Source organism: Galendromus occidentalis, unplaced genomic scaffold (assembly GCF_000255335.2).
Source record: "Galendromus occidentalis unplaced genomic scaffold, Mocc_1.1 scf7180000077460, whole genome shotgun sequence".
Lineage (NCBI taxonomy): Eukaryota > Metazoa > Arthropoda > Arachnida > Mesostigmata > Phytoseiidae > Galendromus > Galendromus occidentalis.
Window position 1 is genome coordinate 1,217,977 of NW_003805448.1, and position 137,530 is coordinate 1,355,506.

General features: G+C 52.4%; 12 protein-coding genes across 12 annotated transcripts in view; 6 read left to right on the forward strand and 6 right to left on the reverse strand.

The window, feature by feature from the left end:
• The first annotated feature begins 16,607 nt into the window (after positions 1-16,607).
• On the forward strand, positions 16,608-72,967 carry LOC100907091 (teneurin-m). The gene is made up of 27 exons (XM_029111702.1): positions 16,608-16,797; positions 24,493-24,663; positions 24,953-25,189; positions 29,626-29,799; positions 31,548-31,605; positions 32,151-32,755; positions 33,740-34,056; positions 38,969-39,182; positions 43,024-43,221; positions 48,736-48,945; positions 50,001-50,186; positions 52,792-52,944; positions 53,062-53,269; positions 54,553-54,579; positions 57,509-57,628; positions 59,558-59,849; positions 62,381-62,648; positions 62,905-63,298; positions 63,423-63,667; positions 64,910-65,168; positions 65,393-65,780; positions 66,528-66,913; positions 67,134-67,327; positions 68,265-68,539; positions 68,666-70,571; positions 70,709-71,002; positions 72,387-72,967. Exons 1-27 carry the CDS (start codon positions 16,608-16,610, stop codon positions 72,965-72,967), a joined length of 8,550 nt encoding a protein of 2,849 aa, XP_028967535.1.
• Positions 72,968-85,687: 12,720 nt separating this feature from the next.
• On the forward strand, positions 85,688-87,319 carry LOC100907234 (cytochrome P450 3A31). The gene has a single exon (XM_003744188.2). The coding sequence runs from the start codon at positions 85,752-85,754 to the stop codon at positions 87,309-87,311; it is 1,560 nt and encodes a 519-aa protein (XP_003744236.1). The 5' UTR covers positions 85,688-85,751; the 3' UTR covers positions 87,312-87,319.
• A 2,150-nt stretch (positions 87,320-89,469) lies between these two features.
• Positions 89,470-91,417, reverse strand: LOC100897488 (transcription factor A, mitochondrial). Its single transcript, XM_003744122.1, has 4 exons — positions 91,249-91,417; positions 90,396-90,594; positions 90,039-90,269; positions 89,470-89,880 (listed from the first exon to the last, which is right to left on the reverse strand). The coding sequence occupies exons 1-4, from the start codon at positions 91,311-91,313 to the stop codon at positions 89,632-89,634; spliced, it is 744 nt and encodes a 247-aa protein (XP_003744170.1). The 5' UTR covers positions 91,314-91,417; the 3' UTR covers positions 89,470-89,631.
• Positions 91,418-91,625: 208 nt separating this feature from the next.
• LOC100907378 (MAGUK p55 subfamily member 5) lies at positions 91,626-95,595 on the reverse strand. Its single transcript, XM_029111679.1, has 9 exons — positions 95,495-95,595; positions 95,093-95,403; positions 94,719-95,057; positions 93,855-94,548; positions 93,374-93,760; positions 92,727-93,246; positions 92,413-92,624; positions 92,158-92,309; positions 91,626-92,061 (listed from the first exon to the last, which is right to left on the reverse strand). Exons 1-9 carry the CDS (start codon positions 95,516-95,518, stop codon positions 91,929-91,931), a joined length of 2,772 nt encoding a protein of 923 aa, XP_028967512.1. The 5' UTR covers positions 95,519-95,595; the 3' UTR covers positions 91,626-91,928.
• A 465-nt stretch (positions 95,596-96,060) lies between these two features.
• Positions 96,061-99,503, reverse strand: LOC114828266 (tyrosine-protein phosphatase non-receptor type 3). The gene is made up of 5 exons (XM_029111703.1): positions 99,283-99,503; positions 97,303-97,415; positions 96,702-96,987; positions 96,330-96,595; positions 96,061-96,090 (listed from the first exon to the last, which is right to left on the reverse strand). Exons 2-5 carry the CDS (start codon positions 97,408-97,410, stop codon positions 96,061-96,063), a joined length of 690 nt encoding a protein of 229 aa, XP_028967536.1. The 5' UTR covers positions 97,411-97,415; positions 99,283-99,503.
• A 2,077-nt stretch (positions 99,504-101,580) lies between these two features.
• On the reverse strand, positions 101,581-104,500 carry NC2beta (negative cofactor 2beta). Its single transcript, XM_029111680.1, has 4 exons — positions 104,340-104,500; positions 102,141-102,393; positions 101,871-102,034; positions 101,581-101,786 (listed from the first exon to the last, which is right to left on the reverse strand). The coding sequence occupies exons 2-4, from the start codon at positions 102,379-102,381 to the stop codon at positions 101,679-101,681; spliced, it is 513 nt and encodes a 170-aa protein (XP_028967513.1). The 5' UTR covers positions 102,382-102,393; positions 104,340-104,500; the 3' UTR covers positions 101,581-101,678.
• LOC100907521 (galactosylgalactosylxylosylprotein 3-beta-glucuronosyltransferase I-like) lies at positions 102,677-104,270 on the reverse strand. The gene has a single exon (XM_003744190.2). It carries the CDS (start codon positions 104,163-104,165, stop codon positions 103,284-103,286), a length of 882 nt encoding a protein of 293 aa, XP_003744238.1. The 5' UTR covers positions 104,166-104,270; the 3' UTR covers positions 102,677-103,283.
• An 838-nt stretch (positions 104,501-105,338) lies between the features above and the next one.
• Positions 105,339-107,549, reverse strand: Cdc16 (cell division cycle protein 16). The gene is made up of 2 exons (XM_003744191.2): positions 107,203-107,549; positions 105,339-106,892 (listed from the first exon to the last, which is right to left on the reverse strand). Exons 1-2 carry the CDS (start codon positions 107,356-107,358, stop codon positions 105,405-105,407), a joined length of 1,644 nt encoding a protein of 547 aa, XP_003744239.1. The 5' UTR covers positions 107,359-107,549; the 3' UTR covers positions 105,339-105,404.
• A 1,607-nt stretch (positions 107,550-109,156) lies between these two features.
• Positions 109,157-110,722, forward strand: LOC100897779 (peptidyl-prolyl cis-trans isomerase-like 3). Its single transcript, XM_003744124.1, has 5 exons — positions 109,157-109,421; positions 109,658-109,834; positions 109,917-110,038; positions 110,347-110,453; positions 110,597-110,722. The coding sequence occupies exons 2-5, from the start codon at positions 109,704-109,706 to the stop codon at positions 110,720-110,722; spliced, it is 486 nt and encodes a 161-aa protein (XP_003744172.1). The 5' UTR covers positions 109,157-109,421; positions 109,658-109,703.
• Positions 110,723-112,021: 1,299 nt separating this feature from the next.
• On the forward strand, positions 112,022-113,570 carry Pyroxd1 (pyridine nucleotide-disulfide oxidoreductase domain 1). The gene has a single exon (XM_003744192.2). It carries the CDS (start codon positions 112,022-112,024, stop codon positions 113,414-113,416), a length of 1,395 nt encoding a protein of 464 aa, XP_003744240.1. The 3' UTR covers positions 113,417-113,570.
• A 1,634-nt stretch (positions 113,571-115,204) lies between these two features.
• LOC100907946 (sodium-coupled monocarboxylate transporter 2) lies at positions 115,205-120,791 on the forward strand. The gene is made up of 7 exons (XM_029111686.1): positions 115,205-115,256; positions 117,845-118,309; positions 118,644-118,829; positions 118,916-119,120; positions 119,233-119,382; positions 119,474-119,737; positions 119,863-120,791. Exons 2-7 carry the CDS (start codon positions 117,968-117,970, stop codon positions 120,423-120,425), a joined length of 1,710 nt encoding a protein of 569 aa, XP_028967519.1. The 5' UTR covers positions 115,205-115,256; positions 117,845-117,967; the 3' UTR covers positions 120,426-120,791.
• Positions 120,792-125,735: 4,944 nt separating this feature from the next.
• The window catches only part of Awh (LIM/homeobox protein arrowhead), a 12,392-nt gene continuing 597 nt past the window's right edge, over positions 125,736-137,530 (forward strand). Inside the window, exons 1-3 of the mRNA XM_018639849.2 lie at positions 125,736-125,942; positions 131,871-132,055; positions 137,252-137,469. Of these exons, the coding sequence (XP_018495365.2) occupies positions 125,736-125,942; positions 131,871-132,055; positions 137,252-137,469 (610 nt within the window). The remainder of the gene's footprint in view (positions 125,943-131,870; positions 132,056-137,251; positions 137,470-137,530) is intronic.

Consider the following 137,530-nt stretch of genomic DNA (forward strand, 5'->3'; position numbering starts at 1 on the left):
AGTGATCGGCGCAGAGGATACGGCTCGAATCGGAAACTCGGCACGGGGGCTGTGGCTGTGCACAGCGCGCTCGCTCGCCCGCAGGTGTATATCACACGAAATCGCCATGAATTACCATTTAAATCGGATACGGCAATCGATCGACTCGGGTCGTTCGCTCGTTCTGGGTTGAAGCACGGGTTGCCATATGCTCTCGTCGACATCGTCGAAATTTGTTCGTCGCTATACCCTATCAGCTAAACACCGGTAGCGGTCGGGCAGTGAGACGACGAGGGATCGAAAAATGACAGGAGGAGAGAGCGGGTCGCTGAGGAAGAGTGCTTATAATGTTTGCATTCGGTAGGGGACAGCGAATTTCAAAATGGAACCCGCGAGAGAGGAAACGAGCGGAGATGCTGGCGATCCCGTGGGTTTTGGCACAAGCAGCACTGTTCAATGTCAATTTTAAATGGCTCAAATCCTTTGGCTGGTACACCTGCGAGCTCGGAGATTGCTAAGCGGCTGAAATCTAATTGTAGTGGAGGCCTTGTTCCGGAAAAAAAGGGATTGATGATTAAGTTGTACCACCTGCTTGCGAAATGACAACAATACATACATTCAGGACTGAGTCATGTGATCGAGGCTGGCGTCCGCTTCACTCCCCCGTTCAGGTCCCGGAAGCGAGGCGAAAAAGAGATCCCGATTCATCGGAGTTCCGTCGCGTGGTAGACGTCCGATCCTATGGTAATAAGCGGGGGTTGGATTATTATTACGCTGGAGGACTGAAGAAGATATTCGGAGATTTCGGCCCGTCGTCGATCCGGAGACCGAAGCCCTGGTAGGCATAGGGAGTCGGCATCGAACGGTAGAATATTATGCCGAAGTAGCCGGATGATGAAATCAGTGGAAAGGAAAAGGGAAAAATGTCGAACACGCGTGTCGTAATGAGGTTAGAGGAGTGCTGCCAGCCGACTAGGATCGGAATGGATTCCTCTCTCGCCTGCAATCGCCCACCCGCAGGCTCGGAGAGCACTCACTCAGACACTCATAGAGTGGATGAGTGGGTTTTAAAATTGAGTTACAAAATCGCAATTTGGAAAGGCACGCACATTCTATTCCCCAATGTAATGAAGGGTAAGCGGAAGATGAACAGCGAGCTCTCTCTTGGCCAGCCAATGAAGGAAATACGAAAGTTCCATCTTGCCTCCGTCTTGAGTATCTCTCCCTTTCCGAGAAGAGGTACCGTGGAAAATATCGGCGAGCGGCTTTGAAAAGAAAGGCGGCCCGACGAACGGTCCAGCGAAATCACACACAATTAATATTTACGAGGACACCGGCAGGATGGATTTCAAAATCTCGATCTCGAAGGGGACTGCGAATGAGTAAACTGAGAGCAATAGAAGTAATCGTGGGCTTCCAATTCATTTCCGCGAAGGAATCTCATTCTCACGACCAGACAGAGTGGGGGTGAGGGGCTTATGAGGAGTTGGGCAGTGGCTCCGTATCCTCGGGAAGCGGAGAAATGAGTGGCGGCGACCGGCGGGGTTGTATGTAGTTTGCTGCTATAAATACCAAGCAACTTGGTATGAGCTTTGAGGAATTCGGTCGCGAGGCATCCACTAACCAGGCATCTTCTATTCTAGGACTCGTTTGCGTGGCTATGGTAACGAGTTAGCTTCAAGCAGTGTGCACGGTGAGTACTATCGTCAACGTTGAGTAATAATATATCACATTCGCCGGGACCGCCTTGAACTGCAGCCCCGAAACGCTTGGAATGCCGAGCAGCGAGATGGGCCACCCAGAGGGCGAACGAGCGGGTCGTCCGTTTAGACGCGACCTCCCAAGTCGAGTAAAAGCCGACAGTTCCCAGGCGGGGTATCATGGAGAATTCCAAACTGAATGTCGACAGCACGTCATGTCTCATGAGAATTCCTCAGGATCCTCCCCGCTCTGTGGGAACTTCCACCGCCCGAGTCCGCCATCTCACAGATTGTGGAATGAAGATCAGTGAGAGCTGATTTTGGGAAACACTGCATGCCGCCAACCATGGTTCACTGGTTGCCGGCCGAGGCTGGAAACGAGTGGGTGAGTGCTGCCGGGAAGAAAGTAGAACAAAGCGATGATGGAAGAACGCATTTCTCCGGAGCCACGCCGAGCCGATGGATGGAATTGCAACGCTTGCGGCAGTATAAATAGCCTGAGCGTTCGTTCGGAAAGGCACTCAGCGTACCGTGATTCCGCTCCTGGTAGATAGGCGAAGAACAAGGACCGCCAGAGACTACGGGGAAAGAAGCCTCTTGCGGTCGTCGGCGAGCAAACTTTGCTTTTTGCATTGGTTTTCTTCGGTGAGCCATGCCCCTACCAGCTGTGGCGAATCGACCTAGTCGTCTCGAGCGATTCGTCCGCGAACTTTGCGGCCGACCGTCGAGTCCGAGTCAGGGAATCGAGGAGTGCAAAAGTAACAAACCTCCGCCGCCCTTTCACCCTCCATGGCGCGGCGGTCTCGCGCCGCCGCGCGAAGATCGACCTGCACGGCTATGCAAGTGATTTCATACGGAACCGAGCGCGGTGGAGACCGCTGGCAAGCTGTCGGAGCGCGATATGAATTCCGATGGAGGTTTCGGCGAGCCTGACGGGGACCGGGATGGCTAATGGCCTGGTGAGAGGTCAGGCCGGCGAGCTGGAGAGAGTGAACAGGGCAGGCGGTTGACCGACCGGCAGTCAAAACAAAACGGTATCTCGAGCTTAAAACACCACTGTCCGATCCCTGGGGGTTGCGAACGCTTGGGAAAAAACGAAAGCAGAGAGGAATGCAGATAACGCAAATGTGACTAGCAGACCCACACAAGTCGTCCCTTGGGCGGAGGCTCCGGGTAGAGGCCTATCGGGAGGATATGCGAGCGACGAGAATGCGGAGGGGCATTCGGAGAAAATTCCAAGTGTGTATATAACGCGTAGTCTATCCCCTTGGCGGAGGTCCGCCACGTACACGGAAACGTAGGTGAGGATCGTGCGATATCCTTCCTGGCTCTGCACGATACAGTGAGCTCGGAGATCTAGGGAGAACTCACGAGCTCGATCGTTTCAGCCTCTATGGGAGGAACGCCGAGTCTCCGGAGGAAATTCCCTGCCGCACATCGTTGCCGGCGTCTTCGTAGTGCGCATGTCGCTGAGTCGGACAAAGTGGTTGCTCATGAATTCCGATGCACAGCGCTTAGCTAAAGGGTAGTAGTGAGCGTGCCGTTGTCAACTCCGGCTGCTCGTACCAACGCTGCCCGTACACCGCGGCCTTCCGTTCGGTTCGCGTCCTCCCTTTCATCCTACCTGATGTCCTGCATATCTTGACTGAGAAGAGAAGGCTTTTAGCTGCTTGCTTTCGTCTTCATCCTTTCGGCGTCCCCTGACGACGATGACGGGCTTCTCGACGGAGTATGATGAAAGGCCTCCTACTGGTCGTTGTCATTTCCTACGGCTCGGCGTAGTTCCTCTTCAGCTCTCTTCATACTCATGTGTTGGCATTGTCTCTAGTGATCGCTCGCTCGCTCGGAGTCTCTTCTTGAGCCCGATCTCGCTTCGGAGTCTGCGGGCGAACACTCCAACAATACTTCACAGTCGGAACCATCGCTCCGATGTTGCGATTGTGGGCGCTCACAGGAATACCGATACGTTTGCGGAAGGCACACGTGTACGGAGGCTTGCCCGCTCGTGGCCGGAATGACAACGATGTCATCTATTCCGAGGGGAGGTGCGTGCTAGCAGCAATAATGGACATGGCATTTGTCCAACTGGAGTTCTGTTCAGAGTGCCTTTGAGCTGTTGATGAATAGCGTTCGGATCGCGTGTTTCCATAGCTATGAGCCAGAACGAGGAACGAAAGCGCTGCAGTGAAGGTTGAGAGATCCGGGTGCTGTGGAAGATCGGAAAAAAGGAGAAAATACCACTCAGAGGGTGGTACACTGCTCTCATCTTGCGAAGGCGATCCGTTAGGTTGCCACAATCGAGGGTTCCTTGATCCCAGCCAGCCGGACTGCGTCGTGGTATAAGAGCTGCACGAGTAAGGATAGGCACCGCATGCAGGGATTTTTCCGCGGGTGAGCTCGAATTTCCTCGCCTAGTCGCTCATCGTAGCGGGGGTCGTCGTCGAGTTGCGCCACTGAAAATGATCTCGTTTGCCTCCCCTCTCTCCTGGACTTATTATTATAGCGTCGGCTGAAGTAGATCGTTTGAATGTATGCGACAGCAGCTCCGGAGCTCATGGTTTTGCCGTGCCGACAACCATAAGCACCAGCCCACTCTTCGCCGAGGATTAGTTCCGAGTTTTTCGCGCTAATTCGCTAGTGGGCCCTATCCGGTTCATCAAGCACGGAAATACTGGGCCCGGAGTCCGGGCGTAAGGTGTTGGCTCGGCCCGATAGAGTTTCACGGAGGGTTCAATTTTCTTAGGTGATGCGTTGTATCGTAGCAATTCTCCTCTATAGCTCGATCGGAAGGAACTGGACGCCGCGCCGTATGTCAAGAACTCGAGGCTGGGCTCGGGTGTTTGTGCTCGAGAAAATGTTGAGATGGTCTCTTCGCCCAGGAATAAGTAGACGTTCGCGATTCCTATGGTTGGAGCAGTCCCTCACAACTCGGACGGACATATGTCCCCCGTAGTCGCCTGGCAATCTGCTTAGCGATGACAAATCCAAGTGCTCTCGTCATAAATGCATCAATGCTTAGATCACCCGGTCGATATCCGTGCCTTGAGAGGGGAAGTTTAGACGAGATGGAAACAGACATTTGTCCATGTCGATCCGCTCGGAGATTGTTGTCGCTCGGCCAGGGTTTTTGTCGGTGCCTCGGACGAGCGGAAAGAAAGACAATTGTCTTTTTCTCGTCCTTTCCTGCTGCCGACGAACGAGAAACCGAGGCGGTTTCCAGATGACGAAAGCCTTCTGTGATCCCCTGCGGAAGTTGTCGGACGCCGACGTGCTGCAAAATGAACGAGATGAGACCGACGGCGGAGGAGCAACGTCCCGGTACTGTTGTTCCTTCGTTCGTGGGTCCGTGTCCTGGTTTCCGTCCTCTCTTGTTTTTGCTATTTTTTGGGGAGAATTCGGCTCTACCGAGACGCAGTTGTCGAGGAATGAATTGTCATCTTGATCCAGAAAGGCAGCGTCCCTCACGAAATCATTCCACGTTGGCGGTGACTTGGTCGGAATCGGACAAACAACAAGAATATCCCGGGGATTTCGGTGACGTTCGCTGGTTTTTGTTGCGGAAAACGTCCGCGTCGCTTCCGCCCAGCGGGACATAACCGAGGGATGCGGAAGCATGCTCGAGTCCGCGTCACAATGATGCACGCGCGAAACCGCGAGCCTCACAGACGCCGATAACTCGAACTTGCATTCCTTCTCCGATAAGCCTGGGAAAGCCAAGAAACTGGAGAGCCATAGTCTCCCTGCAATGGGATGATCCGATGCTTGTTGCTCAGGTTCCCGGTGCTGAGGTAGACTCTGTTGCGCAAAAACAGGACACCCCACTCGAGCATGCCTCGAGGAAATTCTATTCTTTGCTTGCCGCAAGCTCGAATTGCCCCCCAACACCTGAGGCGGATCGCGTGTGAGGCTCCATTCTGTAGCTCGGCGTCGGTGGTGGTGCGTCGGCTGACTTCGTTCATATTCAACTTTGATGATGCATTCAAAGAAGACAAATGGTTCGAAGAACTTCCGCCACATTGCTTGTGAATTTTCGTGATTCTCCAAACCCCGCTCTCAATTCAAATTTTTTTCGTCTGAGTTTTCGCAGTTTTGGCCACCTCTCGGAGGACCTGATTATCGGACATCGGACATGATCTATACCATGGCCCTTGGCAATCGTCCGCATTTCCGGGAAGCTTGCGCGAACCGTTGATATAGAATCGGCCTTGGATTTGTAGTTTGGACAGAAGTCGTTTTCCAAGCTACGTATCGAGGAGAAAACCTTTTGTCTCACATTCTCTCGCTGCGAATGTGGAGAAAACGCTTTACTGGAATCCTTAACGTATTCCGAATCCGCGCATTGCGTCGCATTGAAAGCACTCACCGCCGTTCCGTGCTTGCCTCAGGCTGACTTTTGCCGTCCTTCTCCGGCACAAGAGATCTAGTCCCTGAGGCCTCGTCTTTCTCGGTCGTCGCGGCCGCCGCCGCCGCTGCTGCTACCGCCGCCGCCACCACCAAATCCTCGAATGAAAGCCAATGATTGAGCATGTGCTAATGTTCCATAGAAAGGAGATCAGCCGCCAGCAGCACGTTGAGTTGGGCCGACAGGACACAGCGATCAGATCTTCCCTCGGTTTAGCTGATTCGTGTGAGAAAGTAGCCGGGCGAAATCGAGTGGAGAAAGCGAGAGGATCCTGTCGATCGAGAACGTCGCTCTCCCTCGACTGGTGACCGTTCGATTCGAGACCGGAGCAGAGAATTGAGACCTCGTCTGTGTTCGCTCTTTCAGGTATCCAATATTTCGCTCCTTGCTGAGAAGCGAGGTGAGAGATTTGGGGTAGTTCCGTGCATCCGATGGAAAAAGCACACCTGGAAAGAGCCGAGTTAGAAGAGTTTAAGAGGATGATGACAGGGAAAAAATTCGTGGGCAGCAAGCAGGCGTATCAGACAAAAAACTGTTCTTAAATTGAGATCGGGTTCATCTTCTCGGAAGATGCTTCCCAAGATAGATGATGTACGCTGTAACCGCGTGTGTTCCGTTCGTGTGCGCCGCGTGCATGTCGAGCGCAGCGGACCGTTGCCATTTTTCTCTCACAGTCGTCCGTGAACCCAATCCCCAGAATCTGAAAAAGAGTTTTTCCTGTCGGAGAGGGGAGAAATGTTCTGATTGCATCTACCCATCCTTGCATTCCGTCATTGACACATTCGAATGCCCCAATGTTCATTTGCGGAACGTTCGCTTGTGGGAAGTTCAGACGGGCCATTTTGTTGGGCACTTTTGAACTCTAGACTTCGTCGCTGGGCTCGAGTTCGGATCCCTCCCGAGTCCGAAAATCTCTCGAGTGATCTCGTGTCGGCAATGAGTCTCACCAACATGCATTGCCCATGTTCCTAGTCTCAGTGTTCCCCCGTCCTCCATTGCTAGCCGCGGAGGATCATCAACGTTCCACAAATCATGATTGCGACCAAAATTCTGAACCTGCTCGGTCGTACGTTTCTCAATCAGTTTATCTCGTTTGTCGCTCCCCCGCTCGTCTTCATCAAGCGGCTGAATAAGACGTGAACACTTCGATCCATCAATCATAAAACTCCACCCTCCTACCCGACCGGGAGAGCAATCCATCCGCTCATCTATCCACCCGCAGTAGGTGGCATCCTCCGCCATCAGCGAGGAGGTTGTCCTCAATCCACTGTCGGCGCGCCAGAGCCCGCCAGTGAGCTGACTGCTTGGTCGCATGCTTTCCTGTCAACGAGTAAAATGGACCGGGAACGTCATCGCGAAAGCCGGCTCGTCGGTGAGGAAGCCGCAGTCATTCTTCAGAACGTGTCAACTCACGTAGTTCGAGATCGCTCTCGTTCGTTTCTACGAGTGACCACTATCCCCGTTCACGCACCGAAATGATTTTGTCCAAAGTTCAGCAGTTGGACACGGTGAGTCCCAGAGTCTCACTTCGGCATCTGCGTCCGCGAGCCGCCGAAAAGCAGCTCAGAGGAAAAATCATTGAGTTCGTTGTGTTTTCTCTGAGAATCCCTTCCACGTATTTCCCCGAAGGCGTTCGGTCCCTCCCTCGATGACGCTGGAGACCGCCTCGAGCTCTCGGAGTCACTGTATGCTAACACACACAATTTTCGGGTATTAAAGCCGAGTCGGCAGAGCCGCCTGCAGGAATTCGGCTGCCAGAGGTAAATAAGGCAACGATCGAGTGGAAGGAACGGCGCGCGTGGCGCCAAAGAAGAAGAATTGACGTTCCGCATTTCTTTCGGAGAACCGTTCTGCACTTCAGCCCTCGCCCGCCAGCTCCTCGTGGAGGGAGGAAAATATTTGCTCCACGACGGGCGCCAACTGTTGGGAAGATCGTTCTCGTCTGTGTTTGCCAGCATGGTGGAGCTTTCTACTCTCCAGGCGAAAAGCGGGCACGATTTGACTGACTGTGTTAGAAACTCGATTATCCCGATCCTCATCGCAAGCGCGTGAATTCCCATCGCATACTAGGAGAACGGAATACAGTCTCGAGGAGCTACGTCCGTGCGAAAAGCAAAGAGCGGCCATGCAACGGCGAATACGCTAGAATGAGGTTCGGAATTCTAGATAAAAGATCGTCCACTTACCATTCTCTACTGGGGTAGGGGGAGGGGCGAGAACTCTCTGCCTGGAAGTCGAAAGGGGCCACCGGGACCGGAAACTACTCTGGGGCATCAGGAATGGGTGTCTGTTAGTGTTAACAGATTTGAACGAGTCCGCTAACGATGATTCGCCGTCGCTCTCTGAACTCTTCTGACAGCAATTGAAGTATTGCCGTGGTGCGACGTTCAAGGAGCGGGATGATGAACGAGAGTCAAGCTCTTAGATACCGGTGTGCGTATGCCCGAGAAAAAGTTTACAGATTCCTCGTTCGGATCCTGGAACTTTCGCAAGAGCCTTCAAGAGACGGCTGCCGTTTTGACGGAGCTTCCCATGATGAAAAAATGAGATCGTTCCTACTTTATCACAGACCGCCCCTCGATGATGGGTTCCCATGAGAGAGGAACAAGAAAGTTCCGAATCGGGCGAAATCGATCCGAGCAAGCTCATCATCTGCCTACAGAGACCGCAGAAGCTCCGACAGGAGAATTTCTACGAATGGATTAGCATGGATCGATTTGTGATCTAATGAGATGCACCACGCTGTGCTCTGCTAGAAACACCGAGCTCGTATCCCGTAGGTTTATCAGCACCGCAATTACTCATGGCCGATTGCGGCTTCCACTCAGCATGGTATTAGCAGTGGCACGGCTGAGACGCGACTTCGGAGGATCTGATGAGATCAGAGCTGAATGAAGAATGAAGCTCAAAAGCTGCATCGCTCCTCTCGGGAGCCGGATGATGATGCTCGCTGTGTCTTGTGCTTCACTCGAAAACGCAGACACTTGCTAATCCGCTTCACAGCGGATAAGCTCACGGCGCGCGGTGCAATCAGCTCGCGAGTCGACACGCAGCAAGCAGTCAAGCAGAGTAAGTGCCATCCCGCGACTCTGATCACTCATCGGGCACGTCGACAAGCAGAGCAGAGGCTTAGACGATCCGAGTGAGATGTGGCAGCAGGCATCGAATCAAACCTCTACTCGTTCCATCGAGAAGCGTCAAAAAGAGGATGTGGTAGCGCCGGCCGTGTAGGAATGGAAGGGTGTCACGATTTGACCCAGCGCGACAGATGGAGCCGCTTTTGTTGTCGGGCTCCATTGTCTCTTCTTTCGTCTCCTTCTCCCGCGGTGTCCTTCTCCTTCCGTCCCTCGGTCTCTGCCGGTACCAGGCTGGCTCCCCGCCTGACTCACAATCTCCATACATATACAATCAATGAATGCTGCAATGCTATGCGATATATTGGTGCTGGTCTCGACTCCATCCTGTATTTAGTCTCCTCGATTGCGCTGCTGCCGATCGGTCGATTGTCCGATCGCTGTGGAAGAAGGAAAACGAGGAGGACTGACCGAGAGAGGGAGAAGAATCCAGGGTGTTCGGCTCGCAGAATTTGTCGACGAGGCCTCAACATGGAGCGGCTTCGAGAACAAAAATGAACGTTTCATCGCCTGCCCAACGCTTGTCAAACATTCTGCGAATTTGCAGCCGCCTCCTGACGTTCTGACACTTGTCTCAAAATTAGATTCCGCGCTCGCTCCGTGTGTCTGACGAGCTTCCTTCTTTCGAATTATTGTCAAGACCTCGTCCTGATATTTGCACTCCTATTTATGAATATTCCTGGAGCGACATGTTACGCGCTTATGTTAAGCGGAATTTCATAGAAGAAGGAGAAGCGAGGATCGAAACCCCGGCTATATCCAATCACTTATTATTAGAATAGAATACTGCCACCGTTGGGATTCCTCGTGTCTGCTCATTTTGCGGGCGCTGTCGGTGTTTGGGCTCACAATCAGCAGAAGCCACCGCGATAGGGAAATTCCAAGAGCATTTGGCGGTACGGTGAACAACGCCAATAGTCGAAGGATCTCCTGGAGATTCCCCTCGTCCGAGGGAAGCGAGGGAAATCAACGCTGAATACCGCACCGAGGGAGACGAACACGCCGTTGACATCGAGCCCGAAGACTCGACCTGAGCAGCCATGCGTAAATATACAGGCCGTTGCCGTGTGGGTCGCGATCCCGTACGGTGGTTGTTCCTGCTGATGTCGATGGCGCATGCAGTTGAGGTCTTCATGATGATGATGATGATGATGTTGCTGAAAAGCCGCGCGGGGAGAACTCCGCGCCGCATAACCGGCCGCGTACACGAGCGATTGAAAAACTCTCGAACGGGGGAAAACGGAGGAACGATGATGAAACAATGTCTCTGTTCCCTCTCAGAATGGAGATGTTTCATAGGAGTCTGTCGACGAGTCCGGTCATTCCCTAGTCGGTCGATCACTCTGACGCTCTATGTACAGTCTGGGCGCTCCGCATTTCATTCGGATGGATGCCGACAGTTTGACGGCTGAATGGTCTCCGGAGTCCCTGTTCGAATTGTGATGGTGGTGTCTTCGGCTCTTCATATTATTTTTTCCCTCCCTCTCAGGGCGGCTCTACCGTCTCCCCGCGCGCGATAGACAGAGCTGGCGATTGTCGGATGTGGCGACTCGAAGCGATACATGCAGACTGAGGTTGTGGACCGGCACAGACCTCTCGAGCACCTCTGTCACGGATCGCGGCGGGCCTCTCTCTTTTCGCAGTCTCCGCCGTTGTTCTTGGCGACATCGTCCCCTCCCCATCGCGACTCCCCTATCTGGGCGACGTCCCTCTTTAATATTCGTTTTTTTCTTCCTTTCACTCGCAGCGACAAAGAGTATGTACATTCGTCGCCGCATCATCGACTCGTAGCGAGTGAGCCATTCCTCCTACATGCGGCGCCGGCCTCCTTTGGATTTGGTCTCCCTTTTCGTTGGAGATCTCTCTCCCTTTCGTCTATCCCCGCCGAGCGCCTCCCTCCCGCCGAACTCCCCCCCCCCCCCCCTCGGATTTCTCTCTAGGGTTTTTAGGAGAATTTGTTTCCCTCCGTGTTCGGAGCGAGCTCTCCGTTGGAGCATGGTGCGCACCATGTCAATAGGCGAGCGTCGAGGCGTAATTTGGCCTTCAGATTCTGCTTCATTTGGCACTTTCATGTTTGCAAATCATTCTCTCCTCCTCCTTCTTTGCTGACTCCTCTACTGGCTTTCTCTCAGCGCTCCGTCCCCGACTCTCTTGGTCGGCGTCGTTGGAGGGCGGTGTCCGCCCGAGACGACCCGAAACGAATCCGGACCATTTTCCACTAGCGCCGTTCCTCCGGACCGAACCGAAAGGGAACAAATGGCCATGTGTGGTATTATTACTATAATCTATTCTCGTCGAATTGTCCTCGTCTACTTCGGTATGTCCATGGCTGGCTCCGGAGTTCTCTTTCCATTACGAACTCTATTGAAGGCTGCGGTCTTCGCTGCCTACTGAGCGTGAGACCTAATGATGATCCGTGCATTTTGCCGAGCTCGCTTTGTTCAGCCCTCCGCCTTTCGAGGGTATTCCCAATTATTTTCGCGCCGTTTGTTACTGCCGCTATAGCTTCAGCCAGAGGGTGTGGATTCGCTCGCACTAATTCTTTTGAGAATTTGTCGCGCCTCAATCATTGTAAATATCGAGCAAGAGATTCTCATCCTCCGCGGGTTTCCGAGGTTGAATGGTCGTATTTGTCGCTGCTGAATAGAGATGAACCGAGCGTTATTCGATGAGGCCGTGCAAAAGCTCGCAGGAGAGGAGGCGTCTAGGGGGGATCTCCGCTGCGAGAGGCTTTCCACGCGTCCCGTCTTGAGGAAACCTCGCATTCGAGGACTGCTTCCCCGTGAACAGAACCAACAGGTCCCGATGTGGAGGTACGCTCATGCTTGGATGCGCTGCGTGAGAGTTTCCGTCGCCTCCGCGATGCTAAATTCCCCTCGGGATGGAACTCCTCATACGCGCCCAGCTGACCTGCCGTGAGAGTACCAATCGCAGCTGCATGCTCAGCTACGCTCACCCGAAATCCATGTTCCTCCCGCTTCCTGAATTCATCCGCGATTCTCCCCTTCTCGCTCCTATTTCCACCGTATCCATGTAGGATAATTGAAAGAATCCCATCGCGATCAGAGCAGATGGCACTCCCACTCTCGCTACGGTCGCCATCGCATTCATCGCGTCGGTCCCAGTTGCCGGCACAAAAGATAATCTTGCACTCCCCATCCCTCCTCGAGACTCTCCGTCGCTGGTGGGAGCACCAACGGTGATGCTCGAAGAAATGATAGCTACGATAGTCGTGCTAGTATATTCTCTCTGCTCCATTTCGGGGGAAGAATCCGTGGATCCTGTCCGCGGAGTCGGAGATGCGTTGACTCAGTATTCAACTCGGGACTCCATTGGGTCGTTTCTTGCCGCGTCGAAGATGCTGGGAGAAGATAACGGCGGTGGTGCATATCCGTTGAACATTTATTTGGAACGGGAAGCGTAATAGATCGGTCCCACTAAGAAGTCTCTCTGAATGCAACACAGCAAGAACAAATGCGACAATAACGGATGAGCAGGAGTCCAAATGCAATTGTGGTGTTGGAGACCCGGAGAGACGCTGCACCACCTCTTACCCGCCGCCGCGAGAAAAAGAAGAAGATGAATGTTGTCCGTAATCTCATTATCGCAGCACGAAACTATTCTTCTTAGATAATCGACCCGCTAGCTTCGTGGGGTCTTGAAGAAAACAGCGACTCCGTGCGGAGTTGATAACATTTCTCGAAATGGAGTCGATAGTATGAATGAATTGGAGATTAGTAACAAGACTCGGATAGCCGCTGATTCGCACTTTCCGTGACAGCCGGCAAGGCCACTCGATCACAGAACGCCGGGCTGACTGCATGTCCGAATCGGTGCTCCGGGCCGAGTGCCTCCGAAACGGAAGCACGGCATACGGATTATTCAATTATCAAAAGGCGAAACAATCTCCCGTGTCTCGCTCCATCATCACAATTCGCGCCTCTAGCCCGCTCCGAACCGACACGTTTTCCGTCTGAATGAAGACATCTTGCCTTTTGGGCACCGATGGACTCTGTCCGTTGCCCACCTGACAGGAAGGTCGGCAGGCGTGAATGGACGCACGTCATCTGTCCAATATCGAGATGAGCTCATTCATATCTGTATACTTATTGGTCACCTTCGCGAAATATTCATCAGCAATACCGCGGGGATCGAAACCTAGACAAGCATCGCGGAGAGACGGGTGAAACCTCATCGAATCGCTCCCTGTAGCCTCATCCAAAAATTGGTATTGACCACGGATACAACCTGAGCTTAGCCGGAGAGGGTGCGGTCCAAACGGAGGCCCTTATTTTCTGATCAAAGAGCGCTCAACACTTGAAAATAATGGGGAGCGACGTCGGGACGGTCCTCGAGCGGAACTCGATAAGGAATTTTTGAGCGACGACGCACCGCCGGGCCGGTCGCTCTGAGGATTTTTGAAGCCCGGCTCAGGATGCGCTGACCGAGATGCTCGGGCTGGTCAATCGACCCACCCACCCACAAACAACTGACCGACCTTTGTAGAAGAGACGAAGCCTCGGAGAGACTGGTCCGGAGAGGGACTGTCAACCCGAGCGAGGAGCCTCCGTCTCCCACATGGTGCCATGACATCTTTCCCGATGTTCAACGAGGAGCTGTCATTGGTCCTTTTTGAGATCTTCGGCCTTTGTCCGAACTTTTTTAATTAAACTCCCTCGACCCGGGCTCATGGAGCGGCTCGCAGGCGACGACGACGACTGAGGGAGAAGGATGCCGAGGTGGGGACGACGTATAGCGGGGTCGGCCGTCAGAATAGAGGAATGAGAAGCAGAGGAGTAGAGAAGACCGCCATGGGCGGATCGCTAAGAAGCTGGGGGACTTCCGATGTTGGGAATGCAGTTCGGACTCGAGGGTAGGCAAAGAGGAAGGCTGGCAGCCCCCTGTGCAAAGATGACATCGAGAGAGAGAGAGCAATCACGATTTCGTCTTCCTCTTATTAGCTCCCGCGAATCAATCTCCTCGTGTCCATCGTCGCCGCGGCGCGATACCGTCCATCGTCGGATTCAGAGGAAGTTGCTCGACGGGTCGATGCCGCCGGCGCGGCAAGCGAGACCAACTGACCCGGCCAACTGCAACGCCCGCTCTTTTGGAGAACTACGCAAGCGCAACAAATTCGTAGATCCAGCTCCGACAGGCAGGCAGTCAGTTCGGGCTACACGCTTTGATACTGATAAATAGTCAGCCAGTCAGTGGAGCAGACATTTCGACGGCCGGGATGGCGACCCACCGACCGAATAGGCAGCCGGCAATCTATCCATCGGCGTCTGTACCTCCCCTCTGTTTGCTGCGCTGCCTCAAAGCCAACCCACCCCACACTAATTTGGATTCGAGAGTCATCGAATTCATGCGAACTCACATTTGCCACGCTCTTCGAGAGATGTGGTTCGTTCACTCTCGGCCGATCGGATGTCTTTTGCCATGTTCGGCTATACTCGGGAAAATCTATTCATAACTCCCTATGCATCAAAAATTGAGATTCTCTATGCATCTGACCAGGCAGCGTTCGTGGGACGAGGACTCTGTCGGTCCATCGTCGGTTGCTCTCTTCGAATGAGCTCGTTCGATGAGTCCTTCTCAATGTCATGGCCCACACGTGGCGAGCATTCCACTCCGACTACGGCAGTATAGAACCATGGCGGGGAATGTCCGGGAATGTTTCGCGAGGTTTTCCTCGACGGCGGTCATTCCAAATCATGGGCTCGATGTCCGGGAAAAAAGGGCCCAGCGAGCGATCCGGTTGTTTTGGATATGAGGCAAGTTCTCGTGTAGTGCCCTCCACGACGGAGAAAAGCAATTTGAAGCAAAGAGACGGAGTCGGTCGAGTGCTGCGGGACTGCTCGCGGGATGGCGGACTTTGTCCAAAACAAGATGCGCATACGTAGTGCACGATAAGCGCGGAAGAGGATAAAATAACTCCAATCCAAGAGGAACACTTGTCTTCTGCGCGGGACGACGCTCGGCTGATTTGATTTCGAGTTTTTCACGGAACGAGTACCTGGGGCACTCGGCCCTTCCAATCTATTCTCAGACGCTCAAGCCCATGAAAATCTGCCGCAAGCACGGACGGAGAGCGCGGACAACACTCGACATGGTCCGGCCGCTGACAAGGCTCTCTGCCCGTAAAGGATTATTACAATATTGAATATGACCATGGGGATGGGCGCATGGGGACAGACGCGGAGCCGTTTTCCCTCGAGGGAAAACGAACTTTATCGGAGTCACAAGCTCTGGGCGAGAAGCCAGGCGCACCGTCGACGTTTCCTGTGCTTATACGCGTTTTCGAATCATAGACATGTATGTAGTATGTGGTATGTACATCGGGAAACTGTCCACGGTGTGTCGACATACTCGAACGTATGCCGGTGCTTGAACAAGCGACTGAGCACCTGTGTGACCGATCAGGGCTCCGGTCATTGAGTGACTGGTTGTCGTTCGCTGTGTCTGGCAGAAATCATAGCTGAGAAAGCACGACGAGTAACGAGGTATTGGCCAAACAATGCTATCCTGTGATTACCTCGCTGGGCGTTCCTTCCCTGCAACGGGATACCTAATACGCTCTCTCAGTCAGCTTAGCAAGCGAGCGAACTGTATTTTCGCTCGCTCGTCCAATCGACCGAAGTACCGACGGCGGACTAGTTGGGTAGCCAGCGAGCGAGGGAGCGCAGAGAAAAACCCTTTCTTCTCCTTGCAGTCGAATGAATGAGTGGGGAGTGGACCGACGAGCGGGAGGAGGGGATACGTGCGGGGCTAGTCGTTATTAGCAAGCCTACGGGCTCGCTTGCTATTCCCCCTCAAACATCCTCCAGCGGCTCGCCCATGCTCCCCTCGGCCGTCTGCTCCTCGGCTTGTCCGTTCGTCCATCGGTTGCGGTGTCTATTAGCCGGAGCGGCGTTGTCTTGCGTACCGCGTAATCATCTTCGTTAACCTTGAAATGTATTAATCATGATGGCCTACGCGCTGCCTCGCGACACGCCGCGACCGCTGTCCGACACGAGGTCCTCGCCTCAATGAAATTGGCGATACGCTGCATGGCGGTAGCGACGGACAGACGATACCCGCAGGCGCATGTGTTCATACGCCCAATCGACGGACGATTGTGTTTTCCAGAGTTTATGGCAAACACTCCGTACGGATCGAAATGCGCGACAGATACCCGGCTCGTACATACATGGTCTCACAGCTCCCCCTTTCCCCCGCAGCGCTGGCAGGACACGCTCTCATTATAAAGTTCTCTAGTTTGGAGGATCCAGTTGCTGCCTCGAGCCGCCTCTCAACGAGTATTCGTTATCGAGCTCTTAAACTGAATGCCTGCCTCCCATTCCAGAATGAAGCGACGGAATCCTTAGAAGCGCCAGGACGGAGCTCCGGATAATGGAGGCTCTGAACCGAGGGAACCGGCTGCTCAGGAACCAGAGTCAAGAGTGGAGACAGGATTCTAGCTCGGACAACGAAGAGGACCTCCGAGCAAATGCCAAAGCAGCCGCGCAGGGGATGAGCATGAGCCACCACCACGAGTACGAAGAACCCAGGAACGTGGTCGAGGCCCGCAAAATATCTCTCGGTGAGCATGGGATGCTGAATACGGAGGTCGACTCCGGAGAATGCGTGGAACCGCCCCTACGTTGACCCATTAGGTATATCGAGATCGCTCGGGCTGGAGAAAGTGTAACAGTCCGCCAATCGAGAGTTCCCTCGGCGTCGAGGGGAGTACAATTCGTGCCTCTGTACGACTCATTCAGGAGTCCAGGGAAAAAAGTATGATCATCGCACCCAAATATAAATCCGCTGATCGACACGTGGAGGTCAACCGACTTCAGGAATTGAATCCAGGTCCATTATTCCCGCGGAACGGGGAGAGGGGCGAGCCTACTTCGTTCGGGCAAGATGTTACCCACCGAGTTCCAATAATCTCCTAATCATCATCATCATTTTCTCCATCGCTCCGAGACTTCTCTATCCTCATTCCTTCCGGCACCGGTGCCGTTGCCTCTGTAAAGACGAGTCTGTCTCGGCTCGTAAGTCCGAAACCGTATGCGAGCTGATTTTATGATCCTTCCTTGGCCGTGGTGCATGAGGGACACCTCGAGCTTTGGCCGAGCTATTCGCGGAGGGGAGCCCATCCCAGAGTATTGGATCGGGATTCTCGATAAGCACACTCCGCTCAATCGACTGTGAAGAAAGGATCTCGAAAAATCAGTCGTTCGTTTCACCCGTAGGCGCGGCATCCGCTTCGATTTCTTTGGGCATCGATCCTGCGCTCCCGACCTCGTTGACACCGAGCTTCGGAGCACGTCTCACCAGTGTGCCCGGGGCCGGACGAGCTGAGAGAGGCTTATAGTTTCAAGGAGTTTAATTAAGCAAACACAGACAGTCAGTCACCCGCTGGAAGGACGTTGCCACCTCGCTGGCAGCAGGATAAGCGTATCAACTTTTTTAGCTCCATCCTGATCCTGCCACCGTATTCCGGTGGATGCATGCTTTGCGGCAGGCGATACACAGCGAGCTAGGACCAAGAGCTTAACATACATCCCAATTGCTTCGTCATTCACTCTCTTGACTCCGAGGCGGTATCACCGTGCACTATCTGTCTCGCGTCCCTAAGAGAACAACTCCGCAAAGTATACAAAGTAGATCAGATATACGAGGATGTCTCGTACAGGTTATTCCGATGTAGGCCTCTCAGAGAGATAACAAACGACGAGGTCTGAGCCGGGGAGGGAAAGAAGAAGGTTTCAGTGAAGTGCACTCGACCAAACTCCCCACCCGTCGAAGACACACAAAGTAGACTCGGGGAACTTCGGCTCCGTGTGTGCGTTCAACAGGCGGTGTTGGTACCTCAAGCTGAATCACGTAGCGAGGGTCAGGGACCGACACCGAGGACACTCGCGCGGGGGCGCTGGTGTCTGCGAACGAACCGATTCCGTAGGAACGAGATACCGTCGTGCATTCCGACTGATTGTGTTGTGAGTGCCTGTTTCGAGGCGAGGGAAACTCGTACAAACAAGGAACGTACTGCCTCTCCGCATGGAGGGAATCACCGAGTCCAGCTCCTACACTCACACAGAAATGGAGTGTTCAACTCGCCTGCACCGTGTCGGGATAGCATATGAGTTTTCAAGAATGCTGTTGGATGACTTCATCCTTTCCTCGGGGAAGTATGTTTGAACGGCCGAGAAAACGTCCGTCTTCATCATGTCAGATGCAACCGAATCCGCGGCCTGAACCCGGATGTCGTGCTGATAACGCATTTCTTCGACAAATTTTGTTTCCCTGGAATGTGTTCGACTAATTTCCGACTTGAAGTCCGCTATCGTGATTCGAAGTATTGGATCCAAAGGAAAATTGGATCCTCCGAGGGCACTTCTCGACAGAATCCCTTTTAGAGAACAGGCGTAAATGCGTGAAGCGATGGAGCCAACAAGGAATGGCTCTTGTTTCAAGGTTGATTGCGCACCAAAACTACAATTTTGAACATCTGAAAGACAGCTGTGTCAACGAAACAGCCAAACCGACAGAGCATTCATCCAGGGAAGTGGGGCGCTAACCGACGGTGCTCAGGGTTTTGTTGTGAGGGTGGTAAGAGACAACGGCGAGTACAAAAGAAGACTTGAAGGGCAGTCCCACTGGCAGCATCGCGGAACCAACCGCGGCTGCAGACGTCGGCCTGACTGAGAGGGTATCAAGGCTTAATCAACTTTTGTTTTGCCGACTCGACCGGCGGTACGGAGTGGGCGATTCGACCAGTGGCAGCGGTACAGGGTGGCCCGCTGGCTTCTTTCCGTGACCGGACTGAGCAATCTTGTCTTACTTCCCCCGTTACTCTACGATGAGCGGCTAGCAACTAGACTCCTGGCCCGACGGAATCCTGAACCCTAATACGGACAGGCTGGTCGGTACCGATTTTTGCTTTCATTTCCTCGGTCCTGAGGGGTGTTTTGCCAAAACTTCCTCAGATATGTGCACTTCGAGCGAGAGTATGGAGTAGTATCCCTGGACGACAGATGGGATCAGGGACATCTTCTCCACACAGCAGAATCGTGGCAGCTCTGAGAACAATATCGGGCAGCTTCCGGTTACGAAGTCGAGGAATATTCTGCTACCGTGACGACATGCCCCGATTGCTATCGCTCCGGAAGGCTTGGGATTTTCAAGCGACGAGTGAGTCTGATTCCTCGGACCGAAGAACGACTTAGCTATTGGATCGGGTCCGGCTCTGCTCTGGTCAGAAAAGGTTTTTAGGCGGAAATAATCTCGCTTTATGGGAGCCTCCTCTTCGGAGCGGCTCGAGTGCGGAAGGGTTTCGTAAGATCCGGCGCCGCCTGTCCGCTTCCCAGCGCCTGCACGCCAAATTGCGGGTTGGGTTGGTCTAGTGATCAGAGGAACCGAGAGGCGAGGTCACTCGCTTCGCTATTCTTTCTATAGACACCCGTTATATAGTGGAACGTAGCCGCCGTCATTTTTCACCCGACGATCGACACCACCGGCTTGCTTATCTTAATTATAGAGATGGAACGCGAGAGTGAGATTGACATAGCGGGGAGATGGGAAGGAGGGAACGATTATGACTCGACCGGATAATCACGTCCGTCAAATATCCTATCTCACAGGAAATCGATAGAGGCACCGTAAACGTACACGTGGTCGCGTTGCAGCGAGAATGGTCGTCACGAACTCATTCCATGCATTGGCAGACCTCGTTATGAGGCGCGAGTCGGGCTCCTGGCGCGGAGTTCGAGCGCTCGATTCACGTATTTATATATGCGCAATTTATGCAAATTCTTGGCTTACCACCTTCGGCTCGGTCTTTCAACTTGAGCTCAAAACCCACATTAGCGTAAACACGCGCACTCCCTCACACCCGCACTAAGTCGACGTCGTTAATGAGAGCTTTCGCTAACCGGACTCAGCAGGTCCGACGTCCGACCGAGTCGGAGCGGAACCTGGCGGAGCCGCTGCCAAAACGAGATTAATTATCAGCGTTCTGTAACGATATGTCCATTTAAATTCTGGAAAAAATGATTGATAGTATTAATCTCAAAGAAAAAGGAATTCTCCCGAAGGAATCATATTTCATTGGCACACCGCCTCGGAAGTGCGTCGGAAATCAGCCGCCGGAACCCGTATGGACGACGAGGCTGCACCGAACAGGTGTGAGCTAGAGCTAGAGGGGCCGAACTGAGCATGGAGGAAACAAGCCGATTCCGATAGCTGCGTTTCGATGACAAGAGAACAGAACATTGTTATGACAGATGACTCATACGTGTTACATACTCGCTGATTGTTTCGTTGACTCCTCTCGCAGTCGTCATCGATCATTTGCGAAAGTTTTCTCTCGTCTCGCAATCGTTCGCGCCACGAGCTTTCGTTGACGCCGCCCCGACTGCTCCGAAAGCTTCTTCTTGCGGGTATTTTCGATCCGTTCTTCCGGTCCTTGGCCGGCTCGCAAGGAGTCGATATCTTAGGAAACGATCGGGCGACGGAACTAACCATTAAAGCACCATTAGCTCATCATTGGCAGATAAGACTATCGTTATCGCTCTCGGTAGAGCGTGCGAGGGGACGAGCGACCGACTGTTTGCCGAATGAGAGACTGAGGGGGGACGCCGGATAGATCGACGGCAGGATGGATAGATTGATGAATCGTGAATATAATCTCTCACCTTGGAGTGAGCCTCAGATTAGGGAACCAAGGGAACAAGAGGTGGAGCAATGCCTGGAGCGGGAGTGAATACCAGGTTATCGTATGACTCGGTCTGGATGCGGTAGGTCATCTACGATACGAAGACGGGAAGGTCTTGGACTTCGATGTCAGTACTCGATGGTTTCCATCGATGTCGGGTTCAACGCTAAGATACGCTGGCGAAGGTTGATTGGAGAATTCATTATTTATGCATGCTCTCTCGCGGATCTTCCCGCCGCCTACTGACTGCTAGAGTCTCCTTATTCGACTGCCCTGGAAAAGCCGTTCATGGCCGTGTTCGCGAGCCTTACGGCATTCCACGTAATGCGAGATATAGACTCGCAGAGGATAGGCGAGTAGCCGAGGAGATAACGCATCTTCCAAGGGAATTCCTCCTCCTCGAATGGCCACCGAGGGTCGTGAAGCACTCGCTCTGATTATACGAGATCCGTCTTCGCCCACATGGGAAAGCAACAAGTAGCGAGTAATGCAGATCAGTCGGAACTCGGTTTCTCGTTCAAGGACGCTCAGTCGGCGATTGGACGAACGGTCGTCCTCGGTTTCCTCTTTCTCCGTAGCAGATATGAGGTCCGTCTGCTCGCACGGCGGATGCTGTACATGTATGTATGTTCGCTCGCTCGCTGATCTGTTCTTGCGAGCGATTCTGCGTGGAACGTTGCTCGCTCGTGCTAGAGGAATCTCAAGGCTTGCCGGAAGCATTCAATTCATTAGCTTGATGGGGAATAATCTCTCCGGGGTAGATTTTTCCGTGAGGAGACGCGGCGAGCTCCTTCAGCCGTGTCACCTCACGGAAGAGACACTCCGAATATATAGTCAGCGGGAACCATGGAGACCTTGGACGCGCTTTCCGAGACAGCGAACCGTCCGCGGAGATGCGGCAATCCGCACGGGATCCTCCTGCCAGGTCCTGGGAGCAGGGGCACAGAGCTTCGTGGTGGGGGAATATTTGCAGCTTTGTGAGATCTTCATCGGCAGAGAAGAGGAGATCGAAATCTATTATTGGTCGATGGGACCGATGGGGATCAAATACGTTATAGCTCGTCCCGTCGTCATGGCACGGATGGTGACGACGGCACTCGGTGTTCTGCGAGCGGTAGCCAAGCTACTCCATATCGAATTAGATTCTCTCGTCACCAAGGGCAAGATATGAGGCCGGAGCTACCTCCTCCTCATATTGCGCCTTCTGCTTCTGCCGCCGGACTGAACGGGCTCGCCCGGAACGACACCGTTGGAGAGGTTTTCGACTCTCGCAAGGGTCTGACCCTCTCAGCTGGGCATTATTCGTCCTTCCACCTATCGTTCATCTGTTTATCCATCCATCCATTCATTCATTCATCCTCGCGCCTATCCATCGAGGGAAAAAAAGTCCGGGAGACAGTGGGACGGAGAGACAGTTCTCACCCGCTAGCAGAGCGAGAAGCTGGCAAGCAGATGCGGACATTACCATATTGAAATTGGTCTTCCGTGCTGTTTACGGCCATGGAAATACGAGGACGTCGACGACCCGACGGAGGCGGCAGGGAACCGACTGCGCGGACGCTGAGTTCTCGCTTTGTCCATCGAGCCAGATGTCGGAGCAGGAAGTCATTCGACCAGAACTTGCTCGGCACAGTGAAGGTTCGACGGGAGCTTCTCTCACCTATTTACCGACTAGGCAGCCAGGTACGTTAGCAAACCCTGCCGCTGATCTTGTCGTAAGAGACCAGCGATGCTTTTCCGCACGCACGCGGATTAGCCGCTCGCAACTGAAGGCGTCGAGAACGAGTCGGACTCCGGGATCCGGTGGCGTGGAAGTCTCGTCGGAGATGCTGTTTCAGATTTTTCGTGATTTATATTCATGAACCAACCCGGCGAGGGGTTCGGTTCAAGGACAATGACTCAGTGAATGCTGGAAATCTTGCCACGAAACTGGAATCCGAAAAGAGATAGTTTTTCGTCCCCGGCGAATAAAAAACCGACGGCCGGGCCGAGTCGCTCCGGAGAAGGAGATTGGAACTCGAGTTCGATGGGGAGTTCAGCGAGCAGATTGACGAGCTCTGGACGAGGATGGGCGGGGAGATATCAAAGAGAGTGGAATTATTTGGAAATCTCCACTCCCTCGCGATCTCAAAGGGACGAGTGACGGGCGTAGTCGATGCTTGAGAGGAGCAGCAGAGATCAGCGGGCGGAGGGACTTGCGAGCAGCAGCTGTTGGAAGAGGGGTAAGAAGTAGCAAAATCAGTCTTCCTCGAAGTTGCGCTCTCAGCTGTTCCGTCCCTTGAAGCGGTCTAGCGAGCGCTGCTCCAATTCTACGCGGATATTTTCGCGGAACGTATCTTCTACAGTCTCGGGCCGCTCTTTCCCATCTACGACCCTTCGTTCTGGTAAAATACGGTTCGATGAGAGCTCAGCGGACGCAGAAGGGAAACCCATGAGTAACCATTGCACGAAGCCTCTCCTTAGCGACACCATTCCGAGCGGATCGAAGCGGTGCGGCGTCGCGAAAAACTCGAGACCCACTGGAATTAATGTCGCGGTTTGTCAAAATACGGCGGTAAGTCCCGGATCGGCCTCACCGGCCGGGACGATGTTGTGGTCATTCTCGATGGCGGCGATTCCTACGATGTATTCGTCGCTGTTTCGTGTCTCGCCTAGGTCGCTCAGAAAGCGGGAGAGAAACGCTCGCCATGACTATTGAGAAAACTGACAGTAGAAAGGCCATCACGCTCGATTTATGCGGCTGCCGGGGCATACGACGAAGCGAGACGGGATTTTTGTTCGACTTGCGCGCGTCCAGAGGATTCTTCGTACGAGCCGATTCTTTGTTACGAGACGAGACTAAAGCGGCGCCAGCGGTGGGAGCGGCACGCAAAGGGCCGTTCGACAAAGCGAAAGCAAACCTTGGGGCCGAATCCACAGAAGAGCGCAGAGACGAATGTGGTTTGTTGGTCGGTTTCTTTTCCCCAGCCGGGTCGTAGGCGCGTGTCCTCAGAGTTGTTCTCCAAAAGACGGAACGTCCCTCCGCTCGGATTGATGGAAGCCGTCTGCAATAGTGGCTTCACGGACTCGTCTCCATTCGTGTTCGGCTCATTCTCCCAATCTTCCGCTGTTGGTGTCCCTCGTAAAAAGAACGCTCCGTAGCTCTAGTCTCGGATGCAGATTCCGACACGGCTTCTTCAGAGGCATTTTTATGGCGCACACTCAATTCCGCCATTAGTATTCCGTGAAGCCATAGCACAAACAAGTTCGGCGTCACTGCTAGTATCATTTCGACTGCTCAGCCATTTCCTCTGATCGATACGATTGAAGCAAAAGCGTTCTTTTTCCGCCGAGCAACGTATGCTCGGCACATGTATACTATGTACATGGATTTGTGACGCTCTACCCTGAGCATACCCTTATTGAATTAGCAGGCGGCGCATATATCGTAAATATTCCCTGTTCCGGAGATCACAATCCGAGGAGAAACCCGGCTGGCTCTTACGGATGGACTGCACCATTAGCCGTGTCATAAAAATATGAGTAGATCGGAACAATCAGTCCTGCTGGTTCGATTATGTTTCTTGTTCGTTGCAGACGCCGGCCGGAACGGGACGGGCTTGAAGGGCCGAAAGGGCAGCACGCCCAATGGTACAACAAACGGATCCTTCAGCTCAATGGAAATGATCAATGCACGAGGTTACGGTGTTTCGAACCCACCGACCGAAGACTTCCAGCCGCCACCTCAATATCCGGGCTACGGAACAGGTGAGACTTCGTGTCCCGCTTGCCATAACGCGGACACCGACGCAGGGAACGTCCGGGGAGATCGCGCGATCTTGTTCACTCGAATCTAGAGCGCTCGGGGGAGACCCCGGTGCACGAGCGTCATCCGAACAATGAACACTCTAATCGAGTTTTAGCGTTCGTATCATCATTACACCGCGAAGGGGGAACTCGATGAACGAATCGACGATATGATGCCGAAATCTCGGGGTCCCCCAGTGGAGCGTACGCTCCGAGTTCCCGCGAAATGTTATCGCTGCTGCTGTTGCAGGTTCTCTGCCACGCCAGAATGGCACTAAAGGGTCATCACGGCATCGGAGTAACGGGCACGCTCGCCAGAACGGAGCCAATCGTTCGAACCGTACTGGAAACGAAAGTTTGGGTCTACGGCGAGGACCGTCGTCCTCGTCGACGTCCGATAACCAATCAGAGTACACAGACAGCGAAACGGCCCATCTGCCAGTGAACGCTCAGAGCCGTCGGATGGTTGCAGCCAGTAGGGATTCGAGTAAGTTCCAACGATCGCAGATCCGTCCGTTTCGAATACGAACAGTCCATATAAGTACGAGGAGGCTCATCGAGGTATCTGATTGAAGAAAAAACAACTCGAGAGGGAAAGGTAGCGACCCAGTAAGTTGATAATATGACTCTAAGTCGAGGTGAGGAGGACCCGGGACTAGGACCCTCTGAATCCTTGTCGGTCGACGACACCGGTAATATCATATTCATCAACTGTGGGGTCGGGAAGTAGGCTCGACTCACTTTGGGAAACCGAGGGCAGTCCCGACGATTCCGGGATGCAGAAAAGAGTGCCCAACTTAAATTGCGCTGATCAGATGCCCCTCGAGACGTAAATGTCTATGTGTGCGAGTGAGTCAGTGTAGCCTCGTATGTATAATATATATGAAGTAGGCAGACGGGAAGATGTTGGATGGAGAGCGAGTATCCTGTTGAAGGCAGCCATTAGAAAATGAGCTCGATCCCGAGGGCTTTCGCTGCGCTGCAACGTTTCGAGTGTTCGTATAGCTGCGGTGGGAGCGGTAGCGGTGCAGAGGTATTAGTAGGAGTAGGAGTAGTCGTCGTAGGAGCTGTCGAGGAATCGACAGCGCTGAGGGAGGACAGCCTGGCGTGGTACGAGGAATGCACGAGCGGCGCCGGACGTAAAGGGCTGCGCGCTGAGGACTTTGTGGAGCCTTTGTTGAAGCTTCCCATTTCGCGAAAGGTCACGACTCTCGTGGCATTGGACTTTGAATTCCCTCGTGAACTGAAGTCGAGCGCTTCCTCTCGCATTCGTTCGCATCCGCCGGGTCTCGGGCTCCCATCGAGGTCTAGTGGTATAATAGTTGTGTTGTTCGCTACGGAATATGTATGTGAGCGCATAACCATTGTGCGGCTAAGCTCTGCTCCAGAGCTCAAGCGTGAGCTGCGGCTGTGGAAGCGGCGGGAGCAGCAACAGATGATTGATCGGCAGAGGTGGTACGGAGAAGAGAGGAAAAGGATCCGAAGGCGGTAAGAAGGACGACTGTGCTTGAGCCCGAACCAACCATCCGAGCGGGTATTATCATGATCGATGCGACCGTTGTATGCAGCGATTAATGTGCGTCGACCAGAGCGAAAACGAAGGATTGCCCAGCCCTGCGCGCTCCCTCCCTCCGCCCGCGTCGGCCGGGCTTCCTCTGCGCGTCCCTCCGTCCTCGTCGTCGTATCCGTTCTTGATGCGGAGCTTCGTAGCTGGCATGCAGACATTCGGCTGGAGGGTGGAAGAGTCCTGCTCGCAGAGCTTATCTTAATTTATGGATTATACCGGAGTTTCCTTTTTGTGCTCCAAGTGGCTACGCTTGATCCTTCCATGACGTACCGGTCGGGCCACGCGCGGCGAGGCAGACCTGCGTGCCGTGTTCCGTGCCGCTCCACGGAATTCGTGTGCGCCTTGCTGGAAATCCCGCATCGTTCCACTGGAAGCGTTTCCGTGGAAGGAATGATTGCGATGGCTGCGACCGTCGTGTTGCGTTCCTTCTTTCCGCGTCTCTGTTTACCCCCCGACGGAATTCCATCGGTTAGGCTTAGGAGTCCCGCTCCTGTCAGTCTCGCTCGTTCGCTCGTACGGAAAAGAGTGAGGGAACCACCACATCGACCCTCGGAGTACAATTTCCTTTTCTAATCAAAAATAATAGGCTTGCCGTTGTGTCGGCTTGCCTGGGGCGCGACTCGGGCTGGTCGTTTTCCGCAAATGAGCTAGAATGATCCTTCGCTGTGAGCTGCGAGTTTAACGCATTCCCTCCGTATTTCTCTCTAACCGTTCCGAGCGGGGTCATAGTCGACTTGCCGGCCATCTAGAGTTGACTGTCGTCGTCATCGCTGCCGTTGTCGTCGCCGCACCGCCGTTGCCGACAACCCAAATCGGCGCAACGCACGCCATGCATGCCGTCAATGACTCCAAGAAACGATATTCTGCGGGCGCCGCCTTTGGTCTGTGCAACTTCGCACTCGCTTGCAATATCTGCATTGCCCCCGGTCGTAAAAGGCCGCCAGGGTTCAAGTCTTTTTCACCATCAACCAAATGGCTATGCCTTGCTCGCAGTTTCGTCCATTTATTGCTCCATCTTTTTGTTCGTTCACTCCACCGCCGTCCCTGGTCGGGAAGTCGGCCGAGAACGCGTCTCAGGATTATCTTGATGGAGTTTCGCTGCACCGGTTCTGGTGCGGGACTCTACGTGGCTCCCTTCGATTCTCACATAAGGTAGAAAACCGGAGATTCCCGTGATCTGGTCGCGATATAGTCCGGTAACCCGATGAGGATCGAATACTTAGGGTCTGGGGGCCGCCGGATGATCTCGGTAGCGTGATCTCGTGACTCACGGAGCTGTTGGAGTTCCGCGAGATTTTCCGATCTCGTGCTCTTCCTTTGGACACTCCTGATAATATGAGCAGGGACAGCCATGAGGACCGAAAAAAATCCGGAACATCGCTCGGAATGGGAAGAGAGAAAAAGTACCACTGTCATTAAGGCAGGTGTCAGTTGTGAGCGAGCACGTCCGGCCGTTTTTGTTCATGTCGCGTTGGCGTTTGTTGTTTTGGCGGCTCGTTAAGCGCCCCCCACGAAGCGGCGCGCGGTTGCGCGTCGAGAGCGGAGAGCAGCCCTCCGTGGAACTCTAGGTGCCGTTCACTAGCAGAGTTTTTTCACTTGCCTCGTAACATTTCTTTTTTTTTTTGTTTCGTGCCGAGCAACGATTGCACCCTAAAAATTACCCACCTGAAGCCAGCGGACGAAAGTTTCCACGAAAAACTTGGGGCTCGCCTTTTCAACCCCACATCTCTCGAGTGGCGAACCTAGCGACCAGCCAGTCAACCAGTCAACAAACTGTGCGGTGGGGAAAAAACGGGAGACGTACAAGCGACCGGCCTCTTGTTGTGACGCTGACAGCGGTTATGAAACAGGTTGCCACTGCCATTACCACCAGCACGGCTGCCGCCACCATCGTTGCCGGCGTTCTTCGGGCACGATATGAAGCCGTCAAGAGCTCATGATTCTCGGCGAAAAAATCTCGACGATTCGGAGAACTTTCCACGCGGCTGAGCCAGTTTTGAAACCCGTTCATTATTATACGTCCAGGTCTCCAGGGTAAGCCCTCGGGAATTTATAGTGGAAGACGGGCAATTGGATTCTTCATCGAGATAAGCAATGTCAAGCCGATCTCTCGAAGAGTGGCACCTTGGAGGCACCTTGGAAATTCGTAGGGGACAACCGAGAAATTTACAACGATCTCGACAGGACCCAATCGGGAAGCTGGCACGAAGACGGCTCAGATGTTTTCATAGCTCAGCTGAGGAGACATTCTCCTGAATACAAACACTCTGTGTCATCTTGACTGGGTCGCGTTGAAAAAACAAGCGCTTTGAGGATCCCGAGGCAAGAATAAACACAGCAACAGGCGGTCGAACGTGGTGGGGAGACCTAGCTCCCTACAGGAAAAAGTTTGGGGAGCTTCGATCAGCGTATCGTGCGTCCAGTGATAACCCCATCGAACGGCCAAGAGAGCTCGAGCTGCAAACTCGGCGTGGACGTCGGTGAAAAGAGAACTGGCCGATAGTTCTAGTGCCACCACTGTGGGTGTTAGAGCGTTATCAGGCCTCCACGGTGGAGGAGGTCGGTCCCTCGAGTCTACTTCGGTCGTTTTCACCGTTACCTTGTGGAGAAATGACTTCCACGTCCCCAGACAGCGTTAACTCGCAATATCTCCTCGTGCGTCAACGTAACGAGCCACTGCAGCCGCTCCAGAAGTTCATGTATTTTCTTCGCGAAGGAGACCAGGGCACCTCGAATTTGATCCTGTCCAGTGGGAAACAGACACACACAGGAACCGGCTTCCTGCACGCAATTCTCGGCCAAGAGTTCGAATCTCGTTATCGGTTTCCCCCGTGTGTCGTTCGCCGAGAATCGCTGACACCGGACCGATGACCCCGTGATCATATCAAGATTCAATCATCCGCTCCCACATCGAGTTCGATTTTAATTGGGTTCAGCTACTCATGTAAGGGTAGGAGCTTACGAGTCACGATTTGAGACCATTGAGACTCCATCGGTCGGACTTTTCACGCTATCTCTTCTTCGATCACAAGGCATCGGGATGGAATTATTATCCTAGAACGAGTTTCCATCGAAGACGAGCCCGGGCTTGCACCCGACTTTTCAGGAGCGCTGCGCTGACTTCCGGAAGAACGAGGCTGTCTCGTAAGATTCGATTGAATTTCCAAGTCAGAACGTGGCCATGGGAGAGCAAATCAGAGATTTCGGTATCGAGATCACCATTCGAAGCCGCGGTCCATCTGGCTGGTGGACGCCCGGATGTACCGGTGATCGACCAGCCCCTGTACCTCATACATTTGTATACAGAATGGTAGATCTTGCGCAATGCTCTGATTCCCTATATGACCTTCTTGCAGCGTTGAGAGATAGTCCACCGGACCCTGCACCGCCAAATGTCCCTCCTAGGAATAATTACTCGACTGCCGATTCGCTGAGAGCCAGACTCGCCGGTTACATGGAGAACGGTCAGGATATCCTGGACGACGATCGCGAGTACATGACCGATGTTTTAGGACACTACGCAACGCCAGGTAAGACTCGATGGGCCATATTCCGATTCTGATATCGATTAGTTCCGGCTAGATCGCAGACTCGCCGTCCAGCCTCGTCTGTGTAGATCGTGGAGCGAATTCGAACGAGCGTTCAGAGCTCGTCATCATTCCGAAGCGAATCCGTGCCTAATCCCGGTTGTGATTTGGCCTGGAGTTTCTCAGCTTGTCTCCCAGCTGTCGGCAAGGATGGAGCCTCGGTCAAGAATGCGACATACTCAGGGAGCTCTCCGGAGCCCCATATCGATCGGAACGCCTCCTCGAATTCTTCTGCTTCTCCGAGCCCACGGGCGAGCAAAGAGGTTCGGATATCTCAGCAGCGGGAAGGGTACCCGAAGCGGCGCTCCCGACCCGGAGCTCTCGAGACTCATCTTAGTCTTGACGACGGCGCCGCGCCGGGACCGTCAACGCTCGCTGCAATCTGCAGTTTGCGATGCAGGCTAATAATGTACGCCGTGTTTGAACTGGATCACGTTTGCAGAACGAATTATTTTTCCCCCGTAGCTCAAAAATTGAGTTGTTGAGTCCGGGGGCGTTCGTCGCTGATGATTGTTTCACGCCAGAAACTCCATTCGTCTGTAGGTCGGCTCCTTCCGCTCGACCCCCCTCGCGGTCCGCACGTGCGGCCAACGATTCGGGGGATTTCGCAGCTCGCGTGCTGTCCACGGACGGCGTGACGCACGGTTATAAGCGCTGCATAATGAAAATCCCTATGGATCCGGTCGTTGGCCGACTGGAGGGCAAATACACCGGGTGCGAGCCCCGGGTCCATACTATTATTGAAATGTCGGTGTGTGAAGGCGGCGGCGAGGACGTTCGGCTCGAGGAGATCGAACGAGCGAAGAATAGCCGCGTGGTTAAAGCTCATAGATCAGTTCAGTGGAGAAGACCCGCCCCGCATTGTCTTCTTGGTTCTTGGCCGACGCCTTTCCGTCGTTGTCGTCGCCGCTACCATCGTGGTTGTGCCCGCGCGCGGACGAGTAATTACCGAGCGGACGGAGAGAGAATAGGAAGGCCTATCATTATTTACATGAAACCAACGAACGGGCCTTCGGCCGCTCGTTTGCTCGCTCGGGTTTTCGACAGCGACCGGCCGGCAAGGGGAGCGTCATCATCATCGACAGAATAATCATCATCAGCAGCCTCGGAAGCTTCGATGAAGAACTTGTCGCTCAGACTCCGCGATTTTCCCTTCCCATTGTAGAACGCTCACTAATCTTGGACATGTTTTTTTTCTTCATCGCGCTTGAAGAATCTTTCCGACTGCTGTTTTCGAGCCGCTCCGCAGAGTCCGGGGTTCTGACCGGTCCCGAGCGGGTTCTGTCGATTCTCGGTAGATTCCGATGGACTCCCATTTATCGCGAGCCAGATGACGGCCTTTTGTAGGCAGGATGGCCTGTGTTTTAGCGGGTCGTGACAAGTCTCCACCCAGAAATACATGCCCGAGTTCACGATTCCCGGTCGACACGCCATTCTCGGTTCGAGCTCGGGGGATTTCGATGCGTTCCAGAGGAAAATAAGTTTCGCTCGGCCGAAAGACATCATGAATCTTCCGGGGAAGGGAGGGGCTTCAAAATGGACCCGGACTCACTGAGTAAACTCTGGGGAAGGGGGGCGGGAAGGTATCGGAGGCTCACAGGCGGTAGTATAGGCGTTGCGATTGTATTGACATGCGTGTGATGAGTTCCAGGATGGTCTGGTCTCTGAAGTTTTGTCTTTTCCCTCCACAGATGTCACCAATCCGGAGGACCAGCTACGCAACTCGATCAACCGGAGAGAAAACGAAAGGTGAATTTCGATTAGGCGGAGGCTCGCAGTGGAGCCTGCGAGCGAAGAGAAGATCGGAACTCACTCAAGATGTCGATGAGAGCGATTGGAGGATGTCGCGCTCGGACAGACTGAAAAATGGATTCGGATCTAACGCTACTTAATGACTGACTGGAGAATAAGAAATCGTGAAGGAGAATGACTCGAGCGCCTTTCGGAGAGCCCTGAGAGTCATCAGACCAGAAAGCCACTTGATTTTAATTATCGGACCAGCCGCTGACTCGGAACATCAGGAGCTGCTTCAAGTAGATCTCTCTGACGTCAATATTTCAAGCGGTGCAGGCCCTCGGGCGGAATCATCGACGTCTACGCGCCGTCATTGGATTCAAGCTTGATATTGACGAGCAGATTCTTGTGACGCAGCGAGCAGTCCGGGCGGAAAACTACGCCGTCGATGATAGAAGCTTCGACTGATAATTATTTATCGACTCGTCAAATCGATGCTTAGCTGCCTAGTCCGGATCGAGCCCTTCCGCTAACGTTTTCTGTGATATTTCCCCCCTCAGAGTTTACTGCCAGCCACAAAACATCATCACACAGCAGGAATCGAAACTCAGTGACAAAGACAGCAGCGGAGGCGGCTCCACGGAGCGGAGTCATGCCGGTGTGCTCCCATCAGCCATCCAGACGGCCGTTCTGGGCAGTGCGACGTACTCTAACACTATTCCGGTGTACTGTACGACCCCCTGCTCCACGACCGGCCCGATGGTCCCCGTGCCGAACTGCATCAATCCCCAATTGATCCAGCAGAGCATAAATGCAGCCGCAGCCGCCGAACTCCAGGCACAACAGCAACAGCAGCAGCAACAGCAAAGTACGCCTCCGGGTCGACCGTTTTCGGCCTTGTTCAACTCGGCGACTATTGAAAGTTCGCGGATCCACTTGCAAAAGGCTTGTGGAGGTCACCGGTGTAGTTGGCGACTAGCCACCCTAGGACTTCTAATGATATCAGTTGTGTTGGCCACACTCGCTGGATATTTCGCCGCGACCCCCTCGGTAGATCACTCCAACTGCATCATGGTCGGTGGCGTCACGGACGAAACTGCGCTCCAGCATATCCCACCCTGTGTTGACCGAACCTCAGTGTCTTCAGATTTTCAAGCAGTCAAAGGCAAGTCTCGAAGAAGCGCCTCCCCGATCGGAGGTCTCCTTTAGATTAAACAGCGCGGTGGAGGCTCCGGCAAGGATCTTGGACCACGAGTCAATCATTCCGAGCCATTCGAAGCTTCAATACTCTGGCTTCTCTATGCATGCGAATGCTCTTCGATATCGAATACTTTAGTACCCGGTACTGAGATGCTCAGCAAAGGCTATGATACTTCCTTCGTAGATATCGGGCTTCCGGCGCAGATCTCTGCCATGGTAGGCTCGAGCTATGGCGGCCGAGATTCCTTGCCCTTGTTGGGATTGCGGAACCGAACGGAACCTATGAAATTTGATATTCGAGGGAGAAGTATTACGATATATGCCGTATATGCTCCAGGAAACAAAGCAGTAGATATTCTGTGATGCGCTCTGACAATTCAGAGAATATGCTCCTTTCCACCATCGGTGGACTGCTTCCGATTTCTATCTTCCTCGATTCAGGGAGGGAGAGAATCTCCCGACCGTCGGAATATCTCCCGAACGGATATGCTGCTCCGTCGAGCGATTCACCGTCGTCCCAAGCCCTCTCGTTCCCTTTCATCTCCCTCTCCGTCTCGGGAGTCGTAATCTATTCACACTTCGATGTAAATTGGATTTCTCTGATCGGAGCAGAATCGCAAGCGCAGATCCTCTCACAAGTGAAATGATTAACGGCTCTCGGGCCGGATCAGAGATTTGTTGAGCACATCTCCGTCAGGTTACAATCTTCTCAGGACAGACTCGAAACGTTCGTTCCTCTTGATTCCCGATCGAAGCTTCTTTCTTCGAGCGTAAAACAATTGGCGGGATCCTCCTTCTGGTCGATCCGAAATCCGGGGAAGAAGTTGCTGCCATCTGGCTACGAGAGCTAGTATTTGAAGAATATAAGGATGCGTATTATACGGCCATGGAAGAATGAAATGGTCATTCTTCTTGGTACGCAGGATGATTGATTTTTTTATGATTTCAGGAGCTTCACAGGCTTCGACTGGCTGCCGTTTGATTCCTCACCAAGCGGAAAGTTTTAATCAAATCAAATTGGGCGACGAGATGACGCATACGATCGCGCCGCAGGAGTCGTGGAACATTTGGTTCAACCACCACGAGCCGTCGTTCGTTCGCTTCAATGTCACAACTCAACAAGGCTGCAAATTAGCGTTGTTCGCCGGGAAGAACAATCCGCCGACGTTGACAGTGAATGCATTCAGGGAGACCATCAGCAGTGAAGCTCCCCAGGTCGCCGAGTTCCACATGTCAACCAAGTCTCGGAGAGCAGTCGGGATGACGGTAAGCGCTCTCGGCAGTCGGCTCCTTCGACAGGTCGTTGCCAATGCGAGTTGTGCCAATTTTTGTTAATTTCCGTCCGAACATGCCCGCCCGCTCGAGTTTCCTCGTCCACCTCGTCGCTGCTTCCATAGCGGGGACTTCCTCGTCCATTGGTCGTGTCCATGGCTCCGCTCCGTGTTTACCTAATTCCCAGCACCAGGAAGTCCCGCAGAGGGCGACGACTTCGCGTGGACGAGCACCCCCTACCTAACGTCTGAGCTTCGATCGGAAGCTGTAATTACGATGGACACATCCGAATAGGCAAAGCAGCAGAAGCAACAATTTCACTTGATCGACGCAACGCATTGATTTGGGTCCATGATGAGAGATGGCAATCTCTATAGTTAAATGCTAATAACAATGAGCCACTCAAACGCTGGTTGTCCTCATTGCTCGGATAAAGGATGCTCCGGGTGAAGGATGAGAAGGAAACGAAAGAAATTGACCATAGTGCCCGTCATCCTCGTCCATTGAGTACAATCAGTGGATCTTTATTTGCCAATCTGGATCTGGGCTGTTCCCTTCGATCGCCCGAGCCCCGTCGCTCGCGCACCGTAATCAGCTGGAGTGGCCGTGGCCACGACCACCCAATGCAGGGGCTGCTCGCCGCAGCAATGCGACGTCCCTTCATTTCACATCGCCGTTGTTGTCGTTACTGTTGCAGCTCAGCCCTTTGTTCCAAAACACAGCATCCGTCCCGATGATGACGCCAATAATAAAAGCCAGCGGCGGCGACGACGACGAAGCCGCCGACTGTGGAGGCTAAGGTTATGAGGGGCTGCTTTTGGCAAAACGGCGGCGGCGCAGAGAAAATCTCTGCCGGGCCTGCCCGCTCCGAGTTGAGGCTGCCACGGCTTATTGGGAAGCTAATGATCTATCAGAATTAATCGCGTCCTCAGCTGCCGGTAACCAAAGCCGCTCCGGTCGCCTTTTCAAAGAGCGAGCAGCTTCTCGTGCCTCCCCGGCCGAGGATACGTCCGAAATATATCCGCGCGTACATATCCAAGGCACGCGCGCCATCGGTCTGGCTGGCTGACTGCTCGTTCGACGGTGGGCTCCAGAGCGTGTTTTCAGCACCAGACTCACCGGTCTGTCGCTCATGGTGGAGTTATGCATAATCGTCCACAGAAGCAGCAAGGAAACGATAAGGTGAATAATCGAGTAACATCGAATTGGATCTTTCGCTTTCCCGAAAAGTGAAACTTTAGCTCGAGCTGACTGAGTTCTACCGGAAAGGGAAACGCTCCGTACCGTATTGAATGGGCTCTGAATAAACAAAAGGGAACACGACCGAGGATGAATGTGATTTAAGGGATTCAATGTTCGACAAAAAATTGGGAATGAGTTCAAAGAAAGACAGGTGTGAAACCTCGTTTCGAACGAGTTCGTGTGCGGCGAACGTCGCCTCATGGGCTCCGATTGCTTCACCGGAAACTCTAGACTTCTGAGAGAAAACCCGTGGAGAGAACTCCTGGTCAAGGGAGGGCTGCTGTGCGGGCTGGTATTCACGCGGAAACGTTGTCGAAGGAGAGCCCTGTCGAGGGCCCCTGGCCTACCGGGATATTTTATGAAAGTCCTGAACCAGCTCCTGATTCGCAACGAATTCCAGAAGCTGGCTCATCCCGAAAGTCATTCATCCCAAATCATCGATCGAGTGAAAGTCCCACGCGGGGATTCTCGACGCATAAGACATGAGACAATATTATTCATTTTTCGACGGAACGATCAGTCATCCATGGGAGGAATTCAAATATAGAAATAATGGGAGGGAAATGGAGACGGTCCGTCGGAGAGCGTAACGGAGTGCTGCTGGAACGTTCGGCGAAGCCGAAGCGAAGGAAGCATTGAGATGCAAATCGCACTCGGATTCGATGTGACTTTGATCTCAGATCAGTTCGATGCTCGCTACCAGTCGGACAGTTTCCTGATTCGGACTGCGGGGCTCTCTCTGAACTCTTCTCTTCCCTCCCGCTCGATGACGTTGTTGCATTGTGCGAGGATGTCTGCGCGCCGACGGAGCGCGATAGGGGCAAGTTCCACGTTTCTTTTCTCGTCCCGAATACGTTCGATATCCCTGATTCGCCCATTGAGAGGGAACCGAATCTTAGCCGTTGCCTTCGTCCGACGGAATTAGAACGTCGAATCTCGACGTCGCTCGGAGCCGACTTATCGTTGCGTCGTCGTCGCCGCTGGTCGTGAGGCAGTATTGCATCTCCTCCGAGAATGGATAACAAAACTAAAAAGATACTCGCGAGATTGGAGCGCCCGCGCCAGCGTCGACGGGGAAGATCCCCCCGTGCCTGTCTCCCGGTCCATCACGGACCGGTTGGTTCCTCCTCGAGCCAGAAACAAGCAACCCAAGGCTCCGCTTCTAAATCAATTGAAGGAAATCCTTATTGTGAAGCCTCTAGGGCACCGAGGATGGGAGGGCGAGCGGAGCGTGCCGCCGGTCGTTCAGCAAACTACGACACCGACTACGAAACGAGAGACAAGAGCACTAGCAGCGCATTACCGTGAAAAGTGTGGTGGAAGTCCACAGAGCATTCGTTTGTTCGTCGTCGCCGGTGAGCTTTCCGACCCGTGGCTGTCGCAGGCGGACGGGCGGGCGGGCGTGCGGCCGGCCCCGATTGACGAACGAGGCGACTCGGGTCTGAGGCATCGAGTGAGCTCGCCGCTCCCGAGCTCGGCGAACCTACCGCCGGTAGACAGCGAGTCAAGCCTCCTGTTGTCGTTCGGCTGGTGACGAGTGCAGCAGCAGCAGCAGCAGCGTTCACAGTGGCGTGAGCCGAGAAGATCCGTCAACGCTTTCATTAAGCACAGCGAGCTGAATCGCAATTTCAAACAATAGCCCTCCTGACAGGAAGTAGAACAAAGGACGTTGTAGAGACGAAGCCAAGGTTGCCAGTCTTCCGCTGACGGACTGTCTGACTGTTTGAGCGATCGAGCGGAGCAAGAGAGAGACGGGGGTGGGCGGGAGTGAATTCCTCGCATCTCCATTCGCCGTCCTGTGGGCCCAGCAGTCTGCCCAGGCACACAGCGCTGTGGAAACTCCCGAGCAGAATGTGTTGACATAAAGACTTCTGCGAGGCCTAAGTCTACGACTCGCTCACTCAGTTTTGACCCCCGCCCTGGATTGATTTCATTGACCCGAAGTCTTTGCATGGAACGCTCATATCCGTCGCTTCCCGACACCGCAACGATGCGATACGAGATGGACCGCATCACTTTCCGGCTCCCCCTGAGCGAACTTCTGCTTCGTTTGGTCATTTGTAGCTCGGCGCTCTCATCTATTCATCTCGCTGTCCGTGTATACACCTGACAGTCGATCTGTCTGTCTCACTGCCGGTGTCGCGCGCTCGTTCGTTCGCTTGCCCCGTCACTTGTCGGATTCCTTTCGTGGCTGCGGTCGTTTCAGGTGCGATAATGTAAGCGCGCTGAAACGAACGCGACACCCGGAATGCACCCGCGAGCGTGCGCGAAAGCATGCGCTCGTCTCTATCTGTTCTGTCTGTTTATCTGAGTGAGTGACTGACTGACTGACTATTTGCTCGTCAGTCGTACATGCAAGCAGGCTTGCTGGCTCGTTCGTTCAGTCGGGCTGTCAGCCGGCCTCGGCAATGAAAGCCCATGTCCGTCAGTTCGTCTGTGAGCGCATTCGTCCCGAACAGCGAATCCCGGAGACTGGGGTCGTATCCTCGCCAGATCGTTCGCCCATCCCAACGACCGATCGGTAGGCTTGCCGATCGTTCTCCAGTCCGTTCGTTTCTTCACCCGTCCTTGCATCGTGTGCCCGTCCGTCCACCTTCTCAGAGGGACAGCGACGGACGAGAGCCGTGATTGACAGCCGAGCCTCAGCGAGCCAGCCCGGAAGCGCGTAAGAGAGAAAAATGAGATAGCCACCTCCCGCACGAGAAGGCCCGGCGACCCGACTCGGAGAAACCGAATCGGGTCGGGCTACGCTTCCGTTGCAGGTGCAATGCATCTGCAAGGCAGATTGCTTGCTTGTTTGCGCTCCTTCCTTCCACATCAGAAGAGCTTTTAGCTTTGTTCGTTCCTCCGTTCCCTCCGAACCGCTCCGCTGTTGTGTCGAACGAACAAACGAACGAAGGTAGAAAATCGAAATCGTCCGCGGCTTCTTCCTGTTTTCGTATCCTCGTCGACGGAATCCGCCGTTGAGGCCATTAGATTAAATTGACATGGCACGAGAGGAAGAACGTCGCGTCGACGTTGGAGACGAGCGCTGGCTCTTCCAAATCACCAGAAGGAGCTATGCAACCTGTCGCACCGTTCTGGATAGAATTCCGCTTCGAACGACGGGAATAGCAGCGGGAACGGTGGCAGCGATGCCTGAATCAACAGCCGAAGAACTTTTTCCCAAAGTCTGCGAGCCCCCGTACGCCTGCAACTCGGCGATTGTTGATCGTCGCCTGTGGCCCTTTGGCACAATCTTTTCGATTCTCGGGCCGAAAGCGACGACGGCGACGTTATTATATATTTTGACGCGAGAGGTCTCGTCCGATCGGATCACTTCCTCGCTCAGAAGGCTCGACCAACATATTGTATAGCTGTACTGGCCAGTGATCGAGACGTTCGATTGGCGATCCCTTGTCCTTGGATCGATGAAAACCGAATCACAAGTGTGCGCTGTTCTTCGTCGTCTCTTAGCCTCGGCCTCGCTGCCTCCGGAGCATTATCAGAGTCGATTACGAGAATGTCGAAAACTTCGGGATTCGTTCTGTCTCCATCTCTTTCCCCAAACTTATGATTTTGCGCAGATATGATCCTCCACCTATCTCGTAGAGCACAAAAACAATAATGAATACTGAAGCATACGTGCGCCTTTCCTAATGAGCAATTGATCGTTTCCTTGCAGCTCGAAGAAGTCGAACTCATCCACTACCTAGAGGCCGGCACGTGGTATCTCAGCATCATTAACGATGACTTCCTCGAAACAACAATGGCCGTCACCGCCACAGTGGCCTCCGACGTCAGTTCAGACTGTCCGAACGGCTGCTCGGGACACGGCAACTGTGAGATGGGCAAGTGCAAGTGCCATCCCGGATTTTCAGGATCTGACTGCTCCGACAGTGAGTATCTCTTAAAGCGCTTTCAAATTGAAACTACCGCGTCTGCCTGGTTCAAATGATTATTATCCGCCTCAAGTCGGATATCAGGGACTTTCGCTCCTACCCGGACTGAGGTTTAGGGGGAAAATTGCCCCGGATGTTTATTATTATTGTTATTATTACTAGAAGTTGTTATATGTACACATGCAGCACCCACGCGAGGCCCCTCCTCCGCATGAATAGCGATGCCGCATGCGGAAAAGAATGAAATGCGGCCGAGCGATTGTATACCAGCATGGGAATATAGCGCAAGAGCGGGACCTGAAAGGAGTGCCGTATTCCAAGACCTGGTCAGCTCAGATACATCCGAAGCATAGAGCGAACCGTGTGCAAAGTTTTTATTGTTCATTAGCTGGAGCCAATATGTATTTACCTTCTGAGGAACAGACACCGTTCGTTGTGTTCGTCCGACGAACAAGTGAACGAACGAATGAGCGGATGAGGGAAGAGCATCCGAATCGAGGAGGATGGAGCTCGGCTTCCAAGCTTGCCTGCGAACTTCATTCAGGGCAGAATCTCTGAGAGCCCTCGGAGCCTGTCGCTTTGCGAACAGATTCCGAGAATTCTGCGAAGATCTCTGCCTCGGCATCCTGAATACAACCAATCGCTCCAATGAGCGATTATTACATTGACTCCACATATCTCTCGAAACACTTCGGAGTGAGCGAGATTGCTCCTCACCTACAACAGTCTCGCTTCCGTGCTCTATACTCCGTCTCTCCCTTCAGGTGATAATTACGTTCGCTGGAGGTCTGTCTGATTTTTCCTCTGAGCTCGGATGTAGACGAGCAGCGTCTACATCAATGGCTTTAGCGATGGCTGGCGGTACCCCAGAGAAGCTCTTCTTTTCCATTAACAGCCGTAATTAAAGTGTGGAGCGCGTGCCCCCTCCGTCTGCTGCGTACCCACCAACGGGAACCAAGTGGCACGACAGGACAGCGGCGCGGCTCCCCTCTAAAATTCGAGCCTGCCCGCCCAGTCCGCCGAGTGACGGGACTTCATTTACAGATCGGATGTTGCAGCGCGGCCTTTTCTGTAAGGTTCGCCTCCTTCCGCCGCAGAAGAAAAATTCTCCCTCGGAGCGGGATCGGAATGAGGCTGAAGGGTCTTCGGATGCTAGATCAGCCTTCTTCCGCCCCTCGATGCTTCTGCGTCCCGTTCCTGAGTGTCGTAATTTATGTGAAAATTGTTCACCCGGGACCACTCGATCTGGAGGGGAATTATCCCCTGCGGGAAGCCAGAGAGAAACTGAAAGGGGAAAGTGGTGAACCTTCTCCGCCGACTGGCGCAGCCGGACGGACGGACGGGCCTTCGGTTTCGCCGCCTGAAGACTTCAAAGACTATGAACTCGCTACGCCGTCATTTTCTGCGAGTGCCGACCTCTCTCATTAAATGCGTCCCGATCCGAAGCCGCCCCAATGACCCACTTCATCCTCCGCATTCAGTGCTGTGTTTGCCGTCGTTGACTGGAATTGATGTATTGCATGATAGACAGCGAGTTTCATTGCAATCGCTGAGGAATTTCCTCGTCGTTCTCGTTTCTGATTCGATAGTGAGCTTCGGTTTTGGACATCGGAGGGAGGAGGAGCAGGACGAACGAAGGAACGAGCGAACGGAACCGCTGCGGAGATATGTGATCCCAGCATGCTCCTCGTCCGAGTATGTCGTAAAAAACGATTCATATCACGAGAGAAGTCCCTGAACAATGTAAAACGCTCTCACACCGTGGGCATCGCAGGAAGAGAGGAAAAAAACGGGTCAATTTCTCTCGGAGAGATACGAGACGCGAGGAGAGCTCATAGAGTCCGTGGAGCTGCAGGGTCCCGATTGGCACAATTTATGTGCTTTTTCCCACGAGCACCGCTCGTAAATATGACGTACGATCAGCTCACTAAAAGCAAGCGTTGCTCCGCGCGCTTCCTTTCTGGTTCGCTTCTGTTATTCTCTTTTCTCCACTCTCCGGCCTGAGTCAGTCCCTAACGGCCGGTCAGTGTTGAAGCAGTTTTCGAATCTTCGAATCCAATATGAAGCGGGAGCCCTTTCGTCGGGCGTGGAGGACTCCAGAGAAGTCACGTTAGCTCCCCGGACTTCCATCCGCTGCTTCCAGATGACTCCGGGATAGTGCTCCTCTGACTAAGCGAGCTCGTCCCATGCATCGCTTCGACCATTTGAGGCAGCAAAATTTCGGAGGTCCCATCGAATATGTACCTATCTCTTCTGTCTCTGTATCATTCTATTCTGGGTCTCGGGTTTCTGCTCCATGCGCGGGCTCATTCTGCCGCCGGCGCCGCCGTATTTCTGTCATTCCCTTCCGAAACTTCCCTGCGGTGCATGGTGGTAGAAGTTTGTTTTATCTCGTCAGGCTCGTTAGGTGAGACGCGGATCGCGGGTATTCTCAGGAAGTTGCTTGCTTTTTACTCCCGCCGCGCCCCTCACCTTAATGGTCTTCGTGACAAGAGTTATGGGCAATACTCGGCGAATGACTGTGCAGCGATAAGTGCAACGAATGTTCTCGCCGTGCTGCGTATTGTCTGCCGGTGGATGACGTCGATCACGATTGCGGCTGCTACTGACGCTTCCATAGCCGTCGAATATCTATTCGGTTCGGATACCGTCTCGCGGCGACGGTTTGCATCCGTACATCGCTTCCCTGGTCTGTGACGACTTCGGAGTCCCACATGCGCCTGTCGTCGACGCCTTAGCTCCCTCGTCGGTCGGTCTCATATACTCGGCGTACATACCTACGGCATTGTTTTTCAAAGAGGCCCCTGTCAGGATCCGCCAAACTCGTGGAGATTTTTTGCGTATGTGTTCAGTGCTCGGACGTGGAAAAAGTAGACGCTTGAATGACGCTGCAGATTACGGTCCGCCGGGACGGTGGCTGGCCAGAGGCTCTTCTATCGAGCGGGGACGCAGGAGTGGAATAGCTGCTTACTCACGGCTAGTTTTGAAGCCTGCATGAGAAAGAGGCTCGAGGGGCTCTGGCCTCTCCTCGTATCTGACTCGGTGGAGGGTCTGGCGAGAAAACCGGTCTGGACTCTCGGCTGGCCGACTGGTTTTTCGTTCTGAATTGCGTCGTTTCCAACAACAATGAAGTGCATGCTTCCTGCTCTTGCTGCAACGACCGACGCATGGACCGCGGCTGCCTTTCATGGAGGTTCAATGTTATTACGTGTGCCTTCGCTCCTGTGCGCAAAGTCTGTTGTATGTTCTCCGTGCCGCACACCACGCTGCTGCCGCTGCCGCCATCGCCGTCGTCCGACCGTAGCTGTGCGCGTTGACAATCGCTGCAGCAGTAGTTTCTGCCGCGGTAGGGGTGCGATGGTTCTGAAACGAGACACGCACGACGATACCGTCGGCGCCGGTCGAGCCATAGGCCAGCAAACGGGACAGCTGACCGACTGACAAGCGAAGTGCGCTCGCTTTCGCCGAGATTGCAAGCGGGTCGTTGTGTCCGTGTGCTCCCACAGTGCAAGCTGGATTCTCTCTCGGTGTCTATCAGATGGAGGGGTCCATCAAGTTTTTATGGCCGTGAGACGCATGTGACGCATTTCTGTTCCGGAGACGGTTGGCGAGAGCGAGACGTAAGGAATTGCGATGAAGATTTTGAGTGGAAACGCAAAACCCTCACTGCTTCCCTTATCTGCCACGTGTCCAATGTTAGATTATTCACTGAGCGGTGCTTGAAAACGATAGAGGAGTCCTCGGGCTGGAGCTCCGGGCACGCTCCCGGCAACTGTGTGCGATGATGATCGATAAGGAATGAAGGCAATAGAATCTATTTTAGCGCTTCCTTTTCCAGGTGTGTGTCCGACGCTGTGCAATGGACACGGCCGCTTCGTGCAAGGCGTCTGTCGATGCGAATCGGGCTGGAAAGGCGTCGAGTGCGGCGTTCCCGAGAAAGAGTGTGAAGTCCCTGATTGCAACGGAAACGGCCGTTGTTCGAACCGAGGTCAATGCGTCTGCAAGCCCGGCTTCTCGGGTGCGGCCTGTGAAAGAGGTGAGTTCCCGTCTAGAGAGGATGGAACCTTCAGAGATTTCTCTCCGCGGAGGCTTTCGATACCTCTCCAGGAGATTTTGTTCTCTTGGGATAGAGCAAAAATATGCGACCGCCTGTGTTTAACAATTCCGCTCTGCTCGTGTCTGATAAAGGTCGAGTGATTCAGCGTGAGTTGGTGGATTGCGGGGCGGCCGTCAGAGAAGAGCTCTTCCGAGGGCAGTAGACAAGAATATGACATTTTTAATGCGACCTCAAAACCCGGCGTGCGTCCCGTGATTAACTAGTCGACTCTGGTGTCACCGTAATGAAATCCTCGTCGCGTAGCCAACTCGAAACTCGCTGTCACGTTGTAAGCAGTGACGCATCGGGGCTATTTCGGCCTGGGACCGAGGGACGGCTCTGGTAAATGTTGCATCCCGAGCTCGGATTACATTAGCCGTGACTTTGAAAGAAGAAACTCTCCTGCCTGCACTGGGTCAGCTGTAGCTCGGGTACTCCGTTTGTCCCGAAGGGGGCCGTCGCTCGACGATAGAGAGCCAATGGGGAATGGTGCGCATTGCCGCCTCAAGTAGCTCGATCCGAGCGTTTGCCTCGTCCTGATGTCGTCTACGCCTTGGCTCTACCTTTGAGTGTCCTCAGCACTGCCCAAAGAGGTCAGACCAGGACACCGAGCGACGGAACGCTACTCGAGCATTTGAATCGCCTTGCGCGTCTTCGTCGGGAGGGAGTTGCAATTCAATAATTTGCTGTTCCCATCCAATTCCCGGCACAGCCGATGCTGCTACGATTAGGGGGCTCATGCATAAAAACGGGAGCGAACCAGTTTGCGTAACTCTCTTCTGGACAATGGCGGAATCCCGGCTCCGCTCACCGGACCATTAACCCGATGAACTTCAGCCATCAAGCGTTCACTATAGGATATACCAGCGCTTCCTCTTTCGTTCCGCATAGATTCTCTTCTCAGTTAGAGGCAAAACGGGGTTCTGAAGGTGCTGACGTCAGGCAAAAACGGGGAGAGGAATAAAGACAGGGAGTCAGCACAAGGTTCGAATGACCGAGTCGCCTGTGCCGTGGAGCATCTGATTGCTGAGTAAAAAACGTCGTGAGCCACGGGGATTACCGTTCGTCTAACGGCAGGGCATGCGGGACTAGGTGACCGACCGGCTGGCGGGCAGGCTGGCTGGCTTTATTATTATGACTATAATAAGACTCTAATATAAGTAAGACGGCTCTCTCTTCTACGTGGGGCTTACGTGAGCTTCTGAGGCAGCGACGGGACGAATGGCATTGGACGCTATTTTGCTCGGGGCTCGGGCGCGAAGCGACACACGGGCTCAGGGGTCTCAAGATCAATGCTCGTTCATACCTTACGACTAGAACACCGAGCCCGAACTCTTCGTAGACTAGTTTTTTTTTATATATGTAGTTCGCGTTGCCACCTCCGAATGGGTATCGTTTTTCCGTCGGAGGCGTCAGAGTTTTTCTCTTTGTGTTCGTTCGCATTGACGGAGGATTTGTGTCTCTATAAAGGTACGAAACTCCAAACGCTGTCGGTGTGGGGATCGGAGCGAGTAGAGGAATGTTCTGGCGTCTCGAATAACGTTGCGGGGGTCGATATTCGTCGACCGCTATACATCGCAGCCCGCAATGTGCGTCTCTGTTATGTTCTCTTCGTCGGCAAGCGCGGAGCGCCGCGAGGAGAACGAACGAGGAGGGGGAGGGAGAGAGGATTCGACGGTACGCATCTCTACCTCCGCAGAATTTCCGGTTCGACGTGCAAACGACCGACCTGCGTTGCGAGCAGCGAAAGATTCGCTATCGTTACCCTTGGGACTTGTTTTATAACCTTAGCGACAACGCAACGCTCCTCCGGCTCTCAATGGTACTCCGCGTTCTTTGTTCGCCGTGGGGGACATCCTCGCAGGAAGAGGCACTAGATTTCCCCTAACCCCCCGCTCCGTATTGTTCCAAACGCTGCTGTGGCCCGGTCCATCGAAACGGAATTCTATATAAATCTCCTTTAATTAGCTGTCCGCTCTCAACGGATTTTCTGTGTACGCCGGAATCTCCCAACGAATGCAGATCTGAGAGTTCTCACAGTCACCTATGCTCTTCGGCTCCATAGACATCGAGCATCACGCTGCAGGAGTCGAGGCGAAGACTTCCTGACCGATCTCCGACGACCGTCGCTTGCAAGTGCAACAATCGTCGCTTGTAGCCGCTACTCAGAAGCAGAACTGGAGCCCTGGTGCTGCAAGTGACGGTTCAGGGTCAGAAGCTCAGCAGAGAGGCTTGCCGGAAGTCGTCGCCGTCATCGTGGGGGCTGTCTCCTTCTTGTGGCGCTTCCCTTCATCCTGCTCGGGGAGCGTCTCCTCCCTCCAGAGACTTACTTATTTTGTTCAGGCAGGCCGAGTCGAGCCAACTCGCGTCAGCTAGGTCGGCAGGCAAGGCTGAGGGAGGAAGAAGCCTGACGAACGTCAGGCCGCGCGGCCAGCCACCTCCGTATCGTTAGTTTCCTCCGTTCGGTTGCCCTGAGCTGCGGTGGCTATAACTTCGGACGGAGGCGGTGGCAGCGGCGACGGCGACGTTCCCTCGGCTGTTGGTTTCTGGACGCCGGCGGGACAGCCAGGCGCGTGGGCGTTTGGTCGAACTGGCGGACAGACGATGGGACGAACGAACGCTGATGTTTCCCCGAGGACGAATGTTGACTTGCCAGACTCGAGAGACACATCAGCTCCTATTGCGGCTGCCGTTGACGCTGGTGCTGCTGCTGATTGCGACTGATATCCCTCCTTCATCCTTCCGCCTTCCCCGAAGTCTCCTCTTTTCTCATCAATCTATCTCGTCGCGTATCTCCTCTTCACGCATCACTTGCCAACAATTCACCAAAGCGGCCCGCGAGCTTCTTTCCCCCTCAGCCTTCTCCCCGTGTCTGGTAATGCCCATTGAAAACTTCAGGACTGGAAATGAGGCGCGTTGCTTGCGAGCAGGCTCTCAGATATCACGAGTGTCTCCAGGTTGTTTCGAAACATCCTCGATTTCCCGCTCGCCATCATTGTCGATCTGCGATCAAACAAGTCTCCGCGGTACATCAGCGATGCCGCTCACTCAGAAGGAAAGCATCGCGTAAACTGAACAAAACACTTGTCGTACCGAATACGCTCGAAACGGGATTGATTAAGGGAATGAGCGACACAAAGCAAAGCCGGCAAAGGAGAATGGCTTCGCTCTTCTGTACGTGAGACACTGGTTCTGTACAAAGGGACACGAGAATAGAGATCGATAAAGGACCGAGGCGGTGTCGCTACTGCGACGTCTGAAGGGAGTATGTGGAGGGGAAAGCAACATCGGTCCGCTCCCTCGCACTCCTTCTAACTCGCTCTTTCTGCTTTTTCCTTCTTCCGATGTTCCTTCCCCATTCCCTGGAGCAGAGAAGCGAGTGTTTCTATCAGGGAACAAAGCGGGGAGCCGAAAGGCGAGCATTGGGAGCAACATACAACGAGGACGAAGAGTTAATTTATAGAGAGGGACGAGCGGAGCGGTTGAGACAGGGAGAAGATACTATCCGGCACGAGTCCAGCGGCGCAACCCACTCACCCGCCCGTGACTTCTGCAGCGGGAGTCGGCAGTCGTCCGGGGAGCAGCGTTGCGTCGTCTGGCTCTTTTTTCATTTAGAGAGTTTTTAGGAGGGAGGAACCTCGCGGATAGGCTGGAAGACTGACTGCTAAACTGACTGAAGCGCGACCGGGGAAGACCGAAAGCAGAAGTAGCTGGGTGCCCAGTAGGAAAACCACAGCTGCAGCCGATATTACGGCTGTCAGCCGAAGTTGGCACCCACAAGTCTATCGGCCGCGTACTTCCGTCCGGATAAAAAATCCGAATCCACTGTCGACTGGAGCTGTCCCCGTCCGCCACTGCAAGAGCAGAGCAAAGATAGAAAAGAAAATAGATAAAAGATGGAAACCGGTGGACTACTCGAAAGGGATGAACCTTGAGGGGGGGGGAGAAATCGGGGAATGAGGACTTGGATAACGCCGCCGGAGAGGAGATAGGACGCGATCGAGACCGTCGGCGACAAGGGAGTGGATGGAAAAAGCACAGAGAAGTTGGAAGAGATGGGAGGAATGCTCCGGGGAAGAGTTACGGGAACGGAGAGGCTCTCCTCTCGGTTCGGCAACTTCCCGAGAAAGAGTGTTTTGAACGAGCGGACTCGGACACTGGAGCAGTCCGAGCCTTGGCGAGAAGTTTTCAGCGGAAGAAAATTTGGGAGATAAAGTGCTCGACGTTTCGGGAGCGGACGGTCGACCAAGCGACCGAGCTACCACTGAGGCGGGTTTTCTTTCAAGTGTCGATCATTTAAAAATAATGGTCTTCCCCACCTCTCTTCCGTTCCTCCGTCCCCATAGTCCCTCTTCGTTGTCATCGTGTCTCCCAATTCTCGGGTCTCCTTTTCATCATCGTGTTCCCTCGAGCTCCTCAATCCTCTTCCTCTTCGCCATGACTCGCTCTCTCTCCTGCTCAGACTTCTGCGGAGTATCTATTGCCCGAAATCTTCTTATGTCGCACCAACTTCGAGCGACGGAAGCGTCTCCCTTTGTCTTCGTCGTTCCCTCCCACGAGCAGATTCTCATTGGTCAAGCGTTACGCGTTTTTCTATCCCGCGCTACGTCGAGAGCGCCGTGGGTCGTGCAACGTCACGGCAAGGCGGCTCTTTTTTGACGCGAGTTCCCCAATCTTCCCGTGGCACCGTTTCCGCTCCGTTTTTCTTCCTTCGTCCTCGTAGTCCCGACGCCCTTCGCGCACATCCGCCTCTCTTTTCACTTTTCCTCCTCAAAGTCTCGAGTCAAGAGGTTGCAAGGAAAAACGGAAGTTGTTTGCCTCCTTTAAACATGTCCTGCCCATCGTTCGTGGAGGTCTTGCTTTTCATCTGTGACTCTCGTCGGTTGTTAAGACGATGCGGAACACCTGCACATGACAGCTTCTATGCCTCACATGCCTCCTGGAGGGGGGTGCCGACGTTGCCCGAACGCTCCCGCATTCACACTTCGTCTCGCTCTCACTCGGAGCACGAAATCGTAGACAGGTAGCTCCCGACGAGCAAGTTCTCCATCCGAACGAGGCTATCCCCCACACCAAGAATAATTGGATCGCCATAGCAAACTGTTGCCCTCCGAAACTCCATGATATAAAACAAGGTTCGACGCGCAAAGCGAGGATGAGCATAGGTTCTGGAAAGATCGCATAAATATTCCTGAGCAGAGACGAGAACAATAATTTCCGCCATGATTCGGAATATGGTGTCTTCTCCAAACATTGCGACTTTCGACACGTATACCGCAGCGTAGAGTAGGACGATCACGAGAGCTCTCTGTAGCTCCGGGGCGTTTCTTTCCACAGGGGAAAACTGATGACCGAGGCCAATGAATCGACTTGATATTTCACACAGCTTTTACCTCATTGCGTGAAAATCGTTCGCGCGCGGCAAAACTAACAGTTGCTCGTTCGTTGTTTCAGTTGACTGTTTGGATCCTTCGTGCTCAGGACACGGCGTCTGCTCCGCTGGCTTATGTCATTGCAAGATTGGATGGCGTGGTCAAAACTGTTCCGATCCGGACGACCGCCTAAATCGTTGTTTCCCCGACTGCTCGCAACATGGAGTCTACGACCTAGAGACCGAAAAGTGCATCTGTTTCGATCACTGGGCAGGCTCAGATTGTTCCCGAGGTTGGTTATTGTTACGTTATTTTCTGACTCTCTATTTTCAATGCTGCAATGCATGCTTGCTCCATCCGATGGGGTATCCTCTCCAAGAGCTGAGCTCGTGCTCAAGGAGGCACCCTTGTATCTGTGTTCTTTTTCTCATAATGTTGAGCGGAGGCGTCCATGATTCGGCGCTGAATTTTCTTAGCAAACCCGACAGTATTTCCTTCGATTTCGTGCGAGTCTCAAACGTGGGGAGGAAGGACGCGATCTAGCTTCGGGAGGGGGCAAGCAAGGTAGCTCGCAAAGAAGGTCGGAGAGAATCTTTGAAACAATCTGCTAGGAAATTATTTTGGGTGAACCCGAAATGATTGTGCGATGTGTCTGGATTGCGCGCTCTGGGCCGGAACTTTCGGTACAGAACGTCAGCGAGATAAGCGCATTGCTCTCCGAAGCTTTTGTACAACACGGATTCAGCGGATTAGAACTCTGAGCTTCGTTTCGTTAGCTCGGTCGGTCGCTCGTGCGTGCGTGCGTTCGTTCGTTCGGCTGACTCATTTGTGTACTCAACTCTTCCCTGCCGGTGCCTCCCGAGGGCTCCTCCCAGCTCGCAGTTTTTATAGAACGCTCGTCCGGAAGCCCTAGCCTAGAACTGCTAGCATGGCATCTAGTACGGACACAGAATTGCACCGACATTCGTTGTCGGCCGTGCCTTTCTCGCCCTCTGCGCAGATACAATCTACAAGCCAAAAACGGAACCGATGTGAACAGCTCATTATTCGCACCCGAGTACTTAACTAGGCAGAAAAAATCCTTCCCTCGTTCGGACTGCTCAAATTGCTTTCCAGTCCGCAAATTGAATCACAGACGCAAGAGCTGAAAAAACTCTTCCCGGCAACTGAGGGTCGACCACGTCAAGTTCAAACTTACAGAAAGCAATGCTGAGACGGCGAGGCCCGAGGTTCAGGAAATAATGCGGTGACGGGAGCAGTACCGGCTCGAGGAAGCCGGGAACATCGGGAGAGGAGGCTGAGGTTCCAACAAGAGAAATTTCTCATTTTGCGTTTTGTCCCTTACAGCAAAATGCAATCTCGACTGCGGGCCTTTCGGACGATGTGAAGAAGGTCGGTGCAGATGCGACTCCGGCTGGACAGGAAACAAATGCGACCTCAAAGAATGCGACCCTCGGTGCCAACTGCATGGCCAATGCAATAACGGCACTTGCGTCTGCATCCAGGGATGGATGGGCAAACACTGCACCATCGGTCAGTATCCTGCATATCCCACCGCTACGATCTTTTCAGGCGAATTCGCTTGTCAAACCGCGTCACTAAGAGAAAATTGTGGAATCGATCAGTTGTTTTTCTTTGTACCGTCTGCTCCACCGATGACAAACAGGAATCCGCGGAAGCGCTCGCATCTTCCAAATCCTCCGAGTTACAGCGCTCCGGTTGACAACGACGCGGACACGAATGGCTGCCGCGCAAATGTCAGCTGGATAAGTTGCCTTTACCCCTCTACGCTCGTATCTCGAGACGCAATCCGTATCTATTCTCTTCCTCTCGAAGGAAATGAGAAGACGAAGGAGTGAGACGATGGCCAACTTCCCGCGGGGTGGCAATGAGAATGCAAATCAGTTTTTGCTCGCTCTCCATCCCTCGCTTTTCATCATTGGCGTCGGTTGTGCGCCAGCCAAGCGGGCGGCGGCGGCGTCGCGGGGTAGACAGAGGACCCTCTTCGGGTTTCTTTATTTTTCTCGCTGCTCCGCTCGCGTTGGTTCCGCAAGACGGTGCCGCAAAAATATTTTCTTTTTTTCCGGACGCGCCGGGGAATTCTCGGAGAGATTCTTGAGGGCCCTTATCTGTTGCTCGGCAAGACATCTCGGCGCATTTCGTCGTCGGTGCTTCGGACTCCAGTGTTCAGCGAGCCATTCTTTGCCTGTCTGTTTTGCTCACAACTCACTCGCCGCAACTGGCTTATTCGAAAGGGAAAACTTCGATCCGGTCTTCCGAGAGTACTCCAGTGGATAGGGCAACAACCACCGGAGCATTGAAGTATTCCAACATTCGTTCCAATGACAGCGATCCGAATGCGGGGCTTCAGACCTCGCAGGAGATTATTCGGTCCCGGTCCCGCGCTCGGCAGCAGCTTCACCGTCGGCAACCCACGCAGATTCCAAGAGATTTATCTGCTGCCATCTCGGATGTATTCTTCCTCCATGGTACTTGTATCCGTGATACTCTCACGTCTGTCGCTCAGCACTGTCCCGTTCGATCGGACGCGGCTCCTCCACTCTCTGGTCGTCCACATTCCACTCAGTCAGTCTCAACGGCAGAGGAACGCATCCATCACGGAATCTGCGAAATCCTTCCCCGGTTCGTCGCCGTCGTCGAGCTTGTCTCGCTTGCTCACATCCAGCAGCAATGAGGGAGAGCGAGCTCAGGGGGAAAAGATGGAGGGATGGATTGATTGATATTAAAAAGATTCTCCTCGCTGCCGTCGGAATTCTATTGGCTTCCTAGACTCCGATCGCTGCTGCGTCGCGTGACGAGTAAGGCGGAGGAGACAAAGTTCATTCCCATCCGCGGAGAGAGAAATTCGCGCGCCAAGCTCAAGGGCCTTCCACATGGGTAACTCTTTGCTCTCCCTGGGCTTCTTCTGCCACTCCTTCATTCCACGCCTTTCCGTCTTTGTCTCTGACCCTTCTCTATTCCTACATTTTCTCGCTGAGAGTACGAACTCCTGCTGCTGAACCATGCGCGTACATAGTGCCCGCACCCCGAGTTTATACGGACGGGCGAGGAGGTGTGCGAGAAGCTCTCCGCACGATGGGATGAGAAGGATCAACGTCAACTCTTCTCCTCGTCAGCCAACTTATTCAGCTTCACATTCAGTTCCCCTCCCGTTTCATGTGGGAGTCGTTCCGCATATTGTTTCAAGCGATCATAAAAAAGATACAAAAGGGGCAGGAGTTCCTCTTTAAAGCGACCAAGTACGGCTTCCGCTTCATAGAGCTCGTTCCTCATTCGTAGATCTGGTTCCTCTTGAAAAGCTCGAAACGGGCTCCCGCTGATGTGTGTCCCCAGCCGCGAAAACGGTTCCCACCCGGAGAATTTATGCCACCGCCTTGCAGAATGTTTCAAATCACACCCTTGTGGGAATCGGATCGAGCTACATAATTATCGATGGAAATCGAAATCGGGAAGCTTTCGAGACCTTAATGGCGCGAGATCTCGCTCGTACTCGATAATAATTGACTCCAACGAGCGAGATCATTGCGTATGTATATTCTGGCACTCGCAGACCAGCAACACCGTCTGACAGCAGCGGTAGGAGCGGAGCTCAGTGGCTCATCCCTCGAGAGTCGCTCTAGCGATGCGCGAGATCATTATCGGAATTCATGCGGTCGATGGAGCAAACTTTGTCATATTACACACTTCACTTGAGTATCGCGACGCTCGCCACCTCTTTCGATATCGGGCCGGATTCTCTGTATTCCCCCGATCACGACACAGCATAGCTTGTTGTCAGCGTTTTCCAAGTTGTTGTCCTGCAGCCGCGCATGCAGCCCGGCCGGAAAACTCATGCGGGAGCGAGGTCGATATACCGAATAGAAGCGGCCGACATTATTCTCCGCGTCATACATGCTTCGGGCGAGCGGGAAACACAATAATCAGGGCCTGGGGGCTCGGCGGACCGTGGACTCTGGGTCGCGCACCTTTTTCCCAATGACCCGAGAAGATTGAAAATGGCGAGCCGGCTTCTGGCTCTCGCTCAATTAACCAAAAAAGCATATACCCAGCCAGAATTGACGAGAAGGGGGATGCCTACGTCTTTCGGTGCTCTCACTGTTCCCTCTTGACCTTCCAGAGGGGTGTCCCAGCAGCTGTTCGAATAAGGGGGCCTGCGTCAAAGACGAATCAGCCTCGTCATGGAGATGTAATTGCCAAAGCGGATGGGGAGGAAACGACTGTAGCGTACGTCAGGAAACAAAATGCAAAGACGAGGTCGATAATGATGGAGGTGAGCCCAAGTAGCGACTGATAGTGATAATGATAATTGTACGCGAAGCTCCGGCTCGAAATCCACCCCCCCCCGGGCTCAGTGTGGGGAATAATTTGATCGAACCTTTCAATTCAGACGGGTTGATGGACTGCGCTGACAGTGAGTGCTGCTACCGGCCGGAATGCCAGGACAGTCTTCTATGCATCCACTCTCCAGAACCGCAGGACATCTTGCTGAGGAAGCAACCTCCTCCCGTGACAGCTTCGTTTTATCAAAAGATGAAGTTCCTCATCGAAGAAGATTCGGTGCAGAGTTACTCGCACAAGGATGAGTACTCTGAGAGGTAGGGCACCGCTTAGATTTCCGTGTTGGCTTCCCTTTTGGTTTCCGAAACTTGATTTCTGTTTTTTTGTTCGACTGCATGCCGCCGTGGCGAACGCGTGAGGACGTTTCTCAACGTTCTTCCGCCCGGCGACTGTTGACCGTTCCACGTTCTATGTTAACATGTTGAGCCCCCGATTCCCTTCCCGAATCCGTTCAATGTTGCATGTTCGATCGGGAGTGCCCAGCGCCTCCCACGAGAGCGCTGACCCGGATAAATGTTGCGTCGGGATTCCGGAAAAGAGAAGCGGAGCTCTGAGGGAAGATCCAGGGAACTGATACGCAGTCTTCCGAGACTGGGGCCGAGTCTTCAGACGGAACAAAAAAAATCCGAACGACAATCGAGATTCCCTCGGGGAGATTCCACAGAGCTCCCTCCTCGATAGAGGGAGTCCCCGGGAGAAACTAAGGTCATGTTACTCGTTCTCTGTTGCTTGTTAATCGTGAAGCGCGGCACAAAGGTAAAACGTCAGAAGCGAAAAAGAACGGCTCAAAAAAGCGAAGTGGAACGCACCGACAAATCTGAAGTCAGAAAAAAGTTGAGAGCTCGTCGAAGTACTCCACAGATTGCGGAATAATTCGACGGCGACTCTCGTCGAGGGCTGGCTGCAATAAATCTCCGATCAGTCTAAATTTATGAATGAATCAGTCGCTAGCGCTCAGATCACAGCTCGAGATCCAAGATCAAAACAGATTGTTATTAAAATCAAGAACTATCGATTTCCGCTGTGGCTGCAGTCGTTAGGGTCCCCAGCAATTCAGACCCAGCGTTCAATATTCCTCGGCATCCCACGCCTCGAATAGCAGAGTTTCTCCGATGTTCCCATTCCCGGTAGATGGACATTTTTCCCGCGAAATATTCAGTCGTTTGATCCATTGATCATTGACTTCCCGAACAATTTGCATACCCGGTGCAGGTCCCGGTGCTCATGAGGGCAGACACTCTCGCCTCCGTTCGATCCTCTCTCGGAAAAATGGACCGTTTGGAAAAATCCTCCGTGGAACAATAGGGAATTCCGCAATATGACGCCGTGGTAATCCACCCAGAAGTCGTTGCTGTGCCGGTCCTGTACCGCTCAAACTAAAATATCTCCCCGAGACATGCTTCCGGATATCGCAGACATGAATCAATCTTATGATTCCGTAGGATTAGCGCGAGAGAAACCGCCGGTGGCTCATAGGACGACTTGACGTTAGATGTGTGTGTGTGTGCGTGTTCTATATAAATTTCTTTGTACTTCGCAGCCAATTTTGGAGTGCCTTCGTTAAAAGGTGAGTTTTGGTGCGACCGACGACTCTTTTTTGTTTTCAAAAAAGCAACGATCCAAACAACCGAATTCTTATTGAACACTTTGGATCAGCTCTGATCCCCGGAGGACGATGTTGGAGTTCCCAAGCAGGAGAACGAAAAGAGAAAAACAAACAAACGAGGTCTCCATCGACCACTGAGGCTTTGGCGAGCTATAAAAATTCCAGTGAGTCAAAGATGGTTTCCGGAAAATTCCTCCGACGAGTCGCACCAAAGTTCATAATGCGGTGAAAATTCGGTGATTCGACTTCGACAGAAAACGAGCCAATTGAGCGAAAAAAAGGAACAATGTGTAAAGCAGACACACAGGACGCAGCCTTCCCAGATCGAAAGTAATCTGGAGGTTCGCGGGAGTGTGTCGATTCCAGGACGTGTATGTTGTTTGTGGATAGAGGCCGACTCAGGCACTAGCCGAAGGCGGTGCTATAAAAATCCGAGCGGTCCATCCAGCTTGTGTTATTCTATTCAATTTCTGTCCGATAGATATAGCCGTTATTACGACTGCCTTTGCCTAAACTTGCGTTATCTTTCCCTATGGGTTCTTATCCTCAAGCGATATTATAGGGTCTCCAATTTCGATAATATTCAGGGCCGACAGAATGATCTTCGATCGGTCTAAGCGAATCGCGAATTCAAAGATGACCAGAAACTATCAGTGAAATTGTGCTCGGAATCGCTACGGCTCCTCCTTCCCCTTTGGACTAGCCGTATACATACGATACATGCGGTGATTCCGAAGAACGTAGCATGTGACTCCGATGATAGTGGCTTCAATCCCTCTTCAAAGGGCACTGGGATTCAAGCTTCTCTTTCCTTAACCGTCGCTCGAAACCCGGAAGCCTTCGATTTAGAAAATTGCATATGGGCTTGCTTCCGGCAGCTAACTACCGTATCTTCTAATATCCGGGTAAGTGAAGGTGGCACGATGTGGAATTTGAGCAGTCTCGTTGGACGCCAACCTCGAGTGCTCCATGAGACTTCCGTCAACATTTTCTCCATCAACATGTCCGATGCAAGCAAGCCAGTTTCTTCGAGTGAGGCGACCGACCGACCGACCGATCAGAGGAGAGCGCCAGGAAGAGAAGTTCGGAGCGAATCGGCGACCGACGAACGATCAAGCAGCCGATCTCGAGGAGAACTATCGAGAGGCCACGGGGAGGAAAAACGGACGAACCGAGCGCCTCGACGGCGGCATGTTCCCGACAACCGATGGCACCTCAATCGAGCGCTTGCTCTCTGGACAGCCCGCATTGCATGTCGCCGCCCGAGCGTATTGAAGGATGAAAGAAGTCAATTTCTCCTTATAGCGGAGTCTGATAGGCCTATCGTGGCCGGGATGCCGCCGAGAGAACAGGATGAGCTCGAGACATAAAATGACTTCATATATTCGTGTTGCGCACACGAGGCTATCGGTTCGCGACGCCTCTTTCTAGTGGGATGTGACGATGCCATTCTTTGGCTCGGCCTCCGCCCCGTAAACCGTTTCGCTCGCAGACTGTTCTTCTCTCGTATCACTTTTGTCCGTGCGTTCAAGTATTGCTCCGTTTTCATGGACTTCGTTCGTCTTCTCTGTCCCTCGAGGTTTCATATCAGCTACTCGAACGTACAGAACAATTTTTCCTCTCGAAAGTTTCGATCTACTCAGAGCCTGGGTATAGTATCGTAAGCGAACGGTCTGGAATATCCCAGCCGTTCGGTTTTTTGTCGCTCACTTGCTCCAAGCCTTGTCGCTCGGTCCGTCGGCCGCAACCCTCGTTCGCTGCAGGCCTTATCATCGGCATCGCGGAGTCAGGCGGAAAGCGTTATCCACTGAGTCTCCGACCCTTGAAGAATTCTCCTCTCGTGCCATCCTCCACGACCCGACCCCACCTATCCACACAACTGCGCGATCGCCAGAGGAATCGATATACTGCGTCGAGTTCAGGATGCGGGGAATAATAATTCTTCTCCTCTCTCATAACTGCCCTTGCTCGAGTCGATTGTTTCTGGAATATCCTCAGAGTCCAAGTATTCAGACTCCAATGTCTCTCCTCGAGCGTAGACTTTATCGGCATGGGAGCTGACATGAGAATTTTCCTCTCAGGCTCTGGCGTTTGGCAGGCTGTTCCTTCGCTTCCCCGCTGCTTGAACTCTCGTTGTTTCTAACATCATATCATCTCCAAGCCTGGCAGCTCTGAAAGCCAAACACGGAAAACGTAACCGCCCGGAATATTCCTGCAAATGAAGTCCGCCACAGGAGCGGATGTTGCTGCGCGGAATTCGCCTCCGCCTGCTAAAGCGGCTTACCTCTGAGTTGTTTCCCATTTTTGCGTGAGGCTGCGTGCCACGGTTCGCCAAAGCCTTATTAGCTGTGCACGGAAGGAAAACACTCGGAGCTCCGCGACGGCCTCGGCTGCAACACCAATGCCGCAGCGAATATAGATTTTTGGAATCCCCGAAGCGGAACCATAAAGGTGTAACAATGCCTTTTCTCGGAGCCGAGTGGCAAACGAATCTATACCGATCGTAACGTGGAGCTGCCCAGTGTCAGATAGAGCGGAAAATTTCCCCTCGCGGGCTAAAGATGTGGACCCGTTATCTCTCTGACGAGAGATGTCGATCCTTGCGAACACCCACCGCGAGTCGGTGCGGACTAGATCGTCGGAACTTCTCCGGTTGACGTCACTTTGGACGGAAGAAGATGTTTCTGTCCGCTTTCCTGCGAGGGGATCCCCTTATAGATTCGGCTCCACATACTGCGACGACGGGCTCTTGGAATTATTACCACACTAATAATTGCCGTCGAAGCCGTTGTTCAGCTTCGGTTGTTTCCTTGGTTGTCCCATGTACCCGGTCCCTCGGTGTTGGTTGAACATTCAGGTACTAACGGTGTCGTCGGTTTAACCAACCCAGCCGCGTCTCAGTGATTCGAGGAAGAGTGATCGGCCGTGAAGGCAACGGACTCATAGGAATCAGGGTCAGCGTGGCTACAGACCCACAGTTCGGATTCACTCTCACCCGGCCAGATGGATGGTAAGTTCCCAGATCGCATGCTTGAAAGAAAACTCCGTTGACCATTGGTAATTAGCTCGTCGGTTAAAAACTGAAATCCGCACGAAATTCGAGCGCCTTGTTGTAAGATCGCGGGATCCGTCGATGCAATCTCTCGACATTCTACGAAGGTCACGCAAGGGTTCGACTCGGGTTGGTCGGTCTGATCCGTTGCTTTGTAGGTATGAAGGTAGGAAAGCAGGTTGGTCGCTGCTTGGTTCGCCCGCAGGTCGGTCCCGATTCGATTTGACGGGGAAGAAATCATATTAAGGCGCACGGCAGCGCCGCCTGCCACTCAACCAGAATCGACGTGTTCCAGATTTAGTCAGGAATTGAATTCGGGCATAGAGCCTTCGTCTGAAGCGTCGTCGTTGTTTCCCACGGTTTGGGCAACTCTTGTTCGCTCGCCGCGGGTTGGTTTCGGCATTTTGTGAACAAAAGCGATCTGTGCAACGAATTCTAACGAACGTTCTCATTCAGTCAGTCGGCGCTGTCTGAGGCAGTGCGTTGTTGCCGCCAGGGGCAGGCCGGCGGAGAGCACTGGTGGAACCGCCTGAAGCAAACAGAACAGCAGAACGACAAATATAAATTACTTCGTAAATATTTCAACGAAAAGCGTCGGCGTTGTCCCGGACCTCTGTTTGGAAATAGCCGCTCCGCTCTCATGAATTTCTTGCTTTGCCTTCGGCTCCCCTTCGTGTTCTACGTCTGTGCGTCTAGATAACTGATCGTTCCCCCGTTCAGATTTCTACGATCGAAATATTTGTAATCTTATTCCTCTCCGAAATCCACCAGGAAATCGCAAGCCAGAATCCCGTTATACTCTTTCGATCTCCAGTTTCGATGCCAGGTGATCGCGTGTCGTTTTCTGGAAATTTCGCAACGAAGTACTCTCATCGTGGTCCGACGCATCTTATTGTAACTTCGTGCTGATTATTATTGAGTGCTATTGGCCAGCGATCGTTCCGTATCGGATCCTTCCCCGATAAATAATCTCAATCACTCAGGAACGAGGCGGCACACGCCGCTGTAACCGACTAGCTGAAACGCCAGTGGAAGAGACCGGAAACTCAATTTTCGTCTGCGTTCTGCTGCTTCTCTCGGCCGACCGGCTGGTTCCTCGGCTTTCCCCATGAGATCAGAGCAAGATCAGAGGTGTCTCTCGGGTCCTGGTCGGGAACCACGAAGGCAGCTGCCGGCGAAGCTGCTGCGATGACGACAATGCCGAGAGTCTCCACCGAATGAGGGTGAAGAGCTTAGGATCTTGAGAACGCGGCTCGGCTCTCTCAAAGGAGAACGGGACAAACAGCGTGGCGCGTCTCGAGTTCTGACTAGGGAAGCTCTGCCCGAGCCCGCCAGCCTGACAACCCGCCGGTTTGTCGTCGGCTGCTCGTAGAGAGCATCCGCAACGACTAGTCGCAGTTGTTGGTGAATACCAGAGAGCAATCCCTTGATAGATAGCCGGGATGCCGTCAAAGTAGAACTTATAATGGAATTGGCCGAAACATCGGTGGGGGAGTCGCCTTCAAGTTGTGATTAGTTCTCAGCCGTATTCGGGGGCTCGGCGGCCCTTCGCCAGATCTCATTGGGGCTTGTGGGCGACATGCGAGAGGTGGACGAAGGAGGCTCTCGGCAGAGCTGATGAATTCTTGACGTGGGGCGATGAACCGACCGACAGACCGATATCTCGACCAACCGATAATCCAAACAGAATTCTATGTACCGCCGACCGCTGTAGGGCTGCTAGCGAATGGATCTTGCTCTCTCAATATATGTATGAGTCCGGTGACTTATTCAAAGAACTTACGATCCCAGAGGTTGAAGCCGATGAGTTCGTTGGGTCGGAATTGATTAGCGTGGACAGGGAGTGGTCACTGGTTTTCGGTCCTAACGTTCCGTTCGAATTTCCAGGTTCGATATTTTAGTCAATGGAGGCGGAGCTGTGACTCTACAGTTCCAAAGGAATCCATTCCATCCCATAAAACGAACAATCATGGTTCCATGGAACGACATTGTCGTCATGTCGCCTGTTGTCATGATGAGCGTTGCCCAAGACCCCAACGAGGGCGAGGCGATGTTCGAAGAACAGAGCGGATGCCTCGTACACGATTACGACCGAATGAAACCCATTGTGTATCAAACATGGCGACCTGGCTCACAGGGAGGCTGCACCGAACGTACGGCGATCATCGCAGAAACTCAGGTCAGTATTCGAGCGACGACGGTCCGGAGCCCAGAGGTCTCCGAGTTCTTCTCCTTCCTGGAGATTTTAGGGTCGGACAGGATCGGTGGATGTTTGTTTTTCGACGTCGAAAAAATGAATGCCGCACCTTGAGGGAATCAAGCCTCCAAGGGACGTTGCTCCCCGCTGTAGGGCGTGGTCTTCACGGTTTGTCCGCGGATGAGCGGACGAGCGACCGCATAGCCTTAGATATCTATGTTAATTACGTTCCCGGACAAACGCTTGACAAATGCCTCAGAATGCACTGGAGAGGACTGCCATCCTCGCTATCACCGTCAACGTGCTGTGCGTGTAGCTGCTGAGCAGTTCTTAATCTACGGCGTCTGGACTACAAAGCCGTAGGGCGATATGATATTTGGTACACACGGGCACGCGCCCCGCTCAGGATTACGAACTAAGGCGGGCGAGACATTTGAATTCGGGCCGATTCCTCCATTGGATTCTCCTAATCCTTAGTTTGCACTTTAAGAATAAGTTAAAACCGACCGGCGGTCGACCGGCCAGCGAGATAGTGAGCAGAGCAGCTGGAAGCAATTATCAAATTAAATGTCGTCCTGCGCGTGCGTGGCCACCGCTATCAGCAACCTAAAAGTGGATCACGTTCTCCAAAAGGGCCTGAACCCACGCTCTTCTATCCGGCGCGTTTTCTGTGCCCACATCGTGCTGCTTCCCGAGCGGAGGCGTTACCCTGAGGCGAATTACGTCCGAGACAGATCCGTGATTTTTGCAAATGAGAGTTATTCTACGAAGAAACGCGGATTCGATAGCTCGAGGAACTGTGAAGGTTGCTCACCGGCACGTATTTGTACTCAGCGTACTCTTATGGCTCTGTCGAGAGCGGACGTAGTGTCCTTCAGAGCACGAACTCCACCTTCGGAAACCAACGGGGGGGGGGCGCTGGGGATCTGCTCAGCTCGAGCACCGTTATAACGCGCTTCGTTCGCTTCCTCGGTCAGCCGACTTCTGATCGAATCATTACGAGAGCATGGATGCGCGGACCGAGTGGTCGGCCGAAATATGCTTAGGGACATCAACTGTTGCCGATCCCCCTCACGGTACAGACTCAATCACGGAAGCGCGCTCGGCTTCTCACCCGCAGCGATCAGAGCCTCTGAAAGGCGGATTGGTTCCAAGCACCGCCGAGAATCCGAATTGATGCTTTGTTCCTTTCGGTCGAGGGAACGAACTCGCGTACGATTCGACTCGATGCCGATCGATGATGCCTGCAAAGAAATTTCGTGGACCCGGAAAAATCCGTGGTCTCAGCTTCCGACTGCATATCCTTGAGATGGCGTCGGCGCGGCGACGTTTCCCTCCAAGCTGGGAAGGAGCGATTTGTCGGGAGACGAACTCTGAGGGAAAGTCAATTTAATACACAAGTCCCGCATTCCTTGCAACGCAAATACAAAAGGAGGAAACTCGCATAGTTTTTGACCTGGGAAAGGTTCTCCGGCTTATGCTGCTGGCCGGATCCCGAAAAAAGTCCTACGGCACAGTGCAAAGCGGCGTTGCCGATCAAAGGTCGAAGCTAATGGCCCTCACAGGTTCAGAGTTGAACGACAGCGAAGCATTCAATCTTCCCATGATTGATCGTTGGTCGGGGCAAACCTCGGTGAGTCAAATGGGCCATAGCCATCCGACACGGTGTGCTCCGATAGGCTTGAGGAGTTCTGTGTCAGCTAAGAGCACCATTTCTATTTGGGAAAAAAATATCACACTCGTGGGAGATCACTAGAGACGACGTTTGGCCCTCGGGCAAAGGTGCGGAGTCTAGCGGTCGGGACGCTCGCTTCAGTCCTATCAGAATTCTTCCTCACAAACTGTCCGAGCGATCGACTCGAGAAGTAGTGAGCTCTGCCTTTGAACTATTGGTGGCGGTTTTTGACGCGTCTCCCTCCGACTGGAACGGAGATTCGCCCAGGCGCGGAGAGTCCCGACGTGATTTTGCTTCTCCGCTGATGACTTCGTACTCGGAGCGGAGTCTGGAATTTCTCGCAGAATTTCGATCCTGATGTCTTTTTTGCCGAACCGAAGTATCGAGGCTTGCGGTCGCTGTCCGCGAGGCGGTGTCCGTTGGATGGCCGCGACGTAATGAGGTAATACAATATACTGTCACTACTTATAAAGGATAGAAGGGTGGAGCCCTGAATAAACTAGGACGTCGGCCTCCTCCGTTCGCTTTGGTCTCCGCCGGCCTTCTCTGTCTTTGCCGACGATGGCTGCGCTCGGTGTATGCAGAAGAGGAAAGAAAGGAAGAATTGCCTCGACAAGAACTTCTTCTTGTTCCCAGCGAGCATGGATGGAGAGAACAAAGGCGACTAACAGCGAGGACCGGCGGTACTTGAAATAGAGCGAGCAGATGCTCGGCCGATACTCGGACTGGTCGTGCCTCGAGAGATTTTTCATCCCGACGGCGAAAACAGTCTCCGAAAAAGAATGCCCCCAGCCCTCTTGCGCCCGAGTCTGAACGAGCCGACGTTTGAATATTTCAGGTCATCCAAGAAGCGCTGCCCATTCCCGGTTCTGATCTGCGACTGGTTTATCAGAGCAGCCACAGTCAGGGCTATCTCTCCACAATTCACTTGCAACTCACACCATCGGTCGTTCCAAAAGAACTCAAGTTGGTGCAACTCCGAATCGTTGTTGAGGGGATCCTGTTCGAGAACACATTCGAGGCAGACCCAGACATCAAGTTCACCTTCGCCTGGAACAAACGCAACGTTTACAAACAGAAGGTCTACGGACTCACAACCGTACTGGGTAAGTGTTCCCTCGTGAGGAGCCCCAATGACCGGCACACATTACGACTTCCAACCTCGCGCCCCCATTACATCTTAACGAAGTTTGGCACGAACTCACGCACGAGCGAGCAACAAGAGCGTGCTGTTCCTCTAATAATTCTTCTACGACACATGCTCGTCGACTGGTTGGGGCAGTTTCGTTGAGTCGTTGCTGCTGCTTTCGTTGTCGTGGCCAGCGCTCGAACCGTAACTCACGCGCAGCCCCTATATTCCAGTATACGTCGGGTACCAGTACACGACTTGCGACAAAACGGTCTGGACCTCGCAGTCGACCACGCTACGTGGTTTCGACATGGACATCTCGGAGCTGGGTCAATGGAATCTCGACATCCACCACCGATACAATTTCCACGAAGGAGTGCTCCAGAAAGGCGACGGTTCCACGGTCTATTTCAAGCATCAGCCTCGCGTGATTCAAACTCTAATCGGCACCGGTCGCAAGCGAACATCGAGGATTTGTCCGGAATGCAACGGCCGCGCCCAGGGCAACAAACTCGAAAATCCCATCACCTTGACATCGGGTCCAGACGGCAGCATTTATGTCGGAGATCACAATCTCATCCGACGCATTACGCCTTCGGGACAGGTGTACACCGTCTACACGCTCAAGTAAGGATTCAGAATTCTCAAATCCGCTCGGACTCAGCGTATGACCCCGAGAAATTCTCACAGAAAGGGACGAGGATGTTTTCCGAATCAGCTTGACCGAACGCTTCTCCCCCGCCGCTTGTAGGAACCTTCCGGATCAGCTCACGTATCAGTACCACATCGCGTTATCGCCCACCGACGGCCACCTGTATATTTCGGATCCTGAGATGTACCAGATTGTTCGAGTCCAACTCGACAAGCACATGGAAGCTGTCGAAGGCAATACGGCCGACAGCGTTGTCGGCAACGGCAAACGATGCGTCGATCCTGACATCGACTTGTGCGGAGACGGTACAGGAGCCATGGAAGCCAAACTCCACTATCCCAAAGGTAAGGAGCGTCGTGTCCAATCAAGACCAGTTCTGCCTGATGCCTCGTTCCGCTTCTGGTTGCGGTCGCCCGAGCAGACAGTGTCCTGCGCCTGATCTACTGGGAGCCTGGGGACAGCAGCGTGGCCAGCTGAAGAGGATGCTGCGAGCTCCGGGCCCTGTGGGCGACGACGTCGACCGAGCTAATCAAGACTTGTACCCGGAGCTACGTGGGCGGAAGGATCGCTGATGGGTACGAAAGCCGGGGGAGAAAACAAGTACTCAGCCCGCGTTTACGCCGACTACTCTATTATTCACCGGGCCTGCGTACTTTCATTTACTGACCACGAGACTTGAGGGAAGCGATTCGGAGAAAGGCTCCGAATGACGGTCCTTCCACCGGTCATCATACCTAGACGGCTCCTGGGGCTCGGTCAGCGGCTGATACATTGCCGGGAACGGGCTTGGAAGGCTGGCGTGCAGGCGGGCGGGCGAGCGTGCGTGCGTGCGTGGATCAGGACCGTAGGGATAGTGGAGATGCGAGCAGGCTCGCTAATGCCGCGAGTCGTCTGATCTCTCTTTAAAGCCCATCACGCACATTAGTCGTGGCTTACAGCTCACACTGTGACTCTCGAGCTTTTTCCCTCTTTAGCGCTGTTGTTTTTCTCTGTCGTCGAGAGGCCTCAAGCGTATTCTCGCCCGCATGTTGCCGAAGGGCTCCAGGTCGGATAGGATGCCGGTGGACCGGTAACGGCTTGGCGGGGACGACGACGCGGGCGAGACTGTCAGTTCAGCAGACATCCGAAAAGGATCGTCCGAGCGGGCGGACAGAGCGGAGCGCCGACAGGGAGCGAACGAAACAGAGTAGGCAATGAAGACGAGAAAACGCACGGGAGCTGGCGAACGAACGAACGATAGAGCAAAAAGGGGACTAATGGTTGGGGCCTATCTAAGTAAGACAGAGCGAGGGTAGCTAGCTTCACGCGGTGAACGACTAAATTAGCGCTCTAGACATTTGTCATGAATAACCCGTTACCCCGCGCTCGCTCCTCAACGAGCCTGTCGCTCGGAGCTCTGCCGAGACCTACGCCCGAAATTAGCTATTCTTCTGCGGCAAAAAAAATCGCATACCCGCCGCACGCTCCGCTGGAGGGTTCAAGTGCGAGTCCGCATCGGATCAGGAGAGTTTCCGGGGTACGCTCAAACGAGGAGCGGGGACACGTAACTTGCTTCTTCGCTTAACCCTTCGAATCCATTGTTGCAGGTTTGGCGTTCTCGGTGGACAACACCCTGTATTTTGCTGACGGTCCCCGCATCCGTATGGTGAACAAACGAGGTGTCATTCACACCGTAATTGGTGGACCTCGCGGAAGACATCAGTGGCGTCCCATACCATGCGTGGGAACACTTCCCATCGAACAGACGAAATTGCGCTGGCCGACCGAATTGGCAATTAATCCGGTGGACAATTCATTGTATTTCATCGACGATCACATGATAATCAAGCTGACCAAAGATAAGAGGTGAGTCTCCTCGCAGCAATCGAGCTGTTCTCGGACGGTCGTCTATGTGGAAATGGCTTCCCCTCCGAGAACGACCTCGACATCGAGCCCCGTTCGGGGGCGAACTGATGCGGTATCTCGTCCCCTTCGCTTCCTCTTCCGTCCAGGATGGGAATGCGCCCTTCGCGCTGTTTATTTCTCGTTCGTGGATCGTCAGATCGTCACTTCTCTTTGCTGTTCCACAGGGTGACGGCCATAGTCGGACAACCTTCCTATTGCAAGGAGTCTAAGAGCAAGACGAACAAATACGACAAGAACGCTTCGAAGAACCTCGGCACTCTGATCTCGTTCTCATTCGGCCCGACCGGAATCATGTACCTGGCAGAAGTCGATCACAGAGATAACTACAAGGTCCACGCGCTCCATCCCGACGGCGAGATGCTTCACTTCGCCGGCAGGGAACGGCCCGCGCACTGCATGTGGATGTGCCCCAAGAACTCGAACATTTCGACATGCAAGCCCTGCGAGGAGAGCGGCAGCCAACTCGCCGTCGAAACCAGGCTACACGGAATTTCGTCCCTGACCGTAACCAGCGACGGGACAGTCCATATAGCGGATGTGGCCAACTTCAAGGTGAGCATTGGATCGAAGCCAGGAGCACGGCGTGGAAATTCGATATGTAATTTATTCATTAATTATTATGCGGGCTTCTCAGGAAGCGGCCGTGCCTGCGCACCGAGTCCCAATATCTCGGACGAGATTACGACTGTGAAGTTCACCGAGTCGGTCGGGAGCTCGAACGAATTCTCATTATAAAAACATTCGCTTCTTCCGAATCGAACGCGAGCTCGATGACCCGCGCGGAGTGACTGAGTTCCGTTGGACCATGGTTTTCGTCAACGTTGCTTAATTTATCGATTTATTGACGTCGGTCCGAGCTCAGATGATTAGATTCCGGGCAAGGGGCACTCGAATTCAGAGCGGGACCGGAACTAGGCGAGCGCTCGAAGAGGAACTCGATGGGAGGGCGGCCCACCGACCGACCAGCCGGGCAGGCGGTGAACTCGCTCGGCTTATCGTTCTCTGTCAAGGAGTCGTTTCTCGCTGAGATCAGTCCGACTCTATTTGCTCTGCGATTATATTGTCTCGATTTTGACTCGATTCCGCCGCTGCTCAATCGGAAGGGAAACATGGATCGGAGAGGAATTCATGCGTGGATCACCGCCGTCGTTGTCTCCGACCGGCGAGATTTCGGATTCGATTAGTCTTTCTTTTAAAGAGCTTCGAAGCTTGAAACGAGTTCCGAGTGACGGCCTTCCTTTGGGGAGATTCCGCTCGGGGAGATCGCATATTCATCTCTCGACTTCTCGTCTCTTGCAGATCCTGTCGGCTGTGCCATACCTCCCAGAGGCGAGCGGGGACAACGAATATCAAATAGCGTTCCCCGAAAACCACGAGATCTACGTCTTCAACAAATATGGACAGCACATCCTGACGAAGAGTGCTCTGACCGGCAAAACCAAATACACTTTCCTGTACAATGTGAACACTTCGCTCGGGAAACTCAGCGCCGTTACCGATGCCTCCGGGAACAAAGTCGCATTCCTCCGCGATTCTGCCAACAACATGTTCAGCATCGAAACGGCCAGAGGTCAGAAATGCCGAGTGTTTGTCAACAAACAGAAACAGCTTCTGTCGTTCACCAACGCCGACAATCTTCAGTACAACTTCGAGTACGAGAGTGTTACGGGCCTACTGACATCGAGGTAAATACGTCGCCAACGTCGTCCTCCTGAGGTTGGAGCTTATTCCTCTTGTTTGGAGCCTCTGCCCTCCGTTCCGAAGGAATATTTCTCTTGCTTCGTCAACGGGCGCGAAAGTACTGAGTTGAACTTTTGTTTTGCGGCTCAGAAAAACCCATCGAGCAGTGGGAAAAGTTCTGGAGTTCAACTACGGAGACCCATTGAATCGATTTTGACATTTCAGACACGACTCGAATGGCATGACGTTCCATTACATTTACGACGAAAACGGCCGTCTTACGAGTGTCGTACGACCCTCCGGAAAGATCGTGGAGCTCGAGTTCGATCTCTCGGATCGCGGCGCTGCTGTGTCAGCGAAAGATGAAAAATCGACCGATATTGTCATTGTCAAAGGCTCCCGCGTCACAACAACCGCCGGTGAGTGGACTTGTTTGGATAAACTATCTCCAGCATGGAGCAGAGGCGAATCGGGCGGATCCGTATCGGAATACGCTCAAAATCAAACGTGAGCCTATGGAGAGTTCCTCCGGACGAATAGTTTACGCCAAACGATTAACGAGGAAAACGCGCTGACGTCCGAGCTGGCTGCGACGGCGAAGTCTCGAATTCCTCGGAACTTCTCGAAACTCAGTGCTGGAAGAGTCTCGGCCCGAGTCCAATTCGGAGGACGGAGGAGGGAGGGGGGAAGAGCCTTGTTTTGAGGGACACTCAAAGGAGTTGAGTTGAGGGAATCTCTAACGCAATTATAAGACCGACGGACCGACTCAACGAGCAAGCGAGCGATCGGGGTCGAGGTCACGCGACCTAGACCGGAAATGGAGAAAGTCTTCCTCAGCTGTTTGCAGTCGGTATCAGATGCTAGCGCAATGCGGGGCAACTTTGCTATGCGTCGTCGGCGCCGTGTCACAGGCGTTCGTGTTTTTCTCGTTTTTTCCCTGCTCGGTCGCGTACTCCTCGGAGTGCCGTCCGTGCTCCGTTGAGAGTTGTTCGTATTCTGGCTCGCTCGGAACGCGCTGCACGTAACACTCGGAAAGCGAGCCGCGTGCATCTCTGGAGCAATACAAAAAGTAGTGAAAATCACAGCGTCGCTCCTCTTCGTGCTCGGAACAAGAGAAGGAAATCTGAACCAAAAATATCGGGGCGTGATGATTACTGTGGGGTCTCGGGAAAAATGGCGAGATGGAATCTACCGTTGAACTTTCCGAAGGAGATCGCAGAAATAAGGAAATGCACGCAGGCATCTTCCCAGGCTTCCGAATGGATTTTCTCAGTCGTGGGATACGTGGGGAAATTTCGCGATAGATCCGAAATATCCAACTGAGTGTCATTCATGTGATTAAATGGGTCCTTTCAGGCGGAGTGAGTCTCGAATCTACGATGCACCAGGATGGAGCGATCGAGATCCGTGCCCCTTGGAAAACTTCGGCTCTTTGGGAAGCAGCGACTCATAAGGTTCTGAACCATTTGCTGGCGGTACAGGCTGGAATGTTCCCTATTCCGGTGAAACAGACGGTGTACACTGAAGGTGAAGCTGGAATCAGTAATTCTCTCGAATGGAAGTACGATGTCAAGTACAACCGAAAGGAACGTGACGCCGTTACCGTGTCTTCAGTCGAACGAACTCTGCTGGTAGGTTTCCTTTTGTCTTGTTGTCTGCTTTCTCCTTTCGCCGGCGCTTTTTCCAATAGAGACGTCAGTTCTGTTTGTTTTGTCTGTCCGCGGGAGGACTTCCGATACGAGCGGAAATCGTTCCAGGTGAATACCTCACAGTACCTGACGACTGAATACGATTGGATGGCGGACCGCGAGATGGTCTACAACGCGTCTCGTCGTCCGTTCCTGGTGATCCAGTACGACACCTTCTCGAGACCGATCCAATACCTGCCGACAGACACCAAGGTCCCGCTCAACATTCAATATGATCGACTGGGAAGACCGTCCGGTTGGAGTCAGGGTGCCATGCAGGAGTCCTACACGTACGATCGGAGCGGTTTGCTCAGCGAGGTGAAACTCGCCAACGAGGGCAAGGTGCATTACGTGTACGAGGGTCTCAGCAAGCCCACGAAAGTCAAGCTGCCCAGCGGACGTGAATACCTTTTGAAGTACGACAAAAACGGCGGTCTCGAGAGCATAACAACGCCCAAATCTACAGTCCACAGCTACCAGATCCTGGTCACCGTCGGTTTCTATAAACTGCTCTACACGCCCCCTGGCAACCATGGGCCACTGACCGTCTACTATAACGACCGCGGCCAGCCTATCTTGAAAATATTCCCCGGTGACCACGGGCGCGTTTTATACCGCTACAACAATCAGAGTTTGCTCAGCGCAGTCGTGTACGGTGGTGGGAAAACGCTGACGAACTACAGCTCGACCGGTTTTGTCAAAAGCGAAGCCTGGAGCGAGAACGACGTCGAAGTCAAATACGACTACTTCTACGACGGGGCGATGCTCACGCAATGCGTGGCAAAGTTCTACTCGAAGTTCCAGCTCACAACGGCTAATTTCCATTATCAATACGACAATTGGTTCCGACCAAAGCATATACGAGCCCGTGTCGGGACCCTACAGTTCGCCGATATCGACCTGAGTTACGACGCCGAGACGGGCAAACGTGAACAGTTCGGACTGTTCCGCGTGTTTACTCAGAGTCCCAACGACACCGTACTCGCCGATGGTGTGGCCACGTTCACTCAACTCACAGATGGCATGGGTCGCATCCAGCATCGCGGATTGCTCATTGCGGAGAAAGAGGTCTACAGTCTCGACTGCACCTACGGTGGTAACAACAACCTCGTCCAGAGTAAAACGCTCATGCGACTCCAGGGCGGCAGCCAGATGAGGACTCAGAACTTCTCGTATGATCTCGACAACCAGCTCATCGAGATGGTGGGCAAGGACCGCTGGAACTTCCATTACGACGATAACGGGAACATCGTCACCATGCGCTACATGGGCAACAAAATTGAAATTCTCCACGACGTGGGTGACAGGATTCTCCGGTTTGGCGAAACTCCATTTGTCGTTAATGATCGAGGTTTTGTCGTTCAGCGAGGAGAGGAAAGATTCCATTACAACGTCAAGGGTCAGCTGATCAAAGCCTCTGGCACTCGTGGCAAGTACGAGGTGAAATACTTCTACGACGCTCAGAACCGCCTTGCGATGCGCAAAGACCACTTTGGAAACATGACGCAATTCTTCTACGCCGACCTAACCCGTCCGCACCTCGTCACTCACATCTACAACAACGCCGACGGACGGAGCATGAGCCTAATTTACGACAACAACGATTTCCTCATCCATATTCTCGTCAACAAGGACAGCTACTACGTGGCGACCGACCATAACGGAAGCCCGACGCTGATCTTCGATCGTTACGGCGAGGTCATCAAAGAGGTTCTTCGAGGACCTTACGGACACATAATCTACGATTCGACGCCGACGTTCTACGTGCCAGTCGATTTCCAAGGCGGAATTCTCGACCCACTGACGTTGCTGCTGCACATCGGAGACAAAGTCTACGATTCCTTAACCGGCAAGTGGATGACGCCCCGCTATGAGAATGTACTCAATCACGTCAACGACATCAGACACCTTCACCTGTACCAATTCAACAACAACGACCCCGTCAACCTCCACAAGAAACAACAAAACAAATTCGGTAAGCGAGCCCTCAACTCCACTAGCGACGCGACGTATCCAATAGGATTCCGGCTCAGAACAGAGCTTGTACGCTTATCGTATATCCGGGCTCGGGAGCTAAAGCTCGGGCTAATTCCTCATTTCTTCCCCCCACAGACACTCCCGATTGGATCGCCAGCCAGGGCATAGACATCGAGACGATGGGTCTTGGCCGTCCTTCATCAGTCATGCGAACGGCCAATGGTTTCCATGACAGTCGAAACAACATCGACAAATTCTCCGTGCTTCCACAATTGCCATCCGTACCGCTCATCTCGGGCTATGTGTGCTCGGTACAGCGCAAACTCGCGAACTTCGCACGTCTAAGCTCTGTTGACCGCTCCCGAGTGAAACAGGAAGATTTCCTGGGCGCCAACCAGCTCACAACCCTGCACGTTCCGCTCGGCTCCGGTGAGTTTCGAACGACGACGACGATCGCATTTTTCCATGGGTCTCTTCTACTATCTCACTCTCTACGAGCGTTTATCTGTCTGAGAGTCGCGATGGACGAACCAGCGGACAGGAGGGATTAGGGATGTCCGTCCCGCTTCCAAGTGGGCTTAGCCATCCCGCTGTAGAGGGGTCATCCAGCGATTTTTGCCTCGGCCCCACGAATCGCCGCCCAATACTCGAGAAATACTTATGTCATGGGGGGACTGAGAACTATTCTCTCCTCGATTGAAATTCAGCGGTTTCCGGGCTCGGTCTTTTGGAATTCTGGACTTTCCCCGCTCGGGCCGTGTCCCTCCCTTGGAAGAGGAGCTCTTCCTGAATTCCGTATTGTCCATGGTCCTTGTGACTGTTTCCTGTGAGATCGACCCAAGTCGAGAGCAAAGCCGCTCATATGAGCCAGCTCTCGATTGATTACCCACTCGCGCCCGCCTGCATCGGCTGCGAACATGAACTCGGGCCGGTTCCACCCTAGCTCCTGATTGTAACTAATGAATGAACTTTCTAGAAGTGGTTCCCGAGTCGGAGTTTTTTCCTTTCTACTCTGTCCAATTCGCCCGCTCAGTCCACGAGCGCTGTGCTCTTAGCATTCTATTCGATCTCTGCTCCTCTTTCGAGCTTTCGGCGAAGCCAACGATTCTCATTAGGCTCGCGCTTCTCCACCGATCCCGGTTTCAAGCTTATTACGTCCGAGTCTTGTCTGATCTTCTCCGTCAACTTCGTTCCGAAGCTTGTCTTACCTTCTCGCCACCGACTGAGTTTTTCTCTCCGCCCAGCTTCTTTCGATCGTCTACCGTGTTTCTCATTCATGACGGAACCGTCTCTCGACGGAGAACATGCGATGTGTCTTCCGACTGGCAGCTGAATTTTATGTTCGACAACTGCAATAATCGTCGTCGGCCACGGCTCGATATAGAGCCGACGCAATCGTGCTTTGATCAGCGTCTTCTCGTTATCGTGCGTCGTCTATATTTGTTGTTGCACGAACAGCAGAAAGCGGCTAGCTAAATGAAGAGGGCTACTCCCTAAGCCCGGAACGGAGGCATGTTCCTCCGCGTCTCTTCCGTTCCCTCCCCTCGGAGGATAATTTCTCTTCTCGCTAGAGATGAGTCCTCGACGAGAACCCTCCGCAGACTCTCGCCCGATCGCGGTCGTTCCACACCGCAGTCTCGATCCTGGGATCTATCGAAGCAGCTGATAGGCAACGTAAATAGGACAGGGTGGAAGAAGTAGGAATCGAGAGGGAAAATTGAGATGTTCCCGATGGGTCTCGTGGTTTCTACTGCTCGCGTAGTAGTCGTTGTTGTCGACGATCTAACGCTGTTCTCTATCTCGTTGATTGCAGGAATCACGATTTCTGAAATGAAAGGCCGAGCTGTGGTCCGTTCGGTTGATAAGGCGAACCAGATCAACAAAGATGTTTACATGGCCGTGTTCAATAACACGCAGCTCGTGAACCTTCATCTGGTGATGCACGGTCTCGACGTGTTCTATTTCCTCAAAGAAACAACGTGGAAATTCGACGACGATATCACCCAGCTGCAGAGGCTGGGCAGTAGCATCAACATGACGCACCACACCGACCACGGCAACCAATTTTCCGACATTCGAATCCATACGCCGTACGCCGTGCTCAGCATACGTTACGGCTCTCAAATGGCGAAAGAGCATCAGAGAATCCTGCGACACGCCAAAAAACACGCTGTTACACAGCGCTGGGCTCAGGAGCGCGAACTGTTGAGCAGAGACCAGACCGGCCAACTCGAGTGGACCGAGAAGGAGAAGGACGACATCATCCGGACAGGATCGGCGCCAGGCTATCGTGGGGATTACTATCATGACGTGGCCAGCTATCCTGAACTGGCCGACGACCCAGCCAATATCGTGTTGCACAGAAATCAGAAACGAGATCATGACGAAATGTGAGACAATACAGAAGATCTACCTGTTGTTACCTACCTGGAAATCGGAGACGATGCAGCGACTACGTCGTCGACGACACGACGGACGTAGAGGTCGTCTAGGTCCATTGTATTGGTTGCAAGCAGACATATAACCTTCGCGGAGTGAACGGTAGGAGAAGCGTCAACCATGGAGGAGCGCTGGCAGAGAGGATGACCTGTTGTTAGGAAAGATCCCGGATGATTGCCAATTTTATGTTTAGCCGATATGTGTTTCCACGACGATCCCTTCCGGAATAGCAGATTGAGCACATCCACGAACTCGTTGGACAAATCACTGTGGAAAACAGTGCAAGCCCTTCACCCTTGAACGCAATGCGAGACATCGTGGGCCATCGACACCTTCATCGAATCCAGGACTTTTGCTTTTACATTCTGTATATAATAATAAATGGAATATAACTGAATGTGATTATAGTTAAACGAACGATGGACAGCAATCGGTCGATGATCTTCGTACCCGTCGACCGATGAACTCGTCGCGCAGAGTTCAGCTAAATCAATTGACAAAGTTGATTCCGAAGGATCCGTAGGAGTTGTGTGAGGCGATCTATGGACAGAGACTGTAAATATATTCCTGAGTTCTTAATTCGTTTTCTTTCCTTCCGAGGAGACATTCTTCGACGAGCGGAACCAAACTCGGCTGCCCGTATGAGGCTCCTCTTCGTCTCCGATCTCCACCATTCTTGGGGAGATGGTCTACAGCCTTTACCAAAGAAAAAATATAGACCGCGAAACGGTGGTGCCGTAGCCATCGCAAAAGCACCTATCGCTCCATATCTGTACCATACGAGGAAATATGGACCGACAAACAACTCCATGTACAGAGTATTTTGTAAAGACACCGGCGAAAGGAAAATCAAGCAAGAGCTCCCTTCGATGATCTATTGAAGATTCAAGAGAAGTTGTTGTAGAGCGAAAGCGAGAGAGTCGAGAGAAAGAGATGCGCGTCTAGATGAATCGATCGAACATGACAACTCTGAATGGAAACGATCACGATGACGACGATGAAAAATGCTATTTCCTGTACATAACGTTGGCGGAGATGCCTCAAATCCGTGCACCCTAACCCTAGTACACTTATACATTGATTGATCAACATACTGACTCTGAGGGGTTGGTTCCATCGGTTTTACGAGGAGGACGACGAGAACGCCATCAGCATCGACAACAAAGAGACGTTTGCTGAGATGTCGTACCGAATTAATGAAATATATCGATTTCTTCTTTTTTAAAGTACACGTTCGATGTCTTCTCTGAGCTTGCATGAATAAGTTACGCCTCTATCGTGTCCTCAGCACTGTCTCCCGCTCTAAATGTGGAGATTCGGTAGTTATTGAATATTCCCGACTTTCACTTCTTCCCCCCCTCACTCGCCCAGTCGGGCAGAGGTACCCTCTACGAGCGACAACAGATTTCGGCTATCAGGCTTGTAGTCCGCGAGAAGCCGTCATCTTCCGGGTTCATGGTTATTAGATCCCATGGCGATTGCTAGCTGGACGCCAGGAAGAGAGAAGGGCACAAGGATTCACTCTGATAGTCATGCACGGGCACGTTGTCCTCGGAAGGTTCGGGACACCAAGTGGCCACGCTGTATAAACTCGAGCCGGGGTAAACTTCGACGGGGGCAACAAACCTCGACGGAAACACGAGACCACTCCCTGGAGAGAGCCAATGGACTGCCCGAGCTTACTATTCGTTGCCGTCGTCGCAGCCGCCTGCTCGGAGAAAGAATATTGTCCACTCGCTTTCTCTCCCGCGTGATTGCTCATTCCCAGGGAAATCTCAACCCTCCGCGTCGACGGCCCGTAGCTCTCCAATTCTCGTAGAGCGTGGTCTGGGAGGACAGTTCCGTGATGACCATCGAGATTATCCGCCCCATGGGTGCCGCAGCGGTATCGCAGTTGCCTGTTTGATTCACGTGAAGAAGAATCTGCATTAGCAGCTCATAGTTCTCATTCTGACAAATTCCTGAGCGTCCTGAGTCAGACATAAGCGTCGGACTTCTGTTTTTACTCAGTACTTACACTACTACCTTCGAATCTGCACCGCGATACCAGATGTATCATAGCGCTGCTGAGTGAGAAGGAGTGAGAAGGTCCGCTGCGGGATTTCATGCTCTTCATTCAAAAGTCCGTGAAGAAGAAGCTAAGACCTGCCCCCTCTCGAACAGATACGACGGTGAGCTCCCGCTCAGCGAGAGAGGGATGGATATTCTCCGATGTCGCTCCTTGGTCTCGCGCGACGAACTTGATTGAGCTCAAAGCAGAAATGACTACTTCACTATGTTCGTCATCTTTGATCCGCGCCCTTCTTCTCCCACCTACTCCTTATTTTCTCCCATATTTTTTTGGCGAACACTGAGCCGCACCGAGACAGGGAGGAATCATCGGCGGAACGAAGTCTACCGCCTGAAAGATGTATTCACACCAGGGCCCCAAATCGAGCGGATTTCGATCTGTTCGCCGTGACGGACGCGAGAGCTCGCGTCGCGAGCAGGAGTTTTCGATTCCGGAACAGCAAATCTGATGCCCTGAAAAAGATATCGCACAGTTTCAAGCGAGCAAGACGAACGAAGACCCTTAGCGAATGGAAGTCTCGAGTGTATTCCATATATGAGTTTACTCCTCCCTCCGTCTCTTACAGCTCACAGAATTGGCGAACTCGATCGTGCGACCTCTTCTGATGGAAAACTTCTGTCTGCAGCACACTCCGGATGCGACCGCAGCGGAATGCCCTGCCGCGCTTGCGCAGTGAGGATTGCGTCGTATAACAGAATCTGTTGAGTTCGCCCGAAGCCTGATAGTTGCGATTTCTCGCGAGTTTTCCGAACGCAGCGAGAATTCGAATACCTACGACGGGAATATTGAAGTCGAGGCGAGAGCTCCAGGGAGAGGGGACTCCTGACTGCAACCGGCCTAGACTGTTCAAGAAAAAATAAACTCGTGGGCGAAACACTACACGGCAGATTGAGGATTAAGGGCGCAGACCTGTCGTTTGACACGAGATGTCGGGCATACCGGAAGGGGAATCTGAGCCCGTCCCCTAGGATTCGTACAGAAGGTGGAAAGTTTTCCCCATCGGAAGAGCTTCCGTGCGAGACACCCACGCCGCGCGTCGTACACGTATGCGGGCCAGCGAAGATGTCAGAACGGGACTCGATACGGCTGCAGGATGCCGACCGTGAGGGTTTCTGAGCTCCGCCAGCGATCGAGGAATCCGGCTTGGGAAACCGAAGCAACACCTGATGGACAGACAAGGAAGCGGGCAGGCAGGCGAAACAGTAAGATGTTTTGTCCCCGAGTTGAGCTGAGAGATCGAAGTACGTCTGTCGCTTCGCCGCCGGTGGTAATAATAAAAAGAAGCAAGCAAGACGGAGAAGCGAGCGGAGGCCCTTCGGGATGCCACAAGTTATTATAAGGGCTCAAGGGCCGTCCAATAAGACAAAATAACTTAACATGGTTGTGGTACGGCTCGACCGACCGACCGACCGATCGCCCGGCCGCGCGCTGGGGCTCAAGCCGACGACGCCCTTGTGCCCCTCCGCACTCAGAACCCCCCCCTCAAGGCATCAACGGCATCGATGGTCGACGGACGAGCCGGCCGAGCGACCGGGCTCAGCCCGCTGAATGGTCTCTCACTGGCCAGCTCGGTTGACTGTATTGCCTCCGGCGTTCCCAAAGGAAGCAAAGGCAGAAAAAAGGAAGCAAACCGACCGGGCGACCGCTCGCTCACTGGCTAGCCCACTCGAATGGCTGGGCAGGAAGGAAGCGCCAGCAGCCGCCAAGTTTACCTTTACGAGTCTGATCGTTACAGCTCGCTGTCTTTCGTCGTTTTGGGATAAGAAGGAAGAAACGAAGCGAACGAAAGAGACCGAGCGGAAAACAGAGAAGACTGCGCTAAGCTTGTTTTTCGTAAGGATTACGGGTTTGAGCTAAGACGAGGAACTTCGCTAAAAGTTCTGTCGGGAGGGTCTATTTTCAGTTTTCGCTCGATTCTCCATCGCTCGTTTGTTTCGCCGACGGGGGAGCAAGCGATGAAGGATTTCGATGCCTCTTGCTTCTATTGCGGATGTGCTCTCGAAGAAAAAATGTTGGTTCCAGACTATGCGAACGGAGGAGGAAGGGATCTCTCCGAGCGAGTCCCGAGCCAGCCAGGAAATAATGAAGAGGGATTGGGACTGTTTAGGAACGCGGAGCTTTCGATCTCAAAGGCCACCGTTTTAGGGGCCACGATCCTCGACCGAAACTCCTTTGGAAACGTTAGGAGCGGAGCAGATAGAACGAGAAGCTCTCCCGGCGAAGTGTTCAGTCCGAGTCGGTTGAGAAAGAAAACGCTGAGACCTGGTTCCTGACGGTTCTCGAGTAAGATGCTATGTCCCGAAATGACGGAGGAATGAAGATCTCAGGCTTTCCCTTCTTCATCGTACGAGTTATTCGGCGGGGCGTTGAGCTGCCTGCCGATTCACAGGGCCATAAATATAATGGGGAAAGACGGGCGGCCGCTGGGTCGACCAAGTTCAATTTTTAGGCCGACTTTCTCTTCTCTGTGCCTTTTTTTCTTCTTCCTCTTCATCTTTGCCTTCCAACTCCCCTGCCCTCGGCAACTGACTTATCAAGAGATCTTCATCATCTCCAGTTGTTAACTGAAGAGCGGGCTGGCGCTCTGGGAGCTGCCGTTTGCGCCGTTGCTTTGCTCATCCGGTCGCTCCCTCACTCGCCTTCTCGGTGGGTTGATCGGTTAGTTGGTCGCTCATTCAGTCGGTCAGTCATTCATTCATTCACTCAGCTGTTCGGTGAGTCTTCCGCCAGCTGTTGGAGATATACGAGCGAAGTCGGCACCAAAGGAGAAGATGAGCTGCGAATATAGAGCTGGGTCTCAGGTCTGGTTTGGAGCCGACTCATTTTTGGGGCTATTCTTCCCGGAGAGCTCCAATCGGCTCGCAGACCTGAGCCGTCCCCGGTACTTTCCGCGAGCCGTACTCACAAGTTTCTTCTACAATTTCCTCGGAGAATGGCCCGTACTCGCTCATCTTGGAGCGACTTCCATTCCCAGAGAGCGGAGAGTACGCGATCTCGTTTTTGAACTCAAACGTCTCGATTCGGTCTGCGTGAAGATATGTCGCTCGCTCCTTCCTGGTCGAGGGAGGACAGAGGCGCAACAGTTTTTATGGCCATGCCTTCAGCTCTTGTGGCAGGAAGAATGCCGTCCGTACTGGTCTGGACTCATCGCTTGGGGCGATCTCGGGGAGCTGTCCGGGTGGCCAGTTTCTTCCTTCTTTAGTTTCACTTCAGCCGTCGCCGTGCCATACCATTGCTCAGGATCAGTATCTCTGAGAACGACGGGCTTTCCTTGCCGTCGTAGTTGTAAAATATTATGTTGGTCGTCCCGCCGCCGCCGACACTCGCTGGCGCAATGGTCTTGAAGTTGGATATCGGAATGTTGACATTTATGACTTCATGTTTCGTTTCCCATTTGCAGCGGGGCTAATGGATGTTTCTCATTACGTACGTACGTAGATCTGAGCTTCGAGTTTTCTCTCTGATCGCTTCGTGTATGTAGCTCATGTTCCGCTGCTTGCCATTACCCGGTCGCGTCCAATAAAACGTCGCTATCAGCCAACGGCGTCGAGCGCTTTTGGATATTACGGAGCCCTCAACTGAGGAGGATGGGTGAGCCTTTGCCGCCACCGACGTTCGCTGTCGCCAAGCCCGCGTCCCCTCCCTTGTTCTCCTGCAAGACCGCCAAAACCACTATCTCAAAAGTTCAAATGTGCCTCAGCCATTATCGACCGCAAATAAAGAGCACACACACACACGCCCGCACGCAAGCCCGTAGAGTCGGCCAGGCAGTCGACACATCCTTGCGCGCCCTCTAAATTCCCGCGCATTTTACAACGAAGCGTTGGGTTCGTTTAGATTCGGGCGCCGCACTGGAGTGATCGACCGAAGTTTCTTTGATGAGCCACCGTGGATCGCGGCAGAACCTCTTTGGCTATATCGGTTGTGTAATATGCTCTGTCTTCAGATCGGGGACTTGACACCGATTGGCGAGTCATGATCGCTGAGCTCGTGAGGCGCGGATAACTGAAAGTTTCGTCATCAGCTTCTCGTTTCGAAGGGTGTAACAGGATCTCCGCGCGATGGGATCCGAAGCCCTGCCTGAGGAGCGTCGACAAGAAATCTTGAGATTGCGTAACCGCGAATCATCTTCCCTGCAATAAAATAAAAATTGAAACCACGAAATCGTACAGACCGGGCGGAACTCCATTAAGCGAGGTCGCAGACCGGCGCGCCGCTGGAGCCAGTCGCTCCATCCGTCTTGCAGCCGGAGTGCTACAGCTGCTGCCGAGGCTCTTGAGGGATCAGATCATCGACCAGTTTTCCTTTTCCCGCTCCACAAGTTCAAACAATTATTTCGACGGCGTCCAGTCGCCGTTCCTACTCAGGAGGACCGAATCGGCGAACGAACGAACGAACGAAGGAACGACCAACAAACGAACGGACTGAGCGGCCAACGAACGGAAAGCCTTGCGGGAACGGAAAAAGCCTGTTTGGGCTGGCGACAAGGAAGGCTGCCGTGCCGACGACGCCGAGGAAAGAGGATTATTGGAAAAATGTCTTTTACTTAAACCGCTTTGCCCCTCTACACTCTACCATGATGCTTCCGGAGGAGCTCTGGGCGGAGAATCGAAACTGGGAACTGTACAAGTGTGGTCGGACCGTCGGCGATTCGTGGGGAGAACTTCTGGGAGTACGAAGGATCACGCCAGACTGGTCGAGTCGAGAAACCCGCATGGAGAGAGATGGGATCTGCAATGGAAGACCGTGTGAGACAAATACCTATGTACAAACATACGTGGATCCATAAGGATTCATCGAAGGATTTTCCCGGCTCCCATCGAGCGGTGCCTCGAAGCCGACGGACGTTTTCCGTTATTTCGAGCTGAGTGTCCCGGAATCCCTGCCGTCAAAAACTTCGAGGACAAGCTACAACATCGGCATCGAGGATCGAGGGCATCCGGGAGACAAGTCCAGGCCGGAACAACGAGAGAGAACGCTTCCTCTCCGAATGACTAGAAGAAAGAGCGCATCGCGGCCGCGTCCTCTCCCACGGAATTCTGATTCGACTGTCGGTCCCCACTTGAGACGTAGAAATCGGAATCATTGGCAAGGCGATAGGCTGGAGAGCGAACTGGATCCTCGAATCTGTCGCTCCAATCTTTGAATGTCATCCGGTCAACTTAAGATTACTCTTCGCTTATCGACAACGAACTTAAAATTTTCAGAACCGTCTTCTCATGAATTTCGTGGAGCTAGGAGACATATAATTTGTCGACGGCGCTCACGGCGAGGATAAAGAAATTCGTGTTTGACTTCTGCCGCTCGCCGTAGATCGTACTCGTTGCGCTACCTATCATTCTGAACTCGGCAGAAGGATCGAAGTTCCTTTGCGTTTCGCCGGCGTAAATGCTGATCCCTCATCAAGCACGAGATATGAAGTGTCATCAGCTCTCGCGTGGATTCCGACATGACCAGGAGTAGCTCCCTCTGTGAAGACTCGTCCACCGACAACTTCGAGTCAGCCTTGGAAAATACCTCTTTCAGAGAGTCGCTGGCTGATTTCTCGATGTCGGTTGGGCTGACTAGTTCGCCGGGCAACTCGCCTCCGGTGTTGACCACCCGCGTAAGAACTCAATTCCGCTCTTCTCCCTCCGTATATAGTTCGCGTCTCGATCTTAGCGTACCATCTCCATACCGCGATACCGCGGTTTCCGACCACCATTATCCATCCGTGACGCGTGAAGAGACGAACCGCGAGCAGACACCTCTCATAATCACAGAAGATTCAGGCGTTCAGAAGTCAATCAACTGCGTTCCTAAGCACCCAGATTTTTCCGAAGTCCTCTCGATCGATCATTACTCCTCCGAGTACCCCGACTAACTCGAAGCGATCGTTCTGCAATTCCAGGAAATCTCGATTGAACGAGTGAATCATAGCGTCAAAGCGGAGTCACGGAATCTTCCGGAACGGAAGCGTGTCGTCAATGCAATACTCCCGAAAGATGCCCCAGAGAGACATGTCGAAACCTCCGTGAGGGATTTCAGGAAATTCGAGCGTCCTGTCCAAAAAAGACGATCAGAGGTTGCCCCAAAACCAGCTGAGAAGTATATTCGAGCAGAGAAAAACTCTGTCCATGCAACAAAGAAGCTGATGCAGATCGAGAAGAAAACCGCGCAGACATGGAAGAAGGCCACTCATCCGGGAAAAAAGTCGATCGTTCTAGGGAGGGTCTCGAGTCAGTCGTCAGGATCGAGCATGAAAGAGTCGGCTGCGGCTCCGGACACAGACGCATCGAAGAACGGAAATATTAAATTCAAGGAATCTCCGAAGCCCCTAGGTTTTCTCGCCAACATCATACGAAAACTGAAGAAGTCGAGGGACGAATAGGAAATCCTCTCCACCGGTCAAGGCATCACTGAACATCGATTACTCCTGTCTAGTGCACTTCGATCTCAATTTCATTCATTGCCTTGATATTCTATTCTAATGCTTGATAATAGCTCCGCTCGTTTTTGGAAATATTCGGAAAGTAATAATGTACTCTTGATAGTTTCATCAGATCCGAGTGACTGACTCCCGAAATCGCGCGAAATTCCGGGGAGCGGAACATGAGCCGGGACATTTTCTTCCATGAAGACTCCCTATAGTGACGTCATTTTACGCGTCGGAAGAAGGCTGTTCCTCAAACCGGCCTGAGCTCCGCTCTAGATATGCGAGCAGCTTCAAAGTTGACATATGCTCGGATACCGAACTATTCCTATGGTAATTCAGTGGCAGCGATCAGCTTTCTGGCGAGCTCCGAGAAGCCACCGATATTGCCGGAGCAAATCCATTATGTAGATTACGCTGAAAATGCATTGGTCATCGTTTCGCGGCCCCTCAGCCGAGACTGCTGTTTCGCCCTGGCGACCGCTGCTGTTGTGATCGCTCGCGCCACCTGCCTCCAATACCTACTTTTACGCAACGTATCGGATACGCGAGATCAGTGCTGCCGGGGACGAGCTCTGCTCTCAGCACCCCTGCCGACGATCGGACGTAAATCAGCGACAAGGTCTCCTCGTTCCCTTCGGCGGGGATTCTCCCTCGGTGTTCTTCGTCTAATTATCCTGTGAGCTCCTCGGAATGCTGCAGAGCACGTAAATGGGTCGTTTTTCTGCGGAGCAAAAAACGTCGATGCTTTCAAAGGTTAATGGAGATCGGCCGGAAGCGATGCAGCCCAAGCAACAAGAGTTACTCAGTTTGTTAGTGCGCAGTAGTTGCTGCTGCCTGAACGCCGTCGACGTCACTTTCCTCGCTCGGATCCGCACGCCAAACCTCGGAGGAAGGCTTGAGCAAAATCCTTTTAATTTCTTGCCTTGCACATCAGTAGAGGCAGCACCTCCAACGCGCTTTTGCCACGACGACGAAAAAGAGTTCTTGGGGCGTTCGCCATTACGCTGCTTGCTTGCTCCTGCTTCTTTTCTGCCGTCTGAATTATTCACCCAACGCCCGACTCCCCTCCCGTCCCCCGCCTCTCTCCCCACCCCGACGCCCCCCGAGTGAACCCCACGTGCTCCTCGAAGGCCCTCCATCCCATGTCCAGTCGACCGCCTTGTGCCGCGGCATGCGACTGAGCAAAAGAGGGACATGAGCATATGAGGACCGGCACAACCCGCCCACGGACCGAAAGAGCTAAGTCTAATGACGACGCCATCTGGACAGAGAGACGCGAGGGGAACCAACGAGTGCTTCAAGAATAGCGGCGATGAGAGAAGCCAGTCGGAGGGATCAGGAAGACAGGCAAACGGGCGAGCGGGCGAAACTAAAGAGACACTTTATGCAGATCTGCTGGAACTCCTATGCGGCTGCTTCTTGGATGACTGCTGTTGCCGTCGTCGTCGTCGCCGTTCCCGTTGTCGTCAACGTCGCTGAAGTTAGTGGTAACCCAATGCTTTTCCGTTCAGCGACGAATGAGAAATGTGGACGGGGAAAAGAGGAAACACCGAGAGGAAAGAAGCAGAGGAAAAACGCCGGAGCAAGAACAGATGGACGGCGACCGACGACGGTGGGAAAGAACACGAGCCAAAAACCAAGGCTGACTGAGTCGTAGGAACGATTGAAAAGCGAGACGAATATGATGAAGTAACAGAGAACCCGGAGCACAATCTAGCCAACGGAATAGAAATCTCCTCGGGCCGGGAACGCATGAGAGACGATACAGACAACGACCCGTCCGCTTCGTCGACTGTATACGCAAGACGAGATGGAACCGTTGTCGGTCGACTTGAATGCCGGTAAGGGATGAAACCATAAAACTTGGAGGTTTGTTCCGCCAGATCCCTCAGCTGAATCCTGAGCGACGGCGCCGAACTGCTCGACGCAGTATGAACAGGACTCGGACCACTGGCGGGGAAGTCATGATAGTCGAAGGGGACAGTGGCTTCGAACAGGAAATCAACTTGCTGGGAAAATGAAGGACGCGCAATGAGATAACGGACATGCGCTCAATCGAAGACGTTTGAAACGACTTCTAATTCCCATGCAGAGCCGTGGGTCATTCAATCGGTAGTGCCTTGAGAATCATTGAAAGCTCCATCAGTCGCGAGACGAGCAGCTATTCCCGGAATCGACGACAGAGGAATTCGTATTTCGTCCGGGGGGCTCAGTCGTCGACTCGAGTCCTTCTTGGACGGGCGAGGGAGCAGACTCACTGAGAAAGTACGGAGTACCGCATGGTCGACAAGCTAAAAGCGTCCAGATCGCACGATGGGTTCTCTGCTCAGAAATATTAATCTCCATTCGCCTCGTCGCGCCGCCTTCTGGAATGCGTCGCGGACTGAAATTTTGCACAAATGAAACGATTTCTGGATCCTATCAGGGGTCCGGTCTCCGCACAACTGTGCGAATCTGGAAGTTTCTGCTCTGCTAATCAGACAGTGAAACGTCACGGCACTGCTCCGGCGAGGAAACAACGCAGACGAATTTCGGTGATGAACTTCACGATGAAAGACCACGCCACCAGCGAGGGTAATCGACAGCGAGAAGCACGACGTGAAGCTGGGAGACGCTATCCCCATGACTCTTCCGTCAGAAGAGATATATAACACAACTTCGACCCTCTTTCGAATTCGGATCATGGATACCGCGACTCCGGCAATCCGTTTATTTTGAACTACGGAAAAGTTTTCCGACTGGTCTCTCGGAGACCACGTTGGAGGAGAAGGCGTAAGCTTTCGATGATCTCTATGAGCTGGAAACGGGCAGGGCCATGCCGGTCGGGCTCTTTTGAGAGTTCCCGCCTTTAGTACGCCCGTCGGGGTTCCGGGAGGAACGTTGCATGCTCGGGTGTCTGTCTCTTTTGGTCGATTGGGTGGAGATCTCAGAAGTTTTCTTTTCGCCGAGCGTCTTAATACGCCATCGGTCGACGATGGAGCCGACGACAGAGATGGTGACGACGAGCCCGACGAACAGGTAGAAAAACTCACGGATCGAAAACTGATTCCTCGCCCCGACGTGGCCACCGCGCCGCCGCCTGGACGAGTCCCAAGGGACGTACCTTAGCGCGCAAGTTGCCTCACTCTGTCAGGCATCTGCAAGGGCAGAGGGGCGAGCGGCGAGGTGAGGCGAACAAGCCTAGCTAGGCAGGCCCACCGATCGGCTGTGCCTATCCAAAGGGTATGTCGAGCGAGGCAGGAACATGCACGCGAACCTTCGATTCGAACACTCAGCCGTCGACTCAGATTAGACGCAATGCATTTTACTGCAGTCTGCTCCACTACTTAGACTTTAGCTGGCGTACGCCACAATCGACCTGCTTTAGAGCCGAGTCAAGATAAGCCTACTTCTACCCCATTTATATGTGGCGACTGACGGCAGTCGCTTCGTAGCGAGCATGCAAAGCCAGCAGCAACAGCGAGCCATCTTATTTAGACTTGACGACTAAAGTCCGCTTTTTACAATCAGCCGTAAAAACTCTGTGAGAAGCAACGAGACCTCCGATTCAACGTAATGGCGAGTCTGAACGCTCCAACAGTAGAACGGACGGCGATGACTCCGATGGTTTCCTCTCCCACCTTCCCATCTGGAGGATTAAGTCCTTTCTAGCTGTGGTGAATGAATGGAAGGTCGGAGGCGGACACCGCGCCGGGCGCCCGCATCTCATCGCAGACTATCCTCCTCACCCACACCTATCGCGAATTCTGACCGTCACGGTCTAAGCCGCAGAAGTTGTCCACTCCGATCTCATCGTGAAGATCTACTTCGCCCTCCTGATCACCCACGAAGCCCAACAGTACGAAGTGACAACTTTCTGAAGGGCGACTCCATGAAGGGGCACGCATGGGGAATAGTTTCGGGTTTCCTCGCGTTGGGAGACTATCAATTCCGATCAACCTTTGAGAAGCTGCAAATCGATCCAGAATGATTAGCAGTTTTTTTTTCTGTCATCTCCGAAAGAAACAATCACTGATTGAAATAACTGTCAGCCTTTGATCTAGGCTCCGTCGGAAAATCACGCACCTAGCACCCAAAAGAGTCTTTCTCACCTTCGAGGCTGTCCCAGGATCAGCAGCCTCCTCGCCCGGCTCTCTCGCTTGTTGAAATCTCGATACCGCAATTCAATCTCGATGTAGTACGGAGCGTCGACGTTTGGCCGTCACCCACGAAGAGGATTTATTTCCTTTTTATCTTCTGCGTTCTCTCCCACAATGTGGTGGGTTCTCCTTACGATTCTGTGCGTGCTGCTTTTCTCGTGGATTCAGAGAAGGAAGGCTCACTTCTCGCTCTTCGAAGATCTTCACATCCCGAGTCCTAGAGGCAACATCCTTCTGGGAAACGCCTGGGAGTACTATCTGAAAGGACACGTCAACGTGTTCAAGGAATGGCATCAGAGGCACGGCCCTGTCGTCGGGATTTTCATAGGATACAAGCCCATGATGCTCGTATCCGACGTGGACCTACTCAAAAATGTGTTCATCCGAGACTTCATCAACTTCACCGACCGTAATCAGATTCATGGGTCCCGGCTGCACAGAAAGTCGCTGCTCAGCGCCGAGGGACCAAGCTGGAAAATCTTGCGGCGAATCATAACCCCCTCGTTCACATCGAGCAGACTCAAAGCGCTCTCGCCCCCGATGCACGCCGTCATAGAGGAATTCTCACGGAATCTCAGCGAAAATCTTGAGAAAGACATCGATATCAAGATCTTCCTCCAAGCTCTGACGATGGATGTGATTTCGAGAAATGCCTTCGGAGCGAACTACAACATGCAGAAGGATCCGGAGAACCACGAACTTTTCAAACTCATCCGAGATTTCATGGGCCAGGATTTCGATCTCGCACAATGGCTGGCTCTGGGACTTGATGCTAACCAATGGGTGCTGGATGCTGTGCGCAGCTTTCGACACAGTCGAGGAAGCTTGGCCATGAAAAATTTTTTCGCCAGCATAATGAATGAGTGTGCGTCGATCGTGAAGGCACGCAAGGCCCACAAGTCGGCTAAGAGCGACCTTCTGCAACTTTTGATGGATGCGAGCACTTCGGCGAACGACAACAATGACGATCGTGAACTGACAGCCGGAATCGATGCTGATAGTGTCATAAGAAAGACGTCATCGGGGGCCAGCATAAAATTGACTGACGATGAGATTGTGCAAAACGCTTTCGCTGTATTAGTGGCGGGTTTCGAAACGACGGCCAGCACGCTGACTTACTTTCTGAATGTCATCATTCACAAACCCGATATCCAAGAGAAACTGCGCCGAGAGGTCCTCGACAGTTTCGAAAGCCCGGACGGGTTCCATGATTTCGACAAGCTGCAGAAGCTTCGCTACTTGGACGCCGTGATCAAAGAGACCCTTCGGATGTTCCCTCCCGTAGGACCTTTCGTGGTCAGGACTGCTGCTGCCGATAAGGTCTATGGGAAATGGAAGATTCCCAAAGGAATGCACGTCATTGCTTCGCTCATGGAAGTCCACCGGAGTTCCGAATACTGGAGCAACCCCCAGAGCTTCGACCCGGATCGCTTCCTACGGGGTGAACCTTCCGAGCCATCGGCTTGGCTGCCTTTCGGTCTCGGTCCTCGAAACTGCGTTGGAATGCGTTTCGCCAAACTAGAAATGAAGATGATGATCGTCGAGCTGCTCTGGCACTTCAGAGTTGAGAAAACACCGGAGTCGCCCAAGTTCCCGCCAGATATCGAGGCAGTGGCCCTACTGGCTAGGCTCAAAGGGCCTCTAATTTGTCGAGTGAAACGTAACGAGCGATGACGCAACCAAATCCTAATAAAAATTGTTGTCGTCTGCCGTTGAACTTCGAGGGGAGGTGAGGCGCACAACGGATCTCTCCGCAGTACAAACAGCTCGATGTGATTCTATCGATGACCCCGACGTCGGAACAGGTGGGAGAATAATGAAAACGATGAATTGGGCGCTCAAAACTTTTTATTCGTCTTCTAGCTCGGAACGTCGCGTCGATCCTATGATCTCAACGATGCGCTCCCGAATCTCGTAGGCGCTGAACTCCGGCTCTCGGCTCGGGAGGACAAGCTCCTCGAGATTGCGACTGTAATATTAATTTCCTACCTCATGCGAAGATCTTTTACCAGGGTTCAGTGAACCAACGAAGGAGTCGCAGCTGCAGTTTATCGAAGCGAGACAACTCAACCCGAACATCGGTGTGAGTTTCTCTAATTTCTACATGACGTCTCAGAACACGTTGAGCATGAATCGGAATAAATGTTCGATTGAATTTTTCTCGAGGTTTCCGCATTGGTGTTTGATAGGAAGCTTTTCCCCGGCTTGTCTCTGCAGCGTGAAGCCTGCGGATCTTCAGCAGCTCCGCGTGGGGAGGATAAACCTGGGTCAGAAGATCGGCTCGACTTGCAGCCGTAATTTCCTCTGCGTCACTCCCTCCAAGATTTTCGAGGGAAGTTTCCGAGATCGCATCACTTTCTGTCGAAGCTCTCGGAGAAGAATCCTCGAAATCCAGACCAGCCTTAACGTCTGCTTCAATTGCGAGATGTGGTCTTGATGGAGTCAGAGACCCACGGTGAATTTTTTCGCCAGAAATCCCTGACAATTCGATCTGAGGTCTCGGATCGTCCGGAGAGCCTCTCCCGAAACGCGCGAGCAGGTGCCTCGCATGAGAGGGTATGTAACCTCCGGGATCTGGTATTTTCGACGGCGTCGCAAACTCACTTTTCATCTCATTCTCGGAGTCTGGGCTCTCAGTGGGGATCTCTATCTCTTGTATTCGTCTTCGAACGATACGTGCATGCGGCGGAATGTACGGCTCTTCGAACGATTGCTCTCTAGGAGAAGGAGCTGTCTGACCCGCATCAATGGTTCGACAAAGATTCCCGCCGTTTCCCAGATTTGAGGCGCAGGGAAGGATATTGACATTCTCTCCTGACTCCTCTATCTGTCCAGCGTTCCCCGGGAATGAGCCGGTCAGTCGTTTCTTGTAAATGGTCTCTTCCGCGTCTTTCATTTTCTCCTCGTTTAACAGCTTTCGTAACGGCTCTTCGGAAATTATATCTGGCAGGCTATGCCCTCGACGAGCAACGAGGTTCGCTGCATGGGGCGGGACGAACGCACCTACTTCAACAGAACATTTCGCAGAGTCTTGAACATTAATCTGACTCCTATGAACAGGACGCTCCATATTACCTAGACTTCTCATAGATGAATCGAGAACTCGCTCCTCCGGGGACGAGGGGGAATCCTTTCGACTCTCGGTCATGACCGTAGGGGGAGAACTTTCTGTGGTCTCCGCCATTTGACGAGCGCGAGGCGCTATCCCGGCGAAGTTCGGTGGCGTCTGGCCTCCTCTAGGTTCGAGAGAGATCCGCTCGACGAACCTCCGAGCATGCGGCGGGAGGAATAAATCCTCATCGTGAGTCAAGCCACTCTCAGCTCTGTAACTCACGTTCTCGCACTGAGACAAATCTTTGGCCCTAATCGTCGGTTCCGGTCGATTTCTCGATGATTTCGCAGTGGTCCTCCCGGGGACTGGGCATTGCTCGGTATCCGTATGATTCTGCCTGATTTCCGTGAAATGCTCGTTGGGAAAACAAAACTTGGAAATCCTGTTAGCCATGCTCCTGCGACAGAGAATCGTATCCGGCCCTCCGGACGACCGACTCAGAGCTCGCGCCTTCAATATTGAGGGATCGGGGGTATTTTCGTCCCTCGTAGAATTGAGAACATGATCGTTCTCCGAAATTCTCCTCCCTCCTCCGTGAAAACTCATATGAACTCCGTAGCGAACGTAGACGTTGTTCGTTGCACATGCGATCCCGACATCCGCCAATGGGTTCCGCGACCGGGTCCGGAGCCCGGGGTCTATCGCGTCACTGCCTCCATTCACAGAACCCTTATAACTACGATTTGGGAGCGCCTTGAAACTATGACTTTTCGAATCGTGACATTCCCCCACATTTATTCGAGATTCGAGGCTTGGGTTTATTATCGGAACCACGCAAACCTCGCTATCATGATCATTTACAACTCCAAACGGTGAGACAGTCCCCTCCCCGGAACACTCAATTCGCTCCGATGTTTCAAAGGGGAACGGATTCGCTCTTTGTTATTCCCGCGAAACTTGGCTTGACGTTTCTCCCGAAACTCGGCTTGTCGTTTCTTCCGAAATTTTCCGCAGCTTCGCCTTCAACTTCTTCAATTTTTTGGAGCTATCCTCGTCTATCGCCAGCCGCTGCTCATATAATCGAGCCGCGGTTTGGTATTCTTCGAGCAATTTCGCACGTAGCTCCCCGATACGCTTTTTGGTTTCTTCCGGTTGAGTTTTCCATGAACGAATTGTATCGGCGAGATTGACCTGTGATAGAGCGGGTCGAAGAGAATATGAGACCTCCTGACGATGAATCTTCTACCGGTCCTAGTTATTTGTATTTATTATTATGCGTGGTGGCTACATGCGTTTCACGAGAGTAAGCATGAGAGCGATTCCGCGACTCGCTCCCGAAATGGACTCACTTTTCCGTGTTTAGAAACCTCTCTGACGAAGAGACTTGCTTCGGGGCATACCCTCTTCGGTTTACCCAACGATTTTTCCAGCAGTCGGATCTCTCTTTTGACACGAGCAATTTTTCTCAATTTGCGATCAGCCTCAGCGAGCTTCCCTTTCTCCGGTGTCCAATTCGCCACTTCTTCCTCGTATAAGTCTTGCCTTTCTTTTAGGAGCTCATCATTGAGTATCCTATATTTCTGTGGGTAATCGGTACATTCATGTTCTCACCTCTATCGAAAGGAGCACCATGTCTCATTTGATGTCTCAGTCAGACTCCCGTGCATGGAGAATCTTTCGAATTGATTTCTACAAAATGGACTGACCTCTCTGGTTTCGTCGTCGAGAGATCTCCATCTTTCTGACATCAATTTCATAATATCAGTTTGCTTCTGCTCTGGATTCTCTTCGGCGACGGCTCGGAATTCTGACGCGATGAATTGTGTATACGGTGAGCTCCATGGTTTCCTCGGCGGAATGACTCTCGAACTCTTAACCGTTGAGAAGTCCCCTCGACTGGTCAGCCTACAGAGAAACAAGAAATTCGAATCGCAATCAGGATTGCTCGTCGGCAGGGCAAACACACTGAAGGGAGCAACCTCCTTCATAACAGCTCCTGGAGCATATCGAGCGAGGAACCCAGGGGATGGGGATCGCAGCGATACATGTCCATGCTCGACTGAAGCTCTGCGGTACGCATGATTTCCCCAGACCGCCAATTGCGGCCGGGTGTGAGGAGCTGCCGAGAAGCACGATGGGAATATCCTGTGGTGATGGCGGCCCGCATTCGTCCGCGTAGAATAACGCGGGTACTTCGTTCCGACAACAGGGAGTATTCAGGTCGCGAACTCTGGGTTCCAAGCGACGCGGAAGGGGAATTCCGAGGCCCGAATAGATATACGGAACGACGCGTGCAGGAACACGATGGACTCAGGAGCAATCACTCCGAGACTTCGTCCGGAGGCCCATGAGACGATCAGAGTCGATCCGCGCTCTTCCTCTAGGTATCGCTGAGGGAGGAATCCATCATTCTCCAGGACCGGACACCCTTAGACCTCCATCCGGAAGGCTTCGTCGATGTCGACATTCAGACCGTCCCAGTAGATTCTGAGTCGATTGCAAGAGAAATGTGATCCTGGAGCAATAGGATGAGTTCAAGAACTCTGCATGCATACGAACCTCGTGGTCGCCAGACGATTGACGGCCTGAACGAAACTGTTCCCTCGATTCAGTAGGTTCAACATCCTGACTCTCCTTGGGATATCGCAAGGGAATAGAAAGTCGAAATTCCCGTATCTCGAGTTCACGCGACAGTCGGAACTCGACGCATCTCATCTGTTTGTTTTGCTAGGTGCTTAGAGCAGACGGAAATCGGGAGGGATGCTGATGCTGGCGCTTCGAGAAGGGGCGCCAACGTTCAGTCGATAGCCGACAGAAACAGTTCAGTTAGGCAGAAACAGTTCAAAAATCCCTGAGAGTTGGAGGCGATGCGAAGAAAATGGTATGGCTCGAAAGTTCAGAAACGTGCAAAGAGATGAAGGTCGATGTGATTTGACATGGAAGAGCTCGCTTTATTTCGTACGCTGCGTAATAAAATATTTGCAAGGGTAATACATCCGAACCACCGGTCGCTCGACTCCTTGCGAGCCAGCAGAGTCTATTGCAGAGTTTTGACATTGTCGTAAAGGCACAAATTAGACATTGTACAGGATCCTCGAGAGGACGAAATAGCATTGAGGGTTCCGCTGACTTGAATACGGTCGTATTTACCTTGGCGTTGCGAAGGGAAAAAAGATGGCACTTATCTAGCGAATAATTGAATCACAACAATCGTCAAAAGCAACTGTTTTGAGGAATCCTTATTCGTAGTCCAACCACTGCTTAGGAACCCATTGAGGCTCTCTCTCGATGAAAGCGATTTCCTTCAGTAGTTCTCGGTAGGCTCGTTCTTGGTCGTGATTTATGATGACGCTATCGAAGTAGGCACCGTAGCTGAAATAATCGAGATTGAGCGTTGTCATCGGTCTACGAGATTGCTCCGAAAGCTGACACCGATACATACGGAAGTGCTCGATCGCTAAAGCTTACTTTTCCTCTATGTCTCTCGCTTTCTCAATGATCTCTTTAAGCTCCTCGGTTTTCACGCTCGCTCCGACTTTGACTCTGTTTTGCCGCAGCTTCTCTAGTGACGGGGGCGCGATGAAAATGATGTATGGCTTAAGGTCCGATCTCTTCAGAATCTGAAAGGGAGGATTTCTTATTGCTTGTCGGATCTCAGGATAGGCGCGAGTCTCCTCAAAAAGCCTGTCTCCTGAGAACGGTCCTCCACGACTGTAAACAAACCTTTAGGGATTCGGGATGAAGGTTGAGAACACAGATTTGACCAGAATGCACGATGGCCCTTATGGCTTGCAAACTGGTTCCGTAATAGTTCTTCTCGTACTCGCCATGCTCGACGAAGCGCCCGTTCAGGATGTCATTCTCGAATTGCGCTCGACTGATGAAGTGATAATCGGCTCCATCAGCTTCGCTGTCCTTTCGAGGTCTTGAAGTATCTGCATTCGGGATGGAATCTAAGTTTTCCTCCCGCAGCGGATCGCCCAGAATGGTTTCGGAGCAAATATTGGGAAATGTCGCGTTCCAATCATAATACTCACGAGGTATAGCGGCAGCGAATCTCGCCGTATCTTCCATGAGACGTTCACGGAGCTCGTGTTTGCCGATGTTGCTCGGGCCGATGAGCACGACAGGTCGCTTTTTGTTCGCTCTGGGGTAGTACAGACCCACTTCTTCATAGAGTAGCGGCTCCTCGTCTTGACCAACTTGCGTGGCGGAATTGTACATCTTCCCTTTTGAGTTTTTCCTCGAAGATTTCATACTGTGGGATTTCTTGGCGACGGTAGGAGCGCATAGAAGACGCTTTCCACGCTGACTCCCGCCTCGTTCTTCGCCTGCTTGGTTCATGAGCTGCTGTCGGATGGCTTCTCGCCGCAGTTGGAAGCTTTTCGAGGGGATCAGACCCGCTAGCGTCGTCTCATCTTCACCGTCCTTGTACGCCTGCCACCAATTGGGATCGTTCGTACTGATTACGTGGAGAATATCGCCTTTCTGGAAACCGATCCCGAGCTCGCGACATGGGATATACATGTCGTCTTCGGGGTCGTAGTCGAAGTGGGCCTGGAGATCAATCAAAAGCGTAAGTCGGCGAGAATCGGCAAAATATGGATATGGATGATATGAATTAACGAGACTGGAAAGCGCATCGAGAGCATGGGGTGGGAGACATCTCCGTTTGATTTCATACCTTGATGTGCATCACGGGCGTTTGGGGTTGAACTTCGGGCGGAGAATATCGATCGTTCGGTATGATGAGGAAGGTGAGCTTGCCGTGCATGTTCGCCAGCTCGTCGCTGACCTGAGCGACGGTTTTGCCTCTCATCTCGACTCCGTTGACAGCGACGATTTCGTCGCCTTCGTGTAGCAGTCCCGATTTTTCGGCCGCTCCACCTTTGACCACCCGTCCAACGATGATAGATTCGCCCTCATTACGGACCGTGGCTCCGAGTGGATCTGAAGTTTTGTCAATTTGAATGATCCTTGCGTTTTCGCCTTCGTCCAAGAAACTCCCTAGCTCCGGTGGTGGATTGATCACGCGGCGGTTTGGCGTCGAGTTGTTCTGGCCCGCCGGCATCTATAAAGAACGTTCGGTAAAGATTCTGCTCCGGGTCCCAATGGTACGAATTAATAGTCCGACATGAGATGATGGAGAATAAGATGAGAATAACTACCGTTTGCGTTTCATTCGGCGAAACCGAGTTGGCGGGATCACCCTTGGGAGCTCCGAAAACCTTCGATATCCGATCATGGCACTCTAGAAGCTGACTAATGTTCGCGTCGTTCAGAATCGTCAATAATTCCTGACCGACAGCCGAATCTTGGATGATTTGATTCTGGGAGATGTCTGCGCACAGCTCCTTGGCATCACAGCGGACTGGAGCCGAAGGCGCCGCTTGAGAGCAGAGAATCTGTTTGATTATGTTGGTGATTGCGAGGCAGCCCTGGAATTCTTCGGCGTCGAGAAGTTGCATGACTTTATCCAGGTCCGGCCCGTCGTCGATGGCCCCCCCGTCATTGCCGACGTAATCTATGACTCGACTCAGAGCGGTCTGCAGAGCGCTGACATCGTAGAGCTTCGTGACGTCAACTGTCGGTTGGGGCTCGATCGGGGTCAGAACCGCGGGAACTTGTTCGGGCTCGAAAGCGTTGTTGACGACACCTTTCGATTGTACAGGAGCGGGGCTCTTCTCTAATTCCCGAAGTTTCTTCGATTGTCTGATGGAAGATCGGAGGAACATTTCCATCTGCTGCTCCTGGGGCGTCTGGCCGGAACCTCCATTCCGTAAAACGCGAGTCTTGTCCACTTTCGGGAGCTCCGTATTCCGCGAGAGAGTATCATTCGAGGGTTTCATGGGCGGGTACCTGGCGAAAGGATCAAATTGTAAGTCATTTACGTCACAACACAATAAAATCAAGGACGGCGGACGCCTCAAGGAGCGAATCCGCGAGCCTCTCAAGCTTCACTGACGTTCGTAGATCAGACTAGGGCCGCTATGGCACCCAAACACGGAGGAATTTAAGGGATTACTCACCGTGGCGCTTGCTTAGCCATTGGAATGAATGCGTCCGGAACATCGACGGCCATTTCGCGATGCGTTCCCGATTGTAATTCGAGAGTAGGTCTGGGCGGCAAGCTGAGAGGAACCAGCTGAGTACCGATTGGAGCATCCTTGAACAGCGGCGACTGAGGTGGTGAGGAAAAGGTCGTGGCGAGAGGTGAGCGAGGAAGTTGCTCCAAACTGACATTTTTGAACAAAGGCGACTGAGGAAGCTCGATTTTGCTCGGCATCGGCCGGTTGAGGAGCTTCTCAGAGGCTCTCCGAGGAGACGGGACAGGAATCGCCAGAGGCGGAGGAACTGAAAGGGAGGAACTCGAATATTTCGGCTCTCGTTTCACGTGGGGAACCTCACAGGGAGGTCTTGATCAATATTCTTCTTACCGGATTTCGTGGAGCTGCTGCCGTTAGTCAAGCCGGCCGGCGAGCTCGAGACATTTGCGGGGATCTCGAGATTCGGAAGTGGCGTAAGAGGAACTGCCGAGTTGTCGTCTATGCTGTGCTGGATGTTGTGTTGAACAACGCTGCCGCCGAGTAGTGAGTGAGCTCTAGGCAATAATGGCTGTGTGGACGACTGATTTATGAGCAGCGGCGGGTCATCCGACGCAAAACCCAGCGGAGGAGGAGCATCCACAACATTCGGTATTGGATCATCAAATATCTGCAAACAAATTAACTATACGAGTGAGTCTTCGAGCGAGCCAATGAAAACGAGTCTCACGCAAATAAACCTCAGCACAGCGATAACGAACATTGAGTCGGCGGAAACCGGCCATCCGAACGAATGCTGTCTACCGAACGGATATGGATCGTGTCAACGATGTAAGCAGTCTCCTAAGGGAGCTCGTGTTGCAGTATCGGTGGCCGAGGCGGCACATATTGACAAATCTTTGAGTCCCTTTCCAGTTACTGGCCACAGTGAGTAAGAGTTGCTGGCGCTGAGCTCTCTAGCCCGATCCTGTGAGCTATCCACCAGCAAAAACGCGGATTATCGTTTTGGAATCGATGCTGCACTTTCCTAGCTGAGTAAACGATTGACTCTCGCCTCGGTTGGCCTCAGGTGAATGTTTTAGCTCCGATAGATCTTTTCTCGAAAGTCCCTCTGAGGGGTATCCGGATCTACTCCGAGAAACGATAGACTCTCCCAGAGAGTTAAAGGGCAGACTTCCTATGGGAGGCCTACGTTCAGGCGATTTTCCGCCGAAATCGTTCTTGAAGTACATGAATGGAACAAAGCGCATGGTTTTCGAGCTTGTCCTTGTTTCGGCGGGGAAAACCTCCGATCCGACTCTCCCTGTGCCCTGGACCCAATTTAAACTTAAGCGATTCCGTCTTCGAAGGGAAGCAGCTGTTATTTTCAAAGAGCTTCTTTTCCGATGCGCTTTCTTTCCCGATCGCATCCCTTATTTGGCGAAAGTCTCCGTCTCCGTCCAGAGACAGCCAAAGTCGTAAACGCATCAAAAAGCTCCAGACGTGATCCGTGAAAATAGACCCGTCAGGAATAATGCGCTTGTTACGGCATTTTTCGTTCGCGTGGTGACGTACCATCTTGGTTCCGCATCTAGTCTCGTTTGAGCAACTACTCACCCTTGTCCCGTTTTCCTTGAGGGTGGGGCTAGCAGGCAATAACAGAGGTGCTGGAAGATAGTTGCCATTCGAAGTTGTCCCGAGCTGACTGCTGGGTCGATGTTCCTTCGATTTACTTCTGCGCAACTTCAAACAGATGCATCGCGAGCGGATACACTGATGGATGTGCGAAATGACTTCTGTGTGTGTACATTTCTCTATGGATCTTCCATTGACTTCCAGAATTTCATCGCCGACCTCTATGTCGGCCCGGTCGGCCGGAGATCCTGAAAGCGCAGCGTGATCTTTCTTAGGGAAGAACTACTTCGACTCCGACTCGATCGTCCGACGGATACGCTCCCTTGAGGCCAAGCCTCTTCGACGTCAACTAACCTGCGTTGATTGCCTCGATTTTCGGAGCGAATCTTTCGTCCACTCCTCCGATCACACTGAAGCCGAAGCGTCGATCTCCGGTAGCCAGGGGAATTACCACGGTCAGGATCGAAAACGCGTCCCGGGTCGTGGTATCTCCAGACAGAGGGTTCAGATTCAAATCCGCAATGGGCTCGGAGCAAGAGGTCGTGCGCGAGTGGGAGCGCGGAAAAGTTTGGAACGACGTCAGCGAGCGCGCATCCTCTCCCCACGCTGGAGGACTGCCAACCTTGACGACTGTGACAAGCTGTGGAAATATGACGACGTGATTGAAGATCCGATCCGATCTCACAGAACACGAGTACCCTCTCGATGCGAATTCTCCACGCGAAATGTTTTCAATTTTTTGGGTTCTGGGAGCGTCGAGTTCCCCTACACCCTCGAAGATGAGACCAGAAATTCGGAACATTGTTCAACGATGATATAACTTTCGTGGTTATCTCATCTTCCGCTTGACTGGTGATTAGTTCAACACTTTTCAAGCATTTCTTGCGGCTTGCGGGAGCCTTTCGTGCGTGGTGTTCTGATTAATGGCGTCTCAAGAGAGGAATAAAATACTCACGTTGGGCTTAGCAAGAGCGGAGGCGGCGTTGTTGGATTGGAGGTAATTGCCATTGATGGTCACAGTCGACAACGACGGAGGTATAGAAGACATTCCTTCCACGAGCATTGGCTCTGAGAGGGACAAGAATTTTGTTAAAGTCAATACACGTCTTCAAGACCTCAAGTCGGTGTTAAGAAAACGCCCTGTCAGGAACACTTGTTAATCGGCCGGCGTAGCAAATTCGCACTTATTGTGTGCACATGCATCCTTGGATTGATACTTCAGATTGAGCAGCGACAGCGAGGGCTGAAATTTTCCTATCTCCCGGGTTCCTACGCGGTCTGGTGCTTGATGCTTGAGTTCTCGGAATCGTGGAGTCCTGCCATCTCGCGTCTATGGAGAGGGTCCGTTTGAATCATGCATCTCACGACACACGACTCAAGGTTCGAAGGGTCGAGATGCAGCTCCTACTGGACGTCCTCATTCTGCTCGCGAATAACCCGGAGCTTGCGGAGCGGGCCAGGCAGTATGGTCTAACGATGGACAGGAGACTAGAACACGATTTTTGCGGGAAGAGATTCGAGAAGAGAGCCTCGTCGGGCTCAATACTTCGTCTCGTATCGATCCCTCAGTCGGCTGGGATTCTAGCGCGAATCCGAATCTTCGGTCTCCCGCCCCTGATGTTCCCGCGAACATCTGAGCTACGGGTCAATAATCCTTGATTACTGCGGCGGGTCGCGCAAAGTGCCAACAATGATGCGTTGATTGAAGGTCAGAAGCTCAATAGGCTTTCGTGTTTTCATTGGAATTCGATTCAAACCTTGAATCTAATGCTTTTACGTAACACGAGCTAGATGAACATCTTCACAACCGCCCACTGTTGTTCTGCATCGGTGCGCCGGAGAAGAAAGTCTTCAAGAGAAACCTCAAGGTGAATAAAGCCGTTTAATGACAAGCTACTACCGTTAGTGCTATTTTGCGCACGAGCTATTCCTGCTCTGGAGCCATCCTACTCCGAAACGTCAACGATGAAATGCGCGCCGTGAACGAGTTTCTTCGTGACTCGCCATAATTTTTGTAGAAGTTCACACTCTTTTCCTGTGAGCGGTTCATCGAAAGTCACGGGAGAGCCTCGACGCACCAAAACACTTCCACGACGAATTTTGCTTTTGTTTGATCGCTTGAACTCGACTCTCGCGGGTCCACGGCGATCAAATTCTGAACTTATCAAATGTTGATGACAAAGATTCTCAAGAGACCCGAGACTCGGAGCGGCCTCCCTGACAATCCGATCACCTCAACGAATGTTTTTCCACGAGCATTTCCCCAGAGTTGAACTCACATGTCCGTGCTCGCCGTATTGTGGTGAGCCGCTGGCTCCATTCACGGAATTCGAAAGCATTCCACCGAAAATTTATAAACGTCAGCCAACAATCGATGTCCGCGAGTCGGAGCCTCCGCGGAAAATTCAGCAGCGACGGAAGAGACGTTTCGGTGCCGAAACAGATTGAGGAGCTCCGTCGACGAATTTATATGCGGTGTGTACACAGCCTGGAGTTGAGCCGAAGATGCTCGAACCGCTCCAAATGAACAGATCGGAATCACCCGAACGTATCTTTTTGTTTCCGTCTCATGCTCGGCCGATAATAATTCCTCGGATGTACTGTGGGAATTTTCGGTTTCGGCTCTACAACTACTACTTCGTCAGCAACCGTCATGCCGCGGCTGATGTTGACGCTGCTGTTAAAGCCATCGCTGCCGCCGCCGCGACCACCACCATCACCACATGTGCCTTCGAAGCTCCGGCACCACACGTTAGAAATCATATAGGAAGCCGCTGATTCGAACAATAAACTTCACATTGAGGCCTCCGCCTATATCATACGAAGAAGATCAATCAGTATGGTGAGTTAGTGCGTCGGAATAAAATTCCTTGCTATGTACGAATGATGATTTCTACGGTCTCGTGTCGTGAGAGGGCAAGCAAATATCAACTACCTGTTGTTTGTGAGTTCCACCACCAGTGAGAAGAAAGGTACGTAACATCCGAGTCTTACTTCAGCCCCTAGCCAGCGCAGCTCACTGATAGAGGTCCGACATGATATCTATCCTTTTCTGGATCAACAGAGTTCGGCTGAGCGTTTTTTCTGGATCGAGTCCGAGGGTACGGTCCGGCGGAATGCACTTGACACGACGGGTTCACGAATACATAGACACACTGGATGATGATACGGTCATTGCAGAGAATCCTCAGTTCGTCCGAAGCACTCCTCTGGCACAGTTGTAGGAACTCACGGATGGGAATCGTCAAGACAACTCGATGTTGATGTGTCGCCGTATCTATGTCTTACGGAGATGATCAGAAGAAGAAGAACATACGCCGCGCCGCCATCTTGCTCAGCAGCTCCTATCCTCGCCGCTGCCGCCGCAGCTCATTCGTTCGCTCGCTCGTTCGGTCCGTCGGTCGGTCGGTCGTTCCTTCGCTCGTTCGCTCAGTCACTTGTTGGAGCGGTGAGGGTGGGAGAGAAGCACACAACAAGAAGACCTTTGTGGATGCACTATTCATTGAGTCCGCCGAAGACCCATACGAGAACTTCGTACACGAGAGTGGCACCCACCACCCAAGCTCATTTGAAGATTCCGACCGAACCGGCACGAGTCTCACTTTTCTTCTCTCCAGAGCACCACCGAGTCACTCTGCCGAGGACCCCACGAGTACCTGTCTCTGTACAGCTCCTCAATCTCTGAGAGCTTTCCGGGCGGGGTATTGAACTTCATCGGGTCCATGTGAAGATCCTGGGGGAATCGGGAGAACCCATAGTTTCTCTTGTCCTAGCGCAGTTTTTGTTCGCAACTATCGACAGCTATTAGCGATAAGTCGTCGACGTACAAGTGTTGTTCACTAAGCGCTCGCTCGAAGAATTTCGCCTTTTCTTTCGTTTCAGGGTACCCCAACGAGGGGCCCCGCAGCTGATTCAATTACGTCGCGTGCATACCGATGGGATTTCACGTCAGCGGGGAAAGTTGAGTGAAGCAGAGTTGCCCCGCCGTTCTGCTGAGAAGGCATCGGAAGCCACCTCGATGCGATGATGATGATGAATTATGCAAGAATAGGCTCGCGATTGGCGAAATTATGAGGGGCCCCTCTCGTTTCTGTGGCATTTTCCTCATGAACCGACTCTGAAATTTCCCGGACTCCCACGCGCCGCTCCTCGCTATCAATAGTCTCGAATTTCCAGAACAGAACCGGTTCCTAAGTCTAAGATGAGGGATTCTCGAGGGATTGAATTCGAATGAAGATTGGCATGAGGCGACTCCTATAATCCCGGGAGCCTCTTGGTAACAAGTCATGCGGATCGAATGCGACTGTTCCCGCTCATTGCGAACAACATCACCTGTTGTATTTTTTGTTGAGAATTAGAGCTATCGACATGAAGTCGAATGTTGGATTCGAACCCATGCCTGGATCGCTAAATCGATGGTACCTACAGTGATTGACCTCTCGGGGAATAACTTTCGTCCAAGATAGTGGAATGGAGATCACAGATGCCCTGGTGGAGCTCCATTCATTTCTCCCCGGTCGAGAGTCTAAGCAGTGAGAGCTCGACCTATGCATACACCGCGATGGATCTTCGTTGGCAGCTCTGCGAACGCTCGCTGTGACCTACAGCATCGCCACGGCGAGCTCGAAATAGAAAGTCGGTCTGGATTCATAGTATCCGTCTGATTGGCGGTTTCTGATCCGATTGATCCCCCAGGGAATCTCTCCATGACATTGATGTGTCGAAATGTCGGCGGTTCTTGGAATGGACCTTCCGGAATGGAAATGTGGTCTTCCCTACAAAATGCAGAACCCAGAAGCTGACACTAGGAATTCCCGAGCCGCCCTCCTAGGAGGGTGGGCACTCCCCGGGAGTATGTGCGACCAGAGGGAGGATTCGAGAACTCCAACCCACGCGATATTCCGGCATGGTCCGCCACTCGGCCAGGAGTCAGCTTCGAATACCTCCTGAGAGTTAGGGATGGGACCCCGAACACGAATATCAAGCGGAACGCCAATCTATGCTCGATGATCAATCGGACGATTCGATTCTGTTGCTTCGATTCTCGCTGTAGTATACTTCTCAGGCGACACCCCATCACCAGGGATCCGAGCAGCGCGTCCGATTGGCGAGGCATATTTCCTCGGGAAGCGATGATGAGGTACATATCCGGATATTCAAGCTTCTGTTATTTACCGGAGATCATCATGAAACTATGGTTCAGCAATTCAGAACACATCGCCATCGCATGGAGAACGGTTTACTTTACTGCATCGAAACCATCTTGTAATTTACAATTCGCGACATTACACTCCAACAAACGCGGCCGCAGCCCTGCCCGGAATCGGTCGTTCAGTAGTCATCGTCATCACTATCGTTCACCGCTGGTAATGCGGCTACTGCAGCTTGCTGCATGTGGACCCAATCTTGCTGCGCTTGTTCAGCCTGCTCCTGCCGAGCCTGTGAAGCCATAGGTCAATTATCGGAAAGCTGCCAATTATATAGGCCAGAGAAACTTCGCGGAGGAAAACCTTCAATACGAACCCTAGCGAAGAGTTCCTGCTGCTGCCTTAAAAGTTCTTCTTCCGGAACGCCGAGGTGCTCGAGTCGCGTACTTTGCTTCCGTCGTTTCGCAGCTACTTCTTTGCAATCCGCGAAGACTCTTTGTGCATCTTCGCGGTATTCACTGAAGCCGAGATCATCAAGTGCTGAAATTTATAAAGGAACATTGAATGACACCGACTCGATCGATGAGAGTTCGGTAGATGATGATGGCGAGAAAAGATCGTGGAAATTTCTCTGAGCGAGCCTTACCGGTCAGGATGTGTTCCGCGTTTATTGTTTTCTTTTGATTGCTATTGCAAACCGAGTTCGCCTGCGTAGCTATGTGATGTATGAATTCGGTGCAGCACATGAGCACGAGCTCCCGACTCTCGTTGGCGATCCTCACATTTGGAAGCAGTTCCTTGAGCATTTTATTCATGGCTGCTCTTGGAATGGTCAAATCATCCTCCTCCGAATTGGACGAGGCGCCCGAAGCACTCGGCATCTCCATGATGATTGTTCACTGAAAAATCACAAATATACCAAACTATGAGCTATCGCGGGAAGCGGGAACATTTCCGGTATAAGTTTCCTGGTTCGTCGGATTGCGTTTGCCAGAAGTTGATCAAATGAAAACACGAATTTCGTATTAAACATCCTTCATATTTTTCATTTCACCAACAACCTAATCGAGCACATCTTCAGTCTGAACCGATCTTGACTATCATCGGAGATTCATGTCCTCGATTTCTTGATTCAGTAACAATTATTGCATTGTTTCGTTCCGTGTCGGTGTGCGGATATAACATCCTTAAACTCTCAGAAGCCTCGATACATTGGGACTTTGACTAGTCATCTTCTCCCGGGTTGCGTAAGTCTTCCGACCCGTCTAGCTTCTTTCCGCGTGACTCACAAGCATAATCGATATTCGTAGCCTTTGTCAGCTGGTTTTGTGGAAAATCTACATTTGTGTATGTACATCCTGCAACGTGGAATAATTTGAGCGGAAACCACGTTGAAAGATCTTCGTCCACGGCATCTGACGGACAATCAACATGGTAGAAGAACGTCGGGATTCGCGGAAACACAATGGCAACTCGAACAAACATTCGGACATGGCCCGTTCCATGCACCTCGAAAAGTCATGGATAGAATGAAAGCGAAGCTCTTCCTCGGAGGGTCGCCACAGTCAGCTCTGTGAAAGAGGCGAGGCTCGAGGTTGACTTATTGTAAATGAGACCTCTGCGCGTCGACAGGCCGATTCGGGTTGACCTCCCTAATCGCATGTTTGTCGTCCTTTGTGATGCATGAGCGGGAGCGGCGGACCGATTGACACGTTAACAGAAGCATTGCCAACACCGATCGTATAATTGAAAGCGGATGTTGACGGACGCTTTCTGATTAATCGGCTCCCTATACTTCGATTCCCTGGTTTGAAGGCATCGCTAGTCTCTTCTCCAGCTTCAGATCTGTATTCTCCGTTCGCGTATGCCAAACCAAAACCTTTGTGCAGTTGTCAGCGCGGGGTTCGAGCTCGCTGACTCTAGATAGGAGTTTCGTTAGGAAATGGGTTTCTTGATGACCCCTCGGCACATTGAGCGAGAAAACGGCGTCCGGATGATTTTTCAGGAGTTTGAGACTCACGGCGAACGCCGCCATGTCTATGGGATAGGTTCGATCGGGCCTGAACACAGCATTGAAGCGTTTTATGCGACCATCGATGACGATCGGCCTCTCCACCATCAGTCCCCCTACTAAACCGACAGGCCACACAGAAGCCTTCTTCGTGAGACGCATCTCTTCGAACAATCGAACATCATAAGTATTGTCATCGTCGGCGAAGTACACAACGCTGTCGTCCTCGGGGGACGTTTTTTCCCTCAAAAAATGGAGAGCCGCGTTCCGTTGGAGCACTCCTCTGGGTTTGAGCCAGCTGGGATCTCTCGTTCTCAATTTGTATTCCGGTGGAGTTTCAACGTTGAGCAATGTGAACGGTATCCCAGATTGTTTCACCAGGCTTGAAACCATTTCCGTTGGTTTCGCTGAGTCTTCCACAAGCACCCAATGGATGTTTCCTGCTAGACGCAAGGCGTACGACAGTCGTGTGAGCTCGGCTTTCTGCTGGGGTCGCGCGTACGTAGGCGTCACAACGTAAATGAGTCTTTGATTGGCTGTCCCTCCACCGTTCGAATCACCACCGCGATCTTTCGCGAGGTATGTGTCGAATCTGAAGAGACATCCGAACACGAAACCTGCCATAGCTCCGGCGATGTAGGCCACGATCGGATTTCGCATTCTGATCACCTTCCATGCACGGTCTTGAACGCGCAACGGCACCCTCACACTGAACAATCTCTGAAGCTCGATTAGACTACCGCCATCGGCTCAAGCTAACTCGGTTCGTCTGGAATGGCTGAGAGGCCGCGAGGGAGGGCTTCCCACAGGGAAGCGGAGCCGAACAGCTCTTACCTGGGATCGCGCCCAATGACGCTCTCGATCAGATGCTCGTCGAGTCCTCAGATGCCCCGGCTCACTTATTGACTGGCATGGGCCGCTGGCGAAATCTTGTGGTCACATAAATCCGCGAATATGCGTAGTTTTTGAAACCGCAATCTCGTCTCGTTCGAAATAAACAAAACCGTCCCACACACGTTCAATTTCAGGGAGATCTCTCTCCGACCGGAGGCGAAAATCACTGCCGATTCGGCAGTGCCGAATCGGAAACCGCGATCTGGTTCTCACCCGAGGTCGGAGCCTGATGTCCCGTGCACTAGAGCCGCCCGCTGTCACCTGGAAAGGGTTGGACTCGAGAGTAGAATCCACGAAGGAAATCGACACGTCTCCCGCAGCAGACGATTTGATGCTTCGAAGAACCGCCCCCAAGAAGAACTCTCGGAGGAGCTGACAGGGGGTCGAGCGAGGGTCTAGGCAACCCCTCGTGTCTAGGCAATGTCTTCGGTACTGGAAAGCGCGTGCGGGCTGCGATGAGACGGCTTAGTGACACGAGATCGATGCCGATTCCGTCCGACGTGCTCGTGGCCCGCAAATCGCAGGCAAGCCATTCCGGCAGGCAACGCCGGAAAAACGTCCTGTTTTTAACCGGACTGTGTTCATCTCTCCGAGGTTCACGGATTTCACTCAAGAAGTAGCCCTCTATTCTCGACCGTTTTTCCGGGAATCAATCAGAACGCTCTGCGGAGAAAATCATATTCTCTCGCAAGTTATGGTAGGCGCCGGTGCGTCTTTGGTGTTGAGCCGATTCCGTTCAACAGATCGACCGCTTAACTGACGACAAGTTCCGATACCACTGTTTGACCCCATGATCAGCGGAATGCGTCACCATCAGCGAGACCGTCACCAGCGAATTTTCTTTCGATGACGTGCGGTTCATTTGCAGCTGCATGGTCTGCCGGCCCGGGTATTGCTTCGGTAAAATAAAGGAGGCAAGCAGAGCCACGATAGTCCTGGAGGAATGCAAAAACTCAACTTTATATACATACATCGAATTTCACGGCCAACAATCAATCCGGTTCTCTACTCCATTGCCACCTCCGGCGAGCCATCCTCTTCTTTAACGGGTACTTGAGCTTCACTGCTTGGTGGGTCGTTGAGGTTCTTCTCGGCGAGCATGAGTTCGAGAATATGCTGTAACATAGTTGTCGAGAACGTGTCATCCCGATTGTGGGCGAGGGCTTGGTGAAAATGGTCGATGGCGGTATCCCAATCGAGCTTCAAGGAATACGCGAAGCCGAGATTGGCCAACGTCGATGAGCAATATGGATTTAGGACCAGCGCCTGTTGATGGCACTCGATGCTCTTGTCGAGCATCTTCAATTTTCGATAGACATGTCCCAGATTGTTGAGCAAGGGCTCCCACTTCTCGGGTAGGGCGCTGTGATTGGGCTTCTGAATGAGTTCCAGAGCTTTTTCAAAGTAGCCCCGAGCTGCATCGTAATCTCCGTTCTCGTACGCCGCAACACCCAACTCATGGATGACGAAAGGGTCTTTGGGCGCGATCGATTGCGCCTGCTCGAAGAATTTCTCAGCCAGCTTCGTGCTCGCCTGGTGTTGGTATTCGAGTCCCACGTAGAGCGTCGGGAGATGATTCCCCGGCATAAGATGATTCGCCTTGAAGTAAGCAGCCATTGCCTGATCGTGTTCGTTTTCAACCGCGTATGCGTGGCCGTAGAGAAGCCAAGCGGGACCGAAAGCCGGTCTGAGTGTGGTGGCTTTCTCCAAATATTTCCGCGCGTCGGCTGCTTTCCGGACGAGGTAGTAGTAGCAGCCCACCGCGTACCACGATAATACGTGGTCCGGGTAGGTATCGATCAATTTATGAGCTAGGATGTACAGTTGAGAGACTTTGTTCAGCTCCATGAGACAAGCAATTTGAACTTCCAACGCCTCCGGACAGAAAGGGTCCCGGTCGAGGATCTCGTTGATGAGCTCGTGACATCGCCGGTAGTCACAGTTATAGAAGAGCTTTTCCGCATTGTTCGTTAGAAGGTCGACGTTGTTTTCCAGGCCACGCAGGATCGGGGGCCGGGGTTTCTCGGGCTCGTCGTATTTTTTCAGCAGAGATGAATAGAGATTGTAAGTAAATTCGTTCCGATTAACCACTAAAAGAACTTCCAGTTCGTCTTCCTTGCTGAGCATATGGTGGTTCACTAGGAGATACAGAGCTTCGTAGTTGCATCCGTCGTGCTCGAGAGCTTTCTTGTAGCATTCGACTGCGTTCGGCGTGTCGTCTTGGGTTTCGTAGAGACGTCCTTTGATAACTTCGAGAGCTGCTAGCAATTCCTGATCGTCGCTCCGTATGGCAGGCAGATCAATAATCTCAGTCGCTAATTCGTATTCTTTCGATTCCAAATACGCGAGCGCCGCGATGAAACGACAGTTGAGGTTCTCCTGGTGGAGATTTCGCCGTTTCACCACCTCTGCTGCGCGGTGGAAGTGCCTCGAATGGAATAGACAGGATGCCAATAGATAAACGTCTGATGGTTTATCCTTGCTAAGCGTCACCTGCAGGAAGAGAGAAACATATCGTCAAGGCTAGTGGGACTCGGAACGGGGTAAGGATCGAGGGAATCGTAAATCAGAGAGATCAAGCCGGAAGAAACGCTTCGAGGGCAGTGCCGGAGAGATCGTATCACATGTTCAGACCAAGAAACGAAAAAAGGGAGGAATTCTCTAAGCTCTGAGACGTGATCAAAGGGCTGGCAGGGAAAACATTCCCTCTCCGGATGAGAGTTACGAGTGAGAAAAAGAAAAGACCAGTAGCAAGGTATCGCGCGCAGTGGCACTCAAAGGTATTCTCAAGAATAGAACCTACGAGTTTGTCTGCCCAGAAAACAGCACTGGGAAACTGGAGCTTATCCATGAGGGACTTGACTTTCTTCCGGAGGTCAGCAACCGACATCACATCCCCGCCGTACGCCCAGTCAGTGCCTGAATCCCGGAGTTTTCCTGAGGATCTTGAAGTGGTCATCTTTGCGATGATTTCGTCGCGTCGGCTGAGACACGTTCTGATCAGCAGTCAAGAGATCGGCACTCGTTCCCCTTCCGGACTCGACTCCGCTGGCGCCACGACGTCGTGAAAATAAACTACGAACTCTGATTTCCTTTTGAGCACAGCCGAAGTTGCCGCCGGTTTTAAGCGGTGCTCCCCTCGGTCCGCATGAGTGTTCGACGACAACTGCCGTTGGATTCTACCGCGATGAGTAGCCGACGACGTGCCTCGTCGACGACGACCGGTGCTCGGGGAGGCGCTCCGGGGCTCACGGACAGATGGAATGCGCGCGAGCGTCCTCGCGAATTGCGACCGATGCACGGGAGGGAAAAAACGATATTCGAACTTCGTAGGCTGTCCCGCCGTCCGGACCGGTGCGAGGCTTTTCTCAAGAGAATTATTGAGATGAATGGGAGCGGCGAGAGTTTCTTCTGAAGCGCGTTTTTCCCGGGTATGCGCTTCGCCCGCGAAATCATACCGTTGTAGCTTGCTCTCGAATCGAAGCGTGTTCGATTCCAATTTGAGACCCCGGCTGCTTGATATCGTGCAGCATCTGGCCCATCGATTGCTTGATATCGATTTATCTCCAAAAAGGAATAATTCCTCGAGACTTCTTCAAAGAGAATCCAGTCGATCTCCGATCCCCCGATCCACCTTCCGGTCCCTCGCCATCGCTTGTGCCCTCCTATTTAGATACTGCGATGATTAGACGACCCTTTCTTTCAAGGAACTACTGTCTCGCGGGAAGTTCACCCAAGTGCTCCTTCGATGCTTCACGAGTGTAGTGACTGAACTCTGGACCCACTTCAGCTAAGTAAGCTTTTGTCGGGGAAACCCCTGATCCTTCAATCTCGGGTCACTGACTCGTCTTCCGTGTCTGTCTATCTCTCGTCGCTTATCATTTTCATAGAGAAAGCGGCCAATCGACGAGAGCTGAATCCGGAAATAGAGGAATCGACCGTCTCCGACTGGATATCCGTAGCTCTGCCGGTCGGACCGGATCACCTGAATTTTTCGCTTCTGCAGTCGTGTCTATGTGAACACTCGGAGGGCGATGCTTCTGCCATACACGACTCCGACGAAACTCATTGATTGGCCTGGTCCTGCTCGCGTCGTCGATGGAATAGGTGCGAGAAACAGAATTAGAGAGACCGACCAGTTGATCATGAATCTTGAGATGGCGCGGGCACAATCGCTCAATCATCCATGGAGACGTAGCACTATGTGAATAGTTGAACTTTTCCGAATCTCATGGTCAAGAAACTTACGGACTGTGCCATGGTTTTTGAGAACCTCCTCTCGCAAATGAAACTTCGCTGAATCGTCGGAGTCTTTTCCACAGACCTTATAGTCAGAGACATTACAGGAACCAACACCGACAAGGCTCGGGTCAAAGAGCTCGGGAATTGTAGGACTCTCATTTTCGGAGTATAGTCCTGTGAGGTCTCCAGCAAAGATGGGACTTTGAAAATTATCAGGCTTTTTCCTCATTCCGAGAATTCTCGGTGTTGACTTTTGTAAGATCGCTGTTTCTGAGGGTAGGACTCCCACGATTCCCGGGTCCCAGATATAGAGCATTCTCGAAGTTGGTTCTTGTGAGGGCCCTGCGGAGAAAACTCCGTAAATTCGGGTTTCTCACTCCGAGGATCCTCGGAGTCTAATCTTGAAAGGGATCTGGGACCTACCGATGGAATGCGGACATTTCTCGGAGTTTCGAAAAGCGCGCCGAACTGCTCTCCGCGCAATTCGCCAATATGGCCGTCCCCCTTGGTCGGAATCGGCGGCAGGTTTCGATGCCCTGTACGAGGAAAATATATTTTGCGGACCTGTAGTAGCCCGCGTTCTTTCTTTGTTCATTTCTCGCTAAACCGTGCCGAGCTCTAATGGGTAGCTTGCTGAGCGTCTTTTCGAGCACACATAATCGCGTCGTATGATCGTGTGAGCGAAGGAGTCGGAACATACGAAATTGGCCGGTTCAAGCAAACGAAACTTTTCGAGTATCAAGCTCTCTACTGTGTTGGATTAGAATACGCGACATACCGGTGAGTCCGGACTTAACGCTGGGTTATATCGATCGCATCCTTTGATGAACTTTGTCGAGAGAAGACAGAGAAAGCGGAACTTCGTAATGGAGAAGGAGAACTTTGTTCAACGCTCATCTGTGGCAGAAAAGAACAGCTGACGCTTCCTGCGATTCTTTCACGGGCATTCTGCATACTCGAGGAAGAAGATTTTCTCATCGTAAGGCAGGAGCTTCAAAGTTGAATCGTCTTAACAGCTTATTCCGTCTGTCGTATTCTCGCTTCGCCCGCGAAAGAGACGAGATGTCGGTTACTCTACACACGGACGTAGGAGACATCAAGCTCGAGCTGTTTTGTGAAGACGCTCCGAAAGCTTGCGAGAATTTCTTGGCTCTATGTGCCTCCGATTATTACAATGGATGCATTTTCCACCGGTAAGTAGCGGACATGGGCCATGGATGGGGAATGCTCCAGAGTCAGCTTGGCAATTCCTCGCCAACGTTCCTCGCTTTTCAGGAACATCAAAGGATTCATCGTACAGACGGGTGATCCAACCAATACTGGCAAAGGCGGAGAGTCGATCTGGGGATCGAAGTTCGAGGACGAGTTCAAGGCCGATCGAAAACATTACGAACGAGGTATCCCCGAATCTATTTTTGAGCCCTCAGGACTCTATCAGGCATTCAGCTTTCTGTAGTGAGAGGAGGGAAAAGAAATATGCAACCACTCTATGACGATTCACTCATTCTGCACGGAACAGCCTCCTCATCTCTGGAAATCTTTATTTAGCCCTCGAATTTTACGACGCGAATGCTGAAAACGAGGCAGCAGATCTCCCCGTTTGCCGCCCTCGTTTCTTCTCGGGACTCACTATCGCTGTAAAGATACTTCAAGATTGATCGTCTACTAATATTTCTGAACTTCAACGCTGGCTGTTCGCCTCCAGGTATTGTATCCATGGCTAATAACGGGCCCAATACCAATGGATCCCAATTCTTCATCACTTACGGCAAACAACCGCAGCTGGATCTTCGATATACGATTTTCGCTAAGGTATGCTCCCGTATATTCCGATTGGCCATTCCATGACCATAGTATCATCAAAGTATATCAGCCAAGGGCATCATACCTGCTCGGTGAGGGATCTCGGCTCTTGCAATTGGATTACCTAATTCATATTTATGTATGTACCACAGGTGATAGACGGCCTCGAGGTTCTGGACCAATTGGAGAAAATACCGGTCAATCCCAAAAATTATCGACCGAATATAGAGAAACGAATCAACTCGGTGACGATTCACGCCAATCCCCTGGCCACATGAGCCTTGTACAGCTGTTGAATCATCTCGCATAGAAAAGGCTGCCAAGAACAACGATTGTACATACCCCTCCAATACAATGGATATCCGCAAACATAGAAATCTGTCAATTTATGAGTGAATGAGTGTATTAAGATGAATTGAATCGACCGTTTTTTCATCGTGAGCGTGCCTGAGACCCAAGTCCGAAAACCGGGCAGGAGAGGTCCGCTGCGGAGCTCCGACCTGCCGCTCGAGAGACGCGGCCGATTGGCATGGGTCACCTCCAAAAACGGGCCGTCTCCGGGAACCCTCCGAAGTTCCAAGCTTGAGCGAACAGGGCTCAACATTGAGTAAATACGAATATGGGCATTGCATCTCGCTAGGGTGGTACCGGTTTCTGAAATAAATCGAATCATTGCGCTGGATGAACACAGCAGCTCGAGTGGAACCGCCCTTCGAACAAATAGCTACGGCTGATTATTAAGATTCAACTCATATGGTGCATGGAGCGTCTACCACTTTCTGGCACATCTAGCTGCCGATGATTGAGTGGTTTCAACGCTTGTATCCATTTTTCTCCACCTCACGCCGACGTGATTGTAGGCCTATGACGTTCGGAATGGAATCGAGTACCATGAGTCCTGCTCCGGAGCGCGAAATGGAGGGGCGGCAATGGCGCAGGTCGCGAGAAGCGCTCGCCGAATGCGGGGGAGCGACTGTCCGCACGAGACGACAGGGATGTGGTCCGTGCGATCCTATGTATTTTCAACGAGCACGCCGCTCCAGCCTGCCGGCGTCGCGCCGGAAAATCGATTTCGCAACGGCGCCGGAAACTGAGAACTTCCATTCGTTTCCGTAGAAGGATGCTCTACCCAATCTGAGAGATCCCCTCGTATGGCCTTTAGTCCTAGGGGATTGCGAGCCTGTCTCTGGAGGCTGCACATTCCCTTCGAAATTCTCGAGAAATCCCCGCTCATGGAGGGGTCCGGACCCGAAGGTCCGCGCTGCACGACCCTCGGTCCTCGATTCAAATGTTGCGACCGGCTCGATTGCAATTATCGATTGCCCTCCCCTAAAACGGATGCGTGTACGTGCTCGACGATCGGACTGAACTTCGCGCGCATCGAAACTCGTTTGGCGCATGCGCATTCGTCTCCTAGGTTATGATGGCGGCGCCCGAGAAGCATTCGAATACAGGAGAGTTCAAGCCTCAGCGATAATAGGGTAGAGGTCCCCGAGAAGCTCCTCGGGCAAAGCTCTGAACTTCCCTTCCGTATCCCTGATCGCCAATGGCATGATTGAGGGAAGGATTGCGGTATCATGAGTCACGGGAGCCACTTCGCGGATTTCGCTGTCGTTGGCGGAGGCATCGCCGGAGTGACTTGTGCCCAGCAACTGTGTTTTCTGAACACCGGTAAGTCTGTCACCCTAATTTCGGCCGCACCTGTACTCAAAGTCGTGGCTGATGTCCTCAAGATAACGCGGAATATCGAGGAGTTCACTGTCAGAGAGTCGTCAGCGACTGCATTGGAGTCTCAGTTCCCGAATTTGAAAGTTCACAATGCGCGCGTCGATGCCTGGACTCCGGACAAGAAACGCCTCCATCTATCGAGCGGGATGTCACTCGACTACGGGAAACTCTGCATCTGCACCGGTGCCACGCCGACGCGGGAGTTCCAGGCGCCGGGGATTTTGGTGATTCGAGACACCGAGACGGTGGACGATTTGAGGGAAAAGCTCTCGGGAGCCGACGAAATCGCAATAATTGGAAACGGAGGCATCGCGACAGAGCTCGTCCACAAAGTCCAGGATTGTCGAATTCATTGGCTAATCCGCAACAAATCGATAGGATCGACCTTCGTGGATTCGGGCGCAGCTCACTTCTTCTTGGAATCTCAGAGTTTGGCGGCGCGAGAGGCAGAACCCGACAAGTCCTGTCCCATCTACAAACGCATGCGATACACTGTGACGGATAGAGGAGAGAAGATGGTCGACTTCGGAACGGCTTTAGGACCCGATTGGGCTGAGCAGAACGAGCTGCGAGGCCACTCACCCAACAAGAAACTGACCATTGAGTACTCGTGTGATATCAAAACTGTTGAGTATGACGAGGAAACACGCAAATACGTGATTGCGCTCTCAAGCGGGAAGCGGATCGTTGTCGATATCGTGCTCGCCGCTACCGGGGTCACTCCGAATCCGGGCTGCTTCTCAAATAGCCTGGAGCTAGCTCCTGATGGCGGGATAGCAGTCAACGAAAAGTTTGAGACGTCGCTGAGCGACACTTACGCTGCCGGAGACGTTTGCTCGCTGGAAAATAGCGAGGCTCTATGGCTGCAAATGCGGCTGTGGACTCAAGCTCGACAGATGGGCGACTCTGCCGCTCGCGCTATGTCCGGACCGGAACATCTTATACCGCCCTACTTCGAGGTGTTTACGCACGCCACCCATTTCTTCGGTTTCAAAGTTGTACTTATCGGTCTTTTCAATGGGCAGGGCTTGGGTGGCGAGTACGAGATCCTGCTCCGGACGACCGCGAACGTGGAGTACATTAAGCTAATTCTTAAGGATGGCCGAATGAAAGGAGCGATTCTGATTGGTGATACCGACCTAGAAGAAGTTATCGAGAACCTGCATTACAGCCAATTGGACCTCACTGATCTCAAAGAAAATCTGCTGGATCCGAATATAGATCTAGAAGACTATTTCGACTAACTGACTTCGATGCGTATCGTTTTGCTTTGTTCTATTATAAATCGTTGAACGAGCGCATGAGTTTCGCTTTCGTGATCACCTGTGTTGAACTTGCGTTCCCTTGCTATGAGCGTGTTCCTATCATCGAGTTGGTATGAGCATGCGTGTAAATAGATGAAACACTCACGAGATTCTTGACCTCCGAGCGATCGAAAAGAGGCTTTGTCCTGCGCAGCATTGTTTCTATGCAAAATAAATGTACTGGATGTTTTGTTCACTGATTTATCTTGTTTTCTGACCCTTCGAGCATGCCGGATTCACTCTTGTGAGCTCATACAGCTTTTTTCTTTCCGAAAACGAGCTGAGGGTGACCTCAAAAATAGTCCCTTAACACTTTGGCGCTCGGAATTATCATTAAGCATCACGTAGCTGATTGCGAGTTCTTCTTTTCCTTAATTCGTAGGAAGCATCAGTGTCTAGAATGCTCGGCGCCGTCGTCGTCGTCGGCTTGAATGCTCCCAAATTATACTGCTGAACATCCCGGGTAGAGTTTCGCTTCCGATGTGATCTTCAACTTTCTCTCATCCCCTTTTGCTTCCTCTTATCTTTGTGTTTCCTAATTGTCACGGATCGAGATCATCTATTTCCATTTGATTCATTCGTCTCTGATAGGGCGAAAACGCTGGTCATTCGCGCTCACCGGAGATCGCAATGACGGCGCGGCGTATGGAAGGGGAAGACACGAAGATCTGTTGAAATGAAGCGAAGAGCCGGCTTGCACGTAGTCAGTCTCGCTCTGTTGGAAAACCCACAAGCGCTTTGCCAAATGTTCCGGAAAAGTCCCGTCCGGTCTTGCAGGTCAATTCCCACTTCAAACTGATCGCTCGCTTCCATCCTTGGAGGGGATAGCTTGACGCATCGGCCAGCGGAGCTCAGCTCATGGACTTTCCCTACTTCAACCCTTTCACTCCTGGAAACCTGTGGAGAGTCGGATACAAGCGGCCCCGTAGTGCACTGGCCGTCGGAATCTTGTTGAGACAATTGAGAAGCGGAGTCCCATACGCGATCACCATTTGTGGTCGACAACGATGAAATTAAGACTCTCTCGCGGTATCTCCGACGAGCAGCTCATTGAAGAAAGAAAATTGCAGTCTTCGGGATGTTTCAAGCGACGGAAGGTAGCGTGGAACATAACGCATCGAAATCGGGGAAATGCCGCCCTCAGATGAAGAGATTGACGCTGACACTTGAATGACGCTTGGAAATCTCCCGGCTTTGAATTTTTGATTTACCCACAAGATTTTCGACGTGGGAAGTACGCTGAATCGGCGAGACGCTCAGCTGGCTCCGAGAATCGACGCGGCATAGAAAGGTTCATCTTCGTATCGGCACTCTACAAACTTGCAGAGAATTATGCCTCGCATCTACTTTCTACTCTATCCCTGACAGCGTTCAGCTCCACTATAGTCCCTGGGATTGCCATACGACGATAATCATACCGTCGAGTCAATCTCATCGCCCTTCATGCATACTCGAAAATCTCAGACTTCCGCGGAACTGCTTGGAGAGTGCTGCCCAATTCTCCTAAAAGTCACTGGTGGAGATCTTTGAAGTCTCTAAAATCGGGAGTTTACAACGGATTCTGGGAATCGTCGGCAAGTTCTCGTCTGAGCTGCTCCGACGTATTTTCCCATTTTCGCTCGTCATTTTGTCATGGGAGCTCCTGAGGCAGGCTTCCTCCTCTCTAAAGATTTCTCTTCCTATGTCTCTTTCCGTCCAGCATACCCTCACCGCGGGCAGGTTTTTGCCATCTTACGTCGTGTTCCTCTCCGCGTATTTGGAGTGCTCCCGTTTTAGAGTGGTAGGTCCTTTACGTTCCATGATTCAACTCGTTGTGCGCGTGCTCTTCGCTCTTCCCTCGATCCCGCAATCACTTCAGTGTCCCGTCGGATATCCGCCTAGGAAATGGGAAGTCGTTATTCCTGCGCTTTGTCTCTTTCGCTAATCCAAACTGGAATTGTCGATGGAATTGCGCGACATCGATCAAACTCGCGTTTCGCCGAGTCTCAAGCGTAAACGAGGACTTCCTCGAGTCGACAAAAGTGTTCCGGGAGTGAATCATGCCCGACTCGGTACTGAGTATCCGAAGTCGCCTTCCACCACCATCCCAGGGAACATGCGCTATCGGTCATCCGTTATGGTTCGCTCAGAGCTTCCGAGTCTGGCACATAACTAGCGCAGACTTCCGCTTCTGGCTCCCGAATCCGCGCGCAATCAGATATTGGCCGGTTTCCGAGCTGCGAGGGTCCGCAGGGAACGATTTGTTGATCCGATGATATCAGAGCTGGATGACGAGCAAGATATGTATATGGATGGATCGCCGAAGTATGGGCGGCTCTCCCCGAATGGAAAACATGTTGTCAAAACCTGAGATCGGCCGATCGGGCGCCCTCTTCGGACATAAGAGCTCCGAATAACGCGCAAAGACTCGTCGAGCATCTAGTCCGAGGTGGCGTGGTGGTCGTTCGGGTTTCGAATGCTCTTCATGGACCTGGCGCGTCTGTCCGTTGATCCACATATTTAGAATACATTCTTTACACTCTCAACTGGAGTTTCGCCAGACATTCGAATAATTCTGTTTGACATAGGAGCTGAGCCATTCTGATCGCGTCATTCTGTTCGGTCTTGAGCGAGTGGCATGGAATGAGCAAGGTTGTTCATAATAAACGCTAAACGTTCGATGCCACGGGGTCACAGGTATATTTAGAAGCGATTCCGACAGAAAATACAAATCCTTTCCAATGATGGTCATCAGATTCGGACCGATCGCTCGTATCCCATGATTACATTGCGCGTTCGTACATCTGGCCGAATTGCTTACTCGTAGACAATAGCCGGCTGAGCGATTTCGGCGAGACGTCATATGTAACAGATGCTCGGGATGAACGTCAGCACTCAATCGCCCAATACGAAGGCGCTCCCGCATGTGCTCTATGATGAGAGGGCTTCGTATGGTCCCCGAGCTCGGACGTGATTTTCAATAGCGGAGTCGAAATTCTGTCGTGCAAGCCGAAATGGCGGAGATCGTTGATTCGTGAATACTGAGGGGTGCCGTGGTCGCCGGGCGCCGTAGAGCCTCAGAGCGTCGATCGGCATTCGATGACTGCAGTGGACGTGGAAGGACATTCGCATATGGTTTTTCCTCGAGATCGGAGTTGTAGGCCCCCTGACTTCTCTGGAGTGATTCATAGCGATTTCAGGAGGAAGTGCCTCCGGTGAGTCTGACAATCCAAACTCCTTCCTGAATTCACACGCAATGACTGAAAGACGACAACGAAGATCTCAGTAGAATGCTCGAGATTCAGAATTTCTTGGAATCTGGATCGGAGACCTCATTCTCGTTCCGCTCTCAGGACGGAATTTGTCTCCCTTGCGGTACCGCATCGGTCGTTGCTTGATCAGTCGCTCAGCGGACACGGCGCTTCCTCAGGAGTCAGCATGCGCTGAATTTCCGTGGAATCATCCGAGTCTGGCAGGCGGAGCTGCTGATCTGTCGCAATCGCCGACGGCGGTGTTACTCTGAGTTGACGTCTGCGAGATCTTAGACTTTCCCATCTTATTCCTCGAATTTCCTCCCGTTCTTCGGAGCTTTCCCATTGGTAAATCCCCAATAGAGACACACTATGGATCATGAGCATGAGTCAATCTTGTTCAGTGCGTTATATGACATCGGGCATGTCCGAAAGCAGGAATCACCGATCGGATGACAGGCAGGCTGTGCCAGAATTGTTTCCATTAGCCCGTAGTCCGGAATCGAGACAGACACACGCAATGAGTCCATTCGATTATGTTTTTCGAGACGGCCTAGCCGAAGTAGCGGAAAATCGGCGACCGTGATCGTGTTCGGAGGTATTTTCTAATGCGGGGAGTCCGCTCACTAATCGATTCTGTGTAATTCCATCGAGTCGTCGATGCGAAATGAAGAGTCCCTCCGATCAGTGAAAATTTCGAAAATGCTTTCTGTCTCCAGTGGAGCCCCATACCAGAAACGTTCCAGAAAGGGAAAAAACGCCACTTTTTCTGTGAAGCTCCGTTAGCAAGCCGTAATAAAGGCTTGAGTACTTTGTGGAGGGGAATGAAAGATGATCAATTTTTTGATCTTCTCCTGCAAGAAGAAGCACTCAGGGCTGTCGATGTTCCGGAATGATAATCGAGCCCCTTCCCCGAAGATTTATGGGAGGAACGGAAGTCGGCGCCGCCCTCATGCGAGGTCAGAATCTATCCGGGGAAAGAAAATCACCGCGCGAAGAATCATTCCAGTCTTTCTCGGAGACGCGCAGAGGGACAAACCCGAATTTCTTTCGGGCATTGATTGCATTGAGGAACGGCAGACATCGCGTGACTCATGACGATGAGAAGACTCCTCTCATGTACAACTTTTCTTTTCAGGTAGCCACAATGTATTGCTCGTAGGACACCGTGTCGCCATCAGCCGCGAACCTAACTGTGATCTTTAAGTAGACGTGTCCAGCTCATTATACAGCCGAAGTTCGCATCATCCATACCGCGAAGATGCTGACGGAAAATCACTTCACGCCTTTCGACTATTTCATGATGGTGGCCGTTTTGGCCTCTTCGTCGCTGATCGGGATCTATTTCGCATGGAAAGATCGGAAGAACATGAGCAACAAACAATTCCTCATGGCGAACCGTCAGCTCGGAGCTTTCCCCGTAGCAATGTCGCTAATGGCGTCGTTCCAAAGTGCGACTACGTATCTAGGATATCCGTCCGAAATGTTTTACAGAGGAACACAATATTGGGTCGCCATATTCGGCTTGGCTATCTCGAACATTATTGCCGCCGAGCTCTATCTGCCCGTTCTATATGAGCTGAAACTAACGTCTGTGAACTCGGTGAGTACGTTTTTTGAGAGTCCTTACCTTCTGTAGAGGCTAACGTAATCTCAATCAGGGGAACTACGGGAGAGTGAAGTTTTCCCCGCCCGTATGACATGTCTGAGACTGAAGTTCCATCACGTCCTATCGGAAGATAGACGTGCCATTCTGTCTTTCGTCGTCGCTCCATGACCAGGCGGGAGCATGGGTTAAAGACTAGAAAAAAATTACTGAGCCGTCAAACGGCAAACTACTGTGACATTGGGAAAACTACCGGCGACCTTGGAGTATGCAGATATCTCTGGGCTATGAGTCTGCATTACTTAGACGGGTTTTTATTGTTGCTTTTCAGTATCTCGAGAGAAGGTTCAACCGCTGGGTTCGCATGCTCGGAGCAATTTCATTCACACTCAACAATCTCCTCTATATGGGCGTTGTATTATATGGACCGTCCCAGGCGCTGAAACCAGTAATTGGGCTTCCTTTGTGGATCTCGATAGTCGGCTTGGGTTTACTGTGTACATTTTACACCACACTGGTGGGTGAAAAGTCACGAGTTGCGATCATGAATTGGCTCGATCTGTCGAGAAGTAGAAACCTCTACTGCAAGTTGTGACTTTCCAGGGTGGCGTCAAGGCCGTGGTCTGGACCGATGTTATTCAAATGTCCATAGCTGTGCTGGGAATGGTCGCGCTGTCTGTGACGGGTATTGTAAAGGCTGGCGGCCTTGAGGAGGTTTTCGCCAAAGCCCAACAAGGTGGCCGTATACAGTTCTTCAATACCCAATGGGATCCCAGCTCGGGCACCGTCATATGGAACGTCCTCCTCGGTAACTATGAGCGGAAAAGCCCTTCTATGACGGCAGTTCTTTCGGACACAAACAAGCTCCTAATGCTCCCTGTGCCCTACTCATGCACTTATTGCCGGCTCTTGCGTTCCAGGTACTACCATGGTATGGTTGGGGTCTTACGGGACGTCTCAGACCGAAGTTCAACGATTCTGTTCGGTGTCCACCCTCAAAAAAGCTAAAATGGCTCTGTACTGGAACATTCCTGGTGTCATGTTCAATATATCCCTCGGATGTCTCGCAGGTAGTCTATCAATGATCATCTATCCGCAGTCTTTTCTAATCACGGAGTATGTCGACCTGGTTCACTGATAATGTCGTGAATCTCCTCTTAGGTTTAGTGATTTACGCGAATTACTACGATTGCGATCCACTGAAGGCCGGGCGCATCGACAGGGTTGACCAACTGATGCCCTATTTTGTTATGGAAGTCCTCGGCAAAATACCTGGTCTGCCCGGGCTTTTCGTAGCAGTAATTTTCTCTGCCGCACTATCAACGATGAGCTCGGGATTCAACTCCCTGGCGGCAGTCGCGTACGAAGATTTCCTCCAATTTGCTAACATACCTCTGCCTGCGATCGTGATTACTAAAACTGCCGGTGAGCTCTCTCGTTATCTTCCCGATCGAACGCATTCTTGTGAAAATCTCGGAAGTATCCGCATTTCCAGCTGGAACGAGAGAAAAAGAATTCCACATATAAGTTCTGCTCACCCTTTATTCCAGCTGCCACTTACGGATTTCTGACAATCGGTCTCGCTTTCTTGGCCGGCTCAATCGGGAGTTTGATCAAAGCCGCCTTCGCGATGTCAGGCGCTTTGTCAGGTCCATTGCTCGGAGTTTTCACTCTTGGAATGCTTGTGCCACATATAAATGGAAAATCTGCTCTTCTCGGACTCATTGTGGGGCAGGCTCTCTGTTTGGTTATCGTATCCACCGCGTTGCAATCGGATGACTTTCAAACGCTCGAGACTTCGATCGAGGGCTGTTCGAATTCCTCGATGAGCTTCTCCGAAGTGAATTCCACGATCGCCACCTTCGTGGGAGATTCTACGAAGAAGGCGGCCACAACAATATCGCATCTCCTCGTTCCCATTTCGGGATTCTCTGTGACTGTCGTCGTAGCTTTGGTGTCAACTTTATTCTTTGGTGTTAATAATCCCTCCTCGGTCGACAGAGAACTCCTCGCAAATTGCATCCGAGATAGATACCATCCCCGGATAGATACGATTGCTGCAGTTTCAACGAACGGCGCCACAGGAAAACTCGCAAGTGATACACCGCTATAGTTCAAATGCCGCGAGAAAAAAACACACGAGAATAGTCAAGATAGTACTCGCGTGCTTCTTGAGAGCAAAGTTCCAATACCACAAAATCGATGTAAATATATCCGGGACACCGTCTTAGAATGTCCGAAGCAGGAGATAGGATGGAGTTCAGTCGTCGAATATAATCACACTGTACATACCATATAGCGGGACATTCAAATTCATAAAATTAAGCATTATCATTAATGGTATCTCAACTCCGGATCGAGATGATTAGCTTGTACCCGTGAAGGAATCGATCCTGATTTGTACTTTTGGGAATAAACTACGGCCCAATTCGATTGTTCAACCCTAGTAGAATCGATTGGTCTATGATCGAAACCCCAATCACGGCTTTTCATAGAATAACCCTCTTCTGATCTTCTCGAGACTCATTCAGGCCTACCTTGAGGACAGGATTGTCAAGGCATCAGAACCGACAGAAGGGTGATAGTAGGGGACTTTGTATGTCCTCGGACGGAGACGGGGAGGGGGGAATCGATGCCGAGGGGTGGCGGATTACTACCTGAGTCTCCGCCCATTATCTGAGGTATCGGCAGTCGCTTTTCACGGGAGCGGAGCTAGGTGTTTGAGGGAAGATGAGCAAGCGACACATGAATCTGTATTCGGGGCCTTTGGATCGGCTTCATTGGTCAGCCCCGACAGACGATAAAGAAGGATACTTTGGGGTCTGATCCGGAGCCATCCCGCGATCCGGGTGAGAAATCGTGAATGGATAAGCTCCTAGTGTCCATGTATGTCAAGATAGATCGTCGAAACCCGATGGCAGAGGTATTTTTCTCCGGTCTTTTCTCCGAGGTATCTGATTGGAAGAAAGGGAAGGCAAGCCTAGACGGGAGGGCACCCCGGGGGAAGGTTAAGAACTTTGGGCGCTTGCTCTGTAAGGGAAAATACGGTATATCATACGCGGGACCTCGTCTGATGCTGAGAGACTTATGCCGAAACGAAGGCTCGTTTTGGACCGCGAGATCTATTTCGATCGTCAGTATATTGGGGAATGCCCATTTCCTCTTCAGAGTTCTCGGAGCCTTCCTCACGCTAGAGGGAACAGACGCAGAGCTTTCCCTAACGGCTCATTCCACGGTCAACGACTTCTCTGGTGTTTCATCCGATTGTGATGGGGAGGCAGTGAGACAGAGCCCGGAGAATAATACCTTGAGCTGAAGAGTGAGGAATAAATTCGGGACTTCCCGCTCCTTCGAAAACGCTCTATAGCAGCGATTCTCAAACTTTTTTCTCCTACGTCTCCCTTCTGCCCTTTGGGGAGCGCTCGCGTCTCCTCCGAGGGTCATCGAATATCTGAGAATATAGAGTTTCGACCGAGACATGCCACAGTGCCGTTTCATCCGTAGATACGGCTTGATCCTTTAATTGTACAATGATTATAAGCTTGGAGTGCAGTAGCAATGGGCTTGATAAGCTTTCAGAAACTTGATATTAGGTCGGTCGGGAATTCTCGGAACCCTAAGCGTCTCCCCTAGATTTTCCCCGCGTCTCCCCCGGGAGACGCGTCCCCCTAGTTTGAGAAACGCTGCTCTATAGACGTCAGAGAACCCGAAAACTGGGGACTTCTCGATTTCCCGGGAATACTATCTTGAGCGCTCTCTCTCCTCACTGTTGCCTTCCAGGCAAAGAAACTTATGGCTCGGTTGCCTGCAAGCTCGGTCGCAGCACGTCTCTCCCGGATATTTTTGAAGTGGGAAACACTCATTCCAGGCCCATTCCCGTCTTTGGGTCTCCAGGAGGTGCCCATGAATCAGACAGAGAGTCATTCTATAGGAGAGCTCACAGCACGTCCTCGAGACGAAGGAGAAACTCCTGCATATTCATCGAAGAGTCAAATACATTGATTCTCTGACCATATCATAGAGCAAGGGCGGTCGGGTCGAGAACAGGATCCGTGATGGGATTGACTCTCGAACAGGGGCCAGAGCTGGACCGGGCCGCCGTCTTCGACGTCTCTCTCCAAGTTCCTCCCTGCCCCGAAATTCAGTAGAGGGATTTTCGAACATCCGGTTGTGGACATCGTATGTGGAGATTCGCCCTTCGGCACAGGAATGTTTCTTCTCCCACTTGAAAATCGATCTCAATGATTGAGCTTCGGGAGATCTCTCAGTTAGTTCCTGGTTGTCCCGGAATGGCGCTTGACCTGTCGCCGCCCTTGCGCCTATCCCCCGAATACTCGCTCCAAAAAACGTTTCCTTCAGTCTATAACCGAACTCAACGCTCTATCTCGTTTAGCTGGAAACCGCTGCCGAGGAAGAACGGTACTCTACTCTACTCACGTATAATGTCATTCGCGCAGAATCGTTTTTGATTTTTCGTAATTTTACGAAGTATCAGTCTCATCGACTCTCCCCAGTTCCGAGCGTCGGTAGTCGATGACAGTCGCTCTCAGTCAGTCCTGTCGGGGTCTGGTCTCTGTTTCTGATCGGAGACTAATCCATCTTCAGATTTGATCAAGGGAAACCTCAGTTGCTCAGACGTTCGTATAAACACCTAACCAAACACGGCTGTTGATAGATAGACTGAAAAATACACAGGTATAGATATATTCATTGGTTGTGTATTGTGTCGATATTCGTTTGCGCGTATAGTTGAGAGTCGGTTCTTGAGGAAAGATTTGATGAGCTTAGTCGGCATTCCAGACATGTGAGAAGGTCGCCAATGCACGATTGCTTTAGGGGGATTCGCGATGCCATCTTTCTCCTACCGTGTTTCTCCTAATCGAAGCCCTCCCCGTTATAGAAGCCCGGTTCAAAATCCCCCAATTAGAAATTAGAAGACCCCCCCTCAATAGAAGACCGACTTTTTTTGGGAATATGACGTGACTAAAAGTTTATTGCACGAGGAAAGTACTCGGGGTGATGGAAATATGAAAGATGCAAATCTCATGGCGGAGAGATTCTTCAAGGGTACGTCAACTCCCCGTATGTTGATAGAATGACTCTGAAGAGAGGTACATCACTCATCGATGATGGTTTCATAGTCGGATTCGTATGTGAGAGGAGTAATGACTGAAGTTGATTCCCCATTGTGGGTGTCGAGGTGAGATCGAAATAGAGGGCCGATTTCATCGTGCTTGTATACGGCCAAGTCAGCAAGGCTTTGGCCAACGAGTAGATATGACGATCTTAGAGCGGTGGTGAATATACCGGGAGAAAGCGAATCCCACGAAAAACGGACCCAGTCACACACCGTGGCAACGTTCGGTCTCACGAGGTTGCCCCGGGTATTCCGCGAAGATTCCGTCTCGATATACTTATTCACCTCAAGCTTGATTCTGTCTTTGAATGGTTAGTTGATGACTATATCCAGGCTCTGTAGATAGGCTGTACAGCCTGATGGTATCATCGCTTGATCGATTCACCTGCGTTCCAGATAAGCTTTCATACCTTTCGCTCGATGCGTGCTTGCGGAATCCCAAACAAGCAAGCTTCGACGTTGGCCCCTAGTCACCAGGGGAGTAAGGAACTCGACGTACTTTCGGAGCAGGCTCTGGGTAGCCCAGGCTCTCTGGCTCTCACAAACGAGAACGCCGTGTTTGCCGAACCTTTGAGAATGACCAGAGGTTTGCATGGTGTCCCATCGCCACGGATGGCAAGAACGACGAGCATCTTCAAGCTGTCCGGGGGAAGTTTTCCTACCCGCGCCCTGAGCTCGTTTTCGCGTGGTGTCAGTGCCGCTTAGAGCTTGCAAAGCCGAATCACTTTTCCATCTGCGGACCATCCTCGGGCAGAGAGCATGGCTTTTACAGACCTTTACATGGCTTGAACGATTGATATCTCCGATAATCTTCTTCTTGAACGCTGCGGTGTAAGTTTTCCGAGCTCTCGGTCTTGGCATGGTGAGATCTTGACGTTGGCACGTGCCTTATTTCTTCGATCTGTCTTCGACGGCGACGGATATCCCGATGCGGATTCATTCATAGAGAAACGAAGACAAAGCGCGCTCAGAGAACCTGCGCATGCGCTTGTCGTACACTGCGTGGGGGATATCCAACAGCCCCGGTTTCCCGCATTGCTAGCGAGAGCGGGTCCAGAGAGTGGATGGCAAATTCAGGAGAATCTATGCCAGGTCCCTGTTTTCCAGTGAGTTTTATTTCGCCGGCAGCAGGGATAGAACCCACACCACCTCCGTTTGCAAGAGAAGTGGCCGACGCTCTCGTCACTCGACCACTCGTCAATCGTACCGCTTGAAGGTGTTGTGGGGTGACGTCGCGTTTGAAGCCGCGTGAAAGTGGTCGAGTCTCGTGGAAAAACATGGTCCGGTCTTCTATTGGGGGAGGTCTTCTATTTGGGTGAATTCGAACCGGGCTTTTATAACGGGGAGGGCTCCTATTTTGAGAAACATGGGAAGGTCAGACTAGCCGCCAAGGAGAACTTTTCCAATCGACCTGGAGCTATTCCTTCGAACAGTCCTGATTCGAATCGTTCTCCTCTTTATTACTCCCGATATTTTCCTCCCCCGCGTTCGGTCGCTCTCTTTGATCTCGCCAAGCGCCGCTCCGAGCTCCGACTGAGGACGTGTAAATTCCAACGCCGGATTCGATTCCATTAGTCGTAAGTCGTAAGTCATGACCTGCGGAATCTCCACTGGCATTCGCCGAAAGGGATCGGAAACTGTGGAATTCGGCCTCCATGTGATTGTCCGCAGAGCCCCCCCATAGAGAGCTCGTGGGTGCCCCTAAACGGTAGACTGTCCTTGTTTTCGGTGAGGAATAATTTCTGCCAGGTGAAATTTTTTGCGGGAGCGGACATCGATTTCCATGGGTAGACTTCGATTCTGAGGGACGACACGGGGTTTCGAGCACCGAGCGGAAGTCACGTTGTCATCGCGTCGTAAACTGGGAAGTACTGCTACTGCTCTGCTGTCGGTATCAAGTATCTCGATCCGAAGCCTAGAGCGGCAACAATGGTGGTTGGTGATAGTTTCAACACAAATATCCATTTGAGAGGACGACATCTGCACTCGGCGAGTCTCGCCATTGGTCGAGGCGGAGCCCGGCGAGGTGCAAGTCCCGCCCCGTCCTGGGCTCTGACAACCGTTAAACTAGATACAAATGATCGCGGACCGAGCCGCGTAAAGACATACAGCGACCTCTTCATACAAAGATGTCGCTTCATTGAAGGACCGACGGAAGTCGCTGAGAAACGCGCAGCTTTGCGATCGTTTGAGACGTTTTTCGGCCAGTGATCATAATCGACAGTGCCTCAAGTGTTCGATCGGAGCCGCTCGAAGCGAGCAGTTGAAGCCCTGGCCGATGTTCCGATGTCGCTCGAGGACCTTGCCAGCCCTCTGAAAACTTTGCTGGGCTCTCCATCGGACGCCATGGTTTATATGGATGAATTGACGTCGTGTAGCTCTTCGTCGGCCGATGAGGATCACTTGATGCTTAGCAAGTTTTCGAGATCTACCACTTTCGAGAAGAGCCTCCGGCGGACCCGAAACACCAATCTTCCCCTCGATATCGTAAAAGTGAGTGAAAATAATTTGAATAGGTAATGTGTCCAAGGATAAGACTTGATATTCGCTTAGATTTCGACCATGGATATAACTCAATCCATAAGCTCAAATAGACGCTCATTCATCGTCCCAGATCGAGATTGGGAGCCAGATGGCAATTGTTATGAACGCAGCTAGACGTACGGCCGAATTCTCTCAGTGCCGATGGGTGCACTGAAGTTTTCCTCAATATTGCTTCACACGACAGATCCATAGATGATCAGAATCAGAAGCTTCTAAGAAATGTCTCTGCCAAAAAATCCTACCGTCTCGGAACGGAATATGATATTGAGAACAACAGGTTCCAGGTTGGCATATGCAGCCTGTTGAACGCGATTTCTATTCCTTGGACGCTTCCGGCTCGAGTCTGAAGCCCAGACTTCACACACCTTTGAACCTTCGAAAATCATCTCCCGGAAGTTTCGCCGGAATTTTTCCCCAGACCGGCAATCGGAGGGGGTTGTTCCCACCAGCAATCGGTGGCTTCTGAAGAGCACGGAGTTCGCGGGTTCCTCTTCCTAGGAGGCGTCGAATGAAATCTAGTAGAATTGATCGATGTCAGGATCCGATGGGCACCGCACTCGGACTGGAGGCGCGTAAATCAGTGTATTTGGGCTGGGGGAGGGCCGTGTTCCCTCTCGACGATGCTCGCTTTGATTTCATAATCGTCGGGAGTCGATTCATTGAGGTCCGTGATTACCCATCGTTGGTTTTATCCGGTGAAGGAAATTTCCTCTTATGGTATGGAGTGTCCTCCGAAGCTGTCGGTCGTCTTGAGATCCTCGAATTTCAAGCGATATGAGTCGAATCCACCTTAATTTCGAGTTTTGTCCTGCCGAAGAGCACAGCCGGTCCAGAGATCAATGAGCAAATCCCGAAGGGCATCTTTTCCCCTTCAACGATGACTCTCGGCGGAGAGTACCCGGCAGGGAGGTTCGGGTGGGAAAACGGAGGAGTCCGACTGCAGATTCGAGATTCTTCCATCGAATGCCTGAGGAGTCCCACGTTGACAATAAGTGCCCATCCTCGCGTTCCTCTGATTCCTCCGCTTCCGTCCCTGCTCGCTGCTGGAGTGAAGTGATTTGGGATTCTGTAGAGGAAACTGATGGAGGAATATGTATAAATCGTACCATCCCTGTTCGAGGATCCACGACGTGGAGGAGATCGATTCATACGAACAAAGGGACGGTAGATCTCGCAATGATCCTCGGCCGCATGACAAACAGGAGGAGACGAACCAGGATGGTGCTCCCTTGACAGGGATCATGCGTTCGTTCCGAAAGGCGGGAAATTCGCGGATGGGCATCGACGTGGGGGGTCGCGAAAGAGACATCTGATCCGTACCGTGTCGAGGGATGTACGTGTTTTCTCCTCTACGGAGTGTCCTACATTCAGGATGAATTCAGAACAGAGTAGGTAGAGTCGTATATATCATTGGAAGGGCTCGCAAGTCCTCGTGTGCCCACGGCATGTGGAAGCTCATCGCATCGACTCGTCTAGGTAAAAAAGCCTCTTGGAGAGATTATACGGGAAGTTTTCCCATTTGAAGAACTCTGGAGAGATGAAAAAAATTCAGAGGTAGCAGCAGAGCCACTACCGTGTAGAGGACGTGAAACGTCTTCGGAATGGCCATTCGTAAGACTCGAGCATCGTCATTGTCTCTTTAAACTCAACTCGTACTTTTAGGTCTCATTATCACTGGTGAAGTCGAACTCTTCACCGAAGCTGGGAAAATATCTTCTTCTGAGTGGAAAATGTCTTGGAAAATGTCTGTGCCTGATTAGCTCACTGGAACTAGGAGAATACTTCAAGAATTGCACAATCCAATTTCCAATCAATGCCTTGCTCTCCTTTTTTTTCGAGAAGGTCTCCAGTCTCCAGGGACTTTGACCTCGAGTCCTCGTTCGGTTTTCGCTGGGATTTCCGAAGGACTCTTAAAAAAGGCTGCCTGTTCCGAAACAGCAACGTCCCGCTTGATGGAGCGACGATGTAGTCTATGCAAATCCGCATGACAATCGTTCACCGGTCTGACTAAGCGGTATTTCTCGGAACAACCGCGCTATCATCGTGGCTCCCCATGTTCGGAGTCGATAGCCAGGCGTATTGATCTCACGTCGACAACCCGACCGTCCCTCCCCGAGGTCCCTCAAACTCGGAGGGCAGACGATAACGAGCATCTAAGGAGGCGGGTTAGCGGCGGGCTCCCTCCTTCCACTCATCAAGTTGCAAAGAAGCTAATTAGGCAACCAAGAGGTTAAGCACGACTTTAGTCCCACCGCTCCATCGAGAGCGAGCCCAAAGTTCTCACGTGCCCCGAACACACCCATCACTCAATTACTGAGGACCGACGCGAGGAGCCGATATGCGCGAGCCGGAATTCTGGGCCTGGGGGATCTTTCGATACCCTCCGAGATTCTGGAATCCGGGCATCGAGAGTGAACTCCGGAAATTCGCGGGACTGGCGATTGGTCGAAAAAAAAAGCCGAGGAGCCAACTTTTCGCTACATGCGAGTAAGCCGCGGTCTCGGAGACCGACTCCCGCCACGAGTGGCCGGATAGGCTGTCTGGCTTGTCGGTCGCTTGCTTCGTTCTTCCCCTGCTCAGTTGGTACGTGACTCGTGTTGCCAAGGTCCACAGAGTTGCCGAAATTCGGTTGATTTAAGAGAAGTGAGACGCTTGGGAAAAGCAGACTCCTTCGTTTCCTCGGTGTGTGCGGCTGCTGTCGTCTGGGGAGTTGTTTTTGGAAGAAAAGATAGATCTCAAGGGTAAATAAGGAAACTTAGCAACGTGACAGTTTTGACAACCCTTCTGCTCGCTCGTTTCCTCTTGCTCTTCCGACTGCGGCAGCAATGACAACAACAGCCAGACCCCATAGACTGTATCTGGCGACCGGCAATGAATTTGAATGCTATCCATTGATTGCGCATTGCTCGATTCGCACCGGTTCCGAGGATGAGGAGAGCGATGTCATCATTTGGAGGGGAAGTGAGTGGCGCGATTCCGTCAGCTGGCCCGCGTTTTTCCCTGAAGCATCGCCACGATATTTTAACGTCGGAGGTTTTCTTTCGATTTCGTGCAATATCGGCATCCGAGTCGAAGGAACCTCAATCCCCGGGCGGGACGAACAGAACAACTCAATGTCACGGGACGTCGCCAGGCGTCGATTCCGAAGCACGCGTGACATGTTTATCCTGTGAGACCAATGAGGATCCCGCCGACGAAGCTGCGGTACTTCGGAAGCTACCTCTAATCACAGCCAAGAGGCTGATTAGAATCGAAGCGTTCAGACACGCTCTACACCTAGGACACTGATTCGCGTGTTGTTATGTAGTGTTTGCTGAAGTGACTAGAACTTCATGAAGAGCTCTGGTCGCCGCCGCCGCCACTAGGCCCGACATCGTCACAGCGAGCGAGCGACCGTGCGGCTTTCAACGAAGCGCGCTCTCTCCTCTCGCAACAAAAAGTCACTCGACTTGACACAATGCGATCCGCTGAGAGACTCACTTCTACAGGGTGTTCACCGGCGCTTGCACGAGAGAATCGTCACGTGTAACTATCGAACCTCTTCGTAGCACTCCCTCTGCGATAAACATCAAACTACGGATCCTGGGTCCTATCGATGAACCGGGCCGAGTAATGATGCCACTTTCGATGCGTCGAATCGTCTATTAGGACTCTGTTGGTGTTAGGATATGTTCAGGAAATATTATGCTCCCGAATTCGAGGTGTCTCATGGGAACGAGAGACTGAGGGACTGTTCGGGGACTTGTGATCTGGGAAACTACGCACCGACTGGCGGAGATCCGAGGTTTTAGGTCTGAACGAGAAAAACCGATCAGAAGTCTCAACCTTATCGCATCAGAAGTCTCATCGGAACATCGATTTACGCTGTCTCGAATGCGCAGCCCATTAGATCAGGCAGAACAAAAGTCAAGAACACGCGGTACATGCGACATGGTGCAATCTAACCATCCGACCATAGAGTTAGGCGAGCGGAGCGAGTGAGCGACCGAGAGAGTCAAGCGGGTTTGTGGTATCGCAGCACACAATGCCAACCAATACACCCGCCCATGTACTCGCCTCTGTCGCTTTCGGAGACACATACGACCGCAGAGCACATTGTACCTATCAGTACCACTCAGTCACTGCTCACTCTCTCGGCGGCTTTCTCTTTTGCGTTCTTCAGACGCGCCTTCTGCTCTGACTCCAGTCCCGACGAAGTCGCCCAAAACCGTCACCACCACCACGACGACGACCGGTGCTCACACCTCAATGCAAGAAACAACACAACAGCGAGTTCCCGTCTGTTCAGTCAAGAGATAACCGAGTTCTCGAAGACCACGAGAGGCTTCCCATTCTTCGACGAAAGTCGCTCCTCTCACAGTTTCAGGAGATACATGCGATGCTCTAGTCGGAAGGAGGCAGATCGATTTTCACTAATTTAGATTAGCGACTGATCTCCAGACTTCTGACGGCCAGGAGCATTTTGCTCGTCGTTCCTGAAGAGAATAAGAATAGCTTCGAACTATCGGCCAGTGTCACGGCGGAGCTCTCCTATTCAACGGATCCCTGAAACAAAGGTTGCTTGCTTTGCAAAACTGAGGGCTTGCGAGATTTTTCCGTCCGGGAAGACGATACGGCTCCTCGCTTGCGTTCGCTGATCCACTTAGTCGCAAAGTGAGGAGTCGGCTGGCCGTTCTCTCTTTCGTCCGCAAGGGTTGATCCTGTTTAAAGTGTTCTGAGCATCGCGATCCTCCTCAGAGCTTCACCGCCGGTCCTCAAGAATCTCGAGAGGCTCTCACAAAAGCCTCTCTCTCTTCCTTCCCTTGTATATATGTTCGTCCCTCTGTCTGTCTCGTTCGTCTGTCAGACGACTTCTCTCGGTACTTCTCTCGGTTCGTATGTCGGTCTTCTGCTGCCGGTTGGAAGTACAAAACAACGGGCGAACACAGTAGCAGCAGCCGCCGCTGCTGCTGAAACTTCGCCCTGAGAAGTCATGTAAGATAAATGGCTTTAGCTTCCTCGCCTATTGTGTTTCAGCAATTCGACCTCAGATCTCGGCGACGATAAGCGCCAAGCTGTGGCGTGAGTGAACTTTCGTAAGAACTCCATTTTGTAGTACACTGCAGCCGTGGAAGAAGTCCACCAGACAGGCCCGAGAGTCGGATTTGAACTTGTTTTCTCGACACATTCATTTCGAGCTATTGAATCACATGATGAAGCAATCGGCTTATCGGATAATCCACCGGTTTTGACACGAACTCCCATGTCGTTGTGCAGCGGAGCGATACTCGAGAGCCGCGATAGCCATCTTCGACGGGGTTCTGTCCAGTGGAGGTCGCAACAGAGAAAGTGTTCGAGGTCATTTGGCGTAGCTACTTTCTCGTACGCGCTCGATCAGATATGGATTCGGGGTGGCTCGGCCCTCATATCCTCTATGGATCGTGCTCAGCCTTCGACTTCACCCTCGACTCCACTTTTGTCTTTCTTGCGAAACTCTCGAATCTCCCAGGACCGCCGTATGGTCACCCCATGGGCAAACTTCGTCAATACCGCCACGAGAACTTCATTCCGTAGACATGACGCTTCTCGAGTGGCAAGCAGCGACTGGAGATTTCTCGAGGTTTCGAACAGACTCCCCGTCGGGATCTCCGGAACGTTTCCCGAAAGAATTCCCGTGAGGATACGCGTTCCATCCCTCAGCTCGATCATTCCATACGATGAAAGCCATTGATTCGAGCCGACATTTGCTCGCGCTACTTCCGGACCACTCTTGACTCATGCCCTTCCGTCCTGGATTTCAGTGAAAGCCAGATGGGAGATTTCGGCTGAATCCGGACGATGGCGACTGCATACTCTCGGGCAAGCCTACGCATAATTACGAAGACATGTCGTTTTCAGGCCGAACGAGGAACAATCTGCGGAGGCTGTGGACAGTTGATTCTGGAGCGCGTGCAACTTCAAGTGGACAACTGCTCCTGGCACGTGGACTGTCTGCGATGCTGCGTGTGCGATTGTCTGTTGGAGAAGGATTCAACGTGTTTCTTCCGGGATAACAACGTATACTGCAAGCAGGACTACGCGAGGTGAGATCTCTGATGCCTTCATCAGGAGTTCGAAATTCCGAAAGTCGTCGCCTCTTGGCAGAGGCGAGTCCGCGAACCCCGCGCCGCATACACCAGTAGACAAACGTCGTTAATCAGTCGTTCCTAACAGCCAAGAACAAGAGTAAACAAAGCATTCTGATGTCGTCGTCACCGCCGCCGCAGCAGAAGCAGCAACCTCGAGACGAGTGAAGGGTGCGAATAGTTCGCTCCGCTGAACATTTCCCTAACTCAATGAGTGCGTGAATCCTTTTACCGCGCGTTTCTGTTCGTTGCTACCTGACTGAGTCGCTCCTCGCCGTCGTTCTACTTCGGGAGCAAGCCAGCCAGCAAGCCAGCCAGCCATGGTCTGACCGACCAGTCATCTGGGCGGCGTTTGAACGAAGATGATGATTGAATCGAGCCGATCCTTCCACTTTGTTAGACTCAGCTGCTGCCACCACCACATAGGGGGCAGAGCACCGGAAGGAACATTGGGAACTCCGAGATTCCGCTAGCAGTCTCGGATCGCGGGCGGGCGAGCGAGCTAGCAAGCGACAGGTACAAAAATCAGCTGATTCCACCACGAGAACGGCCAGGAGAATGGCTGGAGGAGGACGATCGGGCTTGGCGCAGCCGAGGAGCAGACTTCGAACTCGGCGACCAGAGACAGAGGCCGGGAGTGAGCGACATAATCGAATTGGCCGCGCTCAATGACAAGTCTTTGCCTGTCTCTAACAAGCTTAAGATGTATAAATTCCCAGCTCGTTCGTGTCTTCATAGGGAAAAATTGAGCGACGATCATCATACTTTGCTGGATTTGCGTCGCTCTCCTCTTTTCCTCCCTCTACCAAATGAATCGCTGCTCGGGGATACTCTCGGAATAGCAGGCCCTGGTTCTTCTTATTTCCGTGTTCCTCTTCTAGGCTCGACGAGTCCCGGAAAGAGTACCATGTCGTTCGTGCAAAAGCGTCCCGTCTGCGTGAATATGGTTGCTGCCAGGAATAGAAGTTCGATATTATTGACCTTCATTTTCTAATTTCCCTCTCAATCGATTCCTGGGTATTCAGCGTCGGAGCGGAGCCCGATCCTCGATTCCGGAAATTCGTCAAGCAAACCCTTGCCGAACTGACTAATGCGCAGCATTGGTTTTTTTCCGGACTCGAAAACTCTTCCGTTCCTGCTCAAATACACGACAGCAAGACGTGCATAGACTCGTGCGTAGCCTTAACGAACATAGGAAGAGCCTCCCTTTGCCTCCTCGTTGCTCCCATTGGCCAGACGGAAGGCGGGGCTTCGCCTAAAGCACACGCACTCTCGTCCAGACAAACGCTTGTGGGCTTCCGGCGGACTTGTGACTCCTCGTCTGACGCAGTTTTTTACTCTTTCCGTGGGAGGGAGAGCCTTTGTGCGACCTCCGGATCCTCGTCCTCGCGCATACCGAGACATAACTAGACGCAGAGAATAGTCTTCGAAAGAGATGCTCCCTTGACCTCAGAACGGGAGGGATGTGAGGGGGGGGGAGGTGGCTTCGATGATCCACGTCGATGCGCTCTGATGGTCGCAAAAGCGATGCAATCTGCTCATGCTCTGGCGGTCATCATATCGTACGAATGTACGAAAGCCACGAGTGGATAGCGATTAAGCGTTCGCAACCTCAGCCACTAATACGAGCTCTGGTGGCTGAAACTCCTGGCCGTTCGATAGACCGAGCAGCCGAAGTCCAACCGAGAGGATCGATCAGGCAGAAACACTTTCCTTTTTCGCTTCTCGTTTTGCCATCTTCCTGCGGGAGACTCGGTGCGGGAGACTTCAAAGCTGCAATCAGGACCTCAGCGCGAGTGTTGCCGATGCAGTCTCTTTGGCAGAGGTGGTCGGCAGGTGCTGCCTCCCTGTCCGCAGTGCCTCGCGAGACGGACCGACCAGGGGAGCCTCGGACTTGGCAACTAGGGCTCAAAGCACCGGCAGAACATCGTAGACAAGGAGGAAACAACGAGAGACAAGTCAGACCCAGTGGAGCGTTAAATGAGGCTATTCCGCATTCAGTCTCCGTTGGACGGGGGAAAAACTCCCAAACAGGACGGTGTTGGTTTGCGGATTTCTTCGTGCCGATTCCGAGCTGCGATCGGATATCCAATGAATGATGCCCATTCGCCGACAGCTGCTCCGCTACATTCAATTTGTGAACGGACCGTGTGAGTGGCTTCTCCCTCGGGGGAAGCTACCTATAACATTCAACCAGTAGACGGTCACATTCATGCTCGGTATCAGAGCCGACCGCTGAGAGGACGGCGCGACGGTTCCCGCTTTTTCGGAAGTCTCCACAGGCTCGTGCGTCATATTACCCAACGCAAGTGTTCAAGCTGCGGGTACTGCCGTGTGCAGAATCTCCGACAAGTTTCGAGTATTGCCTTCAACGAAGACGATCCTGATCTGGCATCCGCGGATGATAGCAGGAGAGAAAATTCTCTCGAGACATTCGAGGAGAAGCCCGACTGCCGCTCGTCGGGCTCTCTCGAGACACAGGTCGGCTCCGACGCAGGGTTCAGGAAAAAAGGTTGTTTTCGAGTTTTGAGTCCAAACCGGTGTTTCGAGTCGATACTACGGGGGCAAGCGCTGGCGGCGGAAGCAGCGCACACAGTCCGCTCCTCCGACAAGCGACAACAGTCTCGGAGCGTTTGCCAAGCATTCCCCTTACTTCGTTCAACGCTGTTGTATTTGGACAAAAACTTATCCCAATCAGAGCTTATTTACATATCTCCGAGGCTCTCTCACCCCGCGCAGCCGGTCTCTCTCTCACTCGCTTGCCAGCTATTTGGCAAGGGCTGTCCAAGTCGGAAAAAAAGATTCGAGAAGGTGAAAGCATTTTTATGCCGACCTTCTTCCCTTGCCATACGTCTCTGTTCGGCTCCCCGATTCTATGGTAAACACATGATATGCAGAAACACATGAGACGTACGTAGAATCAGGTAAGTTCGCCAGCTCTCCACAACCGATCCAAGAATGGAATGGTGGGCATGGGCGGCTGGATGTAGGAGACTGGCGTACATTTCTCTACAGATGGGAGGTCTCGCTTTCCCCTGCACCTTCCCTCTGTCAATGATAGATATGTTGGGTAAACAGGGAATGCAATCGAAACGAGAGCATGAAACCGATGTTCGTTCTCGGTACACAAGACATCCAGCGAGCGAGGAACGCTCGGCCCAACCGGATGAGCAGCCAAAGCGGGCGGGCGGGCAGTCGGCTGAGCGGAGGCACCGACCGACGAACGTTCTGCCTGCTGGTCGGTCGGACGGACGGACAGACAGACGGTCGAACAGTGGGCTAGCACTGATCAGGAAGGACGCTAAATGAATCGCCGGCGGGCATCGTTAGGTCTGAGCGAGTGAGAGCCGAAGCCGCTACGCCTGCTCGGACTCTTGAAACCCCATGTGACCGCACGCTCGTGCCTGCGTCCAGTTTCCACCGAGTCGATCCGGTTCCCAACGTCGTTGATCGAGGCCGCTCTGTGCAAACGCGGTGTGCGGCCGGCGAAGAGCTCTGCACGCCGCCGTCCGTCGTCACCGATACTTCGGCCGGGGTCCTTCCGGCCTTCTAGTCCTACCGGCTATTCGTACCATTCGTCCCGTACTTTCGGGACTATGATCTTTGTTCTTCATAACTACGAGCTCGACCGTCAGTCGATGAATGCTTGAGGAACTCGAGAAATCCAGAGGAAAAAGAAGGAAGGGAATCCGCGGCTCACCGACGCATTCGTGTCGAACGAGAGGATAGGAGTGAAGTTGAGACAGCTTCGTAAAAGTAAGAGCTCGGGAGAGCGAATAGACGAACGAGTAATCGAGTTGTTGCGATTCACCCGTATACTCGCACCGAGCGACTTCATTGATAGGAGAAGCAGGAAGAAAAGAAGACTCGGGTTGCAAATCAGCTTAGGCCAACTCACAACCAGTCAGTAGTAGTGCCAGCAGCAGCAGCAGCAATCGAAGCCAGGGAACTACGACGACTTCGATGGGGACGGGAACCTATTCCTCAGACGTGACATCAGCTACGAGGACAACCGTCGCTCGTTGTCAAGCGGATACTCTCGAATGAAACTGCCGGGCAAAAATGCACCTGTAAAAGCGTCTTCCCTCAATTTAGTCGGTGGAATCTCCACTCATGTCCTCTCAGTCAGTCAGAGATAGAGCTAGCCGTCAGCGGCGAACACGGCGGCACGGCGTTTTGATTTCGAGAAGCCGGGCGCTGAGACTGCCCACGAACGCCATCTTAGTCACAATCGAGGCTGCCCGAAGCATGGTCCAAGCGTAAAAGGCTATAAGCAACAAGCAGACCAAATTGAGCTATTCATTCAGCGTTAAAGCTCGCTCACATTCGAAATGTAACCCAAGGCTAGCGAGAGCACCGGGAGGGCGCAGACACCTCGTCGGTGCTCCCTTTGCTGAACATCTGTTCCAGTGATTTCCATACGATTAACACCTCGTAGAGCCGCCTCGAAGAAGCACATCACCAGTTGTAATAGGATGAGTCTGAATTAGACGATGCACTGGCTGCTGCAAACTACATTCATGATGTCAGTCAAAACATATGTCATCGCTTGCTCCAAATATCTCGTTTCAATCGGATAGTCGCCTGACAATCGTGCGTGGAAACACTGGAACGGGTGACAAGTGAATTCGCTCACACTCGGGTGGCTGACCCGTGAGCTCGACCGGCTTGCACAGGATGGAGGTCGAACTCAGAACTCATTCAGGAGTAGCATGCGGCTCAGGTTACCTAACAAACGACGAAAAGTCAGAGGCAATGCTCCCTGCTCCCGGCAAAAGTTCCAGAGGAAAACGGATATTCCTCCTTCTCCTCGCTGCTGAGAACCACACCTTACGGTACATGGATTGGGATTGATCTATAGAGAGATCACTTATAAATAGTGAGCTCCCGCGGGTAAGATTCGACCGGAGCCTCCGCTCGGGAGTTCGAACTCGCAGTGATGTTGAGCCTCCCCTTGCTGGTCACCCGTGACCATTCCGTGCGTGGGAGGGGCTAAAATGCCGAAACTGCAAGCTGCATGAAAGGTGATCGGGCGTTGGATTGTGGCCGTGGATTGCCAGACGGAATGCAGGGCCGGTTCTCGCTATCGCGAGGAAAATGACGTCGTCTGGAATACGGATTTCGGGGTTTTTAGTCCGATTTCTCATGTTTCAGGCAATTTGGAGTCCGCTGCTCGAAGTGTACACGAGGCATCCAGTCGTCGGATTGGGTAAGGAGAGCCCGGGATCAAGTCTACCACCTTGCTTGCTTCGCTTGCGAAGAATGCAAAAGACAACTCTCAACTGGAGAGGAATTCGCTTTGCACGACGGTAGGGTTTTGTGCAAAATCCATTTCTGCGAACTCATAGACCCCGGTAGTCAGTCAACAGACGGTAAGTCTGCCGGAAGACGGCCGTGACCAAAATCAGTGTCAGGAACCTGGCAACCATCCTC

What these genes read in the sequence shown, in the direction of transcription:
- LOC100907378 (XM_029111679.1), bottom strand. Translation starts at nt 95,518, where the DNA reads ATGGCCGGTTTCCGCCGACTCAAT. An exon ending in GATCAAGACCTCCCTGTGAG is followed by an intron (nt 95,058 to 95,092) that starts GTTCCCCACGTG and finishes GAAATATTCGAG; the next exon opens with TTCCTCCCTTTCAGTTCCTC. An exon ending in CGAATGAAACGCAAACGGTA is followed by an intron (nt 93,761 to 93,854) that starts GTTATTCTCATC and finishes CGTTCTTTATAG; the next exon opens with ATGCCGGCGGGCCAGAACAA.
- Cdc16 (XM_003744191.2), bottom strand. Translation starts at nt 107,358, where the DNA reads ATGACCACTTCAAGATCCTCAGGAAAACTCCGGGATTCAGGCACTGAC. An exon ending in TTTTCTGGGCAGACAAACTC is followed by an intron (nt 106,893 to 107,202) that starts GTAGGTTCTATT and finishes CTCTTCCTGCAG; the next exon opens with GTGACGCTTAGCAAGGATAA.
- LOC100907521 (XM_003744190.2), bottom strand. Translation starts at nt 104,165, where the DNA reads ATGCGAAATCCGATCGTGGCCTACATCGCCGGAGCTATGGCAGGTTTC.
- LOC100897779 (XM_003744124.1), top strand. Translation starts at nt 109,704, where the DNA reads ATGTCGGTTACTCTACACACGGACGTAGGAGACATCAAGCTCGAGCTG. An exon ending in AATGGATGCATTTTCCACCG is followed by an intron (nt 109,835 to 109,916) that starts GTAAGTAGCGGA and finishes CTCGCTTTTCAG; the next exon opens with GAACATCAAAGGATTCATCG. An exon ending in TCGAAAACATTACGAACGAG is followed by an intron (nt 110,039 to 110,346) that starts GTATCCCCGAAT and finishes GTTCGCCTCCAG; the next exon opens with GTATTGTATCCATGGCTAAT.
- LOC100907946 (XM_029111686.1), top strand. Translation starts at nt 117,968, where the DNA reads ATGCTGACGGAAAATCACTTCACGCCTTTCGACTATTTCATGATGGTG. An exon ending in GTACATTTTACACCACACTG is followed by an intron (nt 118,830 to 118,915) that starts GTGGGTGAAAAG and finishes GTGACTTTCCAG; the next exon opens with GGTGGCGTCAAGGCCGTGGT. An exon ending in ATCCCTCGGATGTCTCGCAG is followed by an intron (nt 119,383 to 119,473) that starts GTAGTCTATCAA and finishes ATCTCCTCTTAG; the next exon opens with GTTTAGTGATTTACGCGAAT.
- LOC100907091 (XM_029111702.1), top strand. Translation starts at nt 16,608, where the DNA reads ATGGAGGCTCTGAACCGAGGGAACCGGCTGCTCAGGAACCAGAGTCAA. An exon ending in AGATTTTCAAGCAGTCAAAG is followed by an intron (nt 32,756 to 33,739) that starts GCAAGTCTCGAA and finishes TTATGATTTCAG; the next exon opens with GAGCTTCACAGGCTTCGACT. An exon ending in CTCACCCGGCCAGATGGATG is followed by an intron (nt 57,629 to 59,557) that starts GTAAGTTCCCAG and finishes TCGAATTTCCAG; the next exon opens with GTTCGATATTTTAGTCAATG.
- NC2beta (XM_029111680.1), bottom strand. Translation starts at nt 102,381, where the DNA reads ATGGAGATGCCGAGTGCTTCGGGCGCCTCGTCCAATTCGGAGGAGGAT. An exon ending in CGCGGAACACATCCTGACCG is followed by an intron (nt 102,035 to 102,140) that starts GTAAGGCTCGCT and finishes TATAAATTTCAG; the next exon opens with CACTTGATGATCTCGGCTTC. An exon ending in AGCAGGAACTCTTCGCTAGG is followed by an intron (nt 101,787 to 101,870) that starts GTTCGTATTGAA and finishes ATGGCTTCACAG; the next exon opens with GCTCGGCAGGAGCAGGCTGA.
- LOC114828266 (XM_029111703.1), bottom strand. Translation starts at nt 97,410, where the DNA reads ATGCTCGTGGAAGGAATGTCTTCTATACCTCCGTCGTTGTCGACTGTG. An exon ending in AATCGAGGCAATCAACGCAG is followed by an intron (nt 96,596 to 96,701) that starts GTTAGTTGACGT and finishes CTGCGCTTTCAG; the next exon opens with GATCTCCGGCCGACCGGGCC. An exon ending in TCAAGGAAAACGGGACAAGG is followed by an intron (nt 96,091 to 96,329) that starts GTGAGTAGTTGC and finishes TGAAAATAACAG; the next exon opens with CTGCTTCCCTTCGAAGACGG.
- LOC100907234 (XM_003744188.2), top strand. Translation starts at nt 85,752, where the DNA reads ATGTGGTGGGTTCTCCTTACGATTCTGTGCGTGCTGCTTTTCTCGTGG.
- Pyroxd1 (XM_003744192.2), top strand. Translation starts at nt 112,022, where the DNA reads ATGAGTCACGGGAGCCACTTCGCGGATTTCGCTGTCGTTGGCGGAGGC.
- LOC100897488 (XM_003744122.1), bottom strand. Translation starts at nt 91,313, where the DNA reads ATGTTGAACCTACTGAATCGAGGGAACAGTTTCGTTCAGGCCGTCAAT. An exon ending in AATCGTCTGGCGACCACGAG is followed by an intron (nt 90,595 to 91,248) that starts GTTCGTATGCAT and finishes GTTTCTCTGTAG; the next exon opens with GCTGACCAGTCGAGGGGACT. An exon ending in AGGTTTCTAAACACGGAAAA is followed by an intron (nt 89,881 to 90,038) that starts GTGAGTCCATTT and finishes GCTCTATCACAG; the next exon opens with GTCAATCTCGCCGATACAAT.